The sequence below is a fragment of the Camelus dromedarius genome, chromosome 4 (genome assembly GCF_036321535.1).
Source record: "Camelus dromedarius isolate mCamDro1 chromosome 4, mCamDro1.pat, whole genome shotgun sequence".
Taxonomy (NCBI): domain Eukaryota; kingdom Metazoa; phylum Chordata; class Mammalia; order Artiodactyla; family Camelidae; genus Camelus; species Camelus dromedarius.
Window position 1 is genome coordinate 5,954,839 of NC_087439.1, and position 143,166 is coordinate 6,098,004.

General features: G+C 42.1%; 3 protein-coding genes and 3 long non-coding RNA genes across 8 annotated transcripts in view; 4 read left to right on the plus strand and 2 right to left on the minus strand.

Moving 5' to 3' along the window:
• Nucleotides 1-697: 697 nt before the first annotated feature.
• LOC135321118 (uncharacterized) lies at nt 698-6,827 on the plus strand. Its single transcript, XR_010380530.1, has 2 exons — nt 698-997; nt 3,080-6,827. It is a non-coding gene; the product is annotated as an uncharacterized LOC135321118 (long non-coding RNA).
• Nucleotides 4,815-8,719, minus strand: LOC135321119 (uncharacterized). 3 transcript variants are annotated; one of them, XR_010380532.1, is made up of 4 exons: nt 8,559-8,719; nt 7,679-7,794; nt 6,846-6,989; nt 4,815-6,138 (listed from the first exon to the last, which is right to left on the minus strand). It is a non-coding gene; the product is annotated as an uncharacterized LOC135321119 (long non-coding RNA). The 3 variants fall into 3 exon arrangements; XR_010380533.1 differs by having other exon boundaries at nt 6,846-6,992; XR_010380531.1 differs by having other exon boundaries at nt 6,846-7,794.
• Nucleotides 8,720-18,460: 9,741 nt separating this feature from the next.
• MAP3K2 (mitogen-activated protein kinase kinase kinase 2) lies at nt 18,461-74,812 on the plus strand. Its single transcript, XM_031451206.2, has 17 exons — nt 18,461-18,944; nt 41,412-41,480; nt 45,126-45,244; nt 45,857-45,897; nt 47,344-47,443; nt 52,414-52,527; nt 52,906-52,993; nt 55,835-55,965; nt 56,907-56,986; nt 58,113-58,180; nt 58,355-58,447; nt 59,173-59,379; nt 60,232-60,380; nt 60,757-60,888; nt 65,291-65,420; nt 69,799-69,976; nt 70,927-74,812. The coding sequence occupies exons 2-17, from the start codon at nt 41,474-41,476 to the stop codon at nt 71,150-71,152; spliced, it is 1,863 nt and encodes a 620-aa protein (XP_031307066.1). The 5' UTR covers nt 18,461-18,944; nt 41,412-41,473; the 3' UTR covers nt 71,153-74,812.
• A 5,104-nt stretch (nt 74,813-79,916) lies between these two features.
• On the minus strand, nt 79,917-84,864 carry LOC135321120 (uncharacterized). The gene is made up of 2 exons (XR_010380534.1): nt 83,914-84,864; nt 79,917-83,244 (listed from the first exon to the last, which is right to left on the minus strand). It is a non-coding gene; the product is annotated as an uncharacterized LOC135321120 (long non-coding RNA).
• A 64-nt stretch (nt 84,865-84,928) lies between these two features.
• Nucleotides 84,929-106,621, plus strand: ERCC3 (ERCC excision repair 3, TFIIH core complex helicase subunit). The gene is made up of 15 exons (XM_010974618.3): nt 84,929-85,024; nt 85,383-85,588; nt 86,441-86,677; nt 88,342-88,391; nt 88,805-88,940; nt 89,113-89,277; nt 89,708-89,912; nt 91,131-91,445; nt 94,033-94,217; nt 96,282-96,484; nt 98,737-98,833; nt 99,962-100,079; nt 102,132-102,250; nt 104,307-104,459; nt 106,146-106,621. Exons 1-15 carry the CDS (start codon nt 84,997-84,999, stop codon nt 106,275-106,277), a joined length of 2,349 nt encoding a protein of 782 aa, XP_010972920.1. The 5' UTR covers nt 84,929-84,996; the 3' UTR covers nt 106,278-106,621.
• An 18,017-nt stretch (nt 106,622-124,638) lies between these two features.
• The window catches only part of LOC105084485 (cytochrome P450 27C1), a 19,391-nt gene continuing 863 nt past the window's right edge, over nt 124,639-143,166 (plus strand). Inside the window, exons 1-9 of the mRNA XM_031451208.2 lie at nt 124,639-124,920; nt 129,296-129,486; nt 130,620-130,819; nt 132,076-132,285; nt 134,009-134,172; nt 136,893-137,059; nt 138,335-138,413; nt 138,910-139,113; nt 143,121-143,166. The exon at nt 143,121-143,166 is cut by the window's right edge and continues 863 nt beyond it. Coding sequence (XP_031307068.2) covers nt 124,639-124,920; nt 129,296-129,486; nt 130,620-130,819; nt 132,076-132,285; nt 134,009-134,172; nt 136,893-137,059; nt 138,335-138,413; nt 138,910-139,113; nt 143,121-143,166 — 1,543 coding nt within the window. The remainder of the gene's footprint in view (nt 124,921-129,295; nt 129,487-130,619; nt 130,820-132,075; nt 132,286-134,008; nt 134,173-136,892; nt 137,060-138,334; nt 138,414-138,909; nt 139,114-143,120) is intronic.

Sequence of the window (143,166 nt, forward strand, 5' to 3'; positions counted from 1 at the left end):
CTACTGTTAATTAATTGCCAGCGTTACTAATCCCATTGTTTTGTTTAACCAATAATATTAACGTAACAGAAAAGTAAATACAGAACATGTAATTTCAAATAAGCACCTATTTTTCACATTTTAATATGATGCTTAATTCTAATGTATATGTATGATTTCAAATAAACCTCTTTCATATTTCTGTGTGAAAGTAACACATATACATGTACGTGTAGAATTTTTTTTACGTATTATATCACTGTGGGTATAACAAGTATAGAACTATTTTTTATTATATTATATTATCATGGGCTTGGGGTCTCTGACTCCAGTGGAATCTCTAAAGTTGGTCACCCGAGTACATATCCACCTCCTTCTTTCCCCGGGCTCTGTTTAAGCCCCAGGGACGCTGAGCCCTGAGCATTTAGGCCCTGTCTCTGCCCTCTAGGGGCTCACAGTCAGGTGACGAAGCCAGACATAAGGCCAGCAGGCGGAGAGCCACTTTGAAGGTGCCAGGAGGGAGGTCCCCCCAGGCAAACTTGGGGCAGGCCCTCCCTAGCCCGGAGGAGGCCCTCTAGGAAGGCTTCCTGGAGGAGGCAACCGTCTGCTGGACCGCGGGGGCGGAGGACGGGGCGGGGCGCGGTCGGAATTCCGAGAGGGGGCGTGTGAAGAGGAGGGCGGGGCCGGCGCGGGTCTCCCTCCCAGCGGGGGACCCGCCCCACCGGACCTGAGCGGCCTGGGGCTCCCTTCCCGCCCCCGCCTCGGCGCGCGCTGGCGTGTTCCGGGGCAGATCCTGCGCCCCGGCAGTCCGTCCCCCGGTGTCCAGCCTCTGGCGAGGCCACCGCATCCGGCAGCGCAGGTTTCCCGGCTCCGGGGGGGTCCGGAGCCCGCAGAGCTGCTCCCGCGGCCGCGGCGGGGCGTGCGCCCGGGCCAGAGCTGCTCGCGTCCCCAGCCCGCCCGGCGCCCCGCCGCCAGGCCCGGGCGGGTGTTGGCGGCGCGCCTGGCGCTGAGTCAGCCGGTGAGTCAGCGCCCCCTGACCGCCCGCCGCCGCGTCTGGGCTGCAGTCGGGGACCCGGCGCGAGGCGGGGCGGGGCGGGGCGCGGGGGGCTTCTGGGGTGGGATGGAGGGAACGGATTGGGGGAGGAAGGGAGGGAAAGGATGCAGGGGAGAGATGGAAGGAAGGGATGGCGGGGAGATGGAGGGGAAGGATGGGGGGGTGGGGGAGAGGCACTTCCAAAGCAAGGGTTTACAACCTGCGGCCTGCAGGCCCTATCTGGCCAGTCTTAACGTTTTTGTTCAGCCCAGGAGCTAAAAAGGGTTTTTACATTTTTCAATGGTTGAGAAAGACCAAAAAATGATTACTTTGTCACAAATGAAAAGTATATAAAATTCAAATTTCAGTGTCCATGAAGCGTTTGACCGGAGCAGCCGTACTCATTCTTTACGTGCCGTCCCTGGGCTGCTCTGCACGATAGTTGAGGGTGAGCTGTTGTGAGGGACCGTGCGGCCCCTAAAGCCTGGACTGTTCACCTTTACAGAAGGTGTGCGGTCTGCATCCCAAGGGCTGTTAGGCAGATCGGTCCGTGGAGAGCATGCCCTGTGTGGGGGAGGGAGGCAGGGGACTCCAGCCTGAGGGGCATCCCCACCCCGGGAACCATTCCAGCCCCAGCTAAGCTCCCTCGGGGTCTGGAGAGCCCTCTGCCCCGGCGCCCCTAGGCCTCTGTCTGTAGGGGGTTGAACTTGCTGGGCTCTGGGTCAGAGGGCTGCAGCCTGGGGACCCAGGTTTGTCCCACACCATGTCCGGGAGCCCTATATTCTGTGGTGTGGCCCCATGCGTGCTCCCATGGGGCCGCGTACTCTCAGCTGAGTGTTTATTGCTCCCGATTAGCCATTAACCAGCTCGTCCTCACATCAAGTTTCAAGGACGTCGGGCCTACACGTTTATTGCCTGGTGGATCGCAGGACCGTGACATGCCCTGTCACCTGCAGCCTGGGGCAAACTGTCTTGACGATCCAGGTTCTGGCATTGTGACAGTTGTACCTTAAGGCAGTGTTTTTCAAACTTTTTTTTTAACCCTCCACCTTTAATAAGAAATGCATTTTACTTTGTAACAAAATTTCACAAAACTCTCTTTGCAGAGAGGCACTCTTGCCATTGTCTTTTCGTTTTTCCTTTTTTCTTAAGCTTCCTGGGTGATAACATTTTTTACAGAGGCTACAGTGGCTAATCTCAAACACAGAAAAGTAGAAACAGGATAAGCAACTTCCATGTACACCTTCAGCAAGGAAAGTTTTGTTTCATCTTGTTTCATCTGTTCCCCTCCTGTTTTCCTAGAAATCGTTCCTTTATATTTTTTTCTTAAATGATGATCATGAAACACTAAATTGATTTTATGACCTACTAATAAGTTGCAGCCAATTAGTGGAACACAAGTGTGTTTGATGGTATCCACACGTAGTTGTCTTGTCTTCTCTGGCCTTTTTTTTTTTTTTTTCAATTAGCAATAATCGCCTCAGGTATACCTCATTGGCTCCTGTGCAAATCTTGTCCTTTCTCTTTTTAATGCAAAGCACAGCAATAGGAAAGGACCTCCTTCAATGTGACCCTCCTTGACTTCCCTGGATCTAAGATCGAGCCCCCAGCCCCTGCCCACCGCCCCCACCCCCCGGCAATAAATACAAATACCTGTTTGTTTATACCTGATGTGCATTGAATCTCTCCTAACTGTGATGACCTAGGGTTCTGGGAGGAGGGGGGAATGGAGGGGAGGAACTGAGGATAGGGAGGAGACTTACTTTTCCCTGTACCTTTTGAATTTGTCCCACATTTTATAAAATTCTTCTCTGGGTTTTTTTTTTGGGGGGGGGTAATTAGGTTTACTTATTTAATTTTTTTTTTTCATTTAACCGGAGGTACTGGGGAATTGAACCTATGACTTCGTGCATGCTAAGCATGTGCTCTACCACTGAGCTATACTCTCCCCACTTAAATCTTTCTTTAAAAGCATTTCAAACCTACACAAAGGTGTCAGGAACAAACGTAAGAGTCCTGTACCCATCACCAAGTTCACCAACCCCCCTCCCTTCCCCTTCCCCACAGACATCTCCAGCCAGCCTTAGTGCCCCCTCCAGTGGATGAAGCCCAAGAATGAGCATTCCGAGCAGCTCTGACAATCGACCGCATCCAAACTTGAGTTGAACTGAAGCATTGTGCTGTACACCAGAAATTGACACATTTTAAACTCACTGTACTTCAATAAATATATATTTTTTAAAAATATTTAAAAAATACAAACTAACTTATTTACAAAACAGAAACAGACTCAGACATAGAAAACAAACTTATGGTTACCAGTGGGAAGGGATAAATTGGGAGTTTGAGATTTGCAGATACTACTATATATAAAATAGATAAACAACAAGTTTATACTGTACAGCACAGGGAACCATATTCAGTATCTTGTAGTAACCTATGGTGAAGAAGAATATGAGAACGAATATATGTGTGTTCCTATGTGACTGAAGCATTGTGCTGTACACAGAAATTGACACAACATTGTAAACTGACTGTACTTCAATAAAAACATTAAAAAATAGATAAAACTCAAGTCGAAGGTTTTTTTCCCACACTGTAGACTGTCCTCTCCTGATGCTGTCTACTAACACCCAGTCTTTTTATTTAGAAAGTTTGAATTTACCAAAAAGGTTGCCAATATAACACCCTTTACTCAGATTACCCTGACATTAAAATGTCTCATATAACCACAGTGTAAGGATGAAAGCCAGGGAATCACAGTGTTATAATACCATTAAGTCATCTACTGAACTGATTTGAATTTTGCCACATCCCACTGATGTCCTGTTTCTGGGCCAGGGTCCCATTCAGAATCCCACATGTCCGTTAGTTGTCATGTTGCCTTCGTCTCCTCCCACCTGGGACAGGTTCTTCAGCCTTTCCTTGTCACTGCAACGCTTTGGATGGTTATTTTGTAGGACATTCCTCACTTTGGGTTTGTCTGATGCTTTTTCCATGACTGCACTGAGGTCATGCATCAGGGAAGTGAGGTTGTGCCCTTCTCGGGACACCAGATAAGGCGTTGTGGATGGGTCTAATTACAGGCATACCTCCTTTTACTGCACTTCACAGATCTTGCTTTTTTATTTTTTTTTAAACAAATTGAAGGTTTTGGCAACCCTGCCCCAAGCAAGTTTGTTGGCACCATTTTTCCAACAGCATTTGCTCATGTGTCTCTGTCACATTTTGGTAATTTTCACAATGTTTCAGACTTCTTGATCATTATTATTATATTTGTTATGGTGATCTGTGATCAGTGATCAGTGATATTCCTGTTACCACTCGCTGAAGGCTCAGATAGATGATAGCATTTTTTAGCAATGAAGTATTTTTAAATTAAGGTATGGACTTTTGTTTTAGACGTAATGCTTTTGCACACTTAATAGACTACACTGTAGTGTAAACATGACTTTCATATGCCCTGGGAAACCAGACAATTTGTGTGACTTGCTTTATTGTGATATTTGCTTTATTGTGGAGGTCTGGAACTCCACCCGAAATATCTCCTACCAGCACCCAGTACTAGTCATGGTAACTTTGATCAATTGGGCAAGTGATGTCTCCCTGGGGTTTCTCACTGTAAAGTTTCTTTTGTCATTAATAAACATCCTGTGGGGAGATGCTTTATGATGCTGTAAATATCCTGTTTCTCATCCTTCTTTTCCCCTCTAATTTGAGCATCCGTTGATGATTCTTGTTTGTAACAGTTATTACTGGAGTTTTTACCAAATGTCTTTTTCTATAACCATTGTTCCCCCCCTTTTTTTGTTTTTTAAATTTTATTTTATTGAGTTATAGTCAGTTTACAATGTTGTGTCAATTTCCAGTGTAGAATGCAATTTTTCAGTTATACAGGAACATACATATATTCATTGTCGCATACTTTTTCACCGTGAGCTTCCACAAGATCTTGTATACATTTCCCTGTCTATACAGTATAACCTTGTTTATCTATTCTACATATACCTGTCCGTATCTACAAATTTCCAACTCCCAGTCTGTCCCTTCCCACCCTTCCCCATCTGTTAATTGGAATTCTACTGTGAAAAAGAGTTTTCTCTTTCCTCCATTTATTTATTTATGCCATTATGTTTACATCTGCATAGACTCTTGGATGTTTGTTTCATTCTATGGGTTATAAATCATGACAGTTACTTCTTTATTTTTGCTCAAATTATACCATATTCCTTCAAGTCTTTGATATCCCTGAGTCTTTGAATGTGCCTCCCCCCCTTTCCTCTGAGCACTTCCTGTGGTGATCTGTGATCAGTGATGCTTTTTCATTAGAAAGTAAGATCTAGGCCCGGGGCAGATTCCACTTGGTTAGATGAAAATGTGGAACTGGGCTGGCATCAGGGCAGCTTGGGAAGGAGCAGGACAGAATGTGCAGGGCTGAGAGGCAGAAGGACAAGCGGACTGTGAGACTGAGAGCCTGAGTGCGCCCAGGGAGGGAGGGCAGCTTGGCCACTCCAGCCTTGGCTGTGAGCACCTGTGGGATGCGGGGCCTCCATGCAAATAACAGGATGGATTCAGAGCAACAGCGCCCCCCAGTCCACTGGGCTCCACGCAGAGCTTGCCTCTGGAGTATGCACTTGGAGCCTGGGGTTGAAAGGGAGAGGCTGATTTTTATTTTCTCCCTTGAATTGGTACCGTGGGAATTTTTTTTTTTAACAATAGCATCCATTATTTTTAAAATAAGGTCGACTTCCTTATTTTTTTCTTGTTTGTTTTGTTTATTTTTTCAGAATGGGGATTAGGTTTATTTCTTTTTGATATAGATACACTGGGGATTGAACCCAGGACCTCACACACGATGTAGATACACTGGGGATTGAATCCAGGACCTCATGCATGCCAGGCACACACTCTACCACTGAGCTATACTCACTCCCGTTTCTTTTCCTTTAACAGTGCCTGTATTGTTTCCTTTTCTCAAACTGAAGGACAGTGGAGAGGATGCAGATAGATTGTTTCAGTGGAGTTCACCCATCTCAGAAAGTCTGGGCGAGGCTCCGGCAGCCCTCCGAAACAAAACCCTCAGGCTTCAGGGGGAAGAGGGGCTTTCAAACTCTCCTGATTGTCACCTACAGGAAAAAAAACCCTATTTTACAACATGGCCTACTCTATACACACATTTTCAGCTTACGATTTCCCAGCACCACTGTCATCTTTGTTATGTGTGACACATTCTATTTTTCGATTCCATGTGGGCTATTTCCCGCTAGTTTGATTTCACAAAGTACGGATGGACGGATCAGGACCCGTGGTTTCAAAAACAGCCCTCTAGGCCACTTTCTTATTGCACAGACAGGGAAAGTGAAGCCTTAAGAAAGGAAGTGAATGGCCAAACTACTGCAGCTTTTCAGGGTACATTTACTTACAGCCTTTAAAACAATGCTACGTTTTTACAGATGTTGGGGAGAAAGAAGTCTGAATAATAAAGGTAGATTTTTTTTGAAAGGGGGAGGTAATTAAGTTTATTTAGTAGATTTTTAAAGTGTCAAGAGCTGGATGAACCAGAGATTTCTTGCCCTTTTCTTTTTAAAAATTTTTATTTATTTTATATTACTGGGGGGGTAATTAGGTTATTTATTTATTTATGTGAATGGAAGAGGTTCTGGGGATCGAACCCAGGACCTCATGCATGCTGAGCGTGGGCTCTACCACTGAGCTATACCCTTCCCCACCTCCCCTACCCTTTTTCCATAGCCTCAAGTTCCTAATGTTGGAGGCCTTAAGCTCTTTAAAATAAAACACGTTTTGCCCTTCACCAGCCCAGGCGTCCACTTACTCAGCAACGTGCGCAGCTTGTACTAGGTGGAAGCAGTCCTGCGAGGTGAGGGCTGGAGTGCTTTGCCCTCAGGGTGCTTTCAGTCTCGTTGGGAGGCATCTGTATAAGCAGCCAAGGGTTGCAATGACAGAGATGGGGGGGGGCCTACTGAGGAAAGCATAGGGGCTGTCAGTCCACCAGGATAGGAGTGTGAGCTGAGAAAAGTCATTTTCCTGAGCCTCAGTTTCCTCCCCTGTAAAATGGGGCAGCTGAGACCTGCCTCCCTGAGTCACAGCGAGCCTGGGAGGCACCCAGCGCAGTGGGGCTGGGAGGGCCTTGAGTGGGAGCAGGCAGGGAGGAGAAGGCATTCTGCAGAGGACCTGCAGGCCTGAGAGGTGGGGCTGGTTGAGGATTTGGGGTCCGGAGGGCAAGGGGTGATGAGAGTGACAGGATAGGCTGGAGATGCAGTGGCCCCGTGACTAAGGCTTGGTCTGCCCGCCACACAGTGGAGTTTAAATGTCACCCTGTAGGCTAGGAAGTCACGGAAGTGCTCCAAGAAGAGGACTGACACGGCGGGATCTGGATCCTTGACTCAAGAGAGTTGTGCAGCCATCAGGAAATGGGGGTAGACATCTGACCACTGTTTGGCACTTGGAAGACACCCTTTTGGGTGACACAGGAGGGAAAAAGGGAAGCAGAGAGCAGACAGGCTGGGGCGTGAAGGCAGTGCACCCCCTCCCCGCCAAGTGCAGGGACCATCATCAGCCTTTGTCTGACAACAGAGAGAATTCTCCAGCCCTCCAGCCTCTGGGACTACCCCAGAGAATCGCTTCCAGCTGAGCCCAGAAACTCACCGTCCCCGAACCCATCAGCTGGGCTAGAGATTTGAGCAGGAGGTGGGGAGTCACAGTGAAAACCCTTCCAGAGCTTCGTATCCCACAGATCCAAGTTTGAATCCTGCCTTTTACACCTACAAAGTAGTTGACTTTAGAAAAGTGAGTTAACGTTGCCCTGGACTCCAGTTTCCTCATTGTCAAGTAGGGGTGGGCTGGGGAGTGTTAGAGTTAACGTGTTTAAACTCTGTTGTAAGCCTCCAGTAAGGTCACTCTTAACGTGATCGCATACTCTTCTCTTACTGAGGAGGAGGCTGAGGTCAGAGAGGTTAAGTGACTTGCCAGGGGCTACACAGCCAGCCGCACTAGTTGCCCAGCGGCAGCTTGCCTCGGGTTCCTCGTTGGAGCTGGTGCTGCTCCCCTTCGGTTCCACTACCAGAGCCCAGCCCGCTGCACCCGGCCCCGAGCAACGTGTACCTGTTAAGCCAGTCCCCGGGGTCAGAGTGTGCAGTGATGAGTCACCGCAACCCATTCCAGCGAGGAGACCCCTCCTCCCCAGCCCGCTCGACGCCCTGACCTGGTTGCCAGGCAACAAGACACAACACGCGTAAACACGGTGCGAGCCCTGGCTGGAAGCCTGTTTATGGCCCCGCATCTTTTCCGCGCATCTCCCGCCAGCCCCGCCCCTCAGCCTTCCCCCAGCTTCTCCTGGGGCCGTGGCTCTGACCCTCGGGCTGAGAGCTTCCGGGCCAGCGTGAGCCGGGACGCGGAGCGGGGACTGCTCGGGGTGGATGCGGGGCTGTGCCCGGGGCGGAGGAGCCGGGCCGCGCAGGGCAGGCGGCGGGGGCTGTTACCGTTCCCGCCCGGGGCTCGATGCCGGGGCGTAATTCCCGAGACCCACCCGGGGGACCTCAAGGAAGGCTCCTGCGACCCGAGTGCCTGCCGGTCTCCCAGGGGCCGGCGGGGCTGCTTCTGCTGCTCCTGGCGCCCCGGGGGCGGTGACAGCGTCCTGGCTGGCGCCCCGGGGGCGGTGACAGCGTCCTGGCTGGGTCTCGGGGTGGACCCTCCTCCAGACCGCGCTGTTCTCTCTCCACCTCGCTGCACCTGGTCACTCAGCTTAGCCGCGGAACGTCATGAGGGGGCGGCTCCCCTGGGTGGCCTCCTGCCTGCACACTGGCCTGCTCTTGCCAAAGACTCTCCACGTGGTCCACAGCTATTATTTTAGGGCTCCTCTCCTACTCAGGCCCTGAACTTGGGGCCGCCATCTGTATCACTCCATTAACCCTCCCAGCGACACTGTAATGTAGGTATTTTTACATCAGCTTTATTAGGCTTAATTTACATACAATAAAATGCACCAATTTTCTGTGTACAATTTGATGAGTTCTGGCCGCAGTATACAATCTTGTAACCACCACCGCAAAGTTCATGACATAGAATGTTCCCTTGACCCCTCTGTAGACAAGCCTCCACTCTTGGCCCCTTCACCGCTGTAGCTTTACCTTATTCTAGACTTTCGTATACATGGAATCAAGTAAACTGTAGTTTTTTGTCTGGCTTCTTTCACTCAGCACAATGCTTTTGCAATTAATTCATATTAGCACTGGTTTGTTCCTTTCTTTATTTTGGGGGGGGATCTTACTCCTACATTTTATTCTAAATTTTTTACTTTATTTTTATTTACTTATTTTATTTTTATCTTTCTCCTACATTTTACTCTACAGTTTTTGTTCCTTTCTTCTAATCAGCAGATGAATATTTGGGTTATTTACTTTGGGGCTATCATGAAAGATGCTGCTATGAACACACACGTACAAGTCTCTGTGTGGACAAATATTTTCAGTTCTCTTGAGGAAATAGTAGGAATGGGATTGCTGGTTCATTCAATAGGTATTGCTATTACCTCCATTATATAGATGGAACGGTTGAAGCTCAGACGCCTTATGCAGCTTGCCTGAGCTCACACAGCTTGGCAGAACTTCAAAGCCAGGTCCGACCTGTTTGCCAAGGGGTCACGCATAGGTATTTTTTGAGCTGAAAGTACTTCTTTGGTCAGTAATTACTGTAGTGCTGTGTCCACGGGCTGAATTCAGCCGCATTCAAGTTCATGGCTTGCGTAAGCAGACCCACACTGAGCACAAGGTGCTGAGCACAGCATGTGCATAGGGACATAGGTCACCCATGGAGGGCACTTCGGCAGGTGACTTCCAGAAGCCTGAGTGGCAGGGCTTCAGGGTGTTTGTTTCATTTTGTAGAGGTGATGTTTGCAGGTTTCTCCACTGTGAAGTTCTGATTTCCCTGTTGTCATTCATCATTTGAGAGGAGAAGCTTTGACGGTAAGTATCCTATTCCTCATCCAGCTTTCCCCCACCTGTTTGAACATCCATCATTCATTTTCTAACTCCACCATTCCCTTCACATTTGTTAGGCCTTCTTCTGCTGGGAGAGTTTTCCCTTCTGCCTTGTCTATGTTTGCATCACTGTGCCTCACGGGTTATTTTCTTACGCAGGATGGAACTCATTACTGTCACTGCTTTAATGTTCAGCGTGTCCCAGATTTGGCCCGAAGCAGTCCCTTTCAGCTGACTCCTGTGTCCTTTTAACCTGCCCTGGTTGTATTCTGAGTACTTCCTTACTTTAGGTGTGAAATGGTCTAGGCTCTCACACAGTTGCAGCATTCAGGAAACAAGCCTGGGGCCCTGGGTATACTCATGGTGACTGGGATGTGGGACTTCTAGGCCCCTCGGGCTACAGGGTCTGAAGGCAGCAAGGTTAGGTGAATGGCAGGGCCCTGAGGCTGGACTGGTGAGCCCAGCCTGTCAGGGAAGCTACAGTGAGAGCTGGGTGACTGGATGGGGAACCCAAGCTGGGCCAACCACACCGGGAATCTCTCTACAAACCTCATAAATTCATAAACCTCCAGGGGGCGGGAACATCTTTCAGCTCTTCTTGCTTTCGTGTGAATTACTTCCCGGGCAGAGGATGTGAGCGGCTGGTTCTCAAGGATGGTAGTTGAGGGGCAGGTATGGCTGGGAAGGGTGGTCCCAGGGGCTCCAGGTGATAGATTACATTTCCCCTGGCAACATAAGGCTGAACAGACTGCTCCTGGCACTAACCCTGTGCTGAAGGCTGACTGGCCAGCAGGTTCAGGAGAGCTGGGTCATCAGAGTGACCTCCAGGCATCAGAGGTGGTGACTCATAATGTGGGGTCACAATCTCAGAGTTGGTCTCCCTGAAGATAACTGTGTCTTCCTGTCCTGTGTGGGCCAGCAGGGCAACCCTCCCTTCTGAAGGGCCTGCTGACTCTGCGGCCTAGCGGGGACAAGTGCTATCTGTTTCCAATGGCTTTCACACACCTTGTCCTGCTGGGGTCCACTACAATCCTGGGGCGGGATGCCTTCTTCTGTCCTCCAGACGAGGATGCTGAGCTAGCCAGGCTGAGAAAAGCGGGCACCAACGTCTGCCAGCTCCAGGGTTGCTCATGGTTCAGGCTGGCCAAAGCCACCAGGCCTGGCCATGGCGGGGCAGCCACTGTCTAAGGGCCCAGGGAGCCCCACTCTCTCAGACTGCTCAGAGCAGCCTGGAGGGGACAAGGGGTCAGCTGCACTGGCTCTCGGGACACCGAACCCTGCCCCGCTCAGCTCTGGCCAGACTGGTGCCCAATGAAGAAGCAGGCCTTCAGTTGAAGAGAGGACCCCAACCCTGTGACTTGACTGGTGGGAACCATCAAGCTGGGCTGAGGGGGTTGATGAGGCTTAAGGATGAAGATGACTCTTTACTTGCCTGCACTGGTGTCAGCCCCCTTGATGGAGTACTGACGGGGCTTGGGGTCTGGCAAAGCAGATCTGAGAGGGGGCTGGGAAGGCTTGGAACAAAGGACCAAGAGCCTGAGACCAGAGCCCTGGTACTGAGGGGGGCACCCGGGGGCATCAGGCAATCACGGAGGGACCTGGCAACAGGGAGACGGCGGGAGGCATCAGGCACTAGGGAAGGCCAGACAGATGGATGTCAGTTCATCGCTGCTCCATCAGGTGTCCCAGGGGCCTGGTGACAGCAACCCACCTTTCTCTGCCACCTTTCCCCCTGCATGCAAATGAGAATAATAATTCTGCTGACCCCCTTCTCCGGATGTTTGTGAAAAATAACTAATAAAACATGGTAAATTAAAGAGAGTGGGGAAGAGGCTGAGAGAGAAAGAAAAAGAGGAACAGGAAGAGAACGAGACAATATAAACAGGCAAAAGGGAAGAAAAAGCCAATCCTTGTTTTGTTGACAGAGGTCAGAAGTGAGGAGGGGACCATTGTGGGGGACGCTGCAGGAGTGGAGACCACCAGGAGGCTCCAGGCAAACAGCCAACTTCTAAAAAAACAGGTTGTCATTCATGATTTGATGTTTTAAAAGCGTATCTTTTGCTGTGAGGTCTCAGAATGCACTAACTCAGATAAACCATATGATTTAAGTACCTCTGGGTCCTTTTCCGAAATAGAAGTTCTCTCCCACGGGCAATCACTAGCATTCCTTTTGCATTGTAAGCAAAATAGATAATGCTGGGACAGAGGCTAGGGGACTGTGAAAGGGACAGTCATTCCCCAGATGAGTTTCACTTCCCAGAGTGACGATGGCCCTGGGATCTCGCGTGGTCACTCTCACTTTGCCTCAAACACTAATGCCAGAAAGAAATCTCTTTCCTTCCTCCCTCCCTCTCTCTCTGGTTCCACGGTGGCCAAGAAGCTGTTGTCCTTAGCTCTACTCATATCCATTTTATAAACGTTTTTCATTAAATAAATTAGAATAAAGGTAAAATTTTCAGTATACATACCAGCTATTCAAATTTAAGTTTTTAAGTATGAGAAAATAAAGTGAAGCTACTTACGCTGTCTAAGTGAAAAAAGTAGAATATAAAATTGCATGTATAGGGTGATCACAACTACCTAAAAATTGTCTGGAAACTTATGTAAAGTTAAAAAAAAACCTCGACAACAAAGATGTGTGCACAGAGAAAAGACTGGATGGACACAAAGCTACACAAGAAATGAGACGTTATTTTCTATTAATATACATAAGAGAAAATGTGTAACAAATATAATTTAAAGAAATCTAGGGACCAGCAAGTGATAAAAGAATTACAGATGATCAAGATCATGGAAAGTTCAAGGTACTCCTGTTAGAAATCTTTCATACGGCCTTTTTCCACACTCAGAATAACTTCTGGTTTCCAAACAGCGGACATCTCAGAAATGACTTTTCTTTGGTTGTGCAAAGCACTGTCGATGTTTTAGCAGGAGATTTACCTTACAAGTGTTTTGCTTTTTGGAACAGCAAAGTGAGTTTCCACCCCAACTGCCCTGGGGATGATACTAATCATAGACTTGCTGCATATCATTTACACGGTACAAGATGTGCGGAGGGTCCTGCTCCAGCTCCCCGAGTCCTGACTCTCCAGGTGCTTCCAGGCAGACACCGCTGGCCACTACGCCACAGTCACCCAGCCCTCAGCTCCCCTGTACCTGAACCTGGGTTTAGGTCCGTACAGACGCGGATTGGCAATTTGCCCATCCCAGGCCGAGCCTCATGTGGGTTGAAGGCATCGAGTTCTTTGCAGGCACAGGCACGTGGGCTAGCTCCAGCCTATGAGATGCTACTAGGAGCAGGTTCAGCTTCCAGAGCCAGGTGTTTACTCCTCTCTCGTGTGAAAGTACAGAGCCCTGTGGTCCAGACTGGGACTCTGCTTCCATTCCTGGGTGTGGCCCCCTGTCCTCACGTTCCAAGATGGCCTGTGGGTACTCCAGGACGGAGGGAGGGATGAAGACAGAGGAGTCAAGGAAGGTACCTGGATGGAAGCTTCCACTGACTTCCCTTTTGCCAGTACTTAGTCATGTGGCCATATTTAGCTGCAAGGGAGACTGGGAAATGAACTCTTTCTTATGGGGGGGCCTATGTACTCAGCTAAAATCTGATGACTCTGGAAAGAGAAGAATGAACTTGGGGACACCATTAGCAGGCCTTGCTGCAAAAACAAATGAGCCATCTTCTGGGGGGCTGATGTGAGATTGTCCTTAATAAAAATAGAATCCCAAGCACATCCAGCCTCCGATCATTTCTGATGTCATTCCCCAATAGAGGGAAACAGGGCTCCTTGGAGAAATGACGAACTCTAGGGCTGTGGCAGGAAATATTCAAGATAAATCTGGCACATCTGGAATGCCAGAAAGTAAGGCAGTGCTCAAAAAAATAAAAATATAAATAAAAGCCACAAACGCCCAAAAGCAAAAACCAAAAAGCAAACAAAAAAACCCACCAACAATGATGGGGTCACAAGGTCACAGGAGCCAATGGAAAGAGCTCCTGATGCCCAAACCTGGAGCAACTTGAGTAACAAAGTCAATAATGTGGTATTAGATTATAACCCAAAGTGCAACACGAATACTCCTGAGCCCACAGTAATGTCAATAAATAATTGCATGAATAAGTAACTGAGGGAAAAGGGACAAATCTCCCACGCAGAAGGATTCCAAGGAATTACTGTCGATACGCTGCACTCAAGGAGGTGAGCGTGACTCCCCACTCTTCAGGTGGGAGCACAGTGACTTCTCTGCAGAGAGTATAGTATGGAAGGGGGTGGGGAGAGTGGAGGAACCTGACAAAGACTGCTTCAGACAGGCAGTCAGGTCCCCCTCAACAACTGGAAATCACGTGGACAGCATGTGTCCTTGACGGGCTGTGGGGAGACTGACATTTTACCTCTGTGATCTGCACCCCTCAACCCACCACTCTAGTCTAAGCACGACAGAAATAGCAGACATCCTACAAAACACCTGACTATCAGTGCTCAGAACTGTCAAGGGCATCAAAAACAAGGGAAGTCATGACCAAGAGGAGCTTAAAGAGACAGGATGACTAAAGGTAATGCAGTGTCCTGGGTGGGATTCTGAAACAGAAAAGGGACAAGGGCGAAAACTAAGGAAATCTGAATAAAGAATGGAATTTATTTACTTATTTATTTTTTAAATTGGCAATGATTAAAAAAATTATTTTATCATTTTGTAAAAATTTAAGTACAGGTACAGTGTGTCAATTTCTGGTGTAAGGCATCATGTCCCAGTCATGCATACATATACACGTATTTGTTTTCATATTCTTTTCATTCGAGGTTATTGTAAGATATTGAATATAGTTCCTTGTGCTATACAGAAGAATATCATTGTTTTTTAAATGGAGGTACTGGGGATTGAACCCAGGACCTTGTGCATGCTAAGCATGTGCTCTACCACTGAGCTCTACTCACACTGAAGAATGGACTTTAATGATAACGTATCCATTTTAATGTAAGATATTAATAATAGGGGAAACTGGGTGTGGGGTATGTGGGAACGCTTTGCACTATCTTGATTGTTCTGTAAATCTAAAATTACTCTGGCAGGGGTTATAGCTCAGTGTTAGAGCACATGCTTAGTCCTGGGTTCAATTCCTGGTAACTCCATTAAGAAAAAAGCTACTTTAAAATTAAAAGTTTATTAGAGAAGAGAGGAAGACTTTCCCCCTCTTCTTGAGTGGGAGGTCATAATGTCTGAGGCAGAGGCAGCCACCCTCTACCTGCCCAGATGACAACTCACAGCCCTAATCCACTTGGGGCCCATTTGTTGGACTTTTGTAATGAGAGAAAATAAACTTCACTGTTCAAGCTGTTTCAGCCCAGATGTTTTGATCCTTGTGTCTGAACGCATCTCACCAGAAATTCTTCGTATCACTTTAGTGACCCCCTGCTGTGGTTTAGCCCTTCACCTCCTTACCTGAGACCTCCCGCTGGCTCCTACACCCTTCTGTCCTAATCTCTTGCTCTCTTCCTTCTCTGCCTTTATCCCGCTCGCACCTCTTCCAACACCCTCAGGCCAGCAACTCTTGCTGTGGTCTCCACACTTCCAAGCTTATGCACACTCCATTCCTTCTGCTTGGGAATGCCCACTCCTCCATCTTTATTTCTCGAAGCAAATAACTACCCTGAATCAAGTTTCAGCTCCCCGTGTGTGATAGGCAGGATTCTCCCGTGTCCCTGAAGATTCCCACCCACCGGTGGACATGGCCTGCAAAACCCTAGGTACTGTGAATACGAGTTGTACTCCTGGGATGAGGTTATGGTGTACACTCAGCTGACTTTAAGTACAGATCACCTGGGTGGGCCTGATCTGATCATATGAACTGTTTAAAAGCAGACAGCTTTCTCTGGCTGGTGGCAACAGAGCAAGCCAGAGATTCAACACGTGAGGGGGAATCAGATGTGCAAGAGAGCCTCAGTCACTGGCTTTGAGGATGGGCAGGGTCACATGGCAAGGAACGCTGGTGGGCTATAGAGGCCCGCAGCCAGCTCCCGCTGACTGCCTGTGAGGAAATGGGGTCCTCGATCCTAGAACCACAAGGTACTGAATTCTGCCACCAAGGATGAGGTTGGAAGCAGGTCTTTCCTAGTGTCTCCAGGTGAGAACTCAGCCCCGTTGACATCTTGCTTTGAGCCTGTGATACTGAAAAGAGAACCCAGCCATGATGCTGTGCAAACTTTTGCCCTGCAGAACGGTGAGCTGGTAAACAGGTGTTGTTTGAAGCCACTACATCTGTGGCAGCTTAAGTTATCCTCCCAGAAGTCTTCCTTCACTCCTTGGTCACATCTGTGACATCTTTCTGCTGCTGTGGCACCTCAAAAACATCCCTGCTACAGGGCAAGTCACTGGGTATTACAATGATTCATTTATCAGTCTGCTCTGCTCACAAGATTCTGAGTTCCTGAGAGGTGATGAGGACCACCACTTGTAATACCAGGCTCAGTCAGGGCCCGAAGGCAAAGCCAAAAACTATTTGTTAGATGAAGGTCATTCAGAAAAAAAAAAAAAAAAGAAAAAGAAGAACCCCAAGGTCACTGATTTGTAATCATATATGCTAAAATAACCCCAGATGCCCAAGATTTAATGTCTAAGCAAGAGTCTTACTGAAGTTAAAAGAGAATGGAGAAAAAGAAAAAAGAGAATGTGATTAATATACATGCGGGGTGTTTCTAAGGAACCAGTGATGAATGAAGAACCCAGGTATGGTAGGGAGGGAAGGAGTACGCACATCTCCATCTCTAGATTACTTAGTAAACAAATATTTATTGAGTGCCTGCTATGTGATCAGGTCAGGAACTGTGGGAAACAAGTTTAATATTTAAACTTGAAGATTTAAATCCTGCCCAAGCATACTGAGATCCTTTTTTTCCCCCTGTGACATACCAGGGTGGGAATGTTAGAACCAAAAGCAATCTTAAGGACCAACTTTGTGTGTACATAAGCTTAGAAGTCCTCCACTTTTTAAACAAGTGGGAGCAAACTGATTTTTCTACTTAGTTCTGTATTTTTGAGGTCCTCCAGGAACGGCCCTCTGTGTTGGCGGCCTAATTCTCTGCAGAGCAGATGAACCATTATTTATCAGCTCAGTCTCACAATCACTTCGATTTTCAGGCTTCAACTATTACAAAAACCTGCCAATCAACATCTTTTGTTTCTGCTCCTCTAACTGGGCTCGCGCGCGGGTCTTAACAAAAATTCCAAGAAGGGGACCCAGATATTTTGTTCTATCATACCTCCCTCTCCCTCCCTCCCTGCCCCACGGACGCCAGCTCCCTCAACCTCTAGGGCCCCTGAGTGGGAGCAGTTGTTTACTTGGGGCGGGTAGGTGCCAGCTCTCTCACTTCAACTGCGGGAGTGGAAATGTGGTCTGGAATAGGTAAGAAGGTGGTGGGCTCCACAACGTATCCGGAAACCTAGTAGGCGCTGAAAGAGGGAAAAAACGGCACAGGAAGTTGTAAGGGGTATTCCAGGAAACAAGAAATGGGGCCGGAAAGATACTTTCTGGATCACAGAAGGGTGGGGTAAAAACAGTCAGAATGCAGCCCAGCCACATCACAGAGGCCTCCCACGCGAGCGCGATGGATTTGTATTTTATCCCGTGGGCGCTGGGGAGTGAACAAAGGATTCAGTGAAAGAGATTCGGGTTTTACACTCTGCCACCAACTCTAGGGGGTGGGTGGGGGGTAGTCATCGCCATCTCTCTGGGCCCAGCTTCCCACATCTGTTAAACTGAAAAAAGGGATACCTGCTAGGCCGACCTAGAACATCTACAAGAACTAAACAGAACTGTAAAACAGGAGGCCGACCTAAACAGGAGTGGGGGGAGTGCGGCGGTGCTTTACGGTCAGGTAGGTGACAAGCCGACAATAATTTCTTTAGTGCTTCAGAAAAAAATTCTGCAGCCAGATCCAATAATTAAGAAGCAGATGGCTTTTCGCCTGCAAATGACTTGCCATGGACTCGGAGTAGGTGGCAGCCTCTCCTTGCTCCGCGGTCCCCACTCCGCCCGAAGCCCACGCCGGAGACCCTTCTCAGGATCTGCTTTGGAGTCTCGGCGCCGAGAAGCCCGGCAGAGGCCAGGGCACCAGGTGCGTGTGCGAGTGTGTCTGCGTGCGCGAGTGTGTCTATGTGCGTGCGTACATGTGCACGCTAGCCCTCGGAGCTAGGGCCGAGGCGAGGCGAGACGGTTCAAGAGCCCAGCCTGGGCGGGACGCGGAATCCGCACCGCCAAGAGGCAGCTGGCCACGGGGCGTGCGTGGGCGCAGCGGGCCACTGCGCAGGCGCGGGCACGCCCCCTCGGCCTCGGCGCGGCGCTCCCGGCGGGCGCGCGCCCGCGGCGGGTTCTGCTCCGGGCAGGCGGAGGGCTGCGCGCGCACGCGCGAGCCGGCCGTGACGTGTGCCGCGCTACGCCCGACGTCACGGTCAGTGTGTAGTGGCGGCCGGGCTGCCCTCCGCAGCGGCGCCTGACGCGGGTGGTGCGCTCGCGGGGTGCGGCGTTCGGGGGTCGTGCGATTCGCGGCGGCGGCGTGGACGACGACGACCAGGAGGTCCGGCGCCTCCAGCCGCGGAGTCGCCGCTCCCTCCCCTTCTCCGGCCTCTGGCGGCGCCTGGCCCGCGGCTTCCTCCTTTCCTGCCCGGCTTCCCGCGGGCCTCGGGGCCGCGGCGGCGAGAAGCACCGAGGGGCGCCGAGAGGCCCCCGCCGGCCGCCGCAGTCCACGCGCCCGCTACCCCGCCCGGCCCGGGCTCCATGTGAAGGAGGGCCGGGCCTGGCCCCTCGGCCCGCGTCCGACTCCTCGTGCGCCCCTCCGGCCCCTAGGGGCCCGCGGCCTCCCCGGACCGGGGGGGCGCGGTGACAGGCCGCGCGGGGGCGGAGGGGTGGGCCTGCGGCTCCCTGGGTCCCCGCGGAGCGGCCGGTACGTACGTGCGTGGGTGTGGGGGTGTGGGGGGCGGGGTGCGGGTCTGGCGGGGGCGGGGGCGGGGGCGCGGGCTGGACTAGGGGAGGGGTCCGCTTGGCCTGTGCGCGGCCGCGGGGGCGGAGATTTCGCTAGGTTGTTGCCCCGCTTCGGGTGGGCGGGCCCCGGGCCCCCCGCATCCTGTCCTGAAGTCCAGGTCTGAGCGAAGTGGACTGCTGGGTGGTGTAGCTGTCAGACACGTACTCTGCAGAGATTTTAGAAGGACGATCACCCCTGGTCCCCGCGGGAAGCAGAAATGTTACGTGCAGTAAGCGAGAAAATGCTTGTCTCTGCACTGCTTCATCGCGGTGTGCTATTGATGAGGGTTGAGTCCCTTTCTCTTACAGACCGTTTAGCTAGTTGGCACTTACCGCACGCCTGGTATCTGTCGTGCGTTGTCTCACTTCACCTCGGCCTAGTGAGGTGGGTACGTATCTCCCCATTTTACAGATGAAAACATTGAGGCTCAAATTAAGGAACTTGCCCAAGGTCATGCAGCTGGGTAATCCGGAAAAGCCTTGATTCGAATATGATGTCTTTTTTGTAGAGTTTTATGTCTGGGTCTTGCAAATATAAATATAGGAAAATGAGAATAGCTGGAGAATTTCTTCTTGGGAGTAAATTCTAAATACATGGGTAGAGTTTACTTGCCCCTAACGTAGGCTGTTCGACGTGTTTTGCTGCAGCCTAGCCAAATGATTTTCTTGGCTTTTTTTTTGTATTACTACTTTTCAGAGGTGACTTCAAGCACCTTCATCTTTTTTTGCAGTAAGACTGACTGAACAGATATGTCTCTTATCAAAAGAAGAACTATATTTGGTAAAACTCCGTATTTCTTGAAAAGTGACAATTTTACTTGTGCAGTTTATTCTTGATGCACACAGGGAACTCGCAGTTGGGTTATTTGCTTGAGATTTCCTCATTGCAAAATTTGTTGCTGGATTATGTGGCAATGGCAACACGCTTAGTAATTCGTGCATTAACTTATGCAATATTTCTGAGCGGAGTGACAAAATTTAATGCGTAGGACATCGTAAAAAGTTATCGTTTAATGGTGTGATTTTTTTTTTCATTTGTAGCGAGTAATCAGTGTTTATGAACTAACTGAAATGTTCATTTTAGCATTGGCCTATGCTATTTCTTTGATTATGCTTAGGGAAAAAGTAAAGAGCCTTTCTGTTTCTCTTTCTAGAAGAAAGTGTTGGTGAATTATTTTAAGTAATTGAAACTTCATGCATAGTTGTAAATGTTTAAGAAATCTATTGATGCCCAGTTGTAGTACTGTATAATTTTCTTTAGTATATTGCCAGGTTTAAGAAAATTTGTAGTAGAATGTCTTTATAATGTCTGTAGGGAAAAGTCGAGTGATGTTTCACAGACTGATTTGTTGTTTGGTGAAAATGTGAGCATGCTGAGCCTTGTTGAATTATATTGAATATGATATCATTATAGAATGCTCATCTTGTCTTGCTCTCCATGCATCTCTTTTGAAAGAACTAGCTGTTAAAAGATCTATCCTAAATAATTGGATTACATTATAGATTCAATCTTTAAGCAGTTTTTGATGGAGCTTTCACACCTAGTTTACCTTATTGCTACCAAAGGGTAAAATGTATTTAATAGATGCTGAATTAAAATGAGATCATGTTTGGTTCTCAACCGTTCCCACAGGTTTGGTTTCAGGTTGATTTTTTTTTTTTCCTTGGAGTTGGCGCTCTCTATGTTCCCCACTGCCCGCCCCAAACTCAGCCCCATCTTTTTATTGTGAAACAATTTCAAGCACGCAGGAAGTTGGTAATAGTGAACATCCATGTGATGATCCTCTTAATTCATTTGTTGACATCTTGCCATGTTTGCTTTATCTATAAATATGTGTGTATTATTTTTGGCCATACCACTTGAAACTAAGCTGTAGACCCTAAATATGTTGACTTGCATTTCCAAAATATGGGCATTTTCTTACATAGTCAAAATACCAGTATTAATAATTTTCTTTCTTTTTTTAAAAAATGTTTTTATTTAGGTGTAGTTGTTAATTTTCTTGGTTAATATTTTTATTGATAATTTGTTAATAGTTTCTTACTAATAATTTCTTAATATAATCTAATATCCATCCAAATTTAAATCTCTCCGTATGTGCTGAAAGGCTTTTTACATCCAACCTCACCAGACCAGGATCCTATCAAGGTTTTTATTGGACTTGGTTGTTAAGTCTCTTCGATCTCGCCTAATCTGGAACAGCCTCACCTCCCCGTTTTTAAATGATGTTGATTTTTTTAAGAGATGAAGCTAGTTGTATAAAATGAATTACATTCTCAATTTGTCTGATTTGTTTCCCCTGGTGGTGTCATTTAGCATGTTTCCCTATACCCCCGTATTAGCTAACTGTAAGCTAGGTTTAAGGGGTTGATTAGTTTCAGATTAAATGTTTTGGGCAAGAATAATTACTGTGTTGCTGTATACTTTAAATTGCTTCCCATTAGGGGGTGTACATTGGCAACCCCTATTATTTGTGATGCTAAGTCTGATCACTTGGTTATGGGGATTAAGGTGAGGTTTATTTTCCCCACTGCAATTAGCAAGTAGTCTGGTATGATAAATTACCACTGTAGTGCTAGCCTGTTCTCCAATAATCTTTCACCTAATTGTTGTAGCATCTATTGCTGATCCTTGTCAAACTAACTTTTGACTTTCAGTGTTAACAATCTTTTGTTGGTCTACAGATAGTAACAAAATCATAGGAATTGTTAAAGTATTTGATTCAGCTATGTTAATCAGGTTCTGGTTTTGAGGATTTTTAATTATGAATTCAAGGTGTCCACTGTTATGAATAAAAGAAACCTGGCTTGAGAAAAATGGGAAAAACTCAATTCCTTTTTTCTCCTAAATTTTCTCTCAAGGAGTGTGTTTAAGTTTTTCTTAGCCAATATCTGTTGCACAGGAATAGCCAGAAATATAATGAAGGAAGGGTGGCTTTACCAAAAAACATTTTGAGAAAACTGACTCTTTTCTGGTGTAATGCCAGGAGCACAAGTCTGAGAGTCAGAAGATCTAAACTGTGTCCTGATTCTACCGCTATATGAAGTTCAGGAATTACAAGATTTTTACCTTCCCTCTGTGTTCTTAATGTCATAATGATTAAGTCAGTAAACATTTGTGAATTTCTGATTAGGTGTGTTGGTTCATTTAAGGGACAAATCTCATTTTAATTAAGCCAGATAGAAATACGTCAAATACATGTAATATAAAATTGAATTTATTTCACAAGAAATTAACTGACACTTAGTAGGAGATTGTTTTAAAGAAGGGTTCATAATAGGATTCACTTAAGTAACACCTTCTCTCATTTAAAATATGATTTAAATTGCAAATCAAAACTATAGTGAGGTATCACCTCACACTAGTAGGAATGGCCATGATTAAAAAGTCCACAAACAATAAATGCTGGAGAGGGTGTGGAGAAAAGGGAACCCTCCTACTCTGTTGGTGGGAATGTAGTTTTTGGTACAGCCACTATGGAAAACAGTGTGGAGATTCCTCAGAAAACTAAAAGTAGACTTACCATATGATCCAGCAATCCCACTCCTGGGCATATATCTGGAGAAAACTCCAATTTGAAAAGATACCTGCACCCCAGGGTTCATAGCAGTGCTATTTATAATAGCCAAGACATGCAAGCAACCTAAATGTCCATCAGCAGATAGCCAGATAAAGAAATTGTGCCATACACACACACAGATGCACACACGCACAGTGGAATACTGCTCAGCCATGAAACAATGAAATAATGCCATTTGCGGCAACTTGGGTGGACCTAGAGATTATCATGCTAAGTGAGGTAAGTCAGATAAAGACAAATACCATATGATATCACTCATAGGTAGAATCTAAAAAATGATACAAATGAACTTACAAAACACAAACAGACTCATACACATAAAAAACAAATTTATGGTTATCAAAGGGGAAGGGGGGAGATAGCAATAAGGAGCTTAGGATTAGCAGATACAAACTACATATAAAATAGATAAACAATGCCCTGCAGGCCTAAGGGTCATTTTTTGCCCCTTCATGTCAAGATTTAAAAAAAAAACCTCAGAATAATTTGTCTTATTTTTGATGGTTTGAAAAAAAATTAAATAAATAGATAAACAAGGTCCTACTGTAGGGTACAGGGAACTATTCAATATCTTATAATAATCTACAATAACCTTTAATGAAAAAGAATCTGAAAAAGAATATATACGTGTAAAACTGAATCACTATTCTGTACACGAGAAACTAATACAACATTGTAAATCAACTATACTTCAATTTAAAAAAGTATGATTTAATTCATGAAACAGTTTACATGAAATTTTTCCACACGTCTCCTGTAAATTAGGTTGAACTGTATATATATGGAAATTTAAAAACTTTTCCCTTATTCTTAAGTGTTGTGTGAGGTATATCTCTCTATATACACACACATTTATTATAAGAAACGTGTTTGTATAATTTTGTCTTTTGGATATCCCTGGGATTTATTGGCTGACTGCATTTTCAGTGCTTAATCACATATTTGCTTTGCAACATCTCTTGTAATTTGCCTTTATTGTTACTTAACTCTTAGGTGGTGGTTTAATATTTTTGTTATACATGTTTTGTCTTCCCAACTGACAGAGGAGGATACAGGTAAAATCTGCTTAGGGGTTCCCCCTGTAATTAGCTCACCACCTTTCTTATGAATGCTCAAGAGTGTTTTGCTTGCAATTCACAGTACCATAAATTAAAAAAAAAATTTATAAACTTAGGAAGGTTTTTCTAGAGATAATTCTTGCCCTATTTGTGCACTTAGTCATTTAGTATGGACTTTAATAAAGACAAATTAAAAGAATAGTTAAAGATACGATTTTGTCAGTATTCTTTTGATAATTCTCAGGTTGGGTCCGGTCATCGCTACTGCCTCGAGCACTCTGCCCCTGCCTCTGCCACTGCTCTCCCCACAGGGCACTGTGGTCGTCTCTGGGTCCTGTGCTAGGAAGTTACCTCTTCAAGGACCCAGGCAGTATTTTGTCAATTTTGGTGCCCCAGCACCGAGCACAGTGCCTGTTGCCAACAAGTAGGGACTTGACAGACAGAAGAAATCTCCTGTTCCAGTGTTCTAAGATTCTTAAAAGATGATGCCTACCTGAGTTGAACAGGGTGGGGAGGTTCAGTATTTCCATATGTCCAGGAGAAAGTCAAGTATTTGAACAGCTCTACCACAGAGGCAAGGCCGTGGGAAAGGTTTTGAAAATTATTTTTGAAAATTATTAACAGGAGCCAGTGAGAAAATGTGTGATGATATCTATTTATTATTTTTAGAAACCTTTTGGAACAGATCTACAGTTTAAGGTGAAAATAGTTTTTAATTGTTTCTGGGCTATTATTTAATAGTAGTTAAATGCTCCCAAGTCATATTTTATTTTAGATTTGTGACTTGAAGATGCTTCATTATCATTATTTGATAAGTTTGTGATTACTCTAAGTGTGACTGCGTTGGCTGCATTTTAATGGTATTTGTGGAGTTTTAACCCAAAATATTTTGTTCTTTTAATATGATAAGGAAATGAGACCAATGTCCTCTGATTCAATTTAAGGAGAGATTAATATGATTTATACAATAGCTTTAATGTATTTTTAAGTCAGTTTAGGCATTTTTAAGTAGCCTGTTGATTCCTTTTTAAAATTAATAATATTTAACTATACTATGACATAATGTGTGAGAACAGTATGTCAGACAGTATTTATAAACTTTCTGATTTGTTTAAATACTGTAAGGAAACAAGAGAAGGTATCCTAGCCTTAGTGTTGATAAAGGTCTGTTTTGATAAATGGTGCAGCATTAACCATCTGGTCTGTGAGCAGTACCTGGCCGCATTCTAGTGACTTCACCTCCAGACCACAATGTCCTTGCATATATAAATCCTGCTGCGCGATTTGAGAAAAGGTACATTAGTTATATGTTGTGAGACCATGTAATGTATACTAATCAGCATCTCAAAGTTATGTCCCATTGTTATGGACTGTTGTGTACTGCCCTAGGGTTAGAAGGTTTACTCAGGGATGTTCCTGACGGGTTTCTTGCCTAGAGTTTTCCTGACGTGAGTACCACAAACTGCAACCTATATTCCATGCTGTTTGTTGAACAGTGATGGTAGGTAGGAAGCCTGAGTTCAGTCTTAAATCCACAGTTAATTAGAAATAGACTTACAAAATAACTTCAACACTTCTAAGTTTGAAAAAGTTGCCCTAGCTGACTTCTCAAGGACCTGCCTAGCCTGTGATTCTGTGAGACCCACATCATAACAGAAAATAGTAAGGAGTCAAAAGAAATTTAAATTTTCTTGCTTGGGAGGTTGTTAAGATGAAAACAGTCCAGGGAAGATTTTTTATAGGGCAGCATTTGGAAAATAAATAGCTCTGTTTAAATGTGATTAATGTGTCAGAATGAGATCTTCTACTTAAGGGTACTTTATAGCCAGATACATTGTGTTGAACTGTGCGTGGCCTATAGCAGGCTCTCAGTTAATGCTTGTTGAGAGAGTGAATGAATAACTTCAGGACTGATGTGACAGAAATGAGAATCACTTGTGGGACAGTTTAGTGATAAAATCCAAGATAGTAAGAATTGAACCCTAGAAAATGACAGAAGAACTGTATTATTCTCATGTTATGAATGGAGGAACCAAGACTAGTGAAATATGTTTTTAGAAATATTTTTGCCAAAAAAGGAGAGAAGATCTTTTTGGAAAAGAAAGAAAAATATTGGAAAAATTATACTTGCAGTCTTTTCTGTCCACTAGAAATTAGTTAGGGAGATACTTGGATAAGCCCAAAATGATTACATTAAAAATGAAGCTTCAATACTTTCCAGTGGAAAAAACATTCGGTACAAACCACACATCAGCACTTTTTTCCCCCCAGAATCTTTTTGTATCGTTGTTCTTCTTTCTCCAACCTCACATCTCTAACCAAAGCATAGAAGTACCCTAACTGTTTTTAGCTTATTTTGTTCTTAGTTACTACATTGGTATTGACTTTCATTAATCTGATACTCTAGCATTTTCTCTCGTTTAAATCTTGCTCTTTTGCGAAAGGGAGGATCTTTAGAATGAGGGACACCAGCTTGTTTTCAAAGATGGGCAACTCAGAACTGATAAAAGTCCTGACTGGAGGACTGAGTGACTCCTATTTGGTTGTGTAAGAAGATCCCAGAAGGAAAAGTTGCAAAGATTTCTTGGTCAGTAGGTTGAGGGGAGGCTTGATTAGTTAGATTAGGTTTCAGTCACAGAAGCAGAACTGCTGTGCTATTATGGAATAAGGGGTTTATAAAAGGAGGAAGACCTTGCACAGTTATGGGAGAGACTCAGAAACGTGAATCTGTAAGGGGACTTGGTAGATCAGAGAGAAGTCACTAATTAGCCTTCCTGAAGCAGTGGTGCGGTGGGCAGGTCAGAGTTTGCAGGTGAATCTGAGAAGCCAGGTGTGCCCAGCTGCTGGAGTGGGACCACACAGTAGAGCTGGTGGAAAGTCTATGGAAAGCTGATAACTCTGCATAGCTACCTTTTCTGTGGTCTTCAGTCAGCTTTTGGTGATGACCCTGAGGTTGCTGTTCGGTCAGCAGGATTGGCACTCAGGAAGAAGACCTGCATGCAGTACTGGGGAGAGCAGAGACACAGTGGAATCTGCTGGCCACTCTATGTTGGTCTAACACGCATGATCTTCAGAGAGTAATTTCCTTTTTCAGAAACAGTATGGGAAGAGAATTCTGGGAAATGTAGTGTGAACTTAAACACGTTGATGAGGTACAAACTGCCACAGCAGGTGAGAGTGAGGGACGGGGTACCACAGTGGGGGATGTGATAGTTGTGGGAGTCCATAGTGATGTTTTGTAGGTCTGCGTTCATCCTACTGTGAGAGCGAATTCCTTAAATTCTCCAAGCTGTCTTCTTCCTCTGTGAAATGGGGATAGTGTCTACTTTATGGCATTATTGTGAGGATTAAATGAAACGTTTGTAAAGCATTTAGTGGAGTGTCAGCAGTGCAGACTATTATAAGTAGTAGCTTGTAGTAGTAGTAGTGATTGTAGCAGTAATAAGAGGGCTTAAGAAATAGAAAGGGTGTGTTTTGAAAAAGGAGGGGAGGAGGGGGGAGAAGATGAATGGAGGTAAGAATGAAGCAGAAGTCCTGTGTTTGAGAAGGTTACAGTCTGGCTGCATATAAAATGGTTAGGAAACTGTTAAGGGAATGTACTTTAAGAAAGTTAACTGCCGTGATGAGTGGAGAGACAGTAAGTGCTGTCATTCCCGTGTGGCCAAGGTTAAGCGATAATGTATGTGAAATTGCTAGTACACTGGCAGTCCGCAGAGGTTAATTATTTTCCACTTCTTATCATTTATAGAAGGAAAGATGGCAAGGTGAAGGGGATAGGGAAGGCTTAAGCTGAGTCCTTAAAAGGTGGTTTAGACAAGTTGAAAAAAGGAAGGATTTCAGACAGCAGAAATAGGAGGAGGCATCAACAAGGCACGCTGGACTTCATTAACACAACTCAGTAGCTGTTGACCCTACTCTTTGCTTTTGGTAATCCATTTGTAATCAGTTTCTGGAGATTGTGTTTGCTCCTGCTTGGGCCAGTTGCCCACCTCTGGACCATTATGTTGTGGGACCACACTGAACTGATTTGGTGGCTCTCAGTAATCAAGTGGGTGGTGGAGGTGCTGGTGGTAGGAGGGACAGGCTTTCAGAAAATGCCACTGTAAACGAGGGGAGGGTATGGCTCAAATGGTAGAGCCCATGCTTAGTGTGCACCAGGTCCTGAGTTCAGTCTCCTGTACCCTCTCTAAAAAAAATAGATAAACCTACCACCCACCCCCCCCAAAAAAAGAAAGAAAAAGACTGGCCAGAAATAAGAAGAAGGCCACTGTGGATGACTCACTGCCTTTGTTATAGTCGCTACTTGTTAAGTAGCAGTATTCTACTTCTTTTCAGTTCGTCGGGTTAAGCATTTTACTCTTTTTATATAATTAATATTTGTTTAGGTTTGCCATGTTTACCAGATTCTTGCTAGTTTTCTCCTGGAATCACTTTCCATCTTTTTGAAGTATATCCTTTAGAAGTTCCTCCACCAAGGGTCTGTTGGTAATAAACTATGATTTTTGTTTGTCGGAAATCTTTAGGTCTTATTCTTAAATAATATTTCAGTTGTGCGTGAAAATCTAGATTGGCGGTTATTTTTTTCCTCAGCATTTTTTCTTTTTCTCTTTCTTCCTTAGCATTTTGAAGATGTTATTCCATTTCTGTTTCTTACCATGATGTAATCAGACCTAAAAGGCTGTATGGGTGTTTATTAATGATAATTTTTTATGTTGTTTATTAGAGAGTATGTAATTGACTCTTGAATGGAAGTATTCGTATTGGTTTTTCTTTTTTCTTTCTATTTTGATTTTTAAATTCACTGAATATTTATTGAAAATCTTAGGAATGTCAGAGGAAGTCAGTAAAATAAACCTTTAATAAATTTATCTAGTTTTAGTTGTTCCTGTGCACTATTAATTACTGAAATGTTTGACTACCTTCTCTGGGTTAGCACTGAAGATGAACAGATAAATTAATCATTGTTTCTCTTATCATAGGGCTCCATTCTGGTGGGGGAGGGACACAGGCATATTAAGGTGACCTAATAATTTGTTGTCCAAACTGGGCCACTTATGAGAGTGAAAGGAGGCTGTTTTGATAACTGTCCTGGAGCAATGAAAATAAGTGGGAACTGTCTTTAATAAACTGGGACATATGATTTATCCCACATATGTGAAAATGAATATGATACAGTGAAGTACGTACAAAGTACCATGGGAGTATTATAAATAATATATTGTAAAATATAAAAATAATGTTAAATACAAAAGTGTAAGTAATATTCAAAATACCAAAGCTATATTTAATTAAGTAATGATAGCACTAGTACTTTTGATCTTACTGGAATGAAGAATACCTAGATGTCAGCTTAGCATGGTGAATACATAACAAAAGCCACAGTTGGCAAAAATATTTTAAGAAATTCCAAATTGAATATGTAGGAGATCATGTGTAGAAATGGGGGAAATGGGGTGCAAAGTGCTGAGTTACTTAATTGGAAAAAGTTAATGGGAAATTAAGTTAATTGGAAAAGGTTTCATGAATAAGTGGTTTCGAGATGAATTTTTGAAGTAAGAATCCCTAAAGAGGAGGGAGAGATGGGTATTCACGGGGTGAACAGAAGCCAAGCCCCAGGAAGTGAGGGGGACGGGGGTGTCTATAACGTCCGGTGGGGAAGGCAAGTAGATTAGATTGACTGAAGCAGATGTGTGCTGTTATGTTGTGTTTGTAAGGAGATTCAAATGAGAGGCTTGTTTATTTAAGGTATTTGTTAATGGTATTTGTTAATGGTTTACAAAGTGCTTTTAGGTGCTGTGAGAGATATAAAGATATGTAAGTAATATTTCCTGCCCTCCAGGAGCTTACGGTCTAAATGAAGACACAGCCATATAACTTTTTTAAAATCATGAAATGAAAGGGATTATGGGAATTGGTTTGGTGAGCATTAGTTAGCTTTGGAGTTTTATGTTGGAGTTTGAGGTCCTGGCAGCATGTACTGACTTTAGAGTTCTGACTGAGAAGGACTGTGTTTGATATTATTTGGAAGTTTTGATTTATATGATAAGCAATATAAAGTGTTCGATTCCCACCAGTAGAATGAGTGTGGCTAATATAATCCTATTTTGACTGTGACTTTGGTTGTGATTTTATTATGCCAGTATAAGATATATGTATTTGCTTACTTTTTAAACTTTGGATAGATTTTAGAACTTTAGAAAGACATTAGTATTTTAGATTGTGGTATTTTGTCTTTTTTAAAATCCAGGGGGTTAGTGAGGGGAGCATGTCGCATACAGTAGGCATGTGTTAAGTGCTGGTTGAATAAACAAATGATAGGCAATATAATGTAGCATGTAAGAGTAGATTCTGAGCAAGATTGTCTGGGTTCCAAAGCTAAACTTAATAAAGTTAGCTCTTATTGTTTTTTTGAGTGTTCACTATGCTCTAGTATTATTCAGAGTTCTTTACAAATAATATTGTATTTAAGCCTTACTATAATCAAATGAAGTAGGCACAGTTTTGTCCTCATTTTATAGATGGGGAAATGGGCATTATTGTCATTATTGTCATTCTTGTCAGTGAATTTTGAGTGTCACTTTTGATTAAACAATTAGGAGTTTTTCTCTCTGGTGCCTGATAGAAACACCAGGGAGTGACAGTCAGGGTACAAATATTTTATCTACACCAGCCTGTAGTGATTTGAGAGTTTTTAAAAAGCTTAAGTTTGCTAGAGTATTGATTTGCTAATAACTATTAACTTGTTCAATTTTCATGGGAATCTGGTGATGATTATACCTGTAGAAACCTTCCTATTACAGTGTGGAAACTAAGGTAAAGAGAGATTGAGTCGTTTGGCCAAGATCACGCAGCCAGTAAGTGGCAGACACAGGTTTCAAACCCAGGCACTTTGGCTCCACAGACTGAGTTCTTAACCACTGTGCTTGGTGTTTTTATTTTTATAGGGAGCATGACCCATTCAGAGTTAAACTATGGGTAAGTATGAAGTAATGTTACAGGTCATAAATACATTGTTTTTGTGTAATACCTTAAAAAGGAGACAAATCAGAATTTGCTTTTGAGAGTTTAATCTGCTTTGTCTCTGAGCTGTTTGGAGGAAGAAAAGGCAACTGGTATCTATTAAGTTAGACTATGTCAGGTATTTGTGTTAGGTGCTATACATATTATCTTATTCTGCACTTAAAGCAAACCTGGAGTATGAGCTCTGATATCTTCATTTCCTAAACAAGAACATGGGTACTTGGACTGTATTCAGAATGGCCGGAGCTTTGAACTCAGGTCCCTGTGTGACTCTAAAACATCCTTCTACAATATTCTGCTTCCCAAGGAAATGTGAAAACTCAAATTTGATTTGCCAGATAAACTGCATATTCTTTTTGAAATGTCAATTCAAGAAATGATAAAACATTTTATTAACTAAAAAATCTTTTAGCACTTCATAATGGAAAGGAAGCAAATGCATCCAAAATATGATGATTATCATGACAACAGGGATCACTGGATGGAAATTAGATTTTTCTCTGCCTTTCTGAGGATGTGCAGGCCTGTTTACAAATGATTGCCACTTTATATGAGAGTGGCCATTTAACTAGTTTGAAGTTACATTAGAGTTAGGGCTATGAAGTTATTAAGAATTAACCAAATTTATTGCATCTAGGTAAATATTTTCTTTAATCATTCTAGGAGGCTATATATTTATTGTTATTACATATGTCATTTCTTAAAATGTTTTGGGAACACTTAAAATTCTCTTTAAGTTTGACTTTTATATGGTATTGAGTAGATAATATGTACAAAGTTCAGAAACTATGAAAACATACTCAGTGAAAGTTTCCCTCCCCAGCCACTCAGTTCTTCTTAACCAGAAGTGACCAATGTCACTAAGGAAATACTCCTTTGAAATTGTCTTCAGAATTTTTGAATACCTGAAATTGGAATATATCAGATAAATGATGGCAGATTTTATTTTATTTTTTAGAGTCAGAATTCATTCATAGTCTGGCAAATAGTGGCGCTACCAGTCTGGGTAATATTTTTAAAAATCAAAAGCAAGGGTTATCTGGCAGGTAATGAGACTTGTATTACTTATAAATTGGTTTAAAGTCAGTGGTCAGAATTGCAGTGCTAGTAGCAGTATCGAATAAAATTTGTAGTTTGATGTAATTGACAGACTACACATTTAAAGTATGTACTTGGTAAAATAGGACATATGAATATACCTGTGAAACCATCACCCCATCAAGATTGTATACATATCCATCACCCGCAAAGCTTCTTCATGCCCTTTGGTAGTCCCGTCACTGTCTTGCCCCTTTCGGTTGTCCCTAGGCAGCCGATGATCTGCTTTTTGTCACCATGAATTATTCACCTGGTGATGGACATTTGAATTTCCAATATGGGATTATTACACATAAAGCTGCTATGAACATTTGTGTACAAATATTTTTGTGAACATATGCTTTCATTTTTCTTGAGTAAACACCTAGGAGTGGAATGGGTAGGTAGGTGGTAAGAATTTGCCAACTGTTTTATAAAGTGGTTGTACCATTTGACATTCTTACCAGCAATGTGCATGTTTTCCTTGTACAAAAATCCTCGCCAACACTTCATATGGCCATTCTTTTGGAATTTCATTTTTTTTAAACCCTCCTTTCTGAAGATGAAAATGAGAGAATTTTACTTTTTTTTTTTGAGTAGTTTTAAGTTTACAGAAAAATTGGGCAGAATTGCCATATACCCACTCCCCCTCCCAGTTTCCCTATTCTTAACATTTTGCATTAGTGTGATACATTTGTTATATTTGATGAGCCTGTATTGATACATTCTTATTAATTGAAGTCTATAGTTTACATTCATTTTTTGTGTTGTTCATTTTATGAGTCCTGACAAATGTATAACGACATGTATCTACTGTTATTATGGTGTCATATAGAATAGTTTCACTGCCCTAAAAACCTCCCGTGGTCCACCTATACTTCCCTCCCTCCCTGGCTGCCATTGGCAGGCACAGATCTTCTGCTGTCTCCATAGTTTTGCTTTCTCTAGAATGTCATATGGTTGGAATCATCCAGTATGTAGCCTTTTATTTCACTTAGTAATATGTATTTAAGGTTCCTCCATATCTTCTTTATGGCTTGAGAGCTCATTTCTTTTTAGCACTGAATAGTATTGATGTATCAGTTTATTTCTCCACTGGCTTAAAAAAAAAAAAAACCATGATGACTCTCATAGCTGTATGAGGGCTTGGAGTGAAAACAGGCTGGTTAGATGGGCAGGTGTTGCAGTAATCCATGCAAGAGATGAGCATTGCTTAGAATGGAATGGTAGTGGTGGAGATACATATTTTTAAAGAAAAGCTAACAGGATTTGCTGACGAGTTGGAATGGAGAATGAAAATTCTGAGAGGAATCAAGGCTACCCCTAAATTTTTGTCTTGAACAGCTAGAAAAATAGAGATGCTTTTTTGATGAGATAGTGAAGACTTGGGAGAAATAGTAATGTTTGTATTTTTTTTAACTTTATTCTTATTTAAAATTTTTTCTTTAGAAGTAAGTTTAAGCTCCAGAAGTTGCAAAATGGTTATAAAGAAGTTTTTTTTCTGGTAATTTGAGAATAAGTTGCCAACATGAGGCCCCTTCATCCCAGAACACTTTAATTTGTAATTGCTATCAGAAGGGCATTTTCTTAGATATCCAGAATGCAACCATCAGAATCATGAAGTTAACATGGATAGAATAGTATATTCTAATCCACAGAACCCATTCAAATTTTGCCAGTGGTTCCAATAATGTCCTTTTTAGCAAGACAGTTCAATCAACGATCATATTTTTGTATTTAGTTGTGTCTCTTTAGTGTTTTTCCATCTGGAACAATTCTGCCATGTTTCCTTGACTTTCATCATCTTCACAGTTTTGAAGTTTGTAGAGTAGTTAACTTTCAAAATATTCGTCAGTTGGGGTTTGTCTAATGCTTCCCCTGTTATTCAATTTAGGTTACATATTTTTGGCAGGAATATCATAGAGGTGATGTGTTAGTTTTTGCCATGCATCCTATCAGGTGTGACTGATTTTAATTTGCCCATTACTGGTGATCTTAATATTGATCACTTGATTAAGCTTCCTGCCAGATTTCCACACTAAAAAAAAGGTACTTTTTTCCTTTATCATTACTAAATATTTGGGGGAAGGTATTTTAAGACTAAGTGTCTCATGCCTCATCACTTCACCCACTAGTTTCACCATTCATTGATTTTTCTTGGCCAAATTATTACTATTCATGAATGCCAAATAATGATCTTGTAATTTCATTATGTTATTGTAATTCATTACTTTACATTCAAGCACCCATGCTTCCATTTGTTGATTCATTTTTCAGTAATGTCTCTGTGTACTCATGGATTCCTTTTTTATTCAGTGGGTTGTTGAAATCTATCAATTATTTGTTTTGAAGCTCAAATTGTCCCATATTTAGCTAGTGCGAGCTCCTTCAAGGTGGTTCTTGTGTCCTTTTGACATGTCTTGTGATTCTTTGTATACTTTCTTTCTGACACAGTAAGATGTTCCAGGCTCATCTTGCACATACATCCATATTTTTAAGGAGCCCTCATTCTTCTTAATGAATATTGGTATTTAGAAACCAACATCTTGCGGGTGCATTCATTATGAGTAGGATGTCACTGCTTCCAGGTCTCAGTAGACAAAGCTATAAAACATACATAGGTAGAAACGTGTGTGTGTGTACACAACTGTATCTGTTTCATTTCCCTGATGGCTAATTGTATTAAGCGTCTTCTTGGCCAAGTGCTTATTGACTGCTTTTGTATCTTCTTTGGAGGAATGTCTTTTGAAATCCTTTGTTCATTTTATAATTGGGTTAGTTGTCTTATTATTATTATTATTGAGTTGTAATAGTTCTTCATACCTTCTGTATACTAGACCCTTATCAGATATATAATTTTCAAATATTTTCTGCCATTCTTTGGGTTGTCTTCTCACTCTCCTGTTGGTGTCCTTTGATGCATAAAATAATTTAATTTCGATGAAGTCCAGCTTATTTTTTCACTTGCTGCTGCTTTTGGTATTCCATTTAAGAAACTATTGTCTAAGGTCATGAAGGCTTTTATAACTCTATTCCTTTCTAAGAGTTTTCTAGATTTAGCTTTTCCATTTAGTCTTTGATCCATTTTTGAATTAATTTTTGTATATTGTGTGATGTAGGGGTCCAACCTGATGCTTTAGCATGTGGATATCCAGTTGTACAGCACCATTTATTGAAGACCATTATCTTGGCAGCCTTGTCAAAAACCATTTGACTGTAGATGTTTGGGTTTATTTCTGGACTCTCAGTTCTATTCTACCAGTCTCTATCCTTACGTCAGTACTCATACTGTTTTGATTGCTATAACTTTGTAGTCATTTTTAAAATTAGGAAGTGTGAGTCTTCCAACTTTATTTTTCTTTTTTATTATTGTTTTGGCTATTCAGGGCCCCTTGTAGTTCTTTATGAATTTAAAGATCAGCGTTTCCATTTCTGCCAAGAAAGGCCATTGGAATTTTGATAGAGATTGCATTGAATCTGTAGATCACTTTGAGAGTTTGCCATCTTAAAAATACTTTCTTCCAATCCATAAACATGGGATGTCTTTCTGTATGTTTAGAACTGTTTCAATTTCTTTCAGTGCTTTATAGTTTTTAGTGTACAAGACTTGTTTATTTTTTGTTAAATATATTCCTAAGTGCTTTATTATTTTGATGCTGTTATAGATGAAATTTATTTCTGAATTTCATTTCTGTATTGTTCATTGTCAGTGTATAGAAATACAGTTAATTTTTGAGTGTTGATCTAGTATCCTGCAACTGCCCTGAATTCATACATTAGCTCTAAGGTCATTTTTGTGAGCTTCTTAGATTTTCTGTATATAAGATTGTCACCTGTGAATTGGGGTAGTTTTACTTCTTACCCAGTCTAGATTCCTTTTATTTCATTTTCTTGCCTCATATTCTGACTGGAACCTCCAATACAGTATTAAAAATGAGCAGCAAGACTGGACATCCTTGTCTCTGATCTTAGTGGGGACACGTTTGATTTTTCATTGTTAAGTATGATGTTAGCTGTGGGTTTTTCATGGGTGCCCTTTATCAACTGGAGGAAATTCCCTTCTCTTAGCCTTCTGAGTATAAAGGCAGATTTTAGCACTTGCATTTTCTGTGTCTGTTGAGATGATCATGGTTTTTTTTTAGGGGGGGGGAGGCTTTTATTCTGTCACTGTGGTTTATTACATTGATTTTTGTATGCTGAACCTACCTTTTTTGGGATATATTCTACATGTTCATGATGTATAATCCTCTTTTTTAATGTTCTTGATTAGGTTGCTAGTGTTTTGTTGAGAATTTTTCTATGTTCACAAGGATGTTGATCCGTAATTTTTCTTCTTGTAATGTCTTTGGTTTGGTTATCAGAGTACTACTGGGTTCAGTATTCTCTTTCTTGCTCTTAAAAATATATATATATATATTGGTGGTAATTCTTCCTTAAATGTTTAAAGCCATTTGGTGTAGGTCTTTTTGTTTGTGAGAAGCTTTTTATTTCTAATGCAATTTATTTCATCCAGGTGATCTAATTTGTTGATGTACAGTTGTTCATAGTATTCCCTCATCCTTTTTATTTTTGTAAGGTTGGTAGTAATTCTCCTTTAATTCCTGAGCTTAGTTATTTGTGTCTTCCCTCTTTTTTTCTTGGTAAATCTAGCTAAAAATTTGTCAGTTTTATTGATCTTTTCAAAGAACCAACTTTTTGTTACATTGATTTAAAATTTTTCTATTTTATTTTTATTTTCTAGTTTGTTTCCACTCTAATCCTTATTGTTTCCTTTCTTTTGCTTGCTTTGGATTTAATATGTTCTTATTTTTTTCAGTGTCTTAAGGTAGAAGGTTGTGTTATTGAGTTGAGATCTTGCTTGTTTTTTAATATAAATATTTACAGTTATAAATTTCTCTCTAGGTTGTACATTAGGTGTATCCAGTAAGTTTCAGTATGTTTTGTTTTTATTTTCATTCATCTCAAAGCATTTTCTAATTTCCCTTGTGATTTCTTTTTGTCCCATTGGTTCTTTAGGAGTGCTTTGTCTAATTTTCCCATATTTGTGATTTTTCCAGATTTCCTTCTGTTACAAACTTGTAATTTCATTGCATCGTTGTCAGGCAACATACTTCATATGACTTAAATCTAAACTTAACTGAGATAAGTTTTGCTGCATAATGTGTGATCTGTCCTGGAAAATGTACATGCATTTGAGAAAAATGTGTATTCTCCTGTTCTGGGGTTGTGTGTTCTATAGGTATTTATTAATTAAGTTTAGTAGTTTTATAGCATTATTTACGTCTTTGTTTTCTCATTGATTTTTCTGTCTACTTGTTTTATCCATTATTGAAAATAAGGCATTGAAATCTCCAACTATTTGAGTTGTCTATTTCAATTCTATCTTTTTTTTCATTTGAGAGTCTGCTGTTAGGTGCATACATGTTTCTAATTACTATATCTTGTTGCTAAGTTGGGCATTTTTTTTTCACTATAAATGTCCTTCTTTGTCTCTAATAACAATTTTGTATTATATTCTATTTTGTTTGCTATTAGTGTAGCCACTTCAGGTCTCTTTTGGCTACTGTTTACATGGCATATCTTTTTCCAGTCTTTTACTTTCCGTCTATCTTATCTTTGAATCTGAAATGTGTCTGATGTAGACAGCATATAATTAGATATGTTTTAAAATCTGTTCTGTTAATCTCTGACTTTTAACTGGTTTGTTCATTCCATCTTATATTTAATATAATTACACGTATGCTAGGATTATTCTGCCATTTTGTATTTGTGTTCTATGTGTATTGTATCTTTTTTGTTCCTTATTCCTCCATTACTGCCTTCTTTGTGTTAAGTAGATATTTTCTAGTGTGCTATTTTAATTCTCTTATTTCTTTTGCCATTTAAAAAATTTTAAACTTTAGTCATTGACCTGGGGATTAAAATTAAGATCTCAGAACAATGTAGCTTGAGTTTAATACTCACTTAATTATAGTGGTATACAGAACTTTTCTTTTGTTTGACTCCATCCCTCTTCTTTCCTTTGTGCCATTATTGTTATACAAATTATGTTTATATATTGTATGCCCAACAATTATTGCTTTATGCAGTTTTTTTTAAACTTGTGTACTAGGTTCCCGTTGCCGCTTACGTAGAAAAGAGTTAACATAGCAGGCCTTACTGCTTATCCTTAGAATGAACTGCTTGTGAGATCTGCCCTTGGATGGCATCTGAGAATTTGGATTTCAGGAAGGTTCCCACCTGCCTAACAGATAAGAGTAACTTATTGTGTGTGTAGGGGGAGGGTATAGCTCAAGTGGTAGAGTGCATGCTTAGCGTGTATGAGGTCCTGGGTTCAATCCCCAGTATCTCCTCTGAAAATAAATAAATGAATAAATCTAATTGCCCCCTCAAGAAAAAAAAAGACAATTAAAAAAAAAATTACTGTGCCTAAGGTGCTTATACAAACAAAGTAGTTTATGGTGAACTCTTGCTTTTCGTCTGAGAATCTGCAGTTTTGGTATCTGCAAGGCAGAGGGTATCTATGTGATTAGCCCCTAATAAAAAGCCTGGGTGCTCAGTCTCTAATCTTTCCTGGTAAGTGACATTTCACATGTGTTGTCCAAACTCATTGCTGAAGGGAATTAAGTGTGTCCTATGTGACTCTACTGAGAAAGGTTTCTTAAGTGATTGCTTCGGGCTCCTCTGGGCTTTGCCCCATGTGCATTTTTCTTTTGCTGATTTTGCTTTGTATCTTTTTGTCATAATAAATTATAGCTGTCAGTACAACTCTATTCCTGAGTCCTGTGAGTCCTCTAGCAAGTCCTTGAAACTGGGGATGGTCTTAATTACTCCCTACATACTGCTGTAACAGATTACCACGAATTTGGTGTATTTAAACAACGTAAGTTTTTTATCTTACAGTTTTGGAAATCAGAAGACTGAAATTAGTGTCACTGAACTAAAATTGTGGTGTCATCATTCCTGTTCTTTCCTGAGGCTCTAAGGGAAAGTCCATTTTCTTTCCTTTTCCACCTTCTGTCAGTTGCCTGCATTTATTGAGTCATGGCCACCCCATTCCATCCTCAGGGCCAGCAGTGACTGGCCAAGTCTCTTAAATAGTGTTACTCTGACACTCACTTTCCTGCTTGTTCCTTTCATTTGTAAGGATCCCTGTGATTATGTTGGGTCCAGCCATCTTATCTTAAATTTCTTAAAATTACATCTGCAATGTCTCTTTTGCCATGTAAGATAATATACACGCAGAAGGCCTAGGAATTAGGATGTGGACATCTTTAGGGTGGGCCAGTTTTGTGCCTACCACAGTCAGATAGGAGAAATACAGTTAGAAACAAAAAACACATTTATGCAGTGTTTTATCTTTACTTATGTAATTACTCTTTCTGCATGTATATGGGAATTACTGTCTAGTGTCCTTTAATTTCAGCCTGAAGGACTCCTTTTGTATTTCATGTAGGGCAAGTCTGGTTGTGATGAATTCTCTGTGTTTGTTTATCTAGGAATGTCTTATTTGTGTCTTCAGTTTTGCAGTATATAGGATTCTTGGTTGACAGTCTTTTTCCTTCAGCACTTTGAATATGCCATCCCATTGGCTTCTGGCCTTCTCGGTTCCCAATGAGAAATCAGTTATCGTTTGCACATAGTGAATTCCTTCTCTCTTGCTGCTCTCAAGATCCTTTGTCTTTCAACAATTTTATTATGATATGTTTATATGTGGATCACTTTCATTTTATCCTTCTGTTGGAGTTTAATGTGCTTCTTGAATGTGCAGGTTGTTTTTCACCAAATTGGGACATTTCTGGCCATTCTTTCTTTTTTTGGAGGGGGATAGGGGTTGGAGGTAATTAGGTTTATTTATTTAATTATTATTATTATTTTTAATGGAGGTACTGAGGATTCAACCCAGGGCCTCATGCATGCTAGGCATGCGCTCTACCACTGAGCTATACATACCTCCCGCCTTAGCCACTGTTTCTTGAAATAGTCTTTCTGTCCTCTTTTTTTCTTTCTGGGACTCCTATTTTGCATTTGTTGATGTGCCTGATGGTTTCAGTTATTGTACTTTCCAACTTCAAAATTTTTATTTTGTTCCTTTTTCTAATTTTTGTTTCCTAATTGATACTGTTTCGTGAGACAGCTTTCTCATATGTTCTTAAGTTCTTTAGATATAGCTTTATTAGTTCTTTGAACGTATTTAAAATAACTGATTTTATGTCTTTGTCTAGTTTGTCCACCATTTGGGCTTCCTCAGGGTCATTCTTTTGATTGCTTTTGCTCTGTATGTGGACTCACATCTTTGCATTTCTCATTTTATTTTTTTTCATGAAAACTGAATGTTTAAAATATTATAATGTGCCACCTCTGGAAATCAGATTCTCCTCCCTCCCCAGTGTGTGTTGTTTATTGTTCTTATTTATTTGTTTAGTGACTTTTCAGAACTTGTTTTTTAAAGTCAGTATTTGTTGTGATTGGTCACCGAAGACTGCTCAGTTTAGTTGTTAGCCAAAGAATAGACAGAGATTCCTTTAGATGCTTGGAACCAATAAATCTCAGAGTCTTTTTTGAGAGGTTTTCTGTGTGTGTGTGTGTGTGTGTTGGGGCAATTACAACTCTACCTTATCCTCCACTTACTGCTGCACAGAGGCTCAAGGTTACCTAGAGGTGAAAGTCGAGAGCCTCCTTAGATCTTTCTTGAGTATGCAACAGCCCTGGGCATTTGTGTGACTTCTAGATTCCCAGGAATTTTTTGGAGCTTTTCAAAGTTCCTTAATGACATTTTATTCCTCAGCTTTTCTAAAAAAATTTTTTTCTTAACCTGTTGTTTGCCCCAACTGTTTTCCCCTTCCTCAGACAGTTGAGATATGTGATAGTTGTCCTTATTTGATTTCAACAAGTACCCCAAACTCCCCAAACTTTTTGGACTGGAAGAGCTTTGAGTCAGGTTAAATAATGTGGTCTATTAGCCAATCTTTTAGATAGGTCAAATTATCTATGAGTTTTGGGAATCAGACCTAGAAGACATTCCAGTTGCATTCTTCCCTCTCCAGTGGTTGCTAGGCTGCTTATTTTCGTGGTGACTGTGGGCCGTCGGTTTACATTGCCACTTCGGAGCTTGGAGTAAGGAGTGGGAAGATAGGAATAGGGAGGGTCAGAATCCCACGAGGCTCTCTTTACTGAGACTCTTGGATGCTGCCCTGATTGCTGGAAGCCTTTGGTTAATTCCTCTTTGTCAATTTTGGTAATTGTTTCTTTTATGAAAGGAGAGAATTTTTATAGGTCTTTATGCTACTTTGTTGATGTCCTCCTTTTTGTGTCTAAACATGACCTTTTCCCCTTTATATCTGCCATTGCTCTGTAGGAACTTGAGTTTATTTATCTCTTAAACTTTTTGACTCTCAAAATTGTTTTTTTCCCCTTACCTTAAATAGAAAGGAACATGAAAAGTACTGAGGTAAATATAATATAACATAGTGATTTTTAGTTCATTCTCAATAATTGCGTATCTGGGAAAAATAAAGCACTTCTCCCCAGCAGTGTGTGTAAAGTATTAATATTGTACATTTCTTGTTAGCATTATTTATATTGACTTTTTTCTTTTTGTGCCTACCTCTTCTCATTCTTATTATTAACTTGTTCATTTTTTTACCCCCTTAGGCAGTAAAGAATGCTGATGGGAGAATCATTTCCCTAATTTTCAAATTGTTGAGCTGGTTGCCATGATGGGTGAGTTCACACTAAAAGGATTTTTCAAAAATAAAGGATAAAAATGGGGGAGAAAAAATTTTGTCTATGTTTTTTTATGAAGAAATTTTATGATATAATAGATTTATGTAATGCTTTATGCTTATTTACTTAATAGATTTTCAATTAAAACAGTTTTTTTTTTACTTTTATAGTTTGGAAATAACAAATTTATGCAGGGCATAGTATGGACATTCAAAATAAACTGTTAGGATGGATTGTGATTTTCTTAGAGTCTGATGGCCAGAGAGAATACTTGATAAAGAAATCTGACTTTTAAAAGATTGAATAAATAATAAGGAGTAAATTGTTATAATTATTCAATAATGTAATAATATAAACTAAAGAAAACAGCATAAAAATAGTAAATCATAAAACTCTATAACAGAATAGAGCAGCACATCATTGGTGCTCAGGCAGGACGTGTTTTACAGCTCTTGTAAATTTCCTGTGGCGTCATAACAAACAGGGAGGCTGAAGGATGGGAATGGATTTTGGGTGTTCAGTTTATATATTATTTTGTTTTCTTCTCTTCCTTTCTTCCTTCCTTTCATTCTTTCTTTCCTTCCTTCCTTTCTTTCTTTCTATTCTTTCTTTCTTTTCTTTCTTTTTTCTTCTTCTTGGGGTTGAGGATTCCAGTGTGAGGCAAGGATTGGACAGGGAAACACTAGAAAGGAGTGGAGCAAATGGCTCATCCTGTCCTAAATGGGGGAAAATGGACTGTGTAGTCGGAAGCTAAGTTTTTAAACTTAGACCAATAATCTTATCCTGATATCTTAACTATGACATATATTTGCCAATGTTTGTTTTTGTCACACTTTTCCTACCACTTTCTTAACAAATGTATTATTCACTTTTATATGTATATACACAGTGTCAGGGCCAAAGAGCTTAAATCTGTCCATGTTCTTCAGTGGAAGGGCTAGCACACTTTCAGAGTGTCTGCTTGTGGCAAGTGTGTAAGCTGAAGCTCCATCTTCCTACTTTCTGAATTTCTCTCCCACTTTCTCTTTTTGTAACCACGAGTGCAGTGCCATCCTGTGGTCCAAATTCTTCACTTTCGTCAGCTTCACCTCCAGTTCCAAATTGGATATCCTTTTACTGAATTCATACTAGCTTTTCATTTCTGTGGCTCTCAGAGTCTAAACTCTGTATTAATCAAATTGATTTCTACTATACTTCTCAAATAATAATTCACTATAGTATGCAACAAAGCAAAGAACAATCATTGCTTAAAAACATTTGCAAAGGGAGCCACAAAAAGCCATGAATATTTAACAGTGTGGGTCACAGGGATTTGAATTTTTGATTGAGGATTTCCTCCTGTAAACACTTTATAAGGGTAATGAATAAGCATATAAGATACCACATTAAACATTTCTGATAAATTTTTAATTTGAAATTATTTTCCAAATATTTTCTGGTTTTGTGCTTAACTAAATGTCCTTTTAGCATATGTCAGAAATCCACTGCTGTTTCTAGGTGACTGTTGGTCAGACTCCAGGATCCTGTGGGCATCCTCACTACCATTTGGGTCGACTTGTGACCCTCATGACATTTATAACCTGTGTAATCTTCCTCTGCCTGTAACCACTACAGAGGTGCTTAATGGAGTAAAAGAGTCTAAGAATTGTTAGAACAGTGCTTGTGTGTGTTCACCACTTTCCTTGATCTTTTGGGATTTGTTAGCTTATGTCTTGTCAAAAGTAAATTTCCTGTTGGGTTTTTACCTACCATCTGATTCTTTGTCAATCCAGAAAAAGAGCACTCAGTTAAGTAGCCCTTCAGTTGTATGTCATCTCCATAAGAAGTTACTTTATTCAAGTGGCCCTCTTTACTTTTTTAACAAACACATCATGTAGAAAACAGTGCTCATTTTTTTTTAACAAGGAAATCAGTATACATAAATGTGATGAGAGATTTAAGCCAAGCTTTTCGAGGCATTTATTTTGGTGTTGTAATATTAAACATGTAATGTTAAATGTTAAATATAAAAATATTTAAATTCAAGTGTTTAATGAAGAAAATAATTAGAACATAGATATGTTTAAGTATTAGACTTCCCCCGTCCCCAGTGTAGAGTTATGGATTTTACTTTTCTCAAGTTTACATCAGAGAATTTTATTCCAATTGAGATCATTTTTGGCTTGTTCTTTTCCTCAGGAAAGATTTATTTTTATTAATAAATGACAGTCTGGCTTGAACCCATGTACACTGCACATACTGTGATTACGTTATACCCAACTGACTCAGTTACTGTTTAGCTAAGCTAATATTTTGTTGACATTTTACTTTACAAAGGATACTTTGTGAAAGATTATGATATTCTCTAGACCTGGAATTTACTAACAAAACCTTTGGAGCTATTATTTTATATTTAGTATGTAAGTAGTTCCACTGTGGAACAGAATATACTGAGTGTTATAAAAAAAATGAGCACATAAGAGAAGTCAGCTATGTGTGCATTTGAAAGACCGATGAAGCCATTGACTTGCCAAATTCTTTTTAATGATCTCCCCTTACAAGGTAAAGCGTGTTTTAATTACTACTACTCCGAATGTAAATTATTGTTCACCAAAATGGTTGTATTTTTAAGTGTAAGCTGTTAAGTCCCTCAGTTCCTTTACCGATTGTTGACTACCACTAGGTGAATTTGTTTACTAGTGAAAATCAATTAAATTGTCTCTGAAGCATTACTAGGAGTCTTACCCTTATAGTCTTAGAGAGAAATCTTTGATATATTTGAAAGAGCTTAGGAGTTCATGGCTCATGATCCTTTCATTGAGTTTTATGGATTCAGTACTTTTTTCTAAGGAAGGGATTTTTCTTGCATTTGTTACCTTTTAAGCTGTTAGTGGCTGAGATCATTAAATAGTCTGTTAATGTAGTCTTGTTGAACTTCATGGTGAAGAAGTTAAAAACAAAGCTTCCAAATACCAGTAGGCTATTATCTACAGATAAAGCTTTTCTTTGTTTCTAACTTAAAGTACTGATGAAAGAGAAGAACTCTAAAGGAAATTTCATACTTTGAACATAAATATTAAATAATGATGGTATTTATAGAAATTTTTAGAATTCATGGAAATTGTTTATTTTTCCACATTTGTTTTATTTTGGAGGGGGGAATTAGGTTTATTTATTTATTTTTTAATGGTGGTACTGGAGATTGAATCCAGGACCTTGTGCATGTTAAGCACACGCTCTACCACTGAGCTGTACCTTACCCCTCCCCCCATCTGTTTAGCTGTCTTGTTGATGTTTTATTTAGGAGTCATATAAAAGAGTTTATCTTAACAGGGCTGTTTTGCCTAATCCTAGGATGTTACATCATTAGAAGAATCAGAATGGCTTTGTTTGCCTTACAAATGTCTCATGTGAACACTTAGTGTGATGCAAGTCCTTGAGTCCAGTGCAATTTTAATGTTACTTGTCTTTAGTTTTTAGATAATTAAATTTTATTTCACCAAAATAACAGAAATGTAGGCATTGAAAATGTTCTAGATGCATTTTTGCATTAAATTAATGTATTTTTGCATTAAATTTTATTATAAATTTTGTGTTTGATGTCTATGATAAATACATATTGAAATTACAATTTTGTGTATATATTATTTAACAAATCCCTAGATGATCAGCAAGCTTTGAACTCAATCATGCAAGATTTGGCTGTTCTTCATAAGGCCAGCCGACCAGCATTATCCTTACAGGAAACCAGAAGAACAAAATCTTCATCACCAAAAAAGCAGGTATTTGTCCCAGTAATGTTTTAGTAAATGTATATTGTTGTTCTCTGAGTTATTTTTTTTGAGTATCCTAATCATGTAGAGGGTTTGTTTGAAGTGATTAGCTTATAAGCTTTTGGATCAAATATTTTGTCATACATTTTTCTGTAAGGTATCTGTCCTAAAAAATGGTAGTTTCATTTAATGTGGTAATTTCTCTCTAAAGCTGGTATTTTATCCATTATTAAGGAGTGTAAGATAAGCAAACTGTTTTTATTTAAAATAGTCTGTTATTCTGTGTTAATCATTTTGATTATTGTAAGTAGAACTTGTTTGGGATGTCTGACATGAAAAGTGGGAACAGGGTGTTCTATATTTCCCTCCATCAGAGTTAGCAGATGCCTCATACCCATGGTGCTATCTCTGACGGTTCTTGGTGCTCCTTCCTGTTGAGTCCAGATTTAGCAAACTAATTCTCAACTCACTGTTTGGTAGACACTGTCAGTTGATTGGAGTTGACACTGAAAATGGAACTTTCTTACCCTCTACTCTGCTTTAAATGAGTGACTAGGAAAATGATTTAGAAATTCTGGAAATTTTGTCAGATCTCTGAAATGAGTAATCATTTCATTACAGAATGATGTCCGAGTCAAATTCGAACACAGAGGAGAAAAAAGGTAAGGAAGGAAACATTACATCAAGTTTGTTTATTTAATCAAATGCATGTCCTAGTTAAGACCATTAGAGGTTCTTTTTAGATTTACTGAAGGTTTATTGCTTGCAAATTGAGAATGGAATAGTCCTTGATAACTATAACATGTACTTGGGCTTAACATAGAATCTCTCAAAATTTAGGCTTAACCTCAGAAATGATTAATATTTTTACTTTGCAATATTAGGGCATAAGTAAGGTCATTGCATAATGCAGTTTTAAATATTACCATCTTTTATTTTTACTCAGTGGAAATGAAATATATTTCTCCTTATCATAATTGTATCATCCCTTCAGATACAGAACTTAGGTATGTAGACTTAACATTCACAATTTTGATTATTCTCAAGAGACTTCAATCATATGACCTATATTTAATTAATAACATTGAGGAAGTGAGTTGGAATGGTGACTGTAAGTGATTTAGCAGGGGTGGAAGCCTGGCCTTTAGCTGGTGTCTCTGTCTGAGTGGAATGGGGGAAATGCAGGGTGGTGGCTGACAGCAGAATTGCTAACGAGACCTAATAGGAGTTAGAGAAGATGGGGTTGTGTTTCTATTATGACTGTCCTGTTAAATCAACTTAATGAAAGAGCTGTCCATTTTAAGGACTTCAAAAAGGCTCACAAATCATATAACCTGAAGATGTACCATTCAAGTATTGTCCAATCTACTTTTTCCCTATTTACAGTTCTTTTATGGATATTTTCTCGATTTCCTTTTTCATTCATTGAACACTATTTATTGAGTACCTACTATATATGCTGGCCTCTGAAGGGAATAAAGTGAGTGAAACAGACACAGCTCCTCCCCTTACAAAACTTAGTAATGGAGTGGTCTCTAAGTTTAGGTGCATGGTCCCCAGGGGCAACACAGTTCAATTCATTGTGATGTTAGAAGAAAATCCTAGAATTAAAAATTTTTAACCCATTAAAAATACTCAGGTGGGGAGGGAATATTCTTACATGATATATATGTACTCAAAAATGTTGAGTTGATGAGGGTGCAGTAATCTAAATTTACATCCCCAAGGAATGACTTTATTTTCTAACAGTTTCATTGCATTTCATTGTATGGGTATCACATGTTAAAATTTAATCGTTTTCCTCAGTGAACATTTTATATTGCTCTTTAGTGTTCATATAACACTTGCACTGCAAATTATAAATGGCAGAACATTTTGAGAATTCCTTTTTATAGTTTTTATTAGGATAGAACGAACTTCAGAGTTTTAAAACTTTATTTTGAGATTTAGTGCACTTGATCAAAAATTGGCCATTCTAGTATTCAAGTAGAGTGAATGTTTACATTTTAACTTAATTTTGTATTTCTCTATCCAAGAGATAACTGTTGGAAGTATGTTATTTAACCATGCCTAAGAAAATAAAATATATTAAAATTCTGTCCGTGTAGAATCCTTCAGTTCCCCAGACCAGTTAAACTGGAAGATCTGAGGTCTAAAGCTAAAATTGCCTTTGGACAGTCTATGGATCTGCATTATACCAACAATGAGGTAAACATGTACAGTTTAACTTTTAATAGTTCTTATTTTGGAAAGTAGTGTGTTTGTTTAAGAGATTGTTTTAGGGGGGTTGTGCTTTTATTTAGGGATTGATAAGGAAGGATATGGTGTGTTAATAAGATCAGAAGTAAATTTTAACTTATTAAAGTAAAATTTTTTATTGTGGAAAAATAATGAATATTCTGTATAAATTGAGATTCTGCTAAAGGAGGAAATTTATTAAAGATTTGCTGCTAATTTATGTTTCATTTTTACTCTGTGTAGTTTATTGATGAATTCTCTTTTCTTCTAAAACTATACTTGCTTACAGAGACAACAGAGCTTTGGTAGTGGGACGGTTTAGTTAAATGTAAACAATTACTTTCGTGTTGGTAAAGAAATGATTCGATTGTTACGTTTACGTTTGGGAGTCAGTACATATAATCTGAAGGGCTTGCTGTGACACTGAAGAGCTCTGTGTTCTGGAGAATCCCCTTTTGAACCTTTTGTAAAAATTGAGATTGCATTAGATGATTTCTGAGATGTCTTTCTGATCCTATGATCTCAGATCAAGATCTGGGGATCTTAAAATTTTCAGGGACAATTTAGTTAATTGGTTAATTTGCCCCTCCCCACCCCAGAAAATACTTGTTGAATTTTCCAGGCATAATGGCTATGATTTATGAATTGCAGCCCTTCATGGAGTTTACAGACTTGTGGTAGAAGCAGACAGTTAATAAATGAATTGTTTAAATATATGAAGTTCCTTGAAAGAAATGCGTAGAAGTATTGTGGTAAAGGATTAGGTAGTACTAAGGAAGAGCTAACTGAGGTAGTAATACTTAATGGTTGAGATTTGAAGTGTGAAAAGCCAACCCTGCAAAGAGTTTGAGGGGCACAGCATTCCTGATAGAGCAGCTCGAGAGCAGTGCACAGAGATCCTAAGGTGGGAAAGACCTGTGTGTTTCAGGGATAGAAAAAGTGTCAGTGGGAATGGAGTGACAGTGGAAAGCTTAGTAAATAGTAATTTGAGAAAATATTGAAAGTACTTTGCAAATGTTAAAGCATTGTGCAAATAAAAATATTTGAAATATTACCTATTCAAATTAATTATTACAGGGAAGGGTATAGCTCAAGTGGTAGAACGTGTGCTCAGCATCCAAGAGGTCCTGGGTTCAATCCCCAGTACCTCCTCCAAGCAGAAATCAATGAAGAAACCTAATTATCTCCCCCTCAGAAAACAAACAGTACAATAAAATGAATTATTATTACTTTAAAGCAGAAGAACATGCTGTTGTAGCTTGTACAAAGAAACTACTTACAGCTAAAAGAGGAAAATACATTAGTAAAGGAAAAATCCACATCCAAAGAACTAATACTCCTGAACAAAGTGCTGAGTGCTGTGCCGTGGTAATACCTTGACATTTTATTTTTCAGATACTTTCTGGAATATCAATTAGCCATGAACACCTGTTGTTGCCTGACCCTGTCTTGGCACCTTATTTCTGTTAGTGCTGGCCTGATTTCCAGCTGCCAGCTCTTGAGACTCTGAGGGCTTTTCAGAGGTGTGGGCATAGGGTGTAAGCTGAAGTACATATAGGGGGATGGGGATTGGCCATGAGGCTCAAGGATGTGGTGGAAGGTGGGCTTCCCTTGCCTGCGGTGGTAACGTGCAACATAATACACCCTTTAGGGGCCTCCTTCTCTTCCCTGTCTTCCCATTTCTCTGCCACTGTTGGTATTATACTTGTCCCAGCTCCCAGAATTGCTGTTTCTTTTCTGAGTTCTCCCAATTTGTTTACAGGCATACCTTGGAGATATTGCATGTTCAGTCCAGACCACCACAGTAAAGGTGACTACTGCAACAAAGCAAGTCACATGAATTGTCTGGTTTCCTAGTGCATATAAAAGTTATGCTTACACTATGCTGTAGTCTCTTAAGTGTGCAATAGCATTATGTCTAAAAAAAGTGTCCATACCTTACTTAAAAAATACTTTATTGCTAAAAGATGCTAACCATCATCTAAGCCTTCAGCAAGCTGTAGTCTTTTTGCAATAGTAATATCAATGATCACTGGGCACAGATCACCATAACAATTATAATGATCATGAAAAAGTGTGAAGTATTTGCAAGAATTACCAAAGTATGACACAGAGACACAGGGGAACAAATGCTGTTGGAAAACTGATACTGATAAACTTGTGGCAGGGTTGCCACAAACCTCCAATTTGTAGAAATCAGAGTATCTGAAGTACAGTAAAGTGAGGTGCACCAAAACGAGGTGTGCCAGTGTGTCATTTTTCTCTAGGATTTTCTTGAGGATCAAGAAATTAACTGATTTGTAGTTTCAGGAACCCTCTCCCATTTTCTAAAAATTGGAAAATTTCTCCATTTTCAGTTTCTTTTTGTCATGCTTTCTGAAGGGTTTCTGAGAGTGGTTTTGCCATTATATATGGGTGGCCTCTTGGCAGGAATGTGATAGAGGAGGCAGTAGAGTAACATTACATTGTTTAAAATTTTCTTGCAACTCAGTATCTGTGCGAATCTGTGATTCTGTGGGTTAACGATGTCCTGATTCATGACAAGCCCAGTGCATGACCTTGGACATGGGAGCTACTAGGCAAGACGTATCAGGGGCATTAGTTTTGTGGACCTGTAGGTAAGCAGAAAACTCATTTGCACTGCTTATTATTCTGGTTCTGTAAGTATCTTTTCCTTGTATAACATAAACTCCTCTGTTCTAAAAGAATCATTATTCTATAAACTAGTTTGCTCAAATTGGAACAGCCAGGAAATTTGAGCTAAGATTGGTTGGATTTGTTAGTTAAGCTCCTCTTTATCTAAGAAAGTGTCAGGGGTGTATGTTGCCATGGTGGGTAGACGTGGGGGTGTACAGCAGAGTAAGACCTCTCCCGTTTTAGATGGGGAAGGGAGGAAACCTTTCTGTGGACTGTTCTCATGTTTCACTATGTAAAGTCAGGAAGATAATTCACTTCTTTCAAACTTAGGTTCTATTTAATGGGGTTTGGGGCTCAATTTTTAGTTTCCTTTCCAGAAAGGGTTTTTATTAACGTACAACTGACTTGTCAGTAATAAACCAGAGGCAAATATTTTATGAATCAGGCTGAAATGAATTCACCAAGCAGGAAAATATTGGGTGGTTTATATAGGATAATTTAGTCAAGGTGGGACTTGTTCATGACTCTTAGTCCTCATATTAAAATTTATAATAGGTGATCTTAGTACACATGAGGGGTCATGTCAGAACCATAGACAGTCGTCCACACTGCTGCTCCAGGTTCTCCTCCAGAACGTCCAGGTTCACTGTGGCCGACTGAGGAAGAGCAGAATCATTTATTGATGTTTTGTTACTGTGATTTTAACCTGTGTCTTCTCCAGAGGCAACAGTATCTTGGAGAAGTAAACAATCCACTTATAAATAATGTGCAGTTAAAGTAAATATTCACGTTTTCCCCTCAAATCAAAAATTGTCAGAACAATCCTCATCATTGCCTTAAAATACTTCCTAGTGCTTAAAAAATAATTTAAAAACTATTAAAGATGGGAACAGGATGTACCAATGTGGTTCATAATTGGTAGGAAAATGAAAGGAATTTAATTAAGTAGGTCAGACTTGTTCTATAATACCAAACAGTTAATATTTTTTTTTATTAGAAAAAAATTGTCACAGAGAGAAAAGGGACTTGGTAGTAGATAAGTTGTAGTAGTGTAAAACTAGCTACCAGCAGAAACTGGGAATAGAATTTCAAGTACAGGGTAAGTATTGTAAGCAGATTGTATGCTGGAATTCACATCGGTCTTGCTTTATGCTTGTGTCTGGCAGCCTTTCTTAAAATGAGGAACGTTTTCATAAAGAAATCTGCCGAGAAAACATACACCGTGGCAGCTAGTGGGTTTGGGTGCAAATGAAGCTTTCACCCTGTGATGGTTATTAAACAATGTTTACCAAGTGTTTATTTTCTGCTGTGCTGTGTGTTCATTACTGGTTTTGGGGTGGGGGTGGTCCTTGTCTTCAAGGTATTTATACTCTAGAGGACCCTTAACTAACTAGGCCTTTACATTTGAATGGCTTGATTAGTGTGTTAATTAGTGTAGGGTAACAGGTGTAGGATGTGTTCTCTTATTTTATTCTATCCTTTCAGTGAAATGTTGTATACTTTGACAATTATTGACAGAGTCGTCTTAAGCTACTAAGTTTACATTAAAAAAAAAAAAACCAACCTCTTTTGTTTTCTTAAGTTGTATGAACCATGCTTTTTCCTCATTGATGGTCCAAATGCTTTTGTCCCTGATCACATCTGACCCGTGAGAGGACTAATGAAAGCACATGTCAGCAGTCAGGGTGCACCAGGGGCTGGCTTACCCACTTAGCTCGTTTGTTTTAGACTGCAGTGGTCAAGTCCCCAGGGTCAGAGAGAGGAGCCCCAGGTGGGCTTAGATTGCAGGGGCATCACTGGAGGTACCCTCCACGCATCCATCACAGGTGCACATTGTATTTTGTGTGTTGGTGGGTACCCCGGGTAAGAATGCAAATCTGTGGTTACTACAAAAAAGCAAAAGTTTCCTTAATGCAGATGAAAGATAGTACCTTTTCTTGTTTCAGTATGGTTTTTTGTGTATGCTCCTTAATGCTGTTTTGGGGTGAAGATACTGTAACTTAAGTATAGCAATATTACAGAAGTATCCTGAAAAGTTGATCTTTAATCTTTAAATGTGTTTTTCTAGAAGAACTTAACGTTTAATGAAGCAAAAGTATTTATCCATATCCATCCTTTGATTTTAGAGATGGTGGGATGGGAAGAGCAGGACAATCTAGACATAAGTGTTCAGTCAGAGTCATGGTACGCCGGCAAGTCAGAGCAAGGGGCTTTGAGATCTGTATTCTGCAGTAGTGGAGGTGCTCCTGGAGGACTTGGCCGCTGAGATGGCTGCACCATTCCTTATGTTCCTTTCTGTTTAGTTGGTAATTCCATTAACCACCCAAGATGACTTGGACAAAGCTGTGGAACTGCTGGACCGGAGTATTCATATGAAGAGCCTCAAGATACTGCTTGTAATAAATGGAAGTTCACAGGTATGGTTTGGGTTTTTTTCAGGGAGGATTATAGGATTTATGCCTGTAAAAGTTAATATATGAAACATAGTTACATTCTATACTCACCAATGTATTTTCAATATGCTTAAATTTAAACTTGTATATTGTAATTGCTATAGTTTAATATCCTTGTTCCTCAAAGCTATATAGCCAAAAGTACCACTAAGTGTCATATACTGTACATATGAAACTAACAGAAACTGAGAACTTGAGAAAAATTATATTAGAATTAAAATTTCAAAGAGTAGATTTGCAAAGACCCAGAGACAATGTAGATTAGCTTGTATTTGGTAGGGGAAAGGATTCTGTTCAAAGCCGGAAAAGGGAAGAGTGGCATTAATTTTCCTTTTTTTGTAGGCTGCTAATTTAGAGCCATTGCCATCATTAGAAGATCTGGATAACACAGTATTTGGAGCAGAGAGGAAAAAGAGACTTTCTATAATAGGTAAGGAAGCTAGTGTCTGAGTCATGCAATGGGTGGTTTCTCAGTTTCATCTCCATCCTTTACCGTAGGGCAGCCCCTAAACAAAACCCAGGTAGAGAGCAGCCTGTCTCTGTACTCTTTGTAACTGACTCAGTTACCTGTGCTCTAGTGTTGATGTCCCTTGAAAAGTTTTTCCAGGATTAGCAGTCTCCAACTTAAATGTTTAACAAATTAAAATAAAACCTCAAGAGTTTTAATAGTACAAATAAACTGAAGGGAAAAAAATTAAATAATTCTAATATGTTAAAATTAGTGGATGGGCTAATAAGTTCATAAGCCTTTCTCTAAATTGTAATTATTGCCAAGGATGCTATCAAAATAAAGATTGCTAAGAATTTCCAGAGTATGCTTTATTATTACTTTATTAGTCATTAATAGTGCACTATTACAATCAAACTTATGGTAAAAAGAGAAATGGGTCCTGTGTTCTGTTCTTTTTAAAGGAGGCCTGTTAAAGAGGCATGGGCTGGGCAGAGGTGCTCTGACCCCCGACTTCTTCAGTTTGTATAAAACATTGATAATCTGTATTTTCATATGATTAAAACATTACATTGCTCCAAAAACACTGGTATAAATGTTTTTAGCAGATAGGACAGTGACTCTGGGCATTAAAGAGCATGAGAACGTATGTGAAGGATGGGTTTGAAGAGGGGAATTGAAGAGGAGATGAAATGGATGAATAGGGAGGAGGCGGGAAGGTGGAAATCTGAGGATGGTCATAGAAGAAGACTGTGAATAATGGAAGAAAAAATTAAATTGGCATGTGGACCAACCCAAAAGTCCGTTATTCATCTTCTCTTTTGGTCCCCAGAGGCTATTTTATGTCCACTTCCTTCTAAATGTCTGTCTTACTTGGGTTTCAGAAATACTGAAATGTGAATAGCATAGATAATATACAAGTAAAATAAAAATGCTTGTCTTCACTTGGATATATTTTGATACAGTTTAAAATTTGCATGGAAGAACATTAGGGATACCTGAATTCAAGTTCCAGCTCTTCAGTTAACCTGAGACCAGTAACATTGTCCTCATCTTTAAATCATGGTATTGTTGTAGCAGTCAGTTGAGAAAACACCTTTAAAGTACATCTTGCTTTTCAAACTAGAAAGCGTGACTACTATTAATCATACATTTCTTTCTTTATTTCCTTTTCTTGCATTATAGTATCTATCATTTTAAAGTAAAAAATTGACAGTTCATTTTACTTGCATTAGACAGAACAAGCTAAATGCGTTAAATTGACATTTTAAATTCATTTTGAATTAAAACTGTACTGAATACCTCACTCTTACTCTATGAATAAATACTCTTGTTGTTTGACTTCAGTGCCAACATAAGAAACTGGAAATTATAAAGTATAAAATTACTAGTCATTTCTTGGCACCTCTTTAAACTTGGAATGGCTTTGATAAATATGACCATTGTCTTTTTTTCTTATATATTGACCATTATTTCCTTTAATTATTTTCATAAAAGGTAGAGGAAAAACTTCCTTTGGGATGGGAGTAAATGCTGGTGTGAAGGTCTCACCCAAGAGTGCATGGCATACTTGGTACTAACAAAGGTTCCAAAAAATGGGTTATCAAATAAGGAGGTGAAGAAATGTTTAGAGCCTTTTTTCTTCCCTACCTCCTTTGATTAATGAGTGTGTTTATCTTCTTTTATAAATAAGGGCACATGGAAGGAATAAAAATATTAGGGACATTATGATCATAGTTGTTACAAAGCCTGAATCAACCCCTGGCTCAAACATGAGTGCCTAATAATTTTGGAGTCAGGGGTAGAAAGTTATCTTTTTTATGCCCATCTCTTGGTAATCATTTTGTTGTCTTTATCTCATCACTAACAAATGCCAACATGTATTTACAGTGACTCCTTTCCATAAGGTAGAAGCCCTTTTTGCCTTAAATCTGACCAGAACTTAAATGCTCACATAACTTCCTCATACTTGTTTTATAGTTTAATCTCGAAAAAGGAAGAAGAGAAACTGTGTTAATAATAAGCACAGCATAATTAAATGAACTATATTAGATTTGCTAAACTATGAAGAAATTTAAATTCCAGGAATATGGCTTGCCAAAAATGTCTAATTTTTAAGTACCCAAGAATAAAATCCAGGATTCCAAGTTGGAAGCACTCTAATATGGGCAGAATGACTAAGAAGTAATCTCACTTTGGGTTTCTGGAGATTGAAGAGGGAATGGGAAGAACATCATGTAGACAGATGTGTGTAGTGTGTTCATTGTGAGTAGTTTTACTGTCACAGCACCCTGCAAATGAGAGATTCAGTCCCATGTTTACAGATGAGGGAACGGGTTCTTGGAGATTGGATAACTTTCCCAGAGACACACAGCTGGTATTTAAACTGAGGTCAGACTTCAGAGTCCATGTTCTCTTCACTACATCGTGATGCCTTCCATAAATTACATTAAAGGGTGACATATACCAGAGCACAAGTGACCTTTGGAAGTGCAGAAGCAGTGTCGTTTATCTAAAATTCTTTATTATATTGTCCACCTCATAATGTAGTTGTCAGCAGTCAGAAGAACATACCATCTAATAAGTGTAAGTGAATGCTACAGTAAGTTAATGATTGTAGTAGGGTGGGAGTTTAGAAAGGAATAAAAATATTTGAAGTTTTACAGACATGAATGCTCTGATAAGTTTTAATAAAAACTGGACTTCAGTTGCTAAAGGTATTCGTACTATAGTCCAGAAATTCTGGGTGTATATTTAATGAAGACAAGAATTAGTTCCCTGCTGGAATTTATTTATAAAATCATACAATTTTTCTCCTTTAAGGTCCCACTAGTAGAGATAGAAGCTCCCCTCCCCCAGGATACATTCCAGATGAATTACACCAGGTTGCCCGTAATGGGTCATTTACCAGTATCAACAGCGAAGGAGAATTCATTCCAGAGAGCATGGACCAAGTAAGCAAAAGTTGGACGTGGTTTTTCATTTCAGTTCATGGGATGCTGTCAGGGGCTAGTGTGATTTGGCAGGTGTATTGGGGCGGGGGCTGACGAGGGTGGTGATGTTTGCTTTACCTCTTCTCCAGTCCCGTTATCTTGCTTTTTAAGTAAACAAAATGGTAAAAATGTAGAAATGTGGGAAAATACCCACTACTTAACATGTGCCTGTGATCACTCACGTATAAAGGAGGAATAAGGCTGATTTTCTTAGGTTGCTCATTTGTAAATGAATGAATGCTTTTGTTTATAATTCTGGGACTAACATTCAGATTTTTAAATTAACATTTGAAAGATAGAATAAAACTACAAATATTTAACTTTGTGAAGCTGAGGTTTGCCTCCTTTCTAAAACATTTAAAAATGGTTTTTAAAGTTTCGTGATATTGAAGTATTTTCATGGAGTTGCTATTGTTTCCGTAACATTGCATTGGCTGCTGATGTCGTTGCAGGAGTTTACATTTTCTAATAATGTAGCAGTCGTGGCGTCATTAGTTTCCACTTGGGTGGAGCTATTGAGTTTTCAGTAAAAAAAGTTATGTGATATCTTTCAGCTTTTAATTATTTAGCTAGTAATCCGGAGAGAAAGAGTGTTTTTCTGTTAGAAACTTTTGAAGTTGTGTAGCCTACCTACGGGGGACGACTACTTTTACAACATTTAAAAATGAGTCAACTCGGAATGACTGCTGTTAGTTATTGGAATTTTTTTGGGGGGGGTACAGAAAGTGTTCTGAGCTTGTGGTGAGGGTTACACTCTCTCAGTATTAACCACTGAATTGCATCGTGTGCTTTAAATGAGTGAATTTTATGATACATGAATTATATCTCAATAAAGCTGTTTTAAAACCAGAGTAACTTCTGGTTATATTATGTCGAATCAAGGTGGACTCTTCTTTTTCTAGATGCTGGACCCATTATCTTTGAGCAGCCCTGAAAATTCTGGCTCGGGAAGTTGTCCATCACTTGATAGCCCTTTGGATGGGTAATGTTGATTGTGGTTTTTGTTTCTCAATATATGTGGGCGCATATGCATATGTACAGCATGTTGAACTATCAACTCTTTTGTGTTACATTCAGAGGAATGTAATGATGTTGATCTATCTTTACATATGGCAAAGTGGTTTTTTCACAATTTGTAGAAATCCCTTAACCTCATGAGGCTCAATATCTTTATTAGTTAAAATGATATCTGATCACAGTATTTTGAATTTCCTTCTTGCCAAAATTGTGTCTTTGAAACTAAGTGCAAACTTAGAAGTTATGTATACTTTTAAGCTTGTGATGATGAAACTGCTGTCAGAATTTTTCATAATAGGATTGGTTTTGGAAATTCTTGAGTTGTTTCACCTGTTCAGGATTACGTTCATTTTGGCAACAAATTATAAAGAGTGTACATTCTTGGAAATTGTGGCCTGGTGTGTTGGTTGTCATTTAAACTTTAAGTACTTTATTAAGATCATTCCCTATTTAATCTCCTCTGGGATTGCTTTATGAAAGCAGATTCTGAAAATAAAACTAATATTGTATGGAAATATACATTTAATTTTTTGTTACCCGTATATGTGAAATCTTTATCTGTGCCCATGTCTACCTCGCGATAGATACTTAAAACAGTTAAAGTCAGGGAAATAGTAATGTGAAAGCTATATAATGAGTACTTAATATTTAAAGACACTGTCCTGAGATAGATAAATGTGAAATTGATGAGTTAGACATTATTATCTCCTTGTTATAGATGTGGAAAGTCTCAGAAAGGTGATTTGCCAAGGTTGCAATAATTAAAGTGGCAGAGCTAAGATTGAAACAGATGTTTCCATACATCTGTAATTCCAAAGCGTATCATTCTTACTACCGTACTCCATGGGTTAATTTTAAAAGCCAAGCTTTTTGCATACATGTACCAAATAAGTGTTTAAAAAGAAGTTTCTCTTTTTTCAGTTAACATTTCAGGGTGAGTGCCTGCGTTTATTTATATAGGTATATTTATATGTATTATATACGCATATTTGTATATCCACACACACATACAGGTACTGATATTGTGTGAAGATTTTTTAAAATGTTTTAAGTACTTTCTCTTAATTTAACGTGACATTTTCTTCTTTTAGAGAGAGCTATCCAAAGTCGCGAATGCCTAGGGCACAGAGCTACCCAGATAATCATCAGGAATTCTCAGGTCAGACTGTCCATAATCTAAGGGTTTAAATGTTTATGTCATTGAATAACGTTTTGGCTGGGAGGAAGAGGGAATTTTCTTAAAAAATCAAATAAAAATATGTAAATGTGTTTTTCATCATTAGAAAGATTTGATTTTTTTTATAACATGTAACTTTCTTATGTGTCTTAATAGACTATGATAACCCTATCTTTGAGAAATTTGGAAAAGGAGGAACATATCCAAGAAGGTATCACGTTTCATATCACCATCAAGACTATAATGATGGTAAGTTTCTGGCAATTAGATCAAAGAATAGTTTGTTAAAAATCTCAAAAACAATAAAAATAAATTTGTTCCTATATCACTTAGTTTTCTGCTTAAGTTTTTTTTAAAGAAGTTGGATCATAACTAAAACTATAGTAACATCTTAGCTTTATGCCAACTTACCTCATAATACTTATCTTCCCCAGAGAAAAGGAGTAATTAAAAATGATATTAATTAGAAAATTACCCCTTGATGATGAAATTCATACTTGCATTGTCCTTTTAAGAAAACAAAATAACTGCTACCTATAAATTTTGCAGTTTTTGTTTTATATTTTAAATTGTTACTGGCAGTGAGAATAAAATACGCTTTTTTTCTCCTTTTTATCCAAAATGAGAGAGTTCTGTGATTTTATTAAAGTGTGTGTGTTTGTTAACATAAGAGGTTATCTGAATCTGTATTCAGATTCTTTTTCTTTTTTCCCCACATTTCACTTCTGCTTTCACGTTTCTTTTCTTTATATTTTTATTTTTGACTTCATGATTCAGTGTTAACAAGGATATTTCCTTGAACTCTTTTAAAAAGTACTATTCTTAAGTTTAAACATATAATCAAATAATCATTGCTATTTCAGTTTTTTAGCCTAGTTACAGAACAAATTTGTTCCATATGTTACAAATTTTAGATACTTTCAATTACAATGTATTAATAAAAGTTGCAAGGTAATTCTATTTTCATTTTGTAGGTCGTAAAACTTTTCCAAGAGCTAGAAGGACTCAGGGGACTAGCTTCCGGTCTCCTGTGAGTTTCAGTCCTACTGATCACTCCTTAAGCACTAGCAGTGGAAGCAGTATCTTTACCCCAGAGTATGACGACAGTCGAATAAGAAGAAGAGGAAGTGACATAGACAATCCCACTTTGACTGTGATGGACATCAGCCCACCCAGCCGCTGTGAGTAATAGATATGGGCATCGTGAAATGTGCAGCAGAGCCTCTGCAGAATTTTATAGTTATTAGAAGGAATAAGTACGAGCCAGTCATCAGGGCGAGACCAGCTTCTCAAGAAAGGTCAAAATGGTATTTCTAAAGGTGGTTCTAATGATGGGTATAAGCATAGTATGACCACGCTGATTACTTTAAATGATCCTGTGCTTCCTTTTATTAGGAAAATTGTTACTGTTTAGTCATTGATTTCACATATTCTTGTTGAGTGCTTAGCAGGGAGATTTCAGATACGATCTGCAAGGCGTAGTCTAATGGGGACACTGATGTGTGGAGAAATAACTACAGTATAGCGTTTAATCTGTATCTTTAATGTCAGTAGGAATTCACCAGTTAAGAAGGTGACAGGTGCAAAGAGCTGGGACGTGTTCTGAAAGTGGGGGAATAGTTCGTTTTCGGGTGACGTGGAGGATATCTTACTTGAAGCAGTGGAAGTAAGACTAGAATGGTAACTGAGGCCAGATAGTACTGCAGTAAAGATTAGAAATAGTGCATTTTACAGTCAGTGACATCTTAAATTGAGTGAAAGATGCTATTACATTTGTAGTCAGGTAAAAACAATAATCTCATGGGAAAAAAAATGAGTCACTGGGATATGAACCTTGTTTGGGTTTAGAATTATAAAATTGACTAAACAGAAGTTTTCACAGATGCTGATCATTATGAATTTGTATGATTATGTTTTTCCCTTAATATCCAAGCATATTCAGTTAAGGATATCACTACTGCAGTATTCTCATTTAGTCCTTCACCATTGTATGCCATGTGGCTTTTCCATTTTAAGAAAATGTTGTTTTTTAGCACCTCGTGCTCCAACCAACTGGAGACTGGGCAAACTGCTTGGCCAGGGAGCCTTTGGCAGGGTCTACCTCTGTTATGATGTTGATACAGGAAGAGAGTTGGCTGTCAAGCAAGTTCAGTTTGACCCAGATAGTCCTGAGACCAGCAAGGTAAGAGTCACCTGAGCAAGCTACTTTACCACATTTATAAGAAGCATTTTTACTAAAATAAATGTAACACACAGTAGAATTTTTTGTTTTTCCTTAGTGCAAATTATTCGCAAAACAGATAGATAATCAAATATGTTTACTTTGTACCATGGATTTTTCTCTTTCAGTACTCAGTTGTATTCCCAATCTGATTTAGTGTTGCTTTAGCGTACCATCAAAGACTGTTATAAAAGTTACTGTTTAGAGCCTTTAAAATGTTTACTTTAGGGGAAGTGAAAATTTCAGAATGAAATCACCTTGATGATCCATCAAATTTGAATTTTTTTGCCTTTACTAACAATGCTGTAAAGACTTAACAGTGAGTTCTGTCTTTCAGGAAGTAAATGCACTTGAGTGTGAAATTCAGTTGTTGAAAAACTTGCTGCATGAGCGAATTGTTCAGTATTATGGCTGTTTGAGGGATCCCCAAGAAAAAACACTTTCCATATTTATGGAGTATATGCCAGGGGTAAGTTAGTACATCCTTTGAAAATAGAGATAGTCTATTTAAAGTCTTAGTTGAGGAAAGAAAAGCAACAAAACTTTGATTATAAAATGTGAAAGGGCATTTTGGAAGCGTTTTAAATTAGAGGGTGGGTAATAATTTTATTTTCTATCTTCTTCATCTGTTTTTGTATTTTTTAACTCATTTTTTAAAAATGCTAAAGTATACTTGTTGCAGACATCACAGCAGTCTACACTCAGATTTCCCTAAATGCTCTAAAAATCACTCATAATAGCTGATTTATCCAAACTGGGATTCAGTCCAGGACCACACATTACATTTTGCTAAGTCTCTTACTCTTTTAATCAAGAACAATTTTTACATGACATAGATTTGACAAAGAGACCAGGCTGATTTTTTTGTTGACAGTCTCATCTCACAGATTTCTCTAATCGCATCCTTGTGTTTAGTTTGCTCCTTTATCCCCATATTTCCTGTAAACTCCAAGTTAGATCTAAAATCTAAGTAAGATTCAACTTCAGCATTTATTAGGATGAATCCTAAATGATGCGTGCACTTCATGTTCGTCTCATTAGGAAACATACAGTTTCTGGCTGTCCCACTGGTAGTGATGCTGAGATGGACTGGACTGCTAGACGAGGGCGACCAGCATCCTGATTCCTCCACTGTAAAGTTTTGTTTTTCCCTGAAGACCAGAAAGTAATCTAAGCTATGTCAGCGGCACATAGAAATATCCATTTCCTTTTAAACCCTCCACCTAATGTTTTTAACATTATTTAATAATATAACAGATTGATAATCATTGCCTGAGTCAATAATTTCAAAAGGAAGTGAAGCAGAGAAGGGTATAGCTCAAGTGGTAGAGTGCATGCTTGGCATACACGAGGTCCTAGGTTCAATCTCCAGCACCTCCTACAAAAATAAATAAATAAGTAATCCTAATTACCTCTCACTCAAAAATTAAAAAAAAACTAAATTAAAAAATGAAATAAAAAAAGTGATTTGTAAACTGTCATTCCATTTATTGTTATTTTTAGTATTTGCAGAGTACAGTCTAAAACTAATGATTTTCAAGTTGGTGGTACATTTACTTATTTAAAAACACATTCGTTCCCATAATAGGCAGCATATGTTAGAAGGTGGTTTGCTTTATGGGTCTTTAAGAACCACTTATTAGAATTGTATGTAGAATGTACAGGTTGCATGTGTAAGTATCTGATATGATAGTACATTTGTCCCTCAGTATCCCCCAGGAATTGGTTCCAGGACTTCTGCAGATATCAAAATTCAAACATGCTCAAGTCCCTTATATAATGGTGTAGTGTTTACATTTAACCTAAGCACATCCTCCCATGTACTTTGTCATCTCTGGATTACTTATAATACCTAATACACTGTAAATGCTATGTAAATGGTTGTAGCTACAGTGTAAATGCTATGTAAATAGTTGCTAGTGCAGGAAATTCAAGTTTTGCTTTTTGGAACTTTCTAGAATTTTATTTCCCAAATATTTTCAGTCCACAGTTGGTTGAATCGCAGATGTGGAACCTGCAAATACAGAGGGCTGACCGCAATGGGATTAACCATCCTCAGTCTTACAAGAGCAACAGCAAACTCTACTTTGTTTTTTATCTTCATGAATAATTATTTACAGTGACACCATTGTTACTCATTGTTGCTACTTTTTTTTTTAATTTTCAAATTTTCTCTTGGCAGTGTAAATTGGTTTTTTGAAAAAAAATCCCCTTTGGAAAACACATTGGTGGGATGTATTTAAACGCCATAAAAATGTTGAAGGCTTTTGACTTGGTAATCTCATGGAAAGTTATTCTACCAAAGTAACCCAAAAGAAGGAAAAAACTATATTCCTTTATTTTAATATCAGTTGTGATGGAAAAAATGGAACTATCAGTGCTCCCAGTGGAAGTAAATTATGATGGCCGTGCCCAAGAGAATATATATTAAAAATTAAAATTGTGAAGGCCATGTAGTAGAGATGGAGGAAATACTTATAATACAAGAGAAGGAAAAAGAATATAAAGTGTTTTTAAATGATGGTTATGATATTTTAAAAGTATCTGTATTTGGACAGGAATGAAAGAAACTTAGAAAAGTGAAAATGTGTTATGTTGGGATTGTGATTGATTTTTCTTTTATTCAGATTTCCATTACTGTTTGCAATAAATATTTAAATTAAACATAGAAAATAATTATGAATAAATGTGAATAGAGACCCAGATTGTAAAGTTAATCAAAATGCTTCATTGGTTAGAACCAGTTAACATCACAAGTAGAGGTATGGGTCATCTTTATATATTTAGCAATATTAAGACTAAACTAGGACTGTCCAGGAACAGGTGTTAGATCGCATTTCTCGTTACCTGTGCTTGGTTTTGTAAGGGCAGCTATCTCTTCAAAGTATGGGTTATCATTCCTTGAATTTGAAAAGCATGTTACTAAATTAATAATAGTTCATTGACAATCTAAATGAATTATACATATGGCAAGCTCCTGGCATATCTTGGCTGAACATAGATGTTCCTAGACTTTCCTAAATCTCCAAGTTTGTGGATATTCTGTATAATTTCTTTCATTAAATTTAGTAAGATGGACCCTACTCTGCCCTAATTCAAGCTTTGCCAAAACTGTTGTTCTGATCTTTAGTTTTCCCAAACATAGCATTCTGTTCCTTCGTTTATCTAGAATTACTTTTAGACGAGAACCGTAACTTTCTTTTATCTTCAGTACCTAGGCTGGCAGTTGATTTCTCTTTTATTCTTTCTCTTCTCTCTCTCTCTCTCTCTCTCTCTCTCTCTCTCTCTCTCTCTCTCTCTCTCTCTCACACACACACACACACACACACACACACTCACACTCACACTCACACTGTTTTTATCTGGCACAGTCCTTCCCAACCCATTCCAGTTGTTCATACTGAAGAAGATAACATTTTTATGGCACACAACAGTAAACAGACTGATGGAGCTGTTAGCAGCCATAGGCTGCTGCCCTGCTGCCCGAGGGCCCAGAGCATCCTTAAACCTATCACTCATTTGCAGCCTACAAGTATTTGGGGGCTTATTGTGTGGGAAGGTCAGTTCTAGCTGTGTTATTTTGTGCATTACTATACAAGTAGACACAGTAAGTTGCCTGAACAAACAAGCCACTTTGAATTATGTATGCGTGTTTGTCTGAGTTCACTCACTGCCTAAGGCTCTCCACATGTGTTTGCAAGTTTGGGTCAGCAGAATCGCATCTTGCTGTCCCTTCAGGAATTGCTCCTGAATAGAGCAATTGATTAAACCTGTAAAATCCGGGGCTCTTCTTTAATATGACAGAGTATACAGTTTACCAAAATTCAAGGAATATTTGAATATATTATCTCCTTAAAAGATTTTGTCCCTCAGGAAGCATTTTATTTCCATCTTTTAAAGTGGTGATTATTTATCAGCTTTGCACATTGTAATCAGCAGGGAAGCTTTTTCAAAATTCAAGTTGTCTGTGTCTCACCTCAGACGGGTTCTCTGTTCTTAGAGGTAGCACCTCATCCTGCCTTGAAAACACTTAAGAAAATTATAAATTTCTCTTTAATATATTTTCTCACGTTTTGAACTACAATGTTGAGTATATAGAAGAAAAACTTAAAAATCTCATGTGTGTTTTGATCGTCTTATCATACGTATTCTTTCTCCTGAGAAGTAAATCAGCAGATATCAATAAAGCTGTGTTGTAAAAACAGTAAGAACAAAATAAAATGAAAGCAGGACATATATAGAAGAGTAGGTAGGAAAAACTATTCAGGGAGAAAAAAAGCAAGATAAAAGTGCTGGAGAGTATTTAAAAATATGTAAGGAACAGGAGGTAGAGCCAGCATGGTCATAGAAACAAGGGTATCAGTCAAAAAATAGTTGTAAAGGCTTCCTTTGTCTGTGACACACACACTGCCTCAGTTCTAGTCAAGGAGCATAGTAGAGCTTATGTTGAATTAAGGTACAGAGTGTCCTTACTGAGAATTCCTGTGCTCGCCAACTGTAGCCTCCCAGTCCGAAGTAGGATTCCCCAAATTAAAACTTCCAGTTATAAAATAAATGAGTCACAGAGATGTAATATGCAGCATTAAAGAATATAGTCAATAATACTTAATAACTTTGTATAGAGATAGGTGTTTACTAGACTCATTGCGGTGATCATTTTGTAGTGTATTTAAGTATTGAATCACTATGTTAGACACCTGAAACCAACATGACATTGTATGTCAACTAAACTTCAATTAAAAATAAAATAATTATTTTCAGTCAATAAGAATAATAAATACACACACAAATCTTTAAAAATAAATATTTACTTGTAGTAGTTTTCATTTCAGAGCATACTATAGTTTTCTTTTGTTTTTCTTTAATCCTAGGGTTCCATTAAGGACCAATTAAAAGCATATGGAGCTCTTACTGAGAATGTGACTAGGAAGTACACCCGTCAGATTCTGGAGGGTGTCCATTATTTGCACAGCAATATGATTGTTCATAGAGATATAAAAGGTAAGTTATAAGGTATTTTTTTAAGTACACAGTTTTTTTTTTAATGAAACAAGTAATATGGTTAAGAAATTTAACATTTAAATTAATACGTCTACCTTTAAAATACCATCAGAAAACAATTCCAGCTAGTCCTGATGTTCAGGTTTCCACAAGAGGAAAGCTCCCTCTGGGGACTCACAGAATCAATAAAGTTCAAATGATCATAAAAATGAGACCATGTTTTCGTACATGGAGCATAGGCACTAGAACATAGTGGTTAAGAGTAGGGCTCTTGACGCCAGATGACCTGGTTAGATTCAGGCTTTATCCATCACTGAATCTGTGACCTGGGACAAGACACTTAATCTCTCTCTCTGCCTCAGTTCCTCATTTTTTGAGGAGGGTGATAATAATATACAACTCACAGGATTCTTATAAGGATTAAGTAAATTAATGCATAGTACATGTCTGAAACATTGCCTGGTACGTAGGAAGCACTCAGAGGTTAGTTAGGATGGTGAAGTATTTCATGTGCAGATCGTATTTAAAGCCGTGGACATGGGTATCACTACCTTAGGAGGGAAGAGGAGAGCCCAGACTGAGCTGTGATGAACTCCGGCTCAGTGAGTCTCACTTTTTAAATCTCAAAAACTCAACTGTTTTCCGGGATCAGGCCCGTAAGGTAACTGCATGGAGCGACACAAACTTCGGTGGTGGAGATGTGTACGTTTGAGAGTCTAAAACTATACTGCAAAGCATGCTAACTTTATTCAATCGATGAGAACAATGAACAAATACACAATATAAGTAATAAATTAAAAACATTTTTTTCCATTGGTCTTTCTGGGGCCCGTATGAGCTACCAGAAGTTTACTTCCTTTCTGTGGTGTGTCACATCCCGAATATGGCCGTGTTCAGGCTAAAGAGAACGTTCCTAACCAGTTCCTGGTTGTAGAGCAGAATGCTGCAGAACGTCTGAGCCAGATCCCATGTGCAGAATGGAGCTTACCTGTGAGTCTCAGACAGTGACGACATGGCTCATGATCTGAAAGAAGTAGGAGCTGGTCTTTCGCCTCAAGACCTACCTACTTGTCAAGTACAAAACCGAATAGCTTTTAAAGAATCACGTGAAGTGTGATGTATAATGTATAGAAATATTGAATCACTGTGTTGTACACCTGGAACTAACATAGTGTTGTAGGTCAAGTGTAGAATACTTAAGTTAAAAAAAAAAAGCCACAGAGGAAATGATTTGATTGTGAAGTATTCTATTAGGAATAATCTCCATTCAAGCTAGTTTCTCTTTAGCGTTCATGAGGAGACAAAGGAAAGGAACCGAAGGGAGCCACCCCCAAGTGGGTCCTCTGCTAACCCTGCCAGTAAAACGAGCAGGTTGGATGCAAGCTGCTTTAAAAGCATTTTAGGGCAAATAATATTGATAAGAAAAACATACAATATAAAATTGTATGTGCAGTATAATCTCAAGTTTGTAAAATTGAAAAATTCCCATGTGATTAACAGTGGTTACTTCCAAGTGGCAGGATGAGTGATCATTGTTTTTCTTCTGCATACTTTTTACTTTTTCTGTATTTCCTAAACTTTTATAATGAGCAATTGCAAGGGAGAAAGAAAGATAGTTGATTACTTTTAAGTTTAAACTTGGGAGTTCATAAAGAAACCTAAGGTAAAAGTTAATTGATTACTGTTGCTAGGAAACCGACTAATTTTGTAATAGGGTTCCTTTATTCTGCCTTTCTTTTATGAAATATACTACTGAGGACTAAATAATGGATGAAAGAAAATTTATATTTATAAAAATATTTTGGCCAATAAATGAAAAAGGAATGATAGAATAGTACCATTTTACAACTGCTAATGGATTAATAGATAAAATCACTAAACATTAACAGTTGCTGACTTCACAGAATCTAGCATTACTTACTTGATAGTCATAGACTGTCTTCATCCACAAAGTAGTCCCCCCCCACCCAAAATAATTGAACCTGAATCTGATCAAGCTTCTAGATTCAGCTACCAAATTGTAGGATTATAGAACACCTACATAGGACAGATGAACATGTCAAATGACCTCTTGGAATAGACTTAACAAAATCTAGATCATGAGAAAGCTGTAGGTGGACAACTTAGATTCTTCATAAATTGCGAAGGGAAAAAAAGATTGGAAAGACCTTATTTGGATTCTGATTTTTTTTTTTTAAAGAAAAACTGAAGAATCACTGGGTGTGTATTTAACAGTATTGAGGAGTTATTGTCCATCCTCTTAGGTGTGTGATTGTACATATCTTTAAAAGATAAGGACTCCTGAAGTGTTTATTGATCGTGATCTCTTTAATTTGATTTAAATCATATGAGGAGGGAAGGGGGCGTGGCTGCTAGTGTGGCTGGGAGAGATTGCCCCGCTGGTGGTTGGGGCTGGGTGATGAGTTCATATACTATTCTGTGTGCTTCCCAAGTCTGTTTGAAGAGTCTCCTTATTAGCTTACTTCTAACATATCCAAAATAAGTTTTTTAAAAATTAGGTAACTATATTGGGGACCTGGCTATACATTTTCTCCTCAGCCCTTTGTATGGATTGGCATTGGTTTAGCACTGGTGATTACTCCCCAGAGATGGCTCTCCTTGTCTGTGACTTGCCTGGGACTGTTCCTTCCCAGCTGGTAACCAGTAAAATCTGGCTCATTTGTTGTCCTTCCCTAGGTTCAATATTGTAGACACAGGGCCTTTTTTTGACATCTTTAACTTTTAGCCAGTGAGAGATGTTAAATAGGCAGTGCTGTCTTAGAGACAAACCAGTCATGGTACACTTGGGCTTATGGCATGGAGAGAGTGGGTCCTTGACCCGCCCCTGGAGAGGGGCTTTGTAGAGCCTTAATTGACTAGAGTGGGGAATCTGCTGGGAGAACAGAAAGACAGGTACAGAAATTCATGGTGAGGATGGACAGTCTGTATTCTCACCAGTATTTTCTCCACTATTCACTCTCCCTAGAGGCCAGTAAAAAAAAAAAAAATAAATAAAAATAAGTAACCTTTTTTTAGTATAAAATATGGTTAAGGCTATGGAAGACTTAAAAATAAGAATTGAAGTAGAATTTAAAAACTAAAATTAGATAAGCTAATAAAGTAAGTTGCTTATTTAAAAATAGTTTATAGACAAAGCTAAAAACGAGAATAGAAATAATTTATATAAGAAGAAAGACTTATAATCTCAGAAAAAAGACTAATAAAGGAGATAAAGGGGGAAATAGAGAACAGAAATAAATGAACGTAGCACCTTGATCTTGATTTCTAACACCATTCTCCACTGAGTGGAGCCAGGGCTTCTTAGAGAAATGGCTGATTCTGGGACTGGCACGCAGAATACACAAGGTGAGCTTGGAGCACCTTCTAGTACCAGCAAATAAGACAGCGCTAAAAGACAACAAACGAAAAAACACCCCAGAGACCCAAAACAAGCAAGAACACAATGATTGAGGGACGGCAGAGGGCCGCAGGAGCCAACAGAGAGAGCTGTGGATGGCCAAAGCTGGAGCAACTCCAGCAAAAACATAGTTGTTGGATTATAACCTAAAGTATAAAGTAAGTATCTGGGTGTTCATACTGGTAGAAGTGGGTTGTTGAGTGAGTAAATGGGAGAGAGGAAACAAATCAGTACAGAATAATTTGAAGTAACGTTATGCAACTACTGAGCCTGGAGCAGGCTTCTCACTCCTACTGGTAGGCCGCACATAGTGGACGTCTGCCCGGGAGCTTAGTGTGGAAAGGGGGCACTCGCCCGTGGAGGACTCTGCTCATACACACACCTCAGCCGGATGACCAGAGTCCGTTTATAAGAAATAAAATTTAAAGTTTACTATAGGAGTAAATGAAACCGTAAAACAGAAACCGCAAAACTTGCTTAGAATAGATTTAAAATATGCTGTATAGAAATGAGGAATTCAGAAGGAAGAATTTTGATTGTGAAGGTCCCTCAAGAAGTGCCTGTGGAGGGAGATAATCTCTGGATTATCTTGGGCTCTTGCTTTGTGACAGAGAGACCGGGCCAGGAGCCTGCAGCTGCTTCTTCACCCTTCCCTGAACGTTCCGTTCTTAGTCCTTTCCCCCTTTCTCTTTTTTTCCATGCATCAATCCTTTTCAGTGGCAGAACCTTCTCAGGCCCTGAGGCACACCCCAGTGACTCTAAATACTCAGTGTTCACGTGGTAAATCTTTAATGCGCACCGACTGTGTGACTGGCATTACCCCAGGTACCGCTCAGAAGGTGAAAAGTACCCTGATTTTGGAGTAGATTGAAGCGTCTACAATGTAATTCTCTGTGTTCTTTTATATTATATTCCAGACTGCCAGTAAACATAATGAAATGAGGATATTTCTTGTTTCAGGCGCAAATATTCTGCGAGATTCAACAGGCAATGTCAAACTAGGAGATTTTGGGGCCAGCAAACGACTTCAGACCATCTGTCTTTCGGGGACAGGAATGAAGTCTGTCACAGGCACACCGTACTGGATGAGCCCTGAAGTGATTAGTGGAGAAGGCTATGGCAGGAAAGCAGATATCTGGTAGGTTTTGATGGGGAAGTGGGGGTGGTGCCTGAAAACACCTGCCTTCTTACTTGTTTCCACCCAAGAGAGAAATTACCGAGCTGGATTTGAAGTATCTTTTGTACTTTTGAAATAGGATGTCAGGATTACAAGGATTATCATCATTTTAACTATGCCTCTTTTTGAGTGTTCCCCATTTATTTCTACAACTGTCAGAATTCGTTCAGATTTAGAATCCATCATGATTTTCTTTTAAGAATGCCTACATAATGTACTTCCCCTAGAACTGCACTATATCCTTGACAGATCCCAGCGGGGAGGTTCAGTGATGACTGTAGACGTTTCTCTTTAAAACAGCTTTACCTCGTTTTTCAGGTTTGGGAATGATGTTACATCAAGTATGGAAAATAACACTTTTCCTTAAGAATACATAAATTCAAGGGGGAGGGTATAGCTCAGGGGTAGAGCCCATGTCCTGGGTTCAGTCCCCAGTGTCATAAATAAATAAGTGAATGAATGAATCCATCCATCCATCTAGTTACCGCCCCCACCTCCTCAAAGAATACATAAATTCACTTAAAGGTGTCTCCTCAAACTCAGAAAACCTCATTTCTTCAGCTCCTCCTGTCAGGTCTCCACGTCAGTCATTGTTAACACTTGATTCTTGTCCTGAGGCCACCTGGTCTTGGGTGTCTGCCGGGTGGTAGGTGGTGAACCGCCCAGCCCGTGTAGGCTGCCCAGGATGTGGCGTTGTGAAAGTTATGGGGCCAGAGCCACTTCTGGGGCTAGTGGAATGTCCGCCGCCCCGGGGCCTGGGCCTTGGAGCCTCCGATCTAAGCCAGTTGTATGTAGACGCCTTTCAGGGAGACTTGACACTTGACTCAGTCGTGTTAATCGCCCATGTCTCACTTCCTGCCAGTTCCCTCAGCCCTCGTGGTGGCACTTTGTGTAAGGCCCTCTCTTTTCAGGAGCGTGGGCTGCACGGTGGTGGAAATGCTGACTGAAAAGCCCCCCTGGGCTGAATTCGAAGCCATGGCTGCTATCTTTAAAATCGCCACCCAGCCCACCAACCCCAAGCTGCCACCTCACGTCTCAGACTATACCCGGGATTTCCTCAAACGCATCTTCGTGGAGGCCAAGCTGCGACCTCCCACTGACGAGCTTCTCCGGCACACATTTGTGCACTATCACTAGCGGCCTGAGACCTCTCCCGTGCCTCCGCCCAGCACCCATCTGTCCGCTCACCTTCTCTCTGACTGCACTTTTCTTTTTTATAAAAAAGAGAGATGGGGAGAAAAAAAGACAAGAGGGAAAGTGTTTCTCTTGATTCTTGGTTAAATTTGTTTAATAATAATAGTAACCTAAATTTTTTATATTTAATCTTTTTTTCCCTTACAAGAACTTGAAACTTTTTTTTAATTTTTATAATGTACTGATGTGGTTCAGAGAGATAAAGCACTTTAGTACATAGTCACTCTTTTTAGTACAAAAAATCATTTGGAATACCTAAAGATTGTAGAGTCTTTCCCTGTGTCACTGACGGATGGATGGTGATGGGGAGACACAGACAACGAGGAGAAGAAAATGATGTATAATTTGTAGTTTTTAGTGATAGTATTTAAAACAGTCTCATTTGTGAGGTCGAGCCCTAAACTTGAGTTTAGGGTAGGTACTCAACTTAAAGAATATAGGTTCCTTCTTAGATCTGTGTTCTTTAGATCCTAACCTCTGTCTACCAAGCTTTTTGCTCAGTAGGAATCTTGATAGAAAATATGACTCTCTAAGAGGTATGTTTGTTAATCCTAACCAGTATAATAAGCAGATACACTATAATAGATCCAAGTTACTGGAATCTGTAAACCTTGAGGGATAGCTTTCTGCTTTAAAAAAAAAAAAGATACTGTTTTGTTTTAGAGCAGATACGGGAAGTCAATAAGCAAATCCAAATTAAAAGACGAAAGGAGATTGCTCTAGTTAAATGTGTGAGCAGTAGACTACATTTGCCAGTCACCAGAAATCATGAAATAGTGAAAAGAAGTCTTGTTTAGTGTATTTTAAACTATGTTCTTTACCTGAGGGGGAAGGTCTGAAAATTAAGAGAAAGGAGAAATGATCAGAATCACGTGTATCTTCCTAGTTCTAAGCTCCTGATTCCCCATAGATAATATACTTTAGGAACTAAGAGTTTAATCCACAGTATCCATGTGTTAAAGCTTGTGTCATGAGATAAAACCCTTGTTCTTGGGATCACAGAATATTAAAGCACCTCGGAAAGCAGTTACCGTGTAAAACAGTGGTTTTCAACAGCAGGGTGGGGATGATTTTGCTTAGCCTTTGGCAGTTCCTGGAGACATCTGTGGTTGTCACAAGATGCTAGAAGCATCTAGTAGGTAGAGGCTGGGGATGCTGCTAAAGGCAGACTGCAGTGCACAGGACAGCACCCCCCACCCCCGAGTGAAGAATTATCCTGCCCCAGCTGCTAAAAGTGTCGAAGTTGAGAAACCCTGATGTAAATACCAGCCCCAGTTATAAACTGAGAACAGCCATTTACAAAGCAGTTTCCTTGCAAAAAGTAATTTTTAGAGAGAAAGTGATACGACATGTAATAAGGGTTTTACAGGAGCAGGTACCACTACTTCAAGTCAAGGACGAATGATCTCAGCAACAGCAATCCTTTCCTTACGACTAAATCGGTGACTTCTATCTTAGAAACAAAATGAACTTAAACACAGAGCCTACTGAACTCAGCCATCTGTGCGTATGCTTTCCTTAAAAGTTAATTCGTAATTGTGGGAAAAGAAAAGCATGTCAAAACAAAGTATTAACTACTTTATAGGAAGGTTAAAAACTACCAGGGGTTCCTGGTATAATGCATCCACCAAGAGCAAGGCCACAAGCAGAGAGAGGCAGCTGGGAAGCTCCCACTGTCTCCAATGGACTTGTGCTGTTGAAAAACGTGATTGAGACCAGAATTTGGCCACTTGCAGTTTTTTCCAATATATTAAAGCAAGTGCTGAGTACTTTGTTTTTAAAGTTCTAGAATATAGTATTCTTCCTGGAGGCCCTAAATGTGATGCTTTTCATGGGATTCATAAGGGACTCGGGTATTTTATTTTCTGCTAAAAGATGTGCTTATTTAGGAACTCTTTTAAGGTACTTTGTTTCTGAAGTTAGGTAGATCTTGGTTTCCCATATCAAGGTCCTATCTGGCATTCCCTGTAGGAATATTTGAAATTCCACTGGCTAGTGTGAGAAGAAGTCAAAGCACAATGTAGTTGTTGAACCTTCTCCCATACCCTTACGACGAAGGGAAGCAGCTTGCAAGGAAGACCATGAATCAGTGGCATCCTCCCCCTGGAACATCAGCTGCCAAGCCTTGTGCTGTAGACGTAGTCCCCAAGGATGTGGATCTATTATAAGTTCTTTATCTTCTGTGAGTGAAAGCATCTCTTCTACTTGAGCAAGATCATGGTATCTGGACCAGTGGGCTTTTCCTTTGTCTTTGTGTTGTGTGGTTGTGATTTCCTTTTGGCTCATTTTTGGTCTGTCAGGGTAATCAGCAGTGTAGGATATGACATGCGTGCTCTTCAGAGAGAAATCTTGGGAGACTGTGAAACCCGAAGCAAAATTGTTTGCTTTTTTCAGTCTCTTTTTTTTTTCTTTTCAAAATGCTATAGAAAATAAAATCACCTGAAAAGAAACTACTACCTTAACACTGCTGCAGAAGACCTTTGTTTTATAAGAAAAATATTATTAGCTGTGGGAAAGTATTCTTCTTTATGTAAAGACTTAAAAATAGACTAATAGTTTACAGAGTTATATAAAATGTGATGTGAATTTATTTCAGACAAGATGTAAAGGTACCAAAAACCACAATAAAAGTTAATATATATTAAGAATTACTAGAACAAAAAAGCTTAATGTGGGGTGAGGTATGGAAGACCAAAAGTAAATTTAAAAAAGAAAATTTTGAAAAGAAACACCTCTATCAGTGGCAGTTAAATACAACACTCCAAGTTTTTCCTTCTAGTAGTGGTATGGATCAACAAATGAAATTTGAACTTTTTAAGATGACTCTAAATGTAAATTTTGTTTTTTAAATGCACAACTGATTCTTCTATACTGTAATGTTTCTTTGCTGAGGCTGGAAAATGGCCGGGCTGCTGACTTTGTGCCTTTAAAATGCGCTCTGCTTTGACAGTGGCAGACTTTTTGGTGCTGGAGAAGATTCACTAGCAGTCTTTGTATGTGCTTTTCAGGAAATATCTTTCTACTTAGGCCTTGAGAGTTTCAGAACAGCATGACTTAGGCTTGGACCAAATATAAGATCTTTTACATTGCAAACAAAGGGTGCTGAATAAAAGGGTTGAAGAATACCACAATGACTAATGGAAATTTTGATGGTTGGTAATTCTCTAAAACATATATAAAAGTATACAGACTTTAAAATTTTCTGTATGACTATCTTGAAAATTTTTCAATTTTCCTCATTTACAAAATATGTTTCTAACCTGAAAAATGGTTAAAGACTACTGCCTTAGAAAGTTTTCAAAGGCACAGTCAACCTTACATAATTTATATAAGAGATTGAAATGTTAATGCACAGGCTGAATGGTAAAAGAAAAATTACAGCTCATTTCATAGTAAATTGAATTGGCTTTTACTTGAGAGAGTCTCTGTCTTATTCCCAGTAGAGACTACAGTAAAAAGGTGAAATGATTTCTTTAGAGTAGCTTTCTCTGCTACTTCAGCTCTTACACATGTCAGGTCTGGTCTGTGGTATTTCTGAGATGGAGTTGTTATGAGAGACTTGCAATCACCAAAAAAAAAAAAAAAAAAAAAAAAAAAATCAAATCTGAGTAGTTCATAGGGACGACCAGGCTTGGGTGCAAAAGCCAAGAGGTTTGTCAGATGCAGACTCCTTGGCCCACAGCAGAGTTCTGTGCCAGTGATTTCATTTGGGGTTTAGGGACCAGTAGCTTGATACAGACTCACCTGGTGTCAATAAGTATCAGAATCTGTTGATTTAAAAAAGGGTGAATGTTTTCCATTTGCTTACCTAATATTGTGGCTTATGATGTCAGGTACTAAATATTGTGGCTTATGATGTCAGGTACTAAATTAACTTCTCCTTAAGGAGGTCACAGTCTAGGAGGAAACACGGGCAGACAGTTACTTGTTTTTATGGCATATCCTAACTGAAAGTTCAGCAATGATGTTTTAAAATGTTGTTATTTCTTTTGAAGTGAGGGGAAAGCCATTTTGGGTAATCGTTGGCTGTTATAAATACTAAAATGTCATTAATAACCGAGACTCAAGTATCCCCCAGTTGGAGGGATCCCCGTAGGGCAGGCAGCCTCTCTCTCAGGACTCCCTCTCTCAGCCTCTGCTCAGACAGTTCCAGTGGTGCGGGGCATTAATTCCACAATGTAGTTATTTTTTCCCTGCTTTTTCTTTTAAAGAAAAAAAAATTCTTTTGATCTAAGTGGTTAAAATACCAAAACATTTGATAGAAATTGAATTCTGTCAACAGTGTTACTTATACAAAGATCAGGAAAATTTCTCGAGACCTTATTGTTTTATATGAAATTTGGCCTTTGTTAACGAATGTAATGTTCATATTCATTTGAATTTTAAGATTGGTTAAGATGTTAATGAAAAGCAATTTGTTCATTTTTGGTAGTGCCTTTTTCTCTGTATGCCTTAATTTTGTTTTGTATCAATAATAATTGAAGTTACCCACCGAAATGAAGGTTTTTCCAAAATCAGTAGGCTTCAAGAGTTCATTTGGCCTTAGACTGTATATTGGCCCTTAAACATTTCTTAATGCCTGCTTCCTCCTCCTACCCTTTTCTACCTCTTTTTTTTTTTTAATATGTTAGAAGAAAAACATTAGTCTATGATAGACACACTGCAGTCTTTACTAGACATGAATTCCTAAGATAAGGATAGAAAGAGGTATTCTAATTCTAAAGAGACAGTAGATTGTTTTCCAGGTTGATTACTTAGTTTTCTATCACATTGGCAGTGTTCAAGTTCTACGTATATCATGGTTCAGTTATGATTTTCAAAGCAGAACTAGAATGGTGGTTTTTGCCCGAAAGAGGTCATTTAAATGGCTTACAAATGTTAAGGCAATGAGACTTAGGGCAATGAGCAAGAAATCCAGGGACAGTGAATTCTAATCCTTACTTTTAAATGAACATTTTGGCTAAATCTCTAGCTTTTCTGTGAAGTGTGCATGCTGTGTGTCTGTGTGTGTGTGTGTGTAGCTGGGACAGGGGTGGGGAGGAAGGAAAGGTATGAATGTCCAATTAGAGTAGTCTCTGTTCTGGGAAGAACAGCTCAAATGTGTATGACCTAGTGATGGATGAGTGTGCCCTCCTCGGGGAGGAGTGCCAGCACCTTTTCCACAAGTAGCTGGTACAAATGATTGTCTAATAAAGATATTTATTGTAAATTGCCAAGCTCTTGTTTGCTAAAAGTAGATTAAAATTGAACGTGTATGTGTGTATGATAGCTTATGTATAATTCTTAAATAGAAAGTACTTGGTTTTGCATAGTTCTTCATGAGCTCTTTGGAATAGAAATTCTGCCAGACATTATCAAAACAAGCTTCCTTACCTTACCAACTGTTCAAAAGGAAATTGTTTTATACCTCTTTTTGGTTGGCTAGGGAAGACGTGCTGTGAAGCCACTGTTCCTACTTCATAGTCGTCTTTAGCTTTGCTCTGCCTTCTGCCTCAGTCTGGACAGGATGCCATCGTAGGTGTGGAAGTGTCAGGGCCAACCCATCTTTCAGAGCCGTGGAGGGCAGTGAGCTCTCAGGGTGTGGCTAGAGAATCTTCTCTCGGTTGTAGTGAGAGCGGACATGGTTTAGTTTCAGAAAGTTGAGGGAGGAGTCATAGCTATAGTAAAGAAAAGAATAAATTTTATCTGTTGCCCGTATACAGTGTCTCATGTAATTCTTAGTATTTTTCATAATTGTGCATTTTAATTGACAGTAATATGACATTTTTGTTAGTAACAGCAAAGGCATTAAATCAGTGAGTACCGCTATTCTACCCCTCTGCCTGATGACTTCTTGTTTGTATTTACAATCTGTGTTACATAATCACTGTAAACCAAAGCTTTTTTATTCCCTCCACTCAGCCAAAATGATTAGCACTGTTACTTCTGCCCACCTGTAAGCTAACAGTATAAAAACGACAAAGCAGGTACTAGCAGGATTTGTATCTCAGTCTAGCTTTCAAGTTAAAGGACAGGTGCTCAGTGTTTGCATCTAGACACACAGAATTTACTTCAACTATCATGGAACTATATAGACATTACGAACTTGAGCTTGTCCGCGTGCCAATCTTACTAATGTCACTTGACCATAGATGTATATACATGTACATTAACATGTGATGCCTCAGGCTGGCGGCGTACTTTCCTCCTAGTGTCTTAACATTGATGAACTTGTGTTTGACCTGCGGGGCATTTCAGGAAAACTTTGAAGAAAAGTGGGTTATGGACTTTCTGTGCCATAGACATTTTGGAACGAAAGGAAGTCTGCTCGCCAGCACACATTGCAGAATTTGTCCCCAAATAGCATTTCTGAGTCCCTTCATGTCAGTTGAGGACAGTAAAGTTGGTGACTATACTGGAAAGCATTTCTGTGTTCACTGTTCATGTAACTAAATTGGTGATTTCAGCATTAGCATTACTTGGAGGAGAGAGATAAGTAACGAAATTCTATCTTAACTCTTATTCGATACATAGGTTCCAAAATGGATTTGTGTATGTTCTCAGTTTTTCCCAAAGACCTTTTTCCCACCTGGAATAAGGAGAACTGGTGGAAACATTTGAGCTGGAAAGGCTTACAGGCAAAAGGAAGCAGGGCAAACCTTTGCAGTCTGCCCCATTCCGGTGAAAGTACAGTGTCTAAGGATAAGAGTACTTCTTTCAAAACAAACACTTGTTTTTAATACAATCTTAATTAGTAAGTTAAAGGTTTACATTTTTTCTATTGCTGTTGGTTTTAAAATTTGCTACCTGCGTTCCGAAATATTATAAAAGAGTTAATACCAAAAATACTTTTAATGTCTGACATCTCTTACATTTCACGTGGTTCTTTTTATTCAAATATCATTGTAAATAAAAGTAGACTTGGATAAATCTGAGAATAAACTTTTAATTGTTGCAAACTACGGTTATCAATTTGTAAATTACCCTTTGACCTAATGTACATTTTACAGTGTAACCATTAAATTCTCTATATTTAATCTATTAGTTCCTCTCTGTAAACGTTCTTAATCTCAGTTGAATGCTGGGCAGTTTATAATTATGTACAGAGGTGTTTTTTTCCTATCAAGGTTGACTTTTTTGCACATTTTTGGAAATGTTTAATTTGTACACTGATCTACTACTCTGACCAATAATTGTTGATGGGTGTGTGAGCATCATGAATGCGTGCATTGAACTACTGTCTGTGTCTCCACGTTTAAACTTCTTTCAAGATGTAGCCATCAGTAACTGCACTGCTATTACTGACTTCAATGAACTTTCTTGCTTTTACAAAGTACACTTCTCTATGGTTCTATCTTTGTTGAAGAACTCAGGAGTTCAACATCACTTTCTGATTTTATATGTATTCTGGAACCCATGACTCAGTTGAAAGTATGCTTGTAACTCTGTATCAGGGGACGTGTGTGTGTGGAGATGTCTTTTTCTGTCTGTAGGCACATGTATATATCCCAGTAATTTCTTATTTTCATTTCTACATTTTTATGAACTTGTTTTATAAGGGTACTGTTTAGTTAGAATAATTAAATATATATAAAGCTTTCTGAGAGATTATTTACTATATGAATATATTTTCAGCTGGCTGATCAAAAATATTTTTTTAATTTTGTTTTTAACCATTCAAAATGTATTTGTATTTCCACAATTGGATGCAGATTTACTTAGATATCAATTAAAATACTCTTGCAAGGGAGAACATTGAATTCTCTTTGGGAGTTCTATGAAATGCAAGTTAAAAGGAAAAAAATAGGTTTTAAGCAGTAGCAAAAACACTGTCCACTCTAACAGCCTTTGAATTCTCAGAACTATGAAAAAATGTGAGAAACTAAATTGTCTTGAAGAGATGTCAAGATTTTTATATCTCCAGTTGCTGTTGGCCTGTCCTACTGTTGTTTTTAATATTTCTTTTATTCTACCCCAAAGATTGCAAGTTTTTGTTTTTCTCTTACTGGGCAAGGTCACGCCTCATTTATAAAACAATACATTGACATGTTGTGAGTCTCTGTAATGGACTCTTAATTAGTTTAGAAATGTTCAAACATACATTGTGTCTTTGTACTGTACTGTGTATTTTAAGTAACTGGCAGAAAAAGAATTGGGAATTAAATTTCCAATTTGACGATGTTATTGTGCTTAAGGAAAACCTTTTTTTTGATATGCGGTACCACGTAAAATGACTCATGTTAGGAATAAGTCCACTGTTGAAGTTGAATGTCACTAAGCTTATTATGTTACAAGGAGCCGGTATGATTAGAAAAACCTACAGAAGCCAGATACAGTGTGGTATGTGCCACATTTCATGCACATTTTGACTTTGTGTTCATTCAAAATTGTGCTTGTAAAAATGTAAAGAATTTCTCAGTTTTATAGTTTTTATGTACTTGGTTTTTTTCTTGCTGGTAAATAGCTTTTTTTTTTTTTTAAATCTAATGTGAAAGAAACCATGTTTATATTTTGTTAGTGATCAATGACTTTGTTTATATGGAAATTTGTATATTGTTGGCACACATCTTTGTTTAGATTTATCGTGCATGAAGGCCTGCAATAATTAGCACAATGAAAATTGCTTTTTCTTACATGTTAGTTCATTTTTTGAAAGATTGTGGTGCAAAGGCTTACTCTAAGTAACCTTCTGGACTATGGAATGAATATAAATGAATGGCACTTTGAGTGTTAATAAAGCTGATATTTATTTCCACTGTGATCACTTTGTCCAGATCTGTTCTTAGACACAGTGCCTTCCCAGTTGTCCCTCCTTTGCCCGAGTTGATCGCTTTCTAGACGAGTAACAGCAACCTAGAAACATTACAGCTACGTCTTCCCAGGATGCAAGTCTGCAGTGTTCTACCCAACATGCTCTGGCATATTTCTCTGGACACTCTGATGACCCGAATCAGAAATTAACAGTGATTAAAACAAAGCCTACTGTCAGAGGGTACCGGAGTGGGTGTTCCCACAGAATGGAGATCATGTAGTTAATACCTTCGTGTAGAGGGCAACTTAGTCGCAAGTCAAAACCCTCAGGGCCTTCAAAGGCACAATAAAGTTGCATCTTATAGACTATAGGCAATAAAGCTAACAATAAACCTTCTTTAACACAAACCATGTCAAAAAAAAACCAAAAACAACCCAGAATCTTGTATATCCTATGACCCACCAATTTTGTGTGTAGGAATGTGATTGCAGATGTGCTAAAATGTACCCGTAAAGGCTCCAAATTAACAGTCTACATGTCCAACAATGGGGGCTATTACAACAAAGTACCACAAACTGGGTAGCTTATAACACAGATTTATTGTCTCAGCTCTGAAGGCTGTAAGTCCAAAATGATGGTGTCAGCGGGGCCAGGTGCCCTCTGAAACCTGCAGGTTAATCCGTCCTTGCCTCTTCCTGGCTCCTGGTAGCCCCAGGCACTCCTTGGCATGCAGCTTTACCTCCAGTTTCTGCCTCCTGTCTTCATGTGGTCTCCCTCTATGTTTCCCAGACATACTGGATTAGGGCCCACCCTAATGACCTCATTTTAACTTGATGACCTCTGTAAAGTCTGTATTTACAAACAAGCTCACATTCTGAAGTACTGGAGGTTAGGACTTCAAAATGTCTTTGTGTGGTGGGGAACATAAACCCATTACAGTCTGCCCTATGGCCTCTAAAAATTCGTAATTTTTCCCATGTGCAAAGTACTTTCACCCCATCCCAATTTCCCTCAAAGTCTTAATTGTTCTAGCATAAGACTAGGCCCAACATCTCATCTAAACTTTATCAACTCAAATCTCATCTTCTAAATTATACAAATCAGTTACGGGTAAGAGGTATGCTTCATGCTGGAGCAAAATTCTTTTCCAACTGTGAACCTGTGAAACCAGGTTTTTTAGATTCTACATATGAGTAACATCATACAGTATTTGTCATTCTCTGCCAGACTGACTTCACTTGGCACACTGCCCTCAAAGTCATTCATGTTGTCACAAATGGCAGGATCTCCTTTCTCATGGCTGAATAATACTCCATTGTATACATAAACCACATATTCATTCTTTATCCATCCATCCATTAACAGACACTTAGGTCCATATCTTGGCTACAGTGAAAAATGCTACAATGAATATGGAGTGCAGATGTAGACCCTACTTTCATTTCCTTTGGAAATATACCCAGAAGTAGGACTGCTAGATGATACAGTAGTTCTGGTTTTAATTTTTTAAGGAACCTATACTGTGTTCCACAGTGGCTGCATCATTTTACATTCCCAACGACAGTGCACAAAGGATCCCTTCCCTCCCCATCTTCACCAGCATTTGTTATCTTGTCTTTTTGATGACAGCTGTCCTGACAAGTGTGAGCTGACATCTCACTGAGGTTTGGATTTGCATTTCCTTGATGAATCATGTTAAGCATCTTTTCACATATCTGTTGGCCATTTGTATGTCTTCTTTGGAAGAATGTCTTTTCAAATCCTCTGCCCACTTTAAAATTTGTTTTGTATTGAGTGAGATGAGTTCTCTATATATTTTGGATATTAACCCCTTATCAGGTTTACAAATATTTTTCCAGTTCTGTAGGTTGCCTTTTTATTTTGCTGTTGTTTCCTTTGCTGCACAGAAGCTTTTAAAATTTTTTTCCTGCTTTTTTCTTGGTGGGAGGATATTAGGTTTATTTAAATGGAGGTACTGGGGATTGAACCCAGGACCTCATGCATGCTAAGCACACACTCTACTACTGAGCTATACCCTCCCCACTGCACAGAAGCGATTTAGTTTGTTGTAGTCCCATTTAGTTATTTCTGCCTTTGTTGTTTGTGCTTTTGGTGTCATGTCCAAAACATTGTTGCCGAGACCAATGTCAAGGAGGCTTTTCCTTTTTTTTTTTCTCCTAAGAGTTTTATAGTTTCAGATCTTACAGTTAAGTCTTTAATCCACTTTGAGTTAATTTTTTGGAGTGGTATAGGATAGGGGTCCAATTTCATTCTTCTGCATGTGGTTACCCAGTTTGCCCAACAAAGTTTATTAAAGATTATCCTTTCCCAAGAATATTCAGTGGTATTCTTGTCAAATATCAGTTCATAAAAATATCCTAATTATGAAAACGTCAGATTAGCCGTTCTTCCTCATCAACTCCTTCAGTAAAATTAACCAGTTTTGGCAGTTAGAGCTTAAACAAAGGCTGTATGTTTAAAGCCGTAATTTCTATTTCTCAGAATTTGCCTTAAAAAAACAATTAAAGATGCTGTTAAAGATTTATATCCAGGGGAGGGTATAGATCAAGTGCTGGCGTGCATGCCTAGTATGTACAAGGTCCTAGGTTCAATCTCCAGTCCCTCTTCTAAAAACACAAACAAACCTAATTACCCCCTCCCCCCAAATAAAAGATTTATATCCAACGATACTCATTACAGAGCTATTTATAACAGGATAACCTGGAACTAGTTCAATGCCCCCAAATTAGGGCTTGGCTAAATAAATTATATTACCATAAAATAGAAAAATTCAGTAGTCACTGAACATTCATTTTAGTGACAGGTGAACAAAGCTTGTTAGGAGGATATAAAATTATATGTCCAAGGAAAATCTCTTGGTGTAAAAATACCTACTCATAGAAAAAAAAAAGCCTGGAAGAAAAGAAACCAAAAAGTAGATAACTAGGGGTGGTGTTACGTGTGATGTACATAATAGCCTTTGCTATGATTTTCTCTTGTTTTCCAAGATTCTCAGATGGCATGTGTTGCTTTAATCAGAGGGAAAATATAAAAATGCAGAAGTCAGTTTTAAAGGTGTGGTTCCTCCACTTCTTTTTTTCTAATGGAGGTACTGACCTCCCCCACCTTCCTCTTCTCCTTGAGGAAGTGAAATTCACTCAGAGTAGGGAACAGCAAAGCCTCAACTTTCTGAAGGGCATTTAGCTGAGACGCGATCTCTACACTGCATATCCTGTGGCTGAGCCTTAGCTTCAACTTGCTCCGCTGATCCGCAGCATCCAACACAGCCCGTCACCTCCTCGACCTTGAAATGAAATAATGAATGAAAGCAGGACTTCAGGACTCCCAATTTTCCCACCTCACTGACTATTCTTCAGCTGGTGCATCTCCAGCCTCTTCACGGTGAAATGTTTCCAGATGTTTTCTTTACCTACCTTCGTTCCCTAGGTAGCTGCAATCTGTTCTACCGTTTCCACACTGCAGATATGATGGCAATTCCCAAACTTATATTTCTAGGTCCCTGAACTTCACTTTTATCCAGCTGCCTGCTTGACAGTTCATTCAATTGTCTAATAGGCTACTTCTATGGATTGAATTGCATCCTCTCCAAAATTCGTATGTTCAAGCCCTAACCCCCAACATGACTGTATTTGGAGACAGAGCCTGTGAAGAGGTGATGAGTTAAATGTCATGAGGGTGGGGCCCTGATCTGACAAAGCTGGTGCCCTTATGGGAAGAGGAAGACATCAGAGAACTTGCCCCTCCTTCAATTCCATGTGAGGACATATCAAGAAGGTGGCCACTTGCCAGCCAGGAAAAGAGCAGGACCTTGGTCAGCCTTCCAGCCTCCCAAATTGTGAGAAAATAAGTTTCTGTTAAGTCTCAGAATCTGTGGTGTTTTGTTATGCCACTCAAGCAGACTAATAAAGCCACTCACATTCAGTACGTCCCAAACCACCCTTCAAATCCATACCTGCACAGCTGTACATCCCTTCTGCAGTTGCTCCAGTCAAAAATCTTGGAGTTATCCTTCACTCCTCTCTCACCCTGCACGTCGTCTAGCCAGTCAGCAAATTTTGCACTATCTTTCAAATATATTCACAACAGAACCACTATTCATCACCTTGACCCCCACCACCCTAGTAAAGCCTGCGATTTCTCAGCTGGAGTGCTGCAGCAGCTGCCCTTGACCTTGTAAAGTCCATCTTCCACCCAGCTGCTAACGCAGAGTGATCCTCTAATATTAAATTGCATCATCATTTCTCTGCTCAAAACTCATAGCTTCCCATTTCATCGCAAAACCCAAAGTTCTTGCCACGTCCTACAAGGCTCCACAACGGCGGTTCTCAAACTTGAGCATCCGAATCTCCTGGAGGGCAAAGTTGTTGCGCCCACCTGCAGAATTTCATGATTCGGTATTTTGCATTTGTGCCTTTCTAGTCAGTTTCAACTGGTTTCCGTGTGTTGAGGCAGCCAGGGGACCCCATTTTGAGAATCACTATACGTACTGGACCGCCTCCTGTTCTGCGCCCTCCTGGCCACAATGCTCCCCGTCTCAGCTCCCTCGAGGCCCACACTGCTCCTTCCTGGAATTTACATAGGACGTCGTCTCACTTTCTTGATATTTTGCTCAAACAACGCCCCTTCAGAGGGGTATTCCGGGCCTGTCTGTAAGAATAGCACTGCCCGCCATTCGGGGCCTGTTTTAAAACAGGCTCCACACATCCTTCTCTGGCCGCATGTCACCGTTACAAGAATTTAAGCTCCAGGTTTCACTTTGTTCACGCTGCTGAAACGACAGCGCCTGGACGATCATAATAGGTGTTCAATGACTACTTCATTGACTGACCAGGAGTAAACAAGGGGAAGAATGGCCCTCGATGGGTACGCAGCACTCACAGGGATCACCCGGCTCAGCCACCCACGCCGGGACCGGCGCCCAGGGGCGGGACTTCCTGTGTGGTCGCCAAATAGCTTCCGGGGTGAACCAGAAGTGCCGCAGAGCGCAGCCGCCTCACTGAGCCGGCGGTTTAGGCTGTGTGGTCCCGACGCCGCCATGGGCAAAAGAGACCGGGGGGACCGCGGTGAGACGTGGCGCGGGCACACTGGGGGCTGCCTGCGCCAGCCGTCCCCGTCGTCCTGTGTGGTAGCCGCTCCGGGCTTCTTGGCGGCGGTCGACCTCGCAGTCCCTCGCGGCCGGCCCTCGCTGTCCGGACGGGCCGCCGGGCGGGGGGCGACCCCTGGCCTTCGGGCATCCTGCGCCCCGGGCCGGGTGGGCAGCGATTGAGGGAGAGCACGCCCGCGGCGCGCCGGTGGCCCTGTGCGAGGGGCGCTCGGCGCTGGGGACATCCGGCTGCTGCCGGGCTCCCCCGAGAGGCGCCTAGTCAGTGCAGGGGCATCCCGGGGCTCCTGCGGGGCTCACTTCTGTGTCCGTCTCTGCAGATAAGAAAAAGTCCAAGAAGCGGCACTACGAGGATGAGGAAGAAGAGGAAGACGACGCCCCTGGGAACGAGTCTCAGGAAGCGGTTCCCTCAGCGGCCGGGAAGCAGGTGGATGAGTCCGGCACCAAAGTGGATGAATATGGAGCCAAGGACTACAGGCTGCAGATGCCGCTGAAGGACGACCACAGCTCCCGGCCCCTCTGGGTGGTAAGCATCCCCTCCGCCTGGACAGGGCCCCGCAGTTGGCGGAGCCCACATCGAAATGCAGGGTCGTGCGCTTCAGAGCCGGCTGGGAGAGAGCTCTCCTAGACGCGGCTTGAAACGGCCCAGGGTAGGAATGGGCACGTTCTCACCCACGGCCGGCTAGACCTGGGTTTCCTTTCTCTCTGACCCCTCCCCTAACTCCCCTTTCCTCTCCAGTTCTTCCACATGTTTGGAAATAACTTTTATCTAAAAAGTAAATAGCGTTTCTTATGCAACATTTAAATTCCCCATTTAAAAAATTAACTTGAGACATTAGGTAGGCAGCTCTTTTCACTCAACTTTGTAATTAGCATTCTAAGTACGTTTGAAGTCCAGCGAGATGGATAGCCAGTGAGGTGGGCTTTTCCTGTGAAGACTAGTGGGGAGCAGTTGCTGACTTTGGAAACTTTTTCTTGTGTTCTCTCTAGGGCTTGTGTCTGATTAAAGTAACAGATTCCACAGTTTGGCTGAACTACTGTGTACAAAATATGTGAACAACAAGGTCCTACTGTAGAGCACAGGGAACTATATTCAATAGCTGGTAATAACCTGTAATAAAAAAGAATATGAAAAAAATATATGTATAACTGCATCACTGGGCTGTACACCAGAAACTAACACAACATTGTAAATCAACTATACTTCAATTAAAGAAAAAAGAATGAAACAACCCCCCAAAATATCCCTGGTGTTGGTTAGCTTAAAGATCACTCTGGGGGCAGCTTATCCTTCCTAGGTAATGATATTGGAAGGAGTCGAATGGTCTCTGCAGCTCATTATTCTCCATGTCTCTTGTGCCCATTTGCTGTTTGTCAGGCTCCCGATGGCCACATCTTCTTAGAAGCCTTCTCTCCAGTTTACAAATATGCCCAAGACTTCCTGGTGGCCATTGCAGAGCCGGTGTGCCGACCAACCCACGTGCATGAGTACAAGCTGACTGCCTACTCGCTGTATGCGGCTGTCAGCGTGGGGCTGCAGACCAGCGACATCACTGAGTACCTCAGGAAGCTCAGCAAGACGGGAGTCCCTGACGGAATTATTCAGTTTATTAAGGCGAGTGGGGCTACGGCTGGCTCTTGCGCCTGCCTTCTTGATGCAGTAATAGGGGGGCCGGGTGCTAAACGTTGTTACTCTGCGGCAGTCACAGAAATGCCACATTCAGATCCAGTGTGGGGGGGCTTGAACACCGATTACCCCAGCTGCTGTCCCTGCTGGGGCCACACTTCCTGTGCGCTGCTCTTAGCCAGTGGGCACTAACACAGTGGGGTTAAAAATTCAGGCCCGTTCTGGCCAGGGTTATTTGGGAATACAGCCCAAAGTGAATGGTGTTACAGGTAGAAATATGCCCCCTCCAGAGTTTGTGTGTTGGGGCCCCACCCCCTGAGGTGATTGTATTTGGAGTCAGGAAGAAATTAAAGTGAAATGTGGTTGTAAGAATGAGGCCAGTAGGATAAATTAGTGTCTGTATAGGACAGGAAGCCAGAAGGCCTGTGCGCGCTCTTTCTCTTTGCATCTGCACAAGGAAGAGGTAATGTGAGCACACAGTGAGAAGGTAGCCCTCTAAAGCCACGGAGAGAACCTTCACTACAAACGGAATGGCTGGCATTGTGATTGTGGACTTGTATAAATAAGTTTCTGTCATTAAACAGCTCAGGCTGCTCTGTTCTGTGTGGCAGCCTGGGCAGACTGGTATAGTCTAATACCAGCTGAGTACTGGCATGAGACCAGTAGTCAACAACTTCCGGTAGGAAAAGTTAAAAATGACCTCAGATGTCGAAGTGGACAGGGTTCCATGTGAGGAGCACTTGAGTGTGCTTGGCTTTGTTCTGACAGTTGGTGACAGCCATCCCAAAGGGATGGACAGTGGCTTTCATTGCCCTCTGCTGATCTACAGGAAGTGGGGTTTGGACCCCTAAAACTAGAGTAACAGGTAAGTGCCTCAGGCATCCAGTACCACAGTGAGTCCAATCTCAGAGAAGCTGACAGGAGCCCTGGAGAGAACCCTCTCTCTCTCTGATGTGACAGGGTGCCCGGGGAGAAGGGCTGGCACCTCTCTGGGGTGAGCCCGCGTCGGTAACTGGGCTGTTCTCAGTCTCAGCTGGGGGCTGCCTGCAGGAATGCGGGGATTGGTCAGTGTGGTGCTGGGTCTGGGAGGGCAGCAGTGGATGCGGGCAGGAGCCTGAGATCTGCATTGTGAACCTTCGTGGCCACTGCACATTCTCTGCTGCACTCTGTCCTGGGAGGATTTTCTGCCATCAGGAAGCTTCCTTCTAGTTGGGGAAATAGAAACATTGGTTAGGAGGCCAGGAGGCTTCGTGTTTCATTTACGCAGCAGTGAACACGTACTCTGTGCCAGCTTTGTGCTGGGAGCTCTGGTCATACTCATGCAGCAGAAGGAACCTCTGGGTTAGGATGGGGCCTTTGGGCATGCAGAAGAAAGGGAAAGGGAAAATAAAAGATTTTAAGCAGCTTTTGTATAGATTGAGGGATGTGCATCAGAGATAGCCAGGCAAGAGGAAGGGAGGTTTTTCTCAAGCAGAAGCTCGTAGAAAAGGCTCAACTTACGCAGATCTGGACCCTTTTGGATGGCACAGTGGACTTCCCTGAAGTCGAGTAAACACTTGGTGGATGGGTAATGGGAGGAGCCGGGAGCACCCGTGTTCTCAGTGAGCTGCATGTTGCTAACTTTGCCTGTGTGATGCTGTCGCTCCTTGCAGTTGTGCACTGTCAGCTACGGGAAAGTCAAGCTGGTCCTGAAGCACAACAGGTAAAGGGTCCTGTGACGGGCCCGTCCAAGGCACCTTCACCCTCTGCAGGCTGGGTGGCGGGGAGCGGCCGTTTGTAGGCTGTCTGCTGTGTGCTAACAGAGCAGGGGTCAGCGGGTAGGAAGAGTAGTGGAGTGATGTGGCCGAAACGGGAAACTCGTTCACCAACCAGTGTTCCCCTGAGCGATGGAGCTGGGTTCAGATCCCGCCAGTTTGTCTTCAGAGTGGGGCTTTGTCTACAACCCTTGTGTGTTACATCACGGCCACTGGTTTAGCGGTCAGACTTGGCAGCAGGGTGTGGGACAGTGAGAGAGTAGAGGGAGATGTGAGGGCACCGTCTCCAGACCCTCTCGTAGAATGTGCAGTGGGACCTTCTGAAAACAGTGTGCTGGTCCTCCTCCCTCCCCTCCTGTAGGTACTTCGTCGAAAGCTCTCACCCTGACGTCATCCAGCATCTCCTCCAGGACCCAGTGATCCGGGAATGCCGCCTGAGGAATGCTGAGGGGGAGGCCACAGAAGTCATCACAGAGACCTTCACCAGCAAGTCTGCCGTACGTGGGCCCTGGCGTCACCCCTGGGCTGAGGGCACTGAGGATTTTAGTTCTGTCAGGCCCAGCACTTGCAGCCTAGGAGTCCTGCAGTCTCCTTTCAACCTTGGCTGTTGCTTGCTCACAGCAGGCTTAAATGTTTTGTGCCAGCCCATTTCCTGCCTTCCTACTACAGATTGCAAAGACGGCTGATGGCAGCGGGGGGCCCTCCACTTCCCGGGCGACAGACCCACAGGGTAAATCTGACATCCCCACGGACCTGTTTGACTTCTATGAGCAAATGGACAAGGATGAAGAGGAAGAAGAAGAGACACAGACAGTGTCTTTTGAAGTCAAGCAGGTGAGTGAATGTACGCCATCCTGGTTCCCTGTCTAAGCAGGTGTCAGTGGCTGGTCTCACCCTGCGTGGGCTGTCTGGTCTGTGTGAGAGGATGGCTTCCCATCTTTCCCCCGATGTTGGTGTCTGTGCACTTAGCATCGGTCTTCCTGATGGGGTTAGATCTCAGTGTCCTGTTCCTCAGGCTGGTGGGTCAGTGTTCACAGTGCCTGAGGGGCATTTTTGGTGGCTGACTGGATTCAGTTTTGTCCATGTTCTTAGTCTGGGGTGCTTTTCTGTGCTTTAACTCAGCTGTTATCAGGCCAGATCTGAAATTGCAGAAGTCTAGGTAAACGTTTTTTTTAAATCATTACGCCCCTTAGAACGTGTGCCGTTTTTGAGCACGCTTTGGAGTTAGTAAGATCTTAAAACATCCCGGGTGCTCACTCTTCAGGAAATGATTGAGGAACTCCAGAAACGGTGCATCCACCTGGAGTACCCGCTGTTGGCAGAATACGACTTCCGGAACGATTCCATTAACCCCGACATCAACATTGACCTGAAGCCCACCGCTGTCCTGAGACCATATCAGGAGAAGAGCTTGCGGAAGATGTTTGGGAACGGGCGTGCGCGTTCAGGGGTCATTGTTCTTCCTTGTGGTGAGTGGCTCCTGAAGGAAGAACACGGCCAGACTACTCAGTCTGGTGTGCCCGCTGGCTTATGCTCTCTGGAGCGCCTTTCCCTGCGTCACAGCTGGTCAGGGACCAGCCCAGGTCAGGTGGCTACCCAATTCCTGACTTGACAGACACTTGAGGGCTTGTTGCATGCGGGGCCCTGGTATGATGGGGACATGATGGGGCGCATTCTGGTAGGGGACAGACTGACAGTAAAAAACCAGCCAGGCCGTGTACGAAATCTTGGGCAGTGAAGAAAGGCAGTGTCATGGGGAAGGGTGCTGGTTTATGTAGCAGGGTTAGAGGCTGGTTCTTTGCAGTCAGTCCTGTGAGTTGTGTGTATTTGGAGGCTACCTAGCTCAGAAGCTCTGTTTGTTCCTGGGCTGCCTATTCTAGTGTGCATGTCTGAGAGAGGGCAGGAGCAGCCCTGTGCACCTGTCTGGTACCATTTGTCCTAAGGTGTGTCAGGTCTGGCCTAGGTTGTTGGCCAGAGGTCACAGTCGACTCAGCTGGGGATCCTGCCCCTGGACTTAAAAAGGCAGAATCTCCAGGGCCTGTAGTTCAGATTTGTTTTTAAAGCTCCGTGGGTTATTTTGATGCACGTCCCTGGTAGAGAAGAATGGCTGTTTAAAAGACTAGCCTGACTTTTAATCTGGATCTTCAAATGGTGAATAGCAGTAATCTCAGAAGCTCCTGGAGTCTCACCTTCCTGTGTCTCTGCTGGTGCTGCTCACATGTAGTGCACTCCCGAGTTCTCAGGCCAGTTTGTGGTGGAGCCGTACCCGCTGTCTTTACTGAGCCCCTCCCTAACTGGTCTCTGGGTTAGACACTCGGGACCCCAACAGCACTGCTCTCCCACGGCCTTGGGCACCTTACACCTGGGCTTTAGTTTGCCCACGTTTAAAGCAGCAGAAGTAGGGGAGTGGCTTGTTAGGACAATTGTTGTTTTTCAGCATTTAAACAACATGTGTGTAAAATGCTTTAATAGGGCCTGGCACTTGTCTCTTAATTCTCACGTGTGTGTGTGAAGCAGGCGTGCCTTCTTTTTATAAAGAAGAAAAGAGAGGTTTTGAGCAGTAACTGCCTTCGTAACATTAGCTGTGAGGGTCATGACAAGGAATTCTGGCTAGACTCATGCTGACAAGTCCTTCTGTCTGCCCTATCCTTCTTTTCGACCTGGGGTTGCCCTCTGGGTCCTCAAAGGTGCTGGGAAGTCCCTGGTGGGCGTGACGGCTGCATGCACGGTCCGAAAGCGCTGTCTGGTGCTGGGCAACTCGGCGGTGTCCGTGGAGCAGTGGAAGGCCCAGTTCAAGATGTGGTCCACCATCGACGACAGTCAGATCTGCCGCTTCACCTCCGACGCCAAGGACAAGCCCATTGGCTGCTCCGTCGCCATCAGCACCTACTCCATGCTGGGCCACACCACCAAGAGGTCCTGGGAGGCCGAGCGAGTCATGGAGTGGCTCAGAACGCAGGAGTGGGGCCTCATGATCCTGGACGAAGTGCACACCATCCCGGGTAAGCAGGCCGAGCGCTGAGCTGCCCACTTGTCGTACGGACAGAGATTGACTTCTAGTTCCTGGGCCAAGGGGGGCTGCTGTGTAATGTACCCATCTTGCTGGAAAGACTTGCTCCGTGAAGCTTTTAAATAAGTCATAAGCACGTGTGGGGCGGGGTTGGTGGTGGATGGGTGTACGCACTGACAGCGTCCCTCATCGCTGGCCCAGCGTCCTCAGTTAGAAAATGTTATTTTCTTTCTCCCTTCATCTTAACTGTTGAAGCTCAGCTTACCCTTAACCCTCCCCACTCCTTTATTTTTTTTTTTACTGGTCCTGTGAAAATTGGACTAGGAGCACAAAAAAGTCCTTGCACTGTCTGTTTTACTTGAAGAGTATTGATCCTTAATATATTATAGAAGCCCTCCTTTTCCAAGTATTTCAGGCAGTTCTTCTCTTAAACAGCCATATTGATATAATTTGGATTGTGAGTCATTTCCTATTGGTGAGTTTGGCATTGCTTTGTAGCAGTTTAGTTAGAGGATGTGTTTGGAGCCTGGGAAGGCTGGAGGCTTTCTGCCTGAGGATGTATTTAGTACATGTTGATGTTCCTTTTCAGCCTGGATCTCAGTCCCAGGCTCTCCTCGGCTCACTGGATCAGTTTGTCTGTTTAGGTAAAAGAGGGAACCCAAACAGCTCTAAAGGGTTTTGAGTTCAGGCCTGGTGAGCCCCATGGCCTGGCCGTGCTCACTGGGCCAGAGAGCGGATGTTAAATAGGAAGTTCTAGCGAAGCAGAGTAAGACCCTGCTGTTAAATGTTTAGCGCTTCAGATCAGGAAGGATGAGAAATCTTTGGAAGATTTAGGTTTATCTCGGAAGATGAAGACTGCTAAATTCTCTTACAGATCTTCCGGAAGGATTCCTGTCAGGTCACTGTATTAGTAAGACATTCTCCTTACAGTACTTGCACATGTTAAGTGCTTCCTGCATGTGAGGGACTGTGCCACTGTCATTGTTCCAACAAGTGTTTATTGAGAGCCCATTAAGTACTGGGCACTGTGCTTGGCACCAGAGACAAAGTGGGAGGGACAGTCTAAAGAACCACGTGCGTAAATGTCAGGTGACAACCGTGTCGTGATGTCCAGTGAAACGAGCCACACGCAGAAGCTCGTACTGTGATCCCACTTGCAGGAAGCTGAGCAAAGGGGGCCGACCTGCTGTCTGACGACTGAAGTGGAATCACGCTCCCCTGGGGCGCGAGAGCTGCTGTGGACTGGAGGGGTCGGAGGAGAGACTTCCGGGTGCTCTGAACACTCATATCTTGTTCTGGGTGGTTCCGCAGGTAGGGGCCAGTGTAAAAGCTTACTGAGCCATATGCTTCATCAAACGTGTGACAGCTGTGGTGCTGACAGCGGGACGTGACCTGTTTGCAGGGCAGAGGCCCCCAGGAGGGCTCATTTCTGACTGCGGAGTGTCTAGACAGGGTCCTGACTTGTGCGTACCTTGAGTGGACGTGCCCCTGGGCGGTCCCCAGTGCAGCCTCCGGGGAGCCCATGTTAGGTTGGTGTCTCTATTGCCTTGGCTGCTTTATCCTTCTGATGTGGGGAACCTGGTCTGGGGGCCTTAGCTACCCTTTTTTGGAGCCGGCATAGTCCTTGGAGGTCACCCTGACCCCGGTTTTTTGTTTGTTTGTTTTCCAAGTGTGTGTGAAACTCTGTAAAACCTGGATGTTTGCTTGGAGTTAGCCCTCTGTTATTTTGCTGTTCTTGAGTGTTTGGTTTGTGATTTGTTGAAGTCAGCCCTCTCTTTGCTTGAGATTGTCATGTCTGTTTCTGAAGTACCACTAACCTTACCTTTCATTGTAATACAAAATGAGCATGACTTAATGAACATTTTAACCTTCATTCCGAGTATTAGAATTTTTAAAAGGTGAGCCCATGGAAAAACTCATACATGGATTTTTAAAAAATGAGTGTTTCATACCCTTTTATGTGTTTGTTTAATTTAATTTGATCAGTCAGAATTGTAGCATTCAAAAAAAGGAAGGCAGAGGAAGTTGCTGGTTAGCCAGGATGAGTCCAATCAGAGACGCTGGAGGGGGGTCCCTGGAAAGGGGAGCGGAGCCTGGGGCCCCCTCGCTCCCTGTTTCCTCCTTGGTTTCTGGGGAGGTGGTGGGAAGTGGAGCAGACCTGGCCCCTTTCCTTCCTCTGACTCACCAGCTGCCCTACTGTCTTCCTGGTAACTGAGGCGTGAGTTTCATGGTGAACAAAGTCCTGGTATAATGAGGAACTTGGTGGCATTTCAAGTGCCATAGATCATGTTTCAGATCGACAGCTGAGCTGAGGTGGGGAGAGTGCTGGGGTTCGCTAACTTGGTGCTTCCCCTGGGTTATCTCTCCCCACCCCGTTCTCCTTCACCCTCCTTTTGAACAGGTCTAGAAGTGACAATGAAGTGTTCTCGCTGAGCCTTCCATGTGTAGGGCTAGGCTCCTGATCCAGGAGCCCAGGGTGAGCCCCTGTGGGGTCATGGGCCAGGGTTGAGTCCGGGTTGTCTGTGGGACCCCGAGCGCTTGGAGCAGGGATAGCAGGAGCACACCAATTGTCTCTTCAGCCAAGATGTTCCGGCGGGTGCTGACCATCGTGCAGGCCCACTGCAAGCTTGGCTTGACCGCCACCCTTGTCCGGGAAGACGACAAGATTGTGGACTTGAATTTCCTGATTGGGCCCAAGCTCTATGAAGCCAACTGGATGGAGCTGCAGAACAACGGCTACATCGCCAAAGTCCAGTGTGCCGAGGTACCTCGCCCCGTGGTCTCTGGGGTTTGAGGGGTGGGGGTCGGGTCAGCTCCTTGTGGGCAGTACACAGGTCAGGCCCTGCGCAGAAGCACCACCTCCCTCCCTCCTCCGTCCCCTGTGGGCTGGGCGGTGTCCACCAGCTCCCACCTCCAGGGCGCAGGAAGTGGTGGCAGTGGGAGGATCCCTGAGGCCGGCTGGGCCTGAGTCCCTGCTTCACCTCCTTCCTGGGAGCCGGGACCTCAGGGTCATCCTGCTCCACCTCACCCTGAGGGATGCTTGGTGGCCCTGCATGGGCAGCCCCCAGGCCACCCCCAGTGCCAAAGCCTCTGGGTTCTCCTGCCCCCAGAAGGCACATGTGGGCCCTGATCATTTTATTTCTCAGAACACACTTCTTCAATATTGTTCTGTAATGAATACCTGCACAGGTGCCAAAGGTAAGTCTTGTTCAAGGGTAAGTCTTCTCAGAAGGGACAATAGCAGAAATCCTTTTTGCACTTTAACATGACCGTCGCTCCCTGGCTGGAGTTGGGTGGGCTCTGTCCTCCAAGGGCTGACGGGACTCTTGGGTAAACGTGAATGTGAGGCCAGGGTGACCACATCTTGAAGCTTAGGTTTATCACTGTCTTGATTTTATTATTTTACTTCCTGTGTGTATTTCCCTAAACATTTGTTGTTAAGCTTTGCTTTTAAAAAAATCTTTATGTATATGCAGATGGAATCAGCTTACATATGTTCTTGTATGACTTCTGTCTTTTGCTTAGTATTTTTATTCCTTGCATAAGGCATTGTTTTTCAATGATAGGTGTAGCTGTAGTTTGTTCCTTTGAGTTCCTCTCTGGCATTCCATTGTACAGATATACCACAGTTTGGTAGGTAATGGAATATTATAAAGCAGTGAAAATAAAAATCTTTTCTAATGTTGACAGACATTTGGGTTGCTAAGCTGGTTTTTTTTTTTTTTACAGCTTTATTGAAGTATAGTTTATGTTCCATAACTTTCACCTGTTGTAAGTGGATACTGTAATTTGTAACTTCTGTGATTTTAGTAAATGTAAAGAGTTGTGGAGCTGTACCCCAAGTCCACCTTTAGAACATTCCACCCACCCAAAGTTCCCTTGTGCCTGTTTGCAATACCCTGCTTTGACACCCAGCCCTAGGCAGCCACTGGTTTGTTTTCTGTGAATTTGGAGCTTAGTTTTTTGCTGTTAGGGCAGTGTTGCTGCAAATTTTTTTTTAAAATGTATTTTCCATTTCCTGGGGCTTTTGTGTTAGAGATTTTCTAAAGCAGCATTGTCCAGACTGTGGACTGTGACCCTGTAGCAGATGGTGACATCACTTCAGTGGGTCATGACCAGGATAGAATAGAATCTACCAGAATGTGTCATGCGTATTGTTTTGTAAAACCATGTTTGTGTGTGTAAATGTTTAGTTTGTGATGTAAAGGGTCTCAGGTTTGAAGGCCACTTCTCTGGCAGATACCTTCACAATTAGCATTGCTGGGACAAGGGCTTTCCAGGTGTTCACTAGTCGTGTTGTGAAAACCTCTGTTGCCACGGTGGCTGTGCCCGTGAGCTCTCATTGGGTGATTGAGACTGCTCCACGTCTCCAACACCTAATGTGGAGATTTTTTTTCTTTTAATTTTTTGCTAACCTTGTAAGTGTGACATGGTATTTTTTTAATGGTCTTAATTTGTGTTTTCACATTTACTAACGATGTTGAGTGTCTTTTCGTATGTTTATTGGGCACTTGTGGTGCATACTCTGTGAAATGCACCACTGGTGAGAATCTGATTGTCCTCACTTGGAGCTGGTGTGAAAATAATTCCCTGGTTATCGGTATGTTTAAAAATCTTTGTTAAGTGACTAACATGTGAGAGTGTCCTGGTTCCACACTGGGTATTAGATTTTGTTTGTTTTGTGTGTGTGTGTGTTTCTAGTGTTACTGAGATGTAATTCACATGCCACTGGTTTTATCTTGATTTGTTTGAAAGCTGATTTGCTGAAGTTTCTAATTGTGTGATGTTTAAACTTGCATACTGAGCCCTGATTCTCTCTGTATCACAGGTTTGGTGTCCAATGTCACCTGAGTTTTACCGGGAGTACGTGGCAATCAAAACAAAGAAACGAATCTTGCTGTACACCATGAACCCCAACAAATTCAGAGCTTGCCAGTTTCTGATCAAGTTTCACGAGAGAAGGAATGACAAGATTATTGTCTTTGCTGACAACGTGTTTGCCCTGAAGGAATATGCCATTCGGCTGAACAAGTAAGAATGCAAAAGTTAGGGTTGCTTCCAAAGCCAGTTTATCTTCCCCTTGTGAGAGTACAGAAGGTGCCAGTTTTGCCCTTGAAGCTCTCAGGGACTTCTTGGGATCTCAAGGTCTAGGTCTGTAGTCGCAGGGACCAGGTGAGACAGAGGGGCATGTGGTCGGAGTCAGAGGCTGGAGCGTATAGAAAAGGGAGTCTGGTCACAGTGAGCCCCCAGGGGGCTGAGGCTAGAGTCCTGCTGCTTTGGAGCTGGGCTCCAAACATAAGCATGGTTGGCATCTGGAGTATCAGGCCAAGTGGGCATGGTGGCCAGAGACGAAGTCAGACTGTGTGGCCAGGGGCCAGGGATGCAGGGCATCCCAGATACGGCCCGGCATCTAGAAGGAGGTGCTTAGAAAACACCCACCAGAGTCCTGCTTAGCCTACAGCCCTGCCGAGATACTTGTGCCTAAAACCTGGCTGTTGTAAATCCCCTGCCAAGTAGGGAGGAAGAGGCCTGTGCTTCCTTCTACAGAGACACGGGGCTTCAGATGCTGTGAGTGAAGCAGAAGGCAGGGCCCTCTGTGAAGATGGGCCTTGATTTATGTTTGTGGGGTCGGGATGGAGACAGACCAGCTTCTCTTCAGTCGTCACCTCGGCCTTATGAGGTCACTCTATTGTTCCTATTTTATAGATGAGAAAAGTGAGACACGGGAAGATTACATTTCTCAAATTTCTACAATTGTACCTTTTTTTAAATTTAGGGAAGATTTTACTTTTTACGAAAGTAACATAGGTTATTATGAAAATAAGCAGTTCCTTGCACCTCTCTTCCCATCCACAGTTCCTGTTCCCCCGAGGGAGCCACTTTCAGCTCTTCTCTCTCTACCTTCATATTTCTGAGTAATAATTTATATAGTAGTTTCCTGATTATTAATTGTAGAAATTGCCTATTAACTTCCTGCCATGGGCGTTGAGGATTTAACTCTCTGACATAAGCTGCTCCAGCCTCCCACTCCATCCTCCCGGTACGTTCTTGGTTAAGTTAGTATTCAGGGTTACGTTGTTTTGACTGAGTAATAAGTATCGTTCAAGCCAAGGCATATAGTGTACTATGAGTATATTTTCTTTTTTGTTAATATTTGTTTTTCCTGGAGTTAATAATTGCCTCTCCATTACTTTTGCTTGGTTTTCTATATACTTAATAATTACTCCATTTCAGACTCTTAATGCAATCCTAAACTCTGTCTCAAAAGGGTCAGACCCATCAGGCAATCTCTCAGTTCCCTTTTACTTTCTTTCCCTAGTGGGATCCTTACCGGTACTCCATCCTCCATCCTCCTCCCTCCCTCCTCCTCCTCCACCTCCTCCTCCATATCTACCTCCTCCTCTTCCATCACCTCCTCCTCCATCTCCATCCACCCCCCTCCACCTCCATCCACCATCTCCTCCACCGTCACCTCCTCCACCTCTTCCACCTCCACCTCCTCGTCCACCTCCACCCTTCTCCCTTTTCCACCTCCACGCGTCCTCTTCCTCCTCCATTTCCACCTCCATCCATCTCCACCTCTTTCTCCACCTCCTCCACGTCCTTGTGGTCATTGTCATCACTGTCACTACTGACCCTTTGGAAACTACAAAAACCAGGTCGTTACGAGAAAAGCAGAGGAATGGCCTTGGCAGGTGCCAGGAGGTGATAACCAGTGAGGTTGTCAGACAGGCTTGTGCCTCTTGGTAGACAGCTGGGAACTGAAGAGGCAAGTTTTGAACTTAGTGTTATAGGAGGTCAGTGGGGAAAAGTATGGAAGGGGCTCTTTTTTCTTGGAGAATGCCTGTGTCATCAGGAAAACAGTTGCCTCCACACTTTTGTTTGAAAATAGCAGTGTTTTCTTGGCCACTCCCATTCGGCTTCATGAGGGGGGTTTTGTCTTGTTGAGTCACTGAGCTTGGAGCAAGAGATGTTGAAGCAGGAAGGAGCAGAGTCCAAAACCAGGAAAGTGCAGGAGGAAGTCCTGGGGAGAGGGGCTGCCTGCACCGCGGACGGTGATGTGTGTGCATGTGTGCGTGCGTGTGTGCATGCGTGTATGTGTTGGAAGCCGGGTGGGAGGGCCTGTAGCCACTCAGTTTTATGGTCTCCTCCTGATACTCTCGCCCGACAGAGGGCTTCCTGGTAGAGCAGCCTTGCAGGAACCCCCTTGCCCTGTGCCATGCTGTCAGGACCACCGAGGAGGGATTTCATGGTCTTCCTAACACCGCTTTGTCCTTCTCTAGACCTTATATCTATGGGCCTACGTCCCAGGGAGAACGGATGCAGATTCTCCAGAATTTCAAACATAACCCCAAGATCAACACCATCTTCATATCCAAGGTCTGTGTGGCATGTGGCAACCCCAGGGCCTCTGGGGGACACTGGGTGACTTCTGTACAGTGAATTGATGTTTGTTGAAGGAACGTTCTGTGTCAGTTTTCATTGCGTGTCCAGTGTCTGGAGGCAGGAGGATGTTGCCTGCCAGGTAGTGGGAGAAGCAGATTGAGGATTTTAATGTGCATAATCTGTACTCCTAACTCGAGGGCTGTGTAATCTATAACGTCCTTTTGCTTGATAAAAGTTTTTCCCATCTCTTTTTGGGATACAGGGATTTTAAGTTGTATTTTCTTTAGACAAAGGAAAACGTTCGTCGCCTACTCTGGCAAAGGTAGGCATTTGGATGATGTCCTCTTTGTGGCGTTGGGGAGTCCTGGGGATGGTGGGCAGCCTTTGTCCCAGCTCCTGGAGGGCCTTGCTGGTGGGTAGGGAGTGTAACTGCAGTGCAGACTCACATAGGCCCAGCTTGGTGATCGTTTTAATTTGCAGGTAGAGTTGGTGGCCGAACAGTTTAGAACAATATTCAGGTTAGAACCCCCTGGAAGCCCGATTTCTTATAAAGTGATCATGGTTGGGTCAGTAAGTGCCAAGCTTTGGTTTGTGCGTCTGGGAACCTTGATGGTTGGATCCCCTCCTCTGCTAAGGCAGCTACCCTGGGCCAGAATCCAGCCCACTGCAGGCGGTGGCTGCTACCAGGTCACGTGCCTCACGCATGCTGCCGGCCTTAGTGGCCTCCAGTTAAGACTGTGGATGGTTTAGTGCAGACCTATTTCTGTAGCCAAAAATAAGAATCACTCAACAGAGAGATAAGGCTTCTTGCCTTTGGTCCCCTGGCAGCCCACTCCAGGAGCGTTGCTGAGACAGAGATGCCGCACGCCTGTGCTCCAGAGGCCCCATTCGGGCCCGGAAGAAGCCTATCCTGGCTTCTTCAGGACAGCTCTCAGGAGCGCATACTAGGGCCTGGAGGCCTGCCTGTGTCTGAAGGACCCTGACACAGACTGAAGACGATCGTTACTGCTTTCCTAAATGACTTACAGAGCTTGTTTAAATTTGACGCTAGTTGATTTTTTTTTCTCTTGTTGTCTCATGTTTGAAAACCTTCCCAAACTCCCAGCTGTTTGTTTTCTGTAGGTGGGGGACACATCGTTTGATCTGCCAGAAGCCAACGTTCTCATTCAGATCTCCTCTCACGGTGGCTCCCGGCGGCAGGAGGCCCAGAGGCTGGGGCGAGTGCTCCGAGCCAAGAAAGGTAAAGACGGTCTTCCCCCTTCTTCTCTAGGAGGCCTCTCCCTTCCAGCCACTTTGGGCAGGAAGAGGGTAGGGCTAAGCTGCCTGTGTGTTCCTGAGGGCAAGCTTGTGCTCCGGGGCTTGGCAGACTCTGAAGGGAGGGGGTCCCAGAGCAGAGGTCCCCGAGGACCTCCTTGGCCCTGGTGATTTCTCACGTGTTGGCTGAGTGTGTGGATGTTCTCCATGGCAGCCGTCTGGAATTCACACTCTGAGCTCTGTGTGGAGTACAAATACTTGTATGTGGAATCTACAAAAAAATAAACAAAAAACCAAAACCTTACAGAAAAAGATACCAGATTTGTGGTTACCAGAGATGGGGGTCTGGGAGCGGGGGAGTTGGATGAAGGTGTTCCAGAGGCAGAGACTTCCAGCTGTAAGGTAAATGTGTACTGAGGCATAGAAAGTCCCACAGGGTGACACAGTTAACCTCGCTGTATGCTATACTTGAAAGTTGCCAAAGAGTAAATTCTAAATGTTCTCATCACTGGAAAAACCTTTTTTTTTCATTTCTTCTTTTGATGTTAATATGAAATGATGGATGTTAACTGAACTTACTGAGTAATCATTCCATAATATATGTAAGTCAAATCATTATGCTATGTACCTTAGACAATGTTGTATGTCAGTTTTATCTCAATAAGACTGAAAGGGAGAAAAAAGAAAATATTTGAGGTAAGATATTTGGCCCTTTTCTTTGCATCACTGAGCTCTTATAAGACGAGGAAACAGTTGAAGTCAGAAGCAGTGCATCGATACTTATTGGCATTTGAACTGTGAAGCAGAGCAGGTTTTTGGTTTGTTTTGTTTCTAAAAGATTGGGTTTTATAGGCTATGGTATTTTCTCCTACTTTCTATGATAATTCTCTTGTTAATAGGTTTTCTCTCTGAGCTTTTTTTTTTTTAGTAGCTTTGTTGGGATACAATTCACATACCATACAATTGATCCATTGAAAATGTACAGTTCAGTGGCTTTTAGTCTAGTCACAAGGTTGTGTAACCATCACCACGGAATTTATGTTCAGGATATTCTCATCACCCTCAAAAAGAAATCCTTACCATTTTCTCCTGCCACCCAGCCTGCAGCCCCAGGCAACCACTCAGCTACTTTTGTTTCCATAGGTGTGTTCATTCTGGACATTTTATATATGTGGAATCATGTTGTTGGGGTCTTCTGTGACTGGCTTCTTTCACTTAACATGTTTGTAACAAGGTTAACCATGTGGTAGCACGTGTTGATACTTCATTCTTTTGTATGGCCATGTAATGTTCCACTGCATGGACATGCCACCTTTTTTTTAATCCATTCCTCTGATGATGTGGGTTGTTTCCACTTTTTGGCACTTAGAATAATGCTGTTAGGAAATTCATGTGCAGATTGTGTGTGGACATAGCTTTTCAGCTCTCTCGGGTACAGATCTAGGAGTGAGATTACAGGGTCATGTAGAAACTCCATGTTTAACAATTTAATAAACCACCAGACTTGTTTCCAAAGTGGCTGCACCATTTTACTTTCTCACCAGCACTGTATGCGGATTCAGTTTCTCCATATCCTGACAGCAGCTGTAGTCACTTTTTTTTTATTCTGGCCATCCTAGTGTGTGCCAGGTGGTACCTTGATTTGCATTTCCCTGAGGACTAATAATACTGAGCTTTCTCCCTGTGCTCACTGGCACGTGAATCTTCTTTTTCTTCAGAGGAATGTCTGTTCAGATCCTTTGTTCTTTTTACAATTGGGTTATTTGTCTTTTCATTACTGAGTTGTGATCCGTTTTTATATAACCTAGATGCACATCCTGTATCAGCTGTGTGCTGTGTGAATGTTTTCTCCCACTCTGGGGGCTGTCTTCGCACTGTCTGGATCGTGTTTTAATTTTGATGAGGTCCCTGTGCAGAGTCAGGGCAGTGACCCCTCTGACCGCAGAGCTCCCCCACTGCAGTCCTCGCTTTTGAGCCCCGCCCCCTCAGTTCCTGCGTCCTGACATCGGATGTTGTCCTCTTTCCCGCCCTCCCCCAGGGATGGTCGCAGAGGAGTACAACGCCTTCTTCTACTCACTGGTGTCCCAGGACACGCAGGAGATGGCTTACTCCACCAAGCGGCAGAGGTTCCTGGTGGATCAAGGCTATAGCTTTAAGGTATGTATCCCTTTGGCCTCTGGTCAGAATAGGACCTAGGCTTTTTTGGTACCCAGTCCTTCAGGAGAGGTGGGGGCCACTGTCTACACAAGCAGTAGGACAGATGACAGGTAGGCACAGAACGTGAGGGGACCAGGGGCCCCGCCAGCCTCAGACTCCCTTTGTCCTTGTGTGAATTGGGGGTTGGGGGCTTTGAGAGAAAAGTACTGGGGGGGTCCCCTCCTGCTTCCAGCTTCTCCTGGTGGATGGTAAGAGAATGGGGCCTCTGGAGCGCAGGCGTGTGGCGTCTCTGCTTGTTAACTCTTTCCAGCTGTCTTATAAAAAGAACACTGGGTGCTGGTGGGGAATGTGCTAGCCTGGTGGGACTGGATATGCCGAGGGGCTGTGGCCACCACTGTGTCAGTCTGAGCCCCTCGGGGTTACTTCTCAGGGGTGGCCCCTCCAGGTGGCTGGTGAGCCTGGCCCCAGTGGGCCTCCCAGATGTCAAAGCCACCGGATACTGAAAATCTGGTATTTTAGTGATTCGGGAAATTCTAAAGCTTTGGTCAGCTTTTCATTGGCTGAGGCATTTGCTTTCTTTCCTGTTGACACAAGTAGCAAGTTAATGTCAGGATTTAGTGTCCCAAAGGCTTTGTGTTGTGGGATTTGTGTTTGTAGGGGTGGGGGAGGGCGCTGGAAGCAGGACTGGAAGAGCATCTCTGAACATGTAGGTTCCCTTGTTCTTTTTTTTCCAATCAATATTTATTCTTGTTTTTGGGGGGGGGGGTAATTAGGTTTATTTATTTATTTTTTTATTATTTACTTTTAATGGAGGTACTGGGGATGGAACCCAGGACCTTGTGCATGTTAAGCACGTGCTCTACCACTGAGCTGTACCCCTCACCCCGAGTCTTGATTTATGAAAGACCGTGGGCTGCCTTTTCAGATACTTTAGATTGTGTCTTTTTACAGATGAGTTCCCTGTATTAGCCTTAGACAAGAGGACAGGGTTGTCTGACCCCTCCTCTTTTAGCCAGAGGCAGTGACGCTTCTCAGCCTTCTCGTATGGAATTCTAGTTCAGGACACTTGAAACAGTTTTTCGGAGGAGTTTCATTGTGACCTTTTTACCCGGCTGTAACATGTTCGTGCTGGTCACAGCATCCATATCTCCTGATTCCTGGGAGGGCCGTGAGGGTAAGACAAGCCCCGGATCAGGAAGTGCTCCGGGCCCCTTGGCAGGGGGGCTTGGCAGGACGGTTCCTGAGCGTGTAGTTGTGTGCTGGTTGGGGCTGCTTTTGCCTTCCTCGCCTTCAGGGCTGCCTGCTGAGAGCAGCCAGGTGAGAGGTCCCAGAATCATGCCCCTGGAGTTCCAGGAGGGGTGACTGGGCCAGAGCAGAGGTGTCCCGTATCTGTCATCCAGATCTGTGACCACCTGAGGGGCTCAGCCAGGTCGCTGCTTCTAGGAATTTCCTTTTAATTCGAATTATGAGAAGAATTGGAGGAGAGGGGGAAGTTCCCTTGACATGATCAATCCAAGCTTTCTGCAGGGATAGGTAGGCCTCATGGTAAGTTATCCCCAAGGAAATGTAAACCACATCCCCACCACGCTGCTACCTTGCTCTTTTAGAAAAATGTATAGATGTGTCCTCAGCGTTCTGTCTGCTGTAAGACTCCCTCCGGCTGGAGGCCCTGGGCGCCTGGCCCAGGGGCTGCAGACCCACTTGGAGGGCAGCAGGCTGTGCCTTTCGTTCACGTGGTGCCAGACGGGAAGACTACAGACGGCTGTTTTGAGGTTGCCAGGATCTCTGGCGATCATTTGTAAGGGATCGTTTTGCTGCTCTGTGTTGGCAGCAGACTTCCCTAGAATTTCCGAGACCTCTCCCGCCTTGCGGTTGTTAACTAAGTTCCTTGTCAGAGGCGGCTCCTGGAGCTAGCCTTGGACTGCCGGAGAGGAACCCCCCACCATGAGCTCCCTGCTCAGGGGGGCCAGCACGAGGGAAGTGAGCAGAGCACGTGGACCTGGCAGAGGGCGGGATGGGGCCAAGGGCGGGAAGACGAGAGGTTTCTGCGTTGCAGGTGATCACAAAGCTTGCTGGCATGGAGGAGGAGGAGTTGGCATTTGCAGCGAAAGAGGAGCAACAGCAGCTCCTACAGAAGGTCCTGGCCGCCAGCGACCTGGATGCGGAGGAGGAGGTGGTGGCAGGGGAATTCGGCTCCAGGTCCAGCCAGGTGAGTGAGCGGCTGAGGGTCCAGGGGTCAGGCCTCCCCGAGGACGGGATCTTAGACGCAGGTCACACGCCCAGTTTTGTGTGTATGTGCACCTGTGTGATTTTTTTTTTTTAACTTGGAAAACACAGGAAACTGTAGAGAAGAGAGTAAGAGAAAAACAGCGCCTGATGGCTTTTCTGTGCATTGGTCTGGTTTTACGTGTCTGAGCCCACAGTGGCCTCTGCTGGTCCCTGCTCTGTCCATGTAACATCCCTGATTCGATGTTTATTAGCGTTGGGATGTTGACCCCACAGCTGGCTTTCTGTGGGGCTGCTGCAGGCGGGAGCCTGACGAACCCGGGCTGTCTCTCTCTGCCGGGCGGGTCACCGCATCTGTTTCCGCCTCAATGACAGATGGAGAGCCTTTCCACCTGTAGGATGGAGTTGAGGATCAAGTCATGTAGCAGCTTCAGTGCATTAAAAAAAATTTTTTTTTGAGGGGGGAGGTAATTAGGTTTATTTATTTAGAGGAGGGACTGGGGATTGAACCCAGGACCTCGTGCATGCTAAGCATATGCTCTACCATTGAGCTATACCCTCCTCCCCAGCTTTAGTGCATGTTTTGAAAACTTCAGAGTTTTCTGAAAATGCTCAACTTCACATTTATTCTGCAGATACTTACTGAGGTCCAGCCGTGTGCCAGGCAGATATAACACGGTGTAACTAGTGAAAGGATCATTGTGAATTCTTCTCAGGCCTTTCCTGGGAGAGAAGGACAGTTTAGTCAGGGGCTTCTGAAACTGGGTTGGTTTTAGAGCCAGAAGGGGAGCAGTGGCTGGAACAAGAGAGAAGGAAGCAGTGTCACCTGGGGAGGGGCTTCCTCCCCGCGCCTGAGGCCTTCTGGCCCCTAGACCCAGGGTTGGGGCTGGACCTCCTTGTGGGCCCTCTCCACGGAAGCCCCAGGGAGACTGCCTATTTCTGACTGCATCTGAAGGTGACGTCTGCTCAGTTCCACATCACAGTGGGTCCCCTGAGGTCAGGCTGTTGGAGGCATTGCTTCAGGGTCTGTCTACATCCTTCGCTTGTGATCTGGTGTGAGTGGTGTGCCAGGCTCTGGCTCAAGCCCTGGACTTGTGGGATTTCTGTTCACAGCACAGGAGTCGAGGCAGTTGTGGTTATCCCCTTCTGACAGATGAGATCGTTGAGATGCAGACACTGAGTATTTGCCCAAGGCCACCCAGTGCAACATAGAGCCGAGATTCAAGCCCAGGCTTTCTGGGTTTCCACATGATTCAAAGCCTTATGGTAGGGTCTCAGATTCTGAGGGACTTCTTCCCTTGCTGTTAAAACATTCTGTTTAGACCTTGTCCTGAGAGAGGCAGGGTGTCATTGTGGAAGCTGAAGTTGAGCACTTGGGTTCAGGCCCCATCTCTTTAAGACTTGTGTGATCTTGGGCACGTCACTTCATTTCTCTGTGCCTTAGTTTCCTCTCCTGTAAGATGAGGATGATAATGGTTGTGAGGGCTGGGTGAGTTAAGACGTAGTAGAACGGGAGAGCAGTGCCAGAGATGCAGTAAGTAGTAAATGTTACTTTAAAAGTTATAAAATGTATTACACTTAAACATTTTGTAAGACGTGTTGTGGTTGTAAGTGTCACAGGAGGAAAGTCTTTCCCCTTGGAAACTAACATTGGGCCGGGTCCCCGCAGGTGTCGCGGCGCTTCGGCACCATGAGCTCCATGTCTGGGGCCGACGACACGGTGTACATGGAGTACCACTCGGCTCGCAGCAAGACTGCCACCAAGCACGTGCACCCGCTCTTCAAGCGCTTCCGGAAGTGACACCCGCAGGTCCGAGGGCAAGGCTGGGTGCTCAGCACCCACACTGGAACGGGGTTTAAATGTAGCCTTTTCCCTCCACATCTACGTTCTTTCCGGTGGCGTTGGTCAGACTGACCTAGGTTCCCTGTCGACTGTTGAAGACAATGCATCAGGAGCTTGCTTCCGTCTTCATGGGTCAAGCAGGGTTTCAAAAAAGTGGGAGTGGGGGACTCTATTCTCCGGTCTTTTCAGACCACTTTTCAGGCTGGTTGGGGAGTGGTCTTCCTGTATATAAAAATTTGTGATATTTAAGGTGTATTTATCTCACTGTTCTGCTGAATAAACAGCGATGGGACGTTTAACAACTCTTCGTTATAGATGGTGCCCTGCCTGGCCGTGGACCTGGCTTACATCTGAGTGGCATACCTCCATCAGAGCCCACCTGGTGGCAGGCCCAGGGGAGCGAGGTGGGGCCCAGCCTCGGGGAGGATGAGGGGAGACTTGCCATTGTTGACCGTGAGGCTCCGGGAAAGTTGGGGCACGAGCAGTTTGCAGTGCTGCCCAGGCCATTTGGCTGGGGTGGGTTGCATGCTCGACGGCCACGGCTGTGGTCCTCTTGGTGCCCTAAAGGCCGTCGCCTCAGGGAGCCACAGTGCACACGGCTCCCAGGGTCAATATCTCTGAGAGGACGATCTCTCATTTCTCCCCCAGATGCCTTTCTGATGTCCCCGGGAGGCTGGATTCCACTTCTAATAGCGGTTTAGTGCCTTGGATCTTTCATAGCTGCTTCCTTTACTCTGAAAAGTGTCCTCTTGTCTTGTGCAGCCCTGGTATGAAAGGAAAGATGTTGGGGAAGGACACACAAGGCAGGCCTGCTTCACAGAGGACGGGCGCACACGGGGCACAGGTCACAAAGGAAGGCTTGTTAGTTTGAGGTGGCTTGTTCAGGTAGGCAGCAGCTCCTGCAGCCGGGACCAGGGAAGCCTGTGCTTCCTCGGCCTGTAGACCTGAGGCCCCGCCGCCCCCACTCCACAGCAGCACCCTGTTCCCTGTGAGCACCAGGCACTGCTTATATTTTCCTGTTTGCCCAGGTTGCTCCCATTTTCTTGTTCTCTAACCTGTCTGTGGACAATGTTGAATTTTACCCAAGCCATGGGATTCCGGAAAACAGGGACTATTAAGGAAATCCCCCATCTTCTGTGCTCTGGAGAACAGCTTACTGCCAAGAAGCACCTCCCCCCACAGGACTGAGGTAAGACTGCCGGACGCCCTCCTTGTTTGCTACTGACAAGACCCAATGCAAACCTTCCAAATTCCCATTCTTTGCCTCAAGTGATTAGCTGAATTGCTTATTCCCTTGATCAACTGCAGCAAAATGCTTGTTAACCAAGCCTTGGTTAAGATTCTCTCCTGCCCCCAGCCCCTGAATTTTGGCCCAGCCTCAGCCTGCAGCCCCTCCTGAGAGCAGGCTGGTCTCAGGGTAAAACAACATCTGATCTGCTGTCTGACACGCTGCTGCATTCACCCCACTTCCTCACACCCTCCTTCAGCTTACTCCCTCCTCCCTGTACAAAAGGGGCTTTTTTGCCTAACCCTGGAGAAACTTGCAGACCTTAGGGTCAGTGTGTTCTCCCTCTTGCAGTAGCTGCCCTGCTCCCCCACCCCCTTTGCAGTAACCCTTTCAGATAAACACTCTCCTTACCAAACCTGGGTTAGTTTTTTTGACACTATGTAACAAGTTCCTATTTGTTCTGTAAAAGTAAATGGAGGTATCATCTCCAGGAAGCCTAACTCCTGCTCCTGTCCTAACAGGATTTCCTCTTCTGTGCTCTGTTCTTAATGCTGTCCTTTTTTTCCCTCCTTTGAGGTGTTTACATTTGTATCCTATCAGTTATTGGACAGATTTGCATCCTGTCCCCCAATATCTGGCATAGAGTAGGTGCTCTCTGACTATTGAATTGGACTCTCCAAAGTTTATGGGCTTAAGTGGAACCCAGTAACCCTGCCAGCTTATGTCCTGAAGGAAGCTGTGACTGAACTGCTCACTGGCAACCGTCTACCCTGTTAAACCTCCCTCTGCCTTTTTCCAGTACTGGCAGATAGAATTCACAGGATAGAGCACCAAGTAGGAGAACTGCACAGAGAAGTACAGAGATCTGCTCGGGGTCCCTTGAGTCCTCCATGGAACATTGGTCAGGACATGCATGTAAAGAATCTACCCACAGCTGGGGAAGAGCCACATGAAAGGACGAGGGGGAGGTTGTCCAGGGCCTGGCCTCTTCCTGTTCCCACCAGCAAGAATCAAGAACCTCGTCATCCACAGAGCATCTGGTGGGGGGGGCGGGTATTCAGCAGGGTTTGGCTTCAGTACTGTGGAAAGTTGGATGCAAACTAATGCTGCATCAGTCCTAACAAAGTTTAAAGCAAGTCCCAAAAGGATCCAGCTGTTTCCAAGGAACTTAACCACATTCCAGAACAAAGCTGATTGTTGTGACACAAAGATACCCAGCAACCAGCGAGGTCAAACTCACGGTGTCTGACATCCAGTCAGAAATTACCAGGTAAGCAGAGTCAGGGGAATACTACTTGTAATGAGAAGTCTTGTTGCCGCCCTCTCTGACGTTTCTTGTTTGCTTGCTCTGACTAAGTGAGCTGCCCAGTGGAGTGGCTCACGTGACAGGGAATGGATGGGGGGGCCTCAGTCCAGTGGCCCACCGATGGACTGGATCTTGCCAACAACCTGTGAGTGAGCCTGGAAACAGCTTCTCCCAGCTTGAGCCTGAGATGACTACAGCCCTCACCTACCCCTTGACTGTATCCTATGAGAGACTTGGAACCAGAGGACCAGGCTAAGGGCTGGATCCCTGGGTTCATGATGCACAGAAACTGTGAAATAGTAAATGTTGCCATGTTAAGCCACTAAATTTTAAATTTTCAACAATTTAAAAAATATATTTTTCTGTATTATTTATGTCTCTTTTTTAAAAGAATAATCAATTGCTAAGTCCTGGCCATGGATAGTAGTCATGCCTGCCCATGGTTACGTAGCAATAGATAACTGATACATAGCTTTTGGTACCAACAGTGGGATGCTGTTGTAACAAACACTCAAAAATATAGTAAAGCTTTGGAACTACAAAGTGGCCAGAGGCTGAAAGGATTTGGAGAAACATGTTAGAGAATGCCTGAACTGCCTTCAGGAGACTATCAGTGCACATCTGCACTTTGAGAACACTGCCTGTGAGTGCTTAGGAGGAAGTGAACAACCTGTTACTGGAAACTGAAGGAAGAGGATCTCTGTTAACACAGGGGCAGAAAACAGAGTGGCACTATCGTCTGCAGTTATATGTAGAGCAGAATGTGTTTAACGAACTTTGTGATCAAGATTTGTGAAGATTTGTAAGCACAGTGTTCAAGGAGCTACCTGATTTCTTCTTTCTGCTTAGTAAAATGCAAAAGGAGAGAGAGCGAGTGAGGGCAGAACTGTTTTTAAAAGGGAGCCAGATCTTAATGGTTTAAAAAATTCACAGCCTCTCCCCCAAATAACCGCTAACTGAAACAGTGGGAATTTTGGAGATTAGGTGTCGTTGGGGGAAATATTAGTGAACTTGAAAACATGTCATTGTTAATGTCCAAAGTGAAACAGAGAAAATGAAAGAGAATAAACAGAGTAGCAGTGAGGTACACGTGCCTGGGTGGCTGATAGGTATGTATTCAGAGGCCTTGAGGCTGAAGAGGGAGAAGGGAAGTTAGGGGAAAAAAGATTGAGGAAATGATGGCTGAAATGTTTCCAAACTTGATTAAAACTATAAACCCCCAGTTCCAAGAAACTCAGTGAACCCCAAGCACTAGAAATTCAGACACCAAGTTGCATCATAGTCAAGTTCCTTAAAATCAGTGATTAAAAGAAAAAAAAAAAAAAAGGAGCCAGAGAAGATGATTTTTGTGCAGGGAAAGACAAAGACGGCATACTGTGTTCTTTGACCACAGTGGAATTAAATTTAGAATCAATAAAATAAAGATCTCTGGGGAACCCCCAAATATTTGATAAGTTTTCTTATTAAAAACCACGGAATCAATTCTGTATAGCACAGGGAACGATATTCAGTATCTTGTAGTAACTTATAGTGAAAAAGAATGTGAAAACGAAAAAAAAAAGCAGTCAAGAAGACAACAGAGCACTATCTTTAAGTACTGAAAGGAAAAAACCAATCACCTAGAATTCTATACCCAGCAAAAAGATCTTTCAAAAACTAAAGTGAAGTGAAGTTCTTTGGATATAGGAGTCCTGCAAGAATTCATCACTAGCAGACCTGCACTACAAGTCATGTTAAAGGAAGTCCTCTGAGGAAAGGAATATAATCCTAGTTAGAAAATTGTGTCTACACAAAGGAATGAAGACCACTACAAACTACATTGGTAAATATAGAAGATTTTCTTATTATTTACATCTTTTTTTTTTTTTTAAGGAGAATTGATTGCTAACTTCTGGAGACAAGTAGTGGTCATGGTTGCACAACAGTGTGAAGTACTTAATGCCACTGAATTGTGCACTTAAAAGTGGTTAAAATGGTTAATTTTATGTCACATATATTTTACCACAATTAAAAAAGAAAACTGTTTAAAGCAAAGAAGATGTATTGTGGAGTTTATAACGTGTTAATGTAAAATGTATAACAACAGTACAAAAGCCAAGAGGGTAGAAATGGATGTGCTGTTCTAAGGTTCTTGTGTTAATATGTGAAGAAGTATAGTATTACTTAGAAGTAGCCTGTGATAAGTTAAAACAACCCCCAAAGCAACCACTGAAATAACATAATTATGGCTAGTAAACCAATATAGGAGATAAAGTGAAATCATGAAAAATACTCAATTCTAAAGAAGGGAGAAAAAGGAAGAAGGAAGTGAGCAGATGGGACAAACAGAATAAATAGGAAATGGTCTAAATACCCTCAAAATCAAGGATTGTCAGATTGTTAAAAGAAGAACCAAATTATGCTGCCTATAAGACTTAATATTAGGATGCAAGTGAGTTGAAAGAATAGGAAAATACACATTATGCTAACACTAAGCAAAAGAAAGCTGGAGTGGCTATGCTAATATTGGGCAAAGTAGATTTCAGAGCAAAGAATGTTAACAGGGTCATTTTATAAAGAGGTCGATTCACAAAGACTAAGAATTCTAAACACTTATGCTCCTAATAACAGCTTAAAAATACATGAAGCAGAAGCTGATGTACTGCAAGAAATAGACAAATTCACAATTCAGAGATTTCAGGACCTTTCTCTCAATAATTGACAGAATAAATCAAAGATCAGTTAAGACACAGAAGAGTTAACACTATCAGACAACTTCTCCTGGTTGACATTTATAGAACACCACCCGGTAACTTCAGAATACACGTTCCTTTTAAGTTCATGCAGATCATTTACTAAGACAGATTTCAGTTCTGGGCCATTCAGCAAGTTACAATAAACTTAAAAGGATTCAAGTCACACAAGCTATATTCTGTGACCCCAGTGGAAATAAATTAAAAATCAATGAAAGATCTATGGGAAACCCCCAAATATTTGAAAACTAACACAATTCTAAATTTTAAAAAGGTAATAAAAGGGAAATTAATGTTTTGAATTGAGTGGAAATTAAAACTCTGTTTTTAATTTTCTGTATATTATGATGTTTTGACACCTTAAAAACTGTTCTGGGTGGGGAGAGTCCACCCCTGCTGAGGCCTTGCCTACAAGATTTAATATTAGGATGCAAATAAGTTGTGCAAATTGTTGTGCAACCATGACCACTACTCATTCTTGAGATAGCAAAGGGCCCAACCAGAAGTGTGTCTTTGATCTACACCAGTCCAGAGCCACACCCCTATCTGGCCCACACACCCCAGGAGGCAATATTCCTCTACCTTAATCACCCTGGGCCAGATACCAGGCAACTCTTACAGTGTAGAGCCTGCTGAAATTATTCAAGCTAGCCAGTCCTACACTGTCCATCCTGCCCTGCCTTGCTTGTCCCACAGAAACTCGAATAAAGATTCTGGGGGGAGGGTATAGCTTAAGTGGTAGAGTGCATGCTTAGCATGCAACATGTCCTGGATTCAATCCCCAGTACCTCCTCTAAAAATAAACCTAATTACACTCCTCCCAAAAAATCCAGTACAGATTCTAACTTCAGCCTTCCCCTCGTTCCTACTTTCTGCAGCTGACCACCCTGTATGATGGTGTGGTATGCTATGCATCTTATTTCTAGGACCTGGGAACACAATTAACTTTTGCTTTCCTGAGCCTTTCCTCTGTCTCCTCTTGTGGCTGCACCTGACTGATGATCACATAAAAGAACATGAAACAAAACTCAACACATCAAAATTTGAGGGATACAGTCAGTGGTACTTAGAAATGTATAGCATTAAACTATGTTAGTAAAGGGGGGGAGGGTATAGCTCAATGACAGAGCACATGCTTAGCATGCACGTGATTGTGGGTTCAATCCCCAGTACCTCTGTTAAATTAAAACAAAATTAATCCCCCCCCCAAAAAAACTATATTAGTAAAGACAAAAGATCTGAAATCAATTACCTCAGCTTCTAATTTAAAAAACTAAGAAGAGCAAATAAAACAAAAGCAAGCAAAAGAAAGGAGATAAAAATCAAAGGAGAAAAATCAATGAGATAGGAAACAACAATATAGAAAATCAACAAAAACTGAAAACTGTTTCTTTGAAAAAATAAATAAAATTGATAAACTTAGCCAAACTGATCAGGAAAAAAAAAAAGATACAAATTACCAATATCAGGAATAAGAGAGGTGGCATTACTACAAATCTTACAGATATTAAAAAGATAGTAAGTGGATACTGTGAACAACTACACATTCCTTCCCCCTAAAAATCATTCTATGAAAAGAATTACTTTGATAATGAAAGACAAGGATAGGTCGGGAAGAAAATTACAGACCAGTATCCTTCATAAACACTAATGCAAAAATTCTTAACAAAACGTTGGCAAATCAAATCTGAAAATCTATAGTAAGGATAATACATCATGACTAAGTGGATTTTATCCCAAGATTGCAGATTGTTTTAACATTTGGAAATCAATCTCTTTCACCATATTGAAAAACCATCCAATCATCTCAGTAGATACAAAGAAAGCAGTGGACAAAACCCAACCTCCCTTCATGATAAAAATTCTTGGAAACCAGGAATAGATGAAAACTTTCTCAAATTGATACAAAGCATCTACAAAAAGCCTACAGCTAATAGCATACTTAATGTTGAAAGACTGAATGCTTTTCCACTAAGGTCAGGGACAAGGCAAGGATGTCCATTCTCACTGATTTTATTTGACACAGTACTGGAGGCTGTAGCCAGTGTAATAAGGTAAGAAAAAAAATGAAAGTCATACAGATTGGAAAGGAAGGACTAAAACTATCTTTATTTGCAGATGACTTGATTATCTACATCAAAAATTCTCCTGGAATCTACAGAAAAATTTCCTAGGACTAATGAGTGAGTTCTGCATGGTTGTAGGATATATGAACATATAAAAATCAGTTACATTTTTGTGAACTAGCAGCAAACGATTGGAAATTGAAACAAATACTGTGTATAATAGCATAGAAAATATGAAATCCTTAGGGATTAATCTGCCAAAAGATATCAATTCCACCTATATTAATCTATAAATTAAGCCTATTTTAAATCAGATTCTTCACCAGGTTTTTCAAGGGAATTTACAAGCTAATTGTAAAACAAATATAAAAAAAATTAATGATAATTTAGAAGAAGAGTGCTATAGGCACAGGAACAGGAAAATGCACCAACAGAATGAAATAGGGAGCCGGGAAAAGGCTCATTATTGAGAACTTGATCTGTAATAGGAGTAGCATAATTTGAGTTTATATATCCATTATACACCCAGCTATATCCATTTCAATGTTATTTATCTAATGTCTCCTTTCCTCCCTCCCTCCCTTCTCTTGCTTCTATCTGTCTCTCTGTCTGTCTGTCTGTCTGTCTATCTATCTATCTATCTATCTATCTATCTATCTATCTATCTATCTATCTATCTACCATGAGTTCACACTGAGAGCTGTAATTCCAATTTGAGACACAGGGTTTATTTTATTCTTCCTTTCATACTTACAACTCCCTTCTCTGACAGAAAACTTGCTTCCACTTTTACACAATATTTTTTTATTTACTCAGTCCTAGTATGTACATAAAGCAGCTTCAGAGATGTTAATTCTTGCCTCTGTGAAAAAGAAGCCTACTAATTAGAGCTCAGTGTTTAGAAATGTTCTAGGGTTTTAGCCTCAGGAATATAGTGCAAATACCATCTTCAAACATTACCTAGGTTCTTACCCCAGTCTGCCTTCAGTGTGGTTGTGTTATTCATTTGATATGCAGTTTGGTTTCTTTGTGGGTAGGGGTGTGTTAAATTTTAGTTTTATTAAATTCTCCCCATCCTTGATGGTTTTACTAATTTCCCTTGTTTGAGTGTATGAAACAACTAATTTACTTATTTTCCTTTTTTGAGTATGTGAAATACTAACAAGGTTCCAAAAGTCTGGATTGTATTAAAAATTATATTCAGATAAGTATCTTTTTCTCCCACTCTTACTCCTTCTGTACCATCCATTTCCTGACATGCCTTATAGGTAGCCAATTTCAGCTTCTAATTTACCTTGCCTGTTTCTTTATGCTCAAATGAGGAGACGCATGTATGTTTTCTTACTTTTTCCTTCTTTATTAGTATTTCTTGTTTCTTATCCAATAGGTAGTATACTGTAGATAACCTTTTGCACTTTGCACTTTTGTTGTTAGACTTAATAAATTCTGGAAATCATATCAACTCACAGAAAGCTGTCTTAAGATTTTTCTTTAATTTTAATTTTGAAATTTAATTTTGAAAATTTCTTTAAATCTGTTTTATTATGGTAAAATTGGCTTATAACACTACATATGTTTCATGTATACAATATTGTATTTCTGCTTCTGGGTACACTACAGTGTGCTCACCACCAAAAATTTTGTTTCCATCCCTCACCGTACAGTTGAGCTCCTTCACCTGCCCCTCCCACCCCTTCTCCTCTGGTAACCACTACCAGAGAGAGAAATACTCATATGTGGAATACAAAAAACAAAAACAAAATAGAAGGACAAACCAAATACTGTCTTTTTTTTTTTTTTCAACTTCCATTGTGCAAATGTACCACTGTTTATTTAACCACTGTTATTATGGGATGAATGTGTCCTCTCAAAATTCCTGTGTTGAAGCCCTAACCCCTGTTGTGATGGTAGTAAGAGGTGGGGACCCTTTGGGAGAGGACTAGATTTAGGTGAGGCTGGAACCCATCATGGTGCTCTTAAAAGAAGAGGAAGAGAAGGAAGAATCACAAGAGTGTTCTCTCCCTGAGTCTGTACAGAGGGAAAACCCTGTGAGCCTCCAGAGACAGGTGGTCATCTGCAAGCCGGGAAGTGGGTCTTCACCTGCCGGCATGGTGACTAGGGACCTCGCAACCTCCAGAACTGTGAGAAAGCAATTTCTGTTGTTTACCACTCAGTCTATGTTACTACTTTACAGTGACCAGAGCAGACTAAGACAGCTGTCTTAAGCCTCGCATGTAGATTGCTGAAAACATTCAGCAATTGCAAACAATACCTCAACAATACACATTGTGCAAAGTATTTTCTTACTGTTGGAAGTACATCTTCAGAGTAAATCCCTAGAAATGGGATTGCTAATTCACAAGGTAAATGTGTGAGTAGTTTTGTTAGATACTGCCAAATTGCCATTTACAAAGGTCATACTAATTCACATTTCCTCTAGCAGTGTATGAAATCCTGGTGTATCCATTCCCTCACCATCAGAGTGTGTTGTAACTAAAATTTTGCTAATGCAATAGGTGAGAAATGGTATTTCAGTGTCATTTTAATTTGCTTTTCTCTTATGAGAAGTTGAAAACCTTTTAATATATAATTTCTTGAATTGCTTATTATCTTTTGCCAGTTTTCCTTCGTTTGTATTTTAGTTTTTTTCCTCTTTCCCCCTCAATTTTAGATGCAGGCATTTGGACCCTTTATCTGTAATAGATGTTGTAAATATTTTCTTCTAGTGTATTGATTGTCTTATGATTTTGCTTATTTTGATATTTGCCATGTAAAACCATAATTTTTTATTTTAACTTATCAAAAAATTTTAGTACATTTAGTAAATCTGGATTTTGAGTCATAATTAGCAAGCCTTTCTCTATATGCAGATTCAAGAGAAATTCACCTAGTTTCCTTCTAATACTTACATGAATTCAGTTTATGTTTAGATCCTGATCATTTGGAGTTTATTGTTGAATATGGTGTGAGGTATAGCTCAATCTTATCTTTTCCCCAAATGGCCAACCAACTGTTCCAGCCTCATTTATGAATTGTTTCAGCCTCATTAGTGTTTTCCTTGCTATTCTTGAATTGCATGTTTATTTTTCCATATGAAATCTAGCATCAACTTGTATAGTTCTATTAAAAAATCTTATTTTTATTGGGATTACATTAAATTTATAAATTAACTTAGGGATACCTGACATTTTTTATAATATTGAGTCACTTTATCCAGGAACAAGAAATGTCTTCATGTGTTCGTCTACCTTTAATTTTGAAGTTTTCCTCATGTATTTATTTTTAGATTTCTTATTATATTTATTCCTGAGTAATTAATTTTCTTTGTTGTCATATAAATGGGATTTTCTCTATCATATACTCTTACTGGTCATTGCACAGTCGAAGGCTATTGATTTCTATATGATAATCTTATAGCCTGCTACTTTATTGAAATGTTAGTTTTATCCTTGATTCCCTATCATTTGCAAAACAGAGATGGTTTTACTTTTCCTTTTCAAATCTCATGCCTGTAATTGATTCTCTTGTCTTGGCTATTACCTCCAATATAATGTTGATTAGTAGTGGGGATGGGGGGCAAACTTGCCTTGTTCCTGACCTTAGTGGAAATTTCCCAGTGTTTCCCATTATATGAGATCCTGGCTTTAGAACAAAGATGTGTGTGTATGTGTCTCTGTGTATGTGTACATGTGCACATATATGTATTCACATGTTAAAAAGTATCCATCAATTCCTATTTTCTTCAGTCTTTTGAACAGGAATAGGAAATGAATTTTGTCAAAGGCGTTTTGCACATTTGTGGGAATAAACACAATTCTTCTCCTTAGATCTATAAATACAGTGTGTTATTTCATTTATTAATACAGAATCAACTTTGTATTCCTGAGTAAGTCCCCCTTGGATCTGTTGTGTTATTTTCATAGTGTGATGTTGGCTTCTGTTCATTACTATGCTAATTAGAATGTTTCATGAATATTCATGAGGGATATTTATAATTTTCTTTTTAAAATATCTTTATCAAGCGTTGGCATTCTCCCTCTTTTACAAGAAGAGTTATGAAGTTTTCCTGCATTTTCAATGTGCTTGAAAAATTTGTGAAGCACTGTGACTATCTGGCCTTTGAAATCTTCAAAGAAATTTTGGTGAAACCTTAAGACTTGGCTCTTTTTTTACGTGGAAATTTCTTGATAATTTTTTCTATTTCTTCTAGGGAAATTAGTCTGTTTAAACTATCTCTCTCTAATGGAGTAAATTTTGATGAATTATGTTTTCATAGGAAGTTATCCACTTCATACAGGTTTTCAATATTTTCATAGAGGTCTGAGAAATGGTCCCTTAGGATTTTAAAAATATCCTCCGTTTCAACAGATATTTCTCTCTATTTGTATTTCTTATTTTGTACATTTGTACTTCATTTCTTTTTTCTTGAGTAAAGATAGGTAGCAGTCTATCTATTTTGTTAATTCTTTTCTAAAGAAATAGGATTTTACTAATCATATCTATTGTTTTTTGATTCTTCAACTCATTAATTTCTGCTTTCAGTTTTATTGTTTCCTTTCTCTTCCTTTCTCCTTTCTTAGTTTTTGCTCTGAGAATTTAATTAGAAATCATTAACAGAAAAATATCTACAAAACCCCAAGATACTTGGAGATTAAACAACATAATTCTGAATAATTCATGGATCAAAGATGTCTCAAGATAAATTTTAAAATAATCTCAAACGATATGAAAATAAAAATACATCTTATGAAAAGTTGGGGGATGTAGTGAAGGTAGTGCTTAATGGGAAAGGTATAGCATTGAATTCAATATATTAGAAAAGGAAGAAGATTTTTTAATGAATAATGTTAGTTTCCACCTTAGAAAAGAAGAGCACATTAAATCCACAAAGAAATAATAAAAGAGCAGAATCAATGCAACTGAAAACAGGAAATCAGAAGAGAAAAATCAATGAAACCAAGAGCTAATTCTCTAAAAAGCTCTCTCTGAAATCCATCAGGATTGATATTTCCAAACCTGACCGGGACTTCTATCAGTGCATGGATGGAAAGAGGTGGGGCAGGTAGGTGGGAAGAGTACTGGACTAGGGGTCAAGAAACCTAGAAGGGTCCTGGTCCCTTGCCCGCTGGATGACTCTGGGCAAGTCACTTGAATAATCTCCAGTCATCTGTCATGGGTCTGTCTAGCCAAAGAGCTGTTGGGCACGTCCCATAGAAATAACGTCTGTTGCAAACTATAAAGTATTGTACACAAATCGGGTATTAGAGTCGTTATTGCCATTGCATTTTCAAATAGGGAGCATAAGGGTCAGAAAAGAATCCTAAAGTGAAGCTCATCCTCTGCCTGTCTCAAGTTAAAAGGAAAGTTGGTGTTCTTTTTTTTTTTTAATTGAAGTCTAGTTGATTTACAATGTTGTGGTAGTTTCTGGTGTACAGCATAGTGGTTCAGTTATATATATATGTATGTATATATATTCTTTTTCATTATAGGTTATTACAAGAAATAGAATATAGGTCACTATGCTATACAGTAAGTCCTTGTTGTTTATCTATTTTATATATAGTAGTTTGTATCTGGTAATCCCAAACTCTTAATTTATCCCTTCCCATCCCCTTTTCTCTTTGGTAACCATAGTTTGTTTTCTATGTCTATGAGTCTGTTTCTGTTTTATAAATAAGTTCATTTGTGTCATTTTTTAAGATTCCACGTATAAGTGATATCATATGATATTTGTCTTTCTCTGTCTGACTTACTTCACTTAGTATGATGATCTCCAGGTCCATCCATATTGCTGCAAATGGTGTTATTTCATTCTTTTTTTATGGCTGAGTAGTATTCCATTGTATGTATGTTACATCTTCTTTAGCCAATCATCTGTCTATGGACATTTAGGTTGCCTCCATGTCTTGGCTATTGTAGAAAGTTGATGCTTCTAAAAGGAAAGCAAGCCCTGAATGAGGCATCCCAGCTAATTTAGAAGCCACCACGATATGAGCCTTGCAAGCTACTTAACCCATGGGAGCCTCTGTTCCTTATTTGTTGTAGGGAATCATTTGTTCGGCCACAAAATGTTCACATATGAAGCATGTGCATCCTGTGTGCCCATCAGGACCCACGCAGGGCAGACAGGACCGGGTCTACGGAGCTGGTCAGGCCTGAGGCAGTGGCACAGTCATTCTGGGGGATAGGAGGAAGCCCCAAGGCCCTGGCCTTGGTCTCTACCAGTCTTGTTCAGTGGACTGTGGGGTCACGTGTTCCTTTAACTACTGGAAAGTAGTCTGGCTAATGTCAAAGTCTTACTCTCACAGGAAGTGTTTCCCTGTGACAAACAGATGGTTTGTGGTTTAGATCTCTCAGTAGAGGTGACTGGATTTCTTTATTTTGCTGACTGAAACAGAAATTTGTCTAGACATTTTTGAGGATCACTATGTTAAGTCTCAGCTCTGTATTAGGCTTGGGGGAGTCCAACCCCGAGTTAGGCAGCCCCAGCTCTCAAGTTGTGCATAGTCCTAGACTCTGGCTAGGAAACCGTTATGTAACCAAGCAGGTCCATGAAGGACTCCAGATAACTTTATTTCCAGTGTCCACAGGGAAAAGATAGGCTGGGAGGGTCAACTGCAATGTTTGCCATGAGAGTTCTCTCACCTCCTCCTGGGGCATTCTGGAGACCACGGGGGACGTTCTGCCTTCCTCCTAGGATTGACTACAGAGTCTCATTCTTTGTTATCCATCACAGCATCCATCAGTCAAGGTGAATGCTGTGTGCCCTGCCTCTGCAACCAGAGCTAGCTGCCTTCCGATTCCCTTCACTGATGTGCAAAGCAGGAACTCGGAAGCTGACTTGATTCAAATGTTAACTTTGTTCCTCCTAACTCAACTCTATGGAGCAAGTGTCTTGAGCCTGTTTCCTTCCATAAGAAAATGAGGAAAGTGTGCCCACATCAGAGGGTCGTTGTGAGGATGAGATGGATTATGGGATGCAGAGGTGCCTAGGATGCTCAGCACACGTTTGTTAATGTATTTATTAATATATTTGGCTTGCATTAAACATACATATTTAACACATGTATTTACATGCATGTACATATAAACATGTAATTAAGACTGAACGACACATATTAAACATGTATTTGGTGGGTAGAGCTCAGTGGTAGAGTGTGTGCTTAGTATGCACGAAGTCCTGGGTTCAATCCCCAGTGCCTCCATTAAATAAATAAATAACCTAATTACCCCCAAAAAACAAACAAAAAATTTTATTTTATTTTAAACAAAATATTTAAATATATAGAAGTAACAAGATCACAGCATTCTTCTTCTTTTTTTTTTTTTTTTAAATCATGAATTCTTCAAATGGAAAATGAACCCAGCCCGTGGCAAGGAGTCAGAGCCCAGGGAGCCAGCATGGGTGAGAGAGAGTCCCCCAGACCACAGGAAGCTTGGGGCGCTGCTCCTGTCCCTCCATGACCAGCAAGTCTGGGTTCTGGGATTCAGAGACTGGCTTCCTAGAATGTCTTGCCCAGTGGTTCTCTCCTCTGAGATCCAGTTTGATCATCCCTGTTCTAGTCCAGGAACAGACTTCAGTGAGCTCTGCTGACCTAACGGCCCCCACGTGCCAGTTCCTGAGACTGATCGGAGGTCACCTTGACTGGAGTTTGGGGAGACGTTAAAGATTCTCTCAGTGTTACTTCCACAGATGGCTAATTCTTTGCGTGGAGTTTATTTGTCTGACTTTCAGAAGGTAATCTTATTTTCCTTTCTGGGGGGTAAGGGCGGCTCACTGCTTCCCTACAGACTGCCAACAGACTGCTTTCCTCGAGGGCAAACATCTGTACAAAGTCTGGTTTCCGGTCACACGGGGACAGATGGTGCTGTTCTGTCTGCTTAAAGTCAGAGTCTCAGTTCTGTTTCCCTCGCTCACTGGGGGAGAAAGGAACAAATGCATGGATGGCATTTTCCTCTTTTGGAAAGAACTTTGTTGCTTTTTTTTTTTAAACTTACGTTTAAGATTCTTGTAACATTCCATCCTTTATTTCCTCCCCGCTAGACTTCCCCACAACTATGAGAATCATTCTTTTTAAATAATGTTTTTTTAAAAAAATATAAAACAATATTCACTAGAAAAAGCCTGGCGAAGGCGGAGGAGGGTGTAGCTCAGTGGTAGAGTGTGCGCTCAGCATGAGGAAGGTCCTGGGTTCAATCCCCAGTACCTCCAGTAAAAATAAATGAGTAAGTAAACCTAATTACCTCCCCACCAAAACAAAAGAAAAAGCCTTAACAGTTACGTTTAAAATTTCTTTTTGACTAAAAGAAAGTCTCCCAAACCGAATGATTTATTCTATGTCTGGGTTCATACATGTTATCTGCTACTAATAAGGAGCTACAAACAGTATACTATCCTACTGCAGAATTTCAGCCTTGGGGTTACTTTTCATTAGCGCTTGAGGCCAATGTCAAGAACAGATAACTTTATTTGTATCCACAGTTATCAAATGAGCTTTGGAAGTCACCAGAAAAGAAAGCCCCAGACCTAGAACAGGGTTGCTGTATGAACACCTGTTTCTTTACAAGTGTTCAGCCTCTATCTTAATTAGCCCTCTAAGAGAATGAGCTGCATTTTTTTATTTTTATATTTTTATTTTAACGGAGATGCTGGGGATTGAACCCAGGACCTTGTGCATGCTAAGCGCACACTCTACCACTGAGCTATCCCCTCCCCCGACAGGCTGCATTTTAAATCATCATATATATCATCTCTTTACCAGTTCCGTGTCTACAACGGACTGAAGTGTCTTTCATGTATATGGTTCTTTAATGATTTCTTGGTTCCTCAGGACCAGTCACCCTGAGAAATATTTCAAAAAATCCCCAGAGCGAAGTTATGGTGCCTTCTGGCTGAATTGCTGCCCCAGTTCTGCCTGTTGAAACGCAGCCGTCTCTTCAAAACCCTACCTGGAAGATCTTTCTTCTCCACCACCCCTTCCCACCCCATAACCAGTTGTGATGGCTGCTTCCCACAAATTCCAATCATATTCTGGAGCAGCTTTATGGCCCTTATGCTAAGCTGGTTTGTCTTTGTGTAGTTTTCTTCTTCTTACGTTCCTTTAAAAATTTTTTTGTTGTTGTTGGGGAGAATTAGGTTTATTTATTTACTTTTTTTTTAATGGAGGTCCTGGGGATTGAACCCAGGACCCCGTGCGTGTTAAGCATGAGGTCTTCTGCTGAGCTACACCATCCCCCTCCTTCTTATGCTCCTTAAAGGCAGGTTTGGTGTCTTACTCTTTAAGTCCCCTGCAGCTATAGTGCCTTACTGATAAAAGTTGCTACGTATTTATTAATCAAATTCTAGAAACTGAATACCTATGGTCTTCTTTGCTTCCCGTACATACTGACAGTTATTTAGATGAAATGTACATTCAGCAGAGCTGTAAAAGTGTAAACCACTAATCAAACGTAACAACACTTTGGGAGTCCTAACTCTGAGGAGTAAGAGAACAGTCATTCTTCAGCGGATGGACATTATTATGAACTTGACTGTGCCCCACCCCGCACCAATTAAATATACATCTGTGGATTTGGTGCCTACTCACCAATACACATTTTTTAATTAATAAAAATTCAGGTGATTTTAATGTGCAGCCAGGGTTGAGAACCATTACACAGCAGTGGTTCTAAACGTGTGGTAGAACCACATTTAGCATCACATGGGAATTTTGGGGAATGCAGATTCTCTGGTCTAATCCTGATCTACTGAATCAGAAACTCTTGGGGGTGGATCTTGGCAATCAATGCTTTATCATGCCCTCCAGGTAAGTCTAATGCCATAAAGTCATATAAAGAGTTGCAATTTTTCTAATTAATTAATATGAATAAGATTTGCTCTTAACCAATTACAACCTCAAGGTTATCTTGCAGATAAGAAACACACCTAATGTTTCTTTTGTATCCACCCACAATCTAGATAAATGTGTAAAACATAGGTCGAGTTCTTAATAAATACGTGGTGGTTAACTTGCCAAAAAAAGTAACAATACTTTGTAGACTTAAAAAAGGCTTTTAGATGTGGGAGTATGAACTGCGTGAAATCTTTAAACACTGATCTAAGTTTTCAGAGTAAGTTGAGCGACCAGTTCAGAATCTGGGCTCCCTTCCTGAAACCAGATGACACACTCCTTGCCCTCCCATGCCAGGTCCCCACCCTCCCCCTTCCCTTCTGCAGCTGGGCTCTGAAATCTGAACCTCAGTCGACAAACTCCTCTCTTCTCATCCTCACAGAGAGGTCGTTCATTTTCCTAAGCGTGCACAGCAGGACTCATCCCTGTGGGACACCAGAAAAACAGCAAATGTTAAAAAAGAAATCACACACCCGGTGCTCAACACCCGTCCTCATTAGCCCTTCCAGTGTGTATGTACCCTGTGCTGGGATTAAAATTAAGAAGACTCATAAAAACCACCAATTGAGACAGCATAATTTTCATCACGGAAATTTGTGATAAAATAATAATGTGGTCATGTTACAATCCTGTGAACTACGGGCCAAGTCATCCAGCTTTTTTGTTCTCATTTTTGTGCACTGAGTTATAATCGTAGGACTTGAAATCACGAACTGTTTCCTTGATATACTCTCTATAGTGATCTTTCAGGAAGGAAATAATTTTTAAAGTTCCAGTAGACTTTTCATTTTTGGGCCATTGTTGGAAGTGGGGTTGACCTTAAAACTTTGTGGTCTCGAAGAACGCTTAATTAATCTGATGTGAAGAAAAAATAATAATCGCCTCATTTTCTTGCGGTCTCATCACAGACCACCCCCTTTTCCCCAGCCTTAGGGGAGGGAGCGTTTAATAATGGTCTGGTGTAAACTGATGCTCGGGCCGCGTGAGTTCCAAGGAGCGCTGCTGGTACAAGTTAAAACGGAGCAAGAGCCACGGCAAAGGGCAGCCCCCGAAACAAAAAAATTGCTCAAACAAACCAACCAACGCCAAGGACCGCCATGGCTCTGCTGGCGCGGATCCTGCAAGCCCGTCTGAGCCCCGCGCCCGAGCGGGGCGGGCTTCGGGGCGGCTGCACCCCGCTGCTGCCCCGGCGCGAGGGCGCCCGGCTCCCGGCGGGGGCGCGGGCCGAGGACAAAGGAGCGGGGCGGCCCGGGGCGCCGCGGGCCGGGGGCCGGGCGCAGGGACCCCGGAGCCTCGCCGCCATGCCCGGGCCCCGGACCCTCGCCAACCTGGTGGAGTTCTTCTGGAAGGACGGCTTCAGCCGCATCCACGAGATCCAGGTAGCCGCGCGCTGGGGCCGGGAGGGCTAGCGGGCTCGCTGTGGGGGCACGGCGCCGGCGAGGAGGCCCGGGGCGGGGGGCCGAGGAAAGGGTCCCCAGGAGGGAGCGCCGGGAAGGGGACCCGGGGAGCGGATCCCGGGAGGACGCTAGGGAAGGGACCTGGGGCGGGAGGACCAGGGAGGGGATCGGAGGAAGGGATTCCGGGCAGGGAGCGCCGGAGGGAACCCCGGGAGAGGGGCTCTGGGAGGGGGCGCCAGGGAGGGGACCAGAGGAGGAGACCCTAGGGAGGGGGGACCGGGGACTGAGGAGGGGATCCCGGGGGACGCCGAGGAGGAAGCGCCGGACCTGCCCAGGAAGGGCGAGCTGGGGAGATGGCTGCAGGGAGCGGCGCCCGGGAGGGACCCCAGGGCCGGGGCATCTTGCAGGGGTGCCCGAGGAAAGGGCGCCGGGAAGTGTTTCCTGGACAGGGCGCGCGGGGGAGAGGGCTTTGAGGAGTGATCCGGGAGGGACTCCGGGGAGGGGGTCTTGGGCAGGAGGGTCCCCGGGGGTGGGAGTCTCGGGCAGGGGGTGCCCCGGGGCCCCTGGGCCGCGCGCGCTGTGGGCTCGGGCGGGCGGACTCGAGGCAGTGGGAGCCTCCCTGCCTCTCCACGAGGTGGGCCAAAAGGTCTGTGTCTTTACGCTGCGAGGACACGTTGTGTCTGTTTTTAGTCCTTTTTGTTGGTGTTTTATGATTGAAAAACAAAACACAAAGTAACAGCGGAGGTTTGGAGGCTCCAGGTTATGTAACCCCTAAGTGATGGGAAGACAGGCGAACATTCGGCGTGGAGCCAGGACTGGGCAGGGACTGAGAAGAACCCAACCGGTCCAACCACCCTGTCGGGGTGTTGGGACCCACTCATTCTAAGGTGTCTCATCTTCATCCTGCGTTTCCTCCTTTGCTCACCCCAGATTGACTCTGTCATTGCCAGGTGACCCTGCACCTTTCAGCGTCGTCAAATCTGGGCCTTCTCACTTACCTTCGTGGTTTTCTCAGGGGACCTACCCCAGCCCATGCTCTTATTTCTGGGATCTGGGCCTTTTGACTTATTACAAGAACACCCTCCTCCCCTTTTGTTCAAAGCTTACCCTTTAACCTCCAGATCACAGAGGAACCCTTTGGTAACCACCTACCTGGGTTTTGGTCTGAATTTCATTCATTCCCTCCACTGTTAGCACACATGGTGGTGCTGAGGCCATGGCTGCGGTTGAAGCAGAAACTTCATTCACAGAAAAAAAGTGGCTCAAGAGGAGCAATTTTCACTCTACTGAAATTCCAGCTGGCCCCTCCTCTCCAACCCCCAACATCATCCCCACCCAATTTTTGCCCAGATGCGTTTCTAGGGCTCAAAAGTTATTTCCTCTGTTTCATGTGGAATCTGAACCTGAGATATCAGGATGATAGTTTTCAAATATGGTAAAAAAATATTTTATCTATTTAATGACAAGTTCAGTACAGCCTGATTTTTTGTTTTTGTTTTTATCCGCCTCCGTGTCCATCTGCCTTTTTTTTTCCTTCCAGTTTTAACTTCTGTTTTAGTTAAGGAGCTGACTTTGCCTGAGAAGTGGCCCATCTCCCAGTAGTTCCTGTTAACAGCCATCTTATTTATTTTGGGGTCCCTGTTTGTTAGGCAGAGTGATCCCTTGGCACAGGACACAAACCATTTGAATCTTAGTGTCTCCGTCTCCAGGCAGCAGGACTTAACTTGGACCATAAAGCAGCAAACAGCTTCTACCTGAAAGCAGAAGAGTAGAGAGACAGCCGACCCTATGGCCTGCTGTTTCTGATGTTGAGAGTTGGGGTGGTAAGAAATGTTAGCAGATGCCAAAGAGAGACATGGTCGTTTTCCCCATGCTCTGCCCTGCCTGTGTCCTACTGAGCCCTGCTGGGGGATACTTTCTTCCTCCATCCCTTCCTCCCCTAATTATTAACTGGACAATTTAATCCATTTATATTTATTGTGATTTCTTTCCTTTTTTTTTGTTAACTTTATTGAGATATAATTCACATATCATACAATTCATCCACTTAGACTATACAGCCATCACCACAATCAGTTTTAGAACATTTTCATAACCTTAAAAAGAAACCCCATATTGTATCCTTTAGCTGTTACCCCCACCACTCTCCCATTCCCCCAGCCTTAAGTGACCACTAGTTGACTTTATGTCTTTGTAGATTGGCTTCCTCTGGACATTTCATATGAATGGAATCATATAATATGTGGTCTTTTGTGTCTGGCTTCTTTCACTGAGCACCACGTTTTTAGAGTTTGGCATGTGGTAACATGTATTAGTACCTCATTCCTGTTTATGGACAAATAATATTTCAGTGTATGAATAGGCCACATTTTGCTTACTCATTCTTCAGTTGACAGACATTTGGATAGTTCCCACCTTTTGCCTGTAATGAATAATGCTGCTATGAATATTCAGTGCAAGTTTTTATGTAGACATATGCTTTCATTTCTTTTTGATATATCTCTAGGAGGAGAATTGCTTGGTCAAATAGTAACTCTGTATTTAACTGTTTGATGAAGACTGTTTTAATGTGGCTGCGTTATTTTACGTTCCACCAGCAGTGCAAGAGGGTTTTGATGTCTCCACATCCTTGCCAATACTTGTTATTACCTGTCCTTTTGTTTTAAGCATCCTAGTGGATGTGAAGTGTTCTCTCATTGAGGTTTTGATTTGCATTTCCCTAATGACTAATGATCTTGAGCTTCTTTTCATGTGTTTATTACACATTTGTTTATCCTCCTTGGAGAAATGTCCATTCAAATAATTGCCCAGTTTAAAAGTTTTGTTTTGTTTTGTTTTGTTTTTTTACTGTTGCATTGTAATACTTTAAAAATATATTCTGGACATAAATGTGTGCTTTGCAAATATTTTCTCCATTCTAGAGATTGTTTTTCACTTCCCTGGTAGTGTCCTTTGAAGCACAAAATTTTTAAATTTTGAAGTCCAATCATCTGTTTTTTCTTTTGTTGCTTGTCCTTTTGATGTCATATCTTAAGACACCATTGCCAAATCCAAGATCATAAAGATTTGCCCCTATATTTTCTTCAAAGAGTTTTATGGTTTTAGCCCTTACATTTAGATCTTTGGTCCATTTGGAGGTAATTTTTGTATGTAGTGTGAGATAAGAGTATACATTTATTTTTTGTTTGTGGCTATCCAGTTTTCCCAGCACCATTTATTATACTGCTTTTTCCCATTTAATTGTCTTGGCACCTTTGTTGAAAATCAATTGACCATTGATGTATGAATTTCCTTCTGGACTTTCAGTTCTATTCCAATGATTTAGATGTTCATCCTTATGCCAGTACCACATTGTCTTCGTTACTTTTATAGAATCTTTGAAATAGGGAAATGTGTCCTTCAACTTTGTTCTTCTTTTTCAAGATTGTTTTTGCTATTCTGGGTCCTTTGCATTTGATTTTTAGGATAAGCTTGTCAATTTCTACAAAGCCAGCTGGAATTCTGATAGAGATTATGCTGAATCTGTGGATCAGTTTGGGGATTATTGCCATCTTAATAATACTGTCTTCCATTGCATGAACATGGGATGTCTTTCCATTTCTGTAGGTCTTTAATTTCTTTCAATGATCTCTTGTAGCTTTCAGAGCATAAGTTTTGTACTTCTTTTGTTAAATTTACTCCTAGGTATGTTATTCTTTTTACTATTGTAAATGGAATTGTTTTCTTAGTTTTATTTTTGGATTGTTCATTGCTAATGTATGGAAATGCAGTTGATTTTTGCATATTGCTCTTATATTCTGCAAGCTTGCTGAACTTGTTTATTAGTTCTGATAGTTTTTTAGTGGATTCCTTATAATTTTCTATACACAAGATCATGTCACCCATGAATAGAGATCACTTTACCTCTCCCTTTCCAATCTGGGTGTCTTTTCTCTCAGTTTCTTGCCGGGCATATTTTATAGGTCCGTTACAGTTTGTCCACAGCAGCTCCCTTCGCGGGGCGGCCAGGGGGAGCTGTTGGGGACGCGTGGGAAGGGGTTTCAGAGCCTGTTTGGCTCAGGATGGTTAAGACCCTGCAGTTCGTCTAGGTCCACATTTCTCTCTTGTGACTTCACACATCTAAGGTATTTTTAAATGCATATCTTAAGAAATTCAGGAGACTTCTATAAATGTGAGTAATGATGTGAAAATATTGTTCTCAGGAGTACTTAAAGTTACCACCCTGGTTCAGCTCTGTATAACGTAGTGCTTCCTCTGCCCCAGTTTTCTGCCCCCCTTAACCCACAGGAATGTCTGTGTCAAAGGTATGTCATGTCTGTGTATTTTTCCCTTTTTCGGTCTCTCCATGGTATTGCAGCAGAAGCACACTCGGGAGTACGGAAGAATCTTCAAGTCTCACTTTGGTCCTCAGTTTGTAGTGTCTGTTGCAGACCGAGACTTGGTGGCTCAGGTGCTGCGGGCGGAGGGGGCTGCGCCCCAGAGAGCCAACATGGGGTCCTGGCAGGAGTACCGAGACTTACGAGGCAGATCTACTGGGCTCATCTCGGCGTGAGTATGTGGGGCCGGGCTGAGCACGAGCAGGGAATGGGAGCCCAGGGAGGCCCCCTCCCTGAACACTGGGCTCCTAACTCCTGATGGAAAAGTGTCAGGAGAGCCTCTTGTGGGATCCCCTGAAGTCAGGCACCAGAGCCCAGCTGGGGGCTCTCTGCTTCCTCCTGTGGGAAGAGATGTGGTGGTGGGGACGAGGTGGGGGTCACACTAGCCCAGCGATGGGGAGGGACTGTTTCTCAAGCATTGCTTTGTGGCTTCTGGTGTCCGTTCAGTGACCACCAAGGGGGCTGAGCTCACAGTGCCTGTCTGTGGACAAGGGATGAGGTTGGTTGAGTTGTCTTAGCAGACCCCCTGCAGGGGCTACGAACTTCCAGCGTCCATCGCCAAGTGATGGTTTTCCTGTCTCATAACAGACTACGATGATTATACATCTTTGTGCCTTCCAAGAGCTAATTGGCACTCTCGCAGACAGAGAGGAAAATATGGAGCATCTGTAGATCTCCTGGTCCAAATCACTTGCATTTAGAAATTCTATTTTTGACTCTTTTGATATGTATGTCCTTACACATGAACTGGGGAGTAGCACCATCAATTTCTCAAATAAAGTAAAAAGAAATTGTGGTTGGGTGTCACCACTGTCCCTCAGTTTCTGTCCTAAGAGTAGTAATCAAACAGCTTCTCTCCCTTTGTCCAGCCCTCGGAGGGCAGGGGACAGTACTCTGTGCCGTCACCAGGGCGTCTTGGCGCTGGCTGCAGGCTCAGGAGCGCAGGAGTTCAGATCAGTTCAGGACCCGGGAGTTTACTTGTGTAGTTTGTTGTCCTTCGGTCATCAGAGCAGTCTTGTGTCTCTTTACTATAATACTACTGCAAGAGTTTCAAAAGCAGTAATATTACTTTTGATAAAGTTGCTTCCTGGTGGCAGTTTTTTCCCTTAAAGTTTGCTTCAAGGGCAACAGCTCAAGTGTTAATGAGACTGCAAGGCTGAGGTTACCCCTCCTCTTTGCAGTGTCGGCCCTGCCTTTATCCCACGTGGATGGGCAGGTGTGTTGCTTCTTTTCTGCTGGGGTCCTCTGAATTCCTTCCCAGATTACCAATACAAGGAAAATGACTGGAAATTCACTTCATTCTAGGGAAGGTGACCAGTGGCTCAAGATGAGAAGTGTGTTGAGACAAAGAATCCTGAAACCAAAAGATGTGGCCCCCTTTTCGGGAGAAATCAACCAAGTTATTGCCGATTTAATTAAAAGAATCTACTTCCTCAAGAACCAGGCAGAAGATGGAGAGACTGTGACCAACATCAATGACCTGTTCTTCAAATATTCCATGGAAGGTGAGGTGAAGTCAGGAGGTGGGAACGATGGAAGAATGGACGTTTGCCAAACAATAGTCGTTGTCACTCGTTGGGGCTTTCCTGCATCCCAGGCGGTGTGCTAAGCCCCAGACATACATCCATGTGATCCTGGCCATGCTGATGGAACCGGGGTTGTCTATAAATGGGGAAACCGAAAACTACCCCCATTTTTAGTGGCAGAAACTTAGTTTCAAATACAAGTCTTTTGAGGGGTGGGTATAGCTCATAGGTAGAGTGCGTGCTTAGCATGCACAAGGTCCTGGGTTCAATTCCCAGTACCTCCTCTAAAAATAAATACACAAATAAACCTAATTACCTCCCCCTGCCCTGCCAAAAGAAAATTTAAAAAAATAAAATAAAATTCATGTTAGATGAGTAGTATTCTCGTGGCTCAAAAATTCAAAACCAAAATATTCATTGGAAAGTCTCCCTCTCTCCTGACCCAGCTAGGTCACCAGTGTCTTCAAGGGATGTTATACGCACATACAGAGAAATACATGCGAATATTTTTTGCAGGGGCAAGGGGAAGTCGTTAGGTTTATTTATTTATTATTATTATTTTGATGGAGGTACTGGGGATTGAACCCAGGACCTCATGCATGCTAAGCACACGCTCTACCCCTCAGCTGTACCTTCCCCTGTGAATATTCTTTTTACTTAAAAAATAAATGGTCGCATACCACACATTCTTTTCTGTATCTGGCTTTTTTTTTTTTAATATATAGAGAATTCTATCAGCTTTCCTATTTTAAAAGATGAGTTTAACTTCAAATTCAGTTTTTTAAAGTTCAGATATGCACGCTCTCTGAAAATAGTAAGAAAATCAACAGAGAAGAGAGTTGTAAACCCACCGGAAAATCCCGCTCTTGGTGCTTGGAGGCCCTTTCCTCTGCCTTCTTAGCTCTTGGGCTGGGGGCTCCCCGATGTGTGGCCAGGAGGAGCCACCTTTCAACTCCCCAAAGTTGGGCAGAAAGGTTGGGGGGTCTCGCCTGGTAGGTCTTGGACAGACTGTTGAGCTGGGGGTGTGATGGGGCAGAGGGTCTGTCAGCGCTGTGTACACGGCCCCCGGTGCATCAGGACCTGGCGGAGGAGACCTCCGGTGATGGAGCGGCAGGCCTCATGAAGGGCACCTGGACCACTTTAGAAAGTGATTTCTGTGGCCAGGTATCGTCTGCCGATGCTGTGACCAGTCTATGTGAAAAAGGGCTTTGAAATGACACCTCTCTCCCATGCAGGAGTGGCCACCATCCTCTACGAGAGCCGTCTGGGCTGTCTGGAGAGCAGCATCCCACAGCCCACGGAGGACTACATCCAGGCCCTGGGGCTCATGTTCAGCATGTTCAGGACCTCCATGTACGCGGGCGCCATCCCCCGGTGGCTGCGCCCGCTTGTCCCCAAGCCCTGGCGCGAGTTCTGCAGGTCCTGGGATGGACTCTTCAAATTCAGTAAGAGAAAGTGGGGGCCACTTCTGCACACCCAGGTGGACCTGACTTTCCAGCTAGTTGTGTGTCTAACGCTCATGCGGACAGTGGGTCTCCCTGCAGAGGATGACCCGATGTCCTTATGAGCCATTGGGGCTCCAGAGCTTTTAGATCTGTTTCTCCAGTGAGCAAAAAGCATGTGGGTTGTGACCACAAGCGATGGGACCGATTTCTCACTTTTAAACTCTTTATTTCAATACACATGCTTGCAGTGATATGTAAATGTCATCTGTGGGAGGTGACGCCTTTAGTCCAATAATTCTGTCATTGCTTAAAAGGCAGATAGAATTTCGTGCCTGTGCAAGTTCATTTGAACATTCTCAGTGGCAGCTTTGGGGACAGAGAAATTCATTTGTTTCTCACTTGGTGGAAAACAAGCTAGGAAAAACTGTTTTGTTCAAGCCCAAGGTGAGACTGCAAAGCAAGATTAGTTTTCTTATGTGGCTAAAAATTTTACTATAAAAGAATTTCCAAAACAAAAAAAAGAGATTTCCAAAATGTTTAGAACAATGTGAACAGTGAAAGACGCATCCCAGGGTGTCCTTTGAAGGTATATTTATTCATTTGAACATATAAGTTTCATATAAGTTCTTGTATATTCATTGAATGTATAAGTTCTGATGTATATAATATCTTGGCTTCTTTTTATAGTAACACGGTCTTTTCCCTCAGTTCATTCTCCCTTCTCGAAGCACAGCAGGAGAAAAAAGAATCTGTATTCTTGTCACTCCAAAGCTTTTTTGGCTGTTTCATCAGTAAAGCAAACATTTACAAATATCTTATTTTTAAAAAGGAGGACATATTTAGCTTATCTTTAACTTTTTCTTTTTTTTTTTATTTTGGAGTAAACTTAAGGATCTAATTGGCCTTCTTCAATGATTCATGAATTGGCAACACCCCGTCTAGCAGAGAGAAGGATGTGCCCAGCTTTCATTCATTTATACCAACGAGTGTATGAATGAAGTTCCAGAGTTGACAGGAAATCCACTGGGGCTTGTTTGGCCTCTGAACCTGCCACAGACTGAGTTAAGTTATTGAGAGGATGAAGAAGGAGTGCAGACTGGAGATTCTCCTTTTTTTTTTTTTTAAACTGAAGTCTAGTTGACTTACAATGCTGTGTTAGTTTCTGGTGTACAGCGTAGTGACTCAGTTATACTCATACATGTATATATTCTTTTTCATTTGATTTTCATTATAGGTTATTACAGGCTGTTGAATATAGTTCTCTGTGCTGTACAGTAGGACCTTGTTGTTTATCTATTTTATATACAGTAGTGTGTATCTGCTAATCCCAAACTCCCAGTTTATCCCTCTCCCTACCTTTCCCCTTTGGTAACCACAAGTTTGTTTTCTATAAGTCTTTTTCTGTTTTGTGAATAAGTTCATTTGTGTCTTTTTTTTAGATTCCATATATAAGTGATATCGTGATATTTATCTTTGTCTGACTTACTTCACTTAGTATGATAATCTCCAGGTCCATCCATGTTGCTGCAAAGGGCATTCTTTCATTCTTTTTTATGGCTGAGTAGTATTCCATTCTCTAAATACAGCATGTCTTCTTTATCCAGTCATCTGCTGAATTAGGTTGCTTCCATGTCTTGGCTGTTGTAAATAGCACTGCTGTGAACATCTGAAGTGATTATTCTTAACCACAACTTTTTTCAAAAGAAACACTGTTTTCAAACAGGCCAAATTCATGTTGACAACAAGCTGAAGGCAATACAGTGCCAAATGGACCGAGGGGAGAGAGTGAGAGGGGGGCTGCTCACCTGCCTATTCCTCAGTCAGGAGCTGACGCTGGAGGAAATCTACGCAAACATGACGGAGATGCTCCTGGCTGGCGTTGACACGGTGAGTCGTCGGTTGTCCTCTTCTCTCAATAGACAGAGCACACGGTGGCCTTTCTGGGTAATCTGATGGGTGGCAGAGATGTAGAGCCCCCATACATGTTTGTATGGCTGAACGTCTGCGTTGCTGCTGCAGGTCCCCAGGAGAAGACTATTTTCTTTGTTTTTAATATCTGTAACATATAAAATAAAGGTATGTGGTAGATTCTATAAAGAACATGACCACAATCTCTTATCATGCACACAAAGTAAGAGTTCACTGTAAAGTTTAAGAATCATTCCTTCTTTGCAGCCGTTTGTCCATTGTTTCGTAATATCAGAAATGAAGAGGGCACAGACATAAAAACCCTTTTATTCAGGGGAGAGGATTGAACTCAGTGGTAAAGCACATGCTTAGCATGCACGAGGTCCTGGGTTCAGTCCCTAGTGCCTCCATTCAAATAAAAACAAACAAACAAAACCTAATCTCCCTCCACCCCCCAAAACATATCTGAAACTAGAGATGAATTGAAGCTAAAAAATAAACAAAACAAAACCCTATTACTTGTCTTTTAAAATATTCCAGGCCACGGAGAACTCCCCAGTTCATTTTATAAAGGCAGCCTAACTTTAAAACCAAAGCCTGCTAAGAAGCATAAAGAAAGAAGTGTTTACTAAGCAGTTTGATGAATATGTGTGCGTATCAACTCTAAATAAAATCCTAGCGAGGAGATTCAATTAGTGTAGCCGATGAATAATATATTATGATCAAGAGGCCTCAAGAGTAGAGTGAAACAATTATACTGTACAGCACAGGGAAATATATACCAGATCTTGTGGGAGCTCACAGTGAAAAAAAAGTGACAATGAATATATGTATGTTCATGTATAACTGAAAAATCGTGCTCTACACTGGAATTTGACACATTGTAAAATGACTGTAACTCAATTAAAAAAAGGTTAAACAAACAAACAAACAAAAAAAGCCTCATGCAATTACAGACAATCAATTATTGGTGATTTATGTAAGAAAGAGAACATGCATTCTAATGAACAGATTTACATTTAAAGAAAAGATTTAAGCTTTAAATAAAAATATTGGTGAACAACAACAACAAAAAGAATGAAACAAATCACTGCCAACTGATTTGGAGGGAATTCCGTATCCTATTGTGAAGTTGGCATAAAAGTCAAGTCAACTCATGTATAAGCCAGAGTGACTTCCAGACCTCACTATCATGCAAACTCATAGATGCGATCAGTGAAAATTCTGCGTGAATGTTTCTTGTAGTTTTGTTGGTGGTGAATGAACGGAATGACTCAGACGCACGGTGCTCTCGCCCCCTGGTGGTGACCAAGAGCATCACCACGCGAACAGTTCCTCGGTGGGGGGAACATCCCTCAGGTGATAAAACAATTGCAACTTCATACTAATTTTTTAAAAATGTTATTTTAAAAAATCAGCTTGATTGCAGTATAATTTATGTGCAATAAGCAGCATCCATTGAAACCGTATAATTCGACACAGGTTGTTGGCAGATAACAGTATAAGCACAGATGGAATCGTTTTTGAAGCCAGCACCACAATCGCGATCCTGGATTTACTATAACTGCAAGTTCCTTCCCTCATGTCAGTCCATTCCTCCCCAGACCCCCGGCCCCGACCCCGGCAACCACCGATCTGCTTTCTGACACTGTATGTCCGTTTGCATTTTTCTAGAAATATGTATAAATGGAATCATACAGCATGTATTCTGTGTCTGGCTTCCTTCACTCAGCAAAATAATTTTGAGATTCCTGGATATTACTGCACATAAGAGTAGTTTCTTCTTCTTTTTTTTTTTTTTTAATTCCTGAGTAGTATTTCATTACATGGATAGACCACCTTTGGGATTTACGCGGAAATGTGATTTTAATAGAAAGTTTTTGTTCTCATAATAGACAGCATCTAAATTATTTCCTTATCATTTATAAAAAAAGAATTTGCACATTAAATTATGCATTACAGGAGAGCTTGCTCTCCAAAAACATATGGTATCTATTACAGAGAAATAATATCAATATGGCCTACTTAAGTTAGATTAAAAAAAAATTTTTTTAGGGGGGAAGTAATTAGGTTATTTATTTATTTATTTATTTATTTATTTATTTATTTATTTATAGAGGAGGTACTGGGGATTGAACTCAGGACCTTGTGCATTCTAATCTTGTGCTCTACCACTGAGCATACCCTCCCGCAGGTTTTTTTTTTTTTTTTTCAGATGGAAGAAAGGGCATCTATATACTATGGAATTTCTTGGTTTACAAGACAGTGAAATACAGTCACATAGATAACAGTGTTGATTTTAGTGAAAATCTTGGAACCTAGGATATGAAGGTCACAGAAAGTTCCAGGCACCACCTCCAGGCATGACCAGCATCCCTGTGCCCTGTCAGGCTCCGCTGATGAGGCAGATGGCTCTTAAGTGATTTCTAAGAGTTCCAAAATAACTTTTCCTGTAACTCTTCACTGAAAGAGGCCGTGACTCACACAGGTGATGCTACTTCCCAAAAACATTTGGTAGTTTTTTTCTAGGAGGAGGTAAGGAAAGTCATCTTTAGTTTGGGGATGACCAAGATGCTCTGGTAGCGTTGTCTGAGTGTGACTTTGCTCCTACGCTTTTTGCCATGTGACTCCTCGTCTGCTGTTTCCAGCTGCTGGAGTCCTTGGTTTTCCTCACCGACGTGCCTGTGTTTCTTTCTCAGACGTCCTTCACCTTGTCCTGGGCTGTGTACCTCCTCGCGAGGCACCCAGAGGTGCAGCAGGCTGTGTACCGGCAGATAGTGAAGAATCTGGGGGAGAGGCATGTTCCCGCGGGGGCCGATGTCTCCAAAGTCCCGCTGGTCCGAGCGCTGCTTAAGGAAACCTTGAGGTAAAAGGTTCACCCGAATTCAGCTGGAAAACCATGTCCCTTAAGTCTCTGATTCTGTATCATAATGATTGTGCTTTTGACTTAAAAACTGGCTCCTAAACAGGCACTCCATCTCCCCTCAGTGGCTGGAAAGTTTAGGAAGGAGGTCCTCTTGGCCATCGCTGTTTCCTCTCTGCCCTGGTCAGGGCACAGAAACGTGAACTTCTTCATAAACATCTTTAGCAACATCATCAAACTTTGCATCCACGCTAGTCCTTTGGCTTCCCTGGTGCTTTCCAGGGGGCTCCTCTGAAGCTAAAGCAGAATAAAAACTGATCGTCAGGAAATGTTTGGGGCTGTTTGGCTGGTTACCAGACTTGCTTACAAAGTCTTGTGGTCCCCATGTGAATCCGTAGTTGGATTGGAGAAACCCAGTAGTGAGGCTTCTTTACTCCTGGACGGGGCTTTACTGACCCTGGGAAAAGCCGGCACGTGAGGGATACACCTAGTCTTGGGTGTGTTTGGGTGGGAGGTGGGATCAGGTGAGGGGTGAAGTGTCCTCCTCCTCTGAGGGTCAGGATCCTGTACACAGCATCCCTCTGCGGAGGACATGCCACGACAAGGAGCAAAGATTCTTCACAGAGGACACAATGAAATCATTCTTAGAAACCTGACTTAATGATATTTCAAATTGTGTGGCATCCTCAATCACAGCACGCTGTTTAATCTCAAAAAAACAAAAAACAAAAACAAAAAACCCATAACGTTGTAAAACAACTATTCTTCAATAAAAAATAAAATAAAATAAAACAGAACAATGATACTCTTTAAAAAGAAAAAAGAAAAAAGCCAGTTGTGTTAAGTGGTATTTGTCAATTCAAGTTCTGTTCAGAGTGTTGGCAGGCTTGCCTCCCAGAGGTGATCTGAAAACTGAAGTAGCATTTCTCAGAATGTATCTCCTGGAGCCCTGAGTCCTGTCAGCTGTTCCCTGATAAAGGGGGTCTCATGCGCATGTAAATTTCACAAACTCGGAATTTTTCCTCTTGGATGCACAGTGGCACATTAAAGCCTTTGCCTTGTGTGTTGAAAACTTTTTTTTGACCTTTTCCACATTCCCCAGGATACTTCCCAGGCAAAGCTAAGGAGCTGTGAAGGTCTTTGCAAGAATTCCTGATTGAAACCGTACCCTGTGTGACTTTTTAGAAAATGAAATGGCAATATGGCCAGACTTTGAAATGTTTATAAAGTATTTTGAAAGTCACCCCTCCCTTCCCTTCCCCGCTGGCTTTTTTCCAGGCTGTTTCCAGTGCTGCCGGGGAATGGCCGGGTCACCCAGGAGGACCTGGTTGTCGGCGGGTACCTGATTCCCAGAGGCGTGAGTTGGGCTGACTTGGCGGGGCGGGGCTGTGCAGGGGTGGTCGGGTTGGAAATTTGCTTCCATGTTGAGGAGTCCTAGTACTGAAGCAAATACCTCTAGGGTACCTTCTCTTCTGCATATATTTTTATGATGAAGGTCAGGCTTTGGGAGCCTGGAGAGGTGCATGGTGCTGTTGCTCTGGCAAAAACAAAGCCAGGTATTTCTGTCCTCCCAGACCTGTTTCAGCCCCGTCCCCGGAGGCCTGAGTCCCAGAAGCAGCAGGTCTCCCCACGGAGGGTTTCTGAAGGGCTTGACTGCCTCCTGCATGGCTGCACTGATGCTCATTCAGGGTGGGGTGTGAACTGATGGAGCTGGCATCCTGGGTCTGCGTCTTTGTGGCTCCTTCCGGCCAGAAGCATCTCGGGAGGGACCGTCCAGCTGGGGCTCCGGCCTCTGCCCCACTTGCCCTTGACTCTGGTCCTTCTTCCTTTTCTGATGAACATCGTTTCTGCAGACCCAGCTGGCCCTCTGCCACTACGCCACGTCCTACGAGGATGAGAACTTCCCTCGGGCCAAGGAGTTCCGCCCGGAGCGCTGGCTGCGGGAGGGGCACCTGCACAGGGTTGACAATTTTGGATCCATCCCCTTCGGCTATGGGGTTCGCAGCTGCATCGGGCGGAGGATTGCAGAACTGGAGATCCACCTCGCCGTGATCCAGGTAGGGCCGGGAGCTGGCCTGTGGGCTTGGCCTCGTGTACTGGGCTCCCATGAATCAGGGTTTGGGGGAGAAAGGAAACAAAACTTTGAAACCTTTAAGCTTCAAATTAAATCCCTTTTATAGGTTAACCCCCACTACCCACCCAGGAGCCACCTTTAGCCCCCAGGGCCACCTGCCCTGTTTCTTTCCTCCTTGGACATGTGTGTGGCTGTGGGGGGGGCGCCCATGTGCTCACGTGGGGGCCCTGCAGAGAGGTGAGTGGGAGGTGTCCTGTGAGCGGCCTTCAAACCATACGAGCATCCTGTCTCCAAGGAACCCCTCAAAATGCAGGTTCCTGGGTCCTGGCCACAGAGAGAGTAACCTATTTGTGGGTCCGGGGTGGGGCTCTGGGCAATTCTGGTTCGTGGGCTGCGTTGGGTCTAAGACACTGCACCTGGTGGGGCACTGGGGCACCTCCACCCGCTGTGGTGTCTGCGTCTGTGGTTCAGGCCCCCGCCTCCCGGATGTCACCATGGAGGAAGTCCCACTTGTTCTCTTACTGGGCCCCCAGCCCCTCACATCACCCAAATGAGCCATTCACACGGGGAGGTGGTCCTCAGCCTGTTGGGTTTTGAAGCATCAGGAAGGCTTAGTATTTTATTAGAGAATACCTTGCACGCTAACCTCTATATAGCAAAGTGTACACTTGTGTGCACATACAGTGTCTGAGTTCTGGCTGCAGCAGGAACTCAGTCCTGTCCGAAGGAAAGTTTATAAAAGAGACGTCTGTGGCAGCGACAGATCTGCCTGTGTGAACCTCTGTTTGCTGCAGGAAACCTTGGCCCAAGATTCGGGAGTTGACATCCTTGACTCCAAGTGATAGAGGCATGAAGGGGTCACCTGGTAACTTTGTCTCCCCATTTTGCTGGTGGGGAAGCTGAGGCTGAGGGAGTTGGAGCCACTGGCTGCAGTTCCAGTGGGGCAGGCGCAGGGCCCCTTGTGGGTGTGGTGACTCAGTCTTGCCTTCTCCCCACATGTCACGAGGTGCTTCCTGTGGCCTCACCTGGCCCAGGGCAGAGCACCTGGGGGCTGGGACCTTTATGGATGTCGGCATCAGAGAGCATACAAGATGGGGAGGCCTGGCCGGCCTGGGAGGGATTCTGGATGGTCAGCGTGGGAAACGGATGGGAGGGGGTAGGAAGAAGGCCAGAAACGTGTTTGGTGGTGGCGATGGGGGTTTTATTTGTTTGCTTCTGTTCACAAATGCACCAGCTGAAGTTTTTGCTTCGAGTCCTCATTTCTACTTGTGCAAATGTAGAAGGGGAACACTATTATTTGTAATTGCCAAGAGAAGGAAAAAAAAGAGAAGACACAAATAAACAGTTCAGGAAAGAGATAGGAGACATACCGACTAATGCAGTAGATGATGTTGTTTTAATCAAGAAGATACTGCAAATGGGTTTTTTTAACCAATAAACTTGAAGACATAGATCAAATGTACAGTGTACTAGAAAAAAATGTAAATTACCCAAACTGACTCCAAAGAAAGAGAATAGACCTCAGATATTGAGTACATTGACTCGGTGGTGAAAAGATCTACCCCTGAAATGTCCGAGGCCTGGAGTTTTATTGCGAGTTGTATCAAACCTCCACTGAATGGGGGATAATCATCATCTTGTGCAAAAAGACTAGAAAAAGGAAGTTATATTTTTATGAGACTTGCATATTCTTCATAGCCATAACCTGGGAAGGATAGCATAAGAAAGGAAAACTACAGGCCAATCCGATTTATTAACAAAGATGAAAGCCATTTTAAATGAAAAATTGGGCAAATCAAATCCAGCAATGGAGGAAACAAATGCACCATCACCAGATCAGGTGCGTTCAGGAATGCAAGGATGGCTCACCTCAAGAAAATGTGTCAGTAGAATTCACCACAATGACAGATTAAAGGAGAAATGTTATATGACCGTCTCTTGAAATAATTGATGAAAGTTAACCCTCATTTATGAAGAAAATCTCTTAGCTCTCCAGTAATGGGAGGGCTTTCCTTAACCAAAAAAATGGGGTCTAGAACAGCAAGCTCGCCTGTGGCCCCCCTGGGAAGGGAAGGGACAGCTTTAATGGTGCAATATTCATGTGTTTCTTTAAGGTGGGAACAAGATGTTCCTATTGCACAGAGAGTGTCTAGAAGACACACCCCTGCCCCTTGGGAGCTGGAGACTTGAGGTGGAAGGTTGAGGGGGGGAGCTTTGTTTTTTGCTTTTATGTCTCATGTAGGTTTCACTTTTCAGTGAGCACGTATGGCCACTTAGAAAGGAAAAAAGGCCGTGTGGTATGTTGGCCTCATAGTGAGGGGACCGATGTGTGGGTTCTCCCTCTGCCACGTGGGAGTGTGCAGGCAGTGCTGGGAGGCTGGGACAAAGGGTCAGGGGTTGGGTGTGGAGGGGAGGTCATCTTGATATCAGAACGTTCTCGAACTACCTAAGTACGGGTCATTCAGCTCAGCTCTCTAACAATGACAAAGTAGTGAGCTAAGCCTGTGTCCTTATTGTAGCCCTCTCCCCTGCCTGACCCCCACCCCCACCTCCAGACCTCAGCTCCCCTGAGGACCCATCAGTGGGTCCTGCTGCGTTGCCTGGGAGATGAGGCTGGAGAGTCGGAGTTGGGTGGGGGGGGCCTGCATCACAGGTGACAATGTCTGGTCTCCATCACCAACACCCTGTTGGGTGGTTGGAGCAGGGGAGGCGTCAGGGCTAGTCAGCCACCCTGCACTGGCCTCACAGGCTCGTGAGCAATGCCTTGCCTCCCTTTCAGGAACCAACCTGGTTTTGACATGGGTCTTTAGAGCAGGTTGCCTTTTATTCCCTAAGCCTGGAGGTGACCTTGAGTATCAGCCCAGGGCCAGTTGGTGAGGAGATTGGTGCTTTAGGCTGATGGATACTTAGTGGTTCTTTAAAACTGGTCCTGTAGATAATTTCTGGTTTCCCCTGAGAGATCAGGGTGGTTCTTTTCAACTGTAGAAATGAGAAATGTGATCATGTTGCAGAAAAATATGTTACACCTCAGTTGTGACAGCAACCTGGATCCCAGCAAGAGACCAAGCAGCACTCAGAGAGTTGGAGAACTCAGGTTTATTACGCCAGCAGGCCCAGAGAAGTTAACACTTCAAACTCTGGACCCCGTCTGTGGGTTTACACAGGCCTTTTATAGGCTGCCAGTTTTACACTTTGCAACATCATATGCAAATAAAGTACAACAGAAGTTGACCAACCAGGAACAAGCTTTGTAGAAGTAGACCAATCAGGAGTGAGCTCCATGCAAATGAAGTACTACAAATGGACCTATCAGAAGTTAGGGAAGTGGACCAATCAGAAGTGAGAGTAATAACCAATCAGAAGTGAGCTCAGGGGACCAACAGAATTCTAGGTGTAAGTTAGCCACTTTAGAGGCAAAAAGTGAGATAGAGCCTCTGGGCCAGGGAACCGGATGGTGCTGGGAGGAGAGCAGCGGCCCTGCCTAGGGGTCCTGCGGGTCTTTTTATGAGGCTTCCCGCCTCAATCAAAGGTGCAAAGTAGGAATATTTAGATTAGGGACCGTGACAGCTGAAGCCTGTTTGGATGGTCTGCCTCTGTCTGACAGCTATGTCCCCCCACTGTGTCTGTACCACATTTGAAGTGGCCGCAGGTTCACTTTGTTTCTCTTTCCTCCTTGCTGTTTGGATTCTTTCTTTCTCTCGACCGACAGTAGGAGCAGCAGAGTTAGAATTAGGCCTTTGAATATTCTGCCTGCATTTCTTTGTCACACTGGCCTCAGAGTTGCTCAGGGGACCTGCAGGCTCTCGGGGACGACCCAATGCTTTGTTTCCCAGTGACCGAGTGACTCTGTGCGGTGTCCAGCACGACACCCACATCTCTCTCCCTCGGCTCCCCGGAGCCCTGGCTGGACAGGGGAGCAGGCACTCAAGCAGGACTGCAGATTTTCTGCTGTCCCAGTGGTGAATCTCTTCTCTCTGTTTCTCTTCTCAGTTGCTGCAACATTTTGAGATCAGAACATCTCCTTGGACTAAAACTG

What these genes read in the sequence shown, in the direction of transcription:
- MAP3K2 (XM_031451206.2), top strand. An exon ending in ATAGTCCTGAGACCAGCAAG is followed by an intron (nt 60,381 to 60,756) that starts GTAAGAGTCACC and finishes TCTGTCTTTCAG; the next exon opens with GAAGTAAATGCACTTGAGTG. An exon ending in TGTTCATAGAGATATAAAAG is followed by an intron (nt 65,421 to 69,798) that starts GTAAGTTATAAG and finishes TTCTTGTTTCAG; the next exon opens with GCGCAAATATTCTGCGAGAT.
- ERCC3 (XM_010974618.3), top strand. Translation starts at nt 84,997, where the DNA reads ATGGGCAAAAGAGACCGGGGGGACCGCG. An exon ending in CCTTCACCAGCAAGTCTGCC is followed by an intron (nt 88,941 to 89,112) that starts GTACGTGGGCCC and finishes TTCCTACTACAG; the next exon opens with ATTGCAAAGACGGCTGATGG. An exon ending in ATCAAGGCTATAGCTTTAAG is followed by an intron (nt 102,251 to 104,306) that starts GTATGTATCCCT and finishes TCTGCGTTGCAG; the next exon opens with GTGATCACAAAGCTTGCTGG.